This window comes from Thamnophis sirtalis, unplaced genomic scaffold, assembly GCF_051295495.1.
Source record: "Thamnophis sirtalis isolate CommonGarterSnake01/CBP01778 unplaced genomic scaffold, rThaSir2_p1.2 scaffold_2, whole genome shotgun sequence".
Taxonomy (NCBI): domain Eukaryota; kingdom Metazoa; phylum Chordata; class Lepidosauria; order Squamata; family Natricidae; genus Thamnophis; species Thamnophis sirtalis.
The window spans coordinates 48,353,660-48,476,696 of NW_028261382.1; the positions used below are offsets into that span (position 1 = coordinate 48,353,660).

Sequence of the window (123,037 nt, forward strand, 5' to 3'; positions counted from 1 at the left end):
GTCCTGATAGGAAGCTTGTAGTAACAAGAAAACTTATGATATGGCAAAAAATAAAAATAAATGCCCAGACAGACAATATCCCGTTCGAGACAAAAAAAACCAGATGTTCTCACCCCAAATTCAGAACAAAAACCAGCTGTGCTTGCAAGAGCTCGTCCAATTTCACACTTCCCTCCTATTCTTAATGCCTGGAGCTGTTGACCATGCGACGCCAATTAAGATGGGATGGTGGGGGGAAGTGGGGCGGGGCAGGGTGGGCAGCCAGGGTGAGGCCCTTTCTAACCACCGAAATATTGAGACCACGTGGCTGGCATACAGCCGAAGGGCTGCTACAAGAAACCAGTGTAATCATAACAGCCATGGGGCAAAACCAGGAATGGGGCTTCCCCCTTCTTCTCTCCCACTCTTGGTGTGTGTGTGTGTGTCTGTGTGGTGTGTGTGTGTGTGTGTGTGTGTGTGTGTGGCTTTCAACACCCCTTACAGCTTACACCCACTCACTCACCCCAGCTTGCCATTTTGCATTTTCTAGGAATTTGGGAGCCTGTTTGGAAAAATTATGGAATTTGTGGATGAAGAACATTGCAAAATGACTTTGGGCCAGTCATTTTAAGCTTACCTTACAAGGTTGTTGTTGTTGTTGTTGAGAATATATAGGAAAAGAGAGGAGGATTAGGTATTTCACCGCTGCAAGGTATTTATAAAAATAATGAAAACTAATTCCAACTAATTTCCAAAAAAACAACTCATTACCACAACACTCTCAAATTATTCACTTAAGATTGTATTACTATTATTCTTCTCTTCCTTCCTATGACTATAACCATGTTGCGTGTATCTTTAACATTTATGTTGTTTATTTCTTTCCTAATGTGATTTGATGGCTTATTAGTAACCTTGACTATCGCTAAGTGTTGCATCTTATGATTCTTGATGAATGTATTCTATTTTTCTTTATGTATACTAAGAACATCCGCACCAAAGACGAAATTCCTTGTGGGTCCAATCACATCTGGCCAATGAAGGATTCTATTCTATTCTATTCTATTCTATTCCATTCTTTTCCATTCCATTCCATTCACGTTCCCCATTTTCTTTCCTATATTCTATTCTATTCTGATTCTATTCCATTCTATTCTATTCCCATTCCCCATTCCCCATTCTCTTTCCTATATTCTATTCTATTCTGATTCTATTCTATTCCCATTCCCCATTCTTTGCTATATTCTGTTCTATTCTATTCCATTCTATTCTATTCCATTCCCATTCCCCATTCTTTTTCCTATATTCATTCCATTCCATTCCACTCTATTCTATTCTGATTCTATTCCATTCCTTTCTATTCCCATTCCCCATTTTCTTTCCTATATTCTATTCTATTCTATTCTATTCTGATTCTATTCCCATTCTATTCTATTCCCATTCCCCATTCCCCATTCTCTTTCCTATATTCTATTCTATTCTATTCTATTCTATTCTATTCTATTCTATTCTGATTCTATTCCATTCTATTCCATTCTATTCTATTCCCATTCCCCATTCTTTGCTATATTCTGTTCTATTCTATTCCATCTATTCCATTCTATTCTATTCCATTCCCCTTCCCCATTCTCTTTCCTATATTCTATTCCATTCCATTCCATTCCACTCTATTCTATTCTGATTCTATTCCATTCCATTCTATTCCCATTCCCCATTCTCTTTCCCATATTCTATTCTATTCTATTCTATTCTATTCTATTCTATTCTATTCTATTCTATTCTATTCTACTCTACTCTACTCTACTCTACTCTACTCTGAAACTGGATAAAAATAAATAAATAAACCTCCATTCTGGAGGTTTCTGTCTGGATGGTCTCTTGTGACGAGCCGAAGGACAGAGAATGGAAGTAGTGATCTTCCTCCCATATTTGGGCATACCGGGGGTGGTAACTCTAAATAGATACCTTTCACCCTGGCTTGGCTGATAAGGAGACAAACTCTGTGGCTGAGTGGTTAACACATCTGCCTAAGATGCTATACAGCACAGGTTCGAATCCCAGTAAGGGTATGGCTAGCTGATGAGAGCTAAATAGCTTGAAATAGATCTATACTAGTCTCCCTTTATTTATTTATCAGCACAAATATAACACAAATATATATATATATATAAATAAAACTGGCTGTGTGTGTGTGTTCCAGCATAACTCTGGAATGCCTCGAGCAATTTCAACCAAACTTGGTACGCAAGCGAGCAAATCCAGGTGCATCAGGACAGACCATGGAAATGAAATAAAAATTTGCAACAACAACCTTTCTGTAAGGGCACCAGGGCGTTTTGTGACAACAGAGGGGCTTCTCCTGATGGGACTAATGTCAGGGGGAAGTCAGCCAGCTGGCCATCAGTCCAGGCAGAGGGGGCCTAGATGATGATGTGCAATCAACCCGTGGAGCAGAAGTTGCCTCCAGAAGTTGGAAGCTTTCAAGAAGAGACTGGACTGATCTCTGTCAGAAATGGTGCAGGGTCTGCTTGGCTGGGGGGTTGGACTAGATGACCTCCAAGGTCCCTCCCAACCCTGTTAATCTATCTATTAATCTAAAGCAGCGTTTCTCAACCTTGTCAACTTGAAGATGTCTGGACTTTAACTCCCAGAATTCCCCAGCCAGCGAATGCTGGCTGGGGAATTCTGGGAGTTGAAGTCCAGACATCTTCAAGTTGACAAGGTTGAGAAACACTGATCTAAAGATTGCTCTGCAAGCTGCCAGCTCTCAAACTCTCATCAGCTGTTCTGAGTTCACAACCCCCCCCCCCACAAAAAAACTCCAAGCAATGTGGCTTCACACAAAAACCAAGGCAAAAGTCACTGCACTTAACACAACGTATGCAGCCCTCAACTAATGACCACAATTGCCTGTTGTTAAGAGAGGCATATGCCAAGTGAGTTTGGCCCCGTCTTGCGACATTTCTTGCCACAGTTCTTAAGCGAATTGCTGAAGTTGATAAGGTCGTAACTCGTTAGTAACTTAAGTTAGTCAGTTGTGAAGTGGCTTCCCCACAGACTTTGCTTGTCACAAAAGGGGACGACGTGACCCCAGGAAATGTGCAACGGTCATAAATATGAGTCGCCAATCGCCTGAATTTTGATCACACTACTCTGGGTATGCGGCAAAAGTCGTAACTGTGAAAAAAGTTCCTGTCACATTTTTTCAGTGCCGTTGTAACTTTGAAGCGTCACTAAATAAACAACTATAAGTTGAGGACCACCTGTACATTTGACACCCCCCCCCCTTCTGCAACCTTCCAACACATAACATCAATGGGGAAACAGATTCACTTAACAACCGGATTGCTAATTTAACCGTACCAGTGATTCACTTAACAGATGTGGTGGCCAGAGGTGGTTTTCACATAATTTTACCACCGGTTCGCCATGCACCAAGAAAGTGAGCGCGTGCGGCTTGCACAAATGTGCACGGCTTAGAAAATGTGGCTAAATAGGACAGCATAGCGGCAGGGAGGGTGTCCAAGGCAGCCACTACCAGTTCGCCCGAACTGGTTTGAACCGACTGAATGCCACCACTGGGTGCGGCAAGAAAAATCGTAAAACGAGACCAATGCTTTCGACATATTTCACACTTAGCAACATCAATTTGGGGCTCAGTTGTGGTCTTTAGCCAAGGACCGACAGCATTGTGAGATAACTCATCCAATTGTTCTATTTCTTCCTCCTTACCTCTCTGGCGGAAAACAGTCTCTCTCCGGGGAGATCCCACCACGGAGCCGGCAGGCTGCCCACGTCATCCTGGAAGACGGGATTCCTCATTTCGAAGACTGAGAACATCGGGGAGGAATTGGGGTGGGGTGGGGAACCCCTCGAAAGAGCACAGCAAGGAACCTTCCCGGAAGGCAGAGAAGCTGGGTCGGTACCGGTACGTGGGCGTGGCCAGGCTGCCGCCACTAACAATACACAAATGTATGGCCAATTTCCACTAACAGTATGCCTGTACCAGTCCGTACCGGCAGCAACCTATCTCTGGTACTGGGGCAGTCTTCGGACACTGTATGGGGCAAACAGCAGCCCGGCTGTGGAAAAACTGCCAGGCTGTGGGAGTGAGGAATCTTGGAAAAAATGTGCAGAGGGAACAAAAGCCGTCATGTGTATCCATTCGACATCCCACGAGCCTTTCTTTTGGCACCGGAGCATCGCAAGTTGGCCGTGGGCAGCCGTGGCTTTGAACCTGACACTCGTTCGCTGCCACCTGCCTAATTTAGAAAGCAGAACAACTGGCTGGGAGACAGAGAGAGAGAGAGGCCTGCAGGAGAAACGAGACACCGGAAATGGTTTTTCTTCCTAGGGTGGTTGGCTTTCCCTTTAAAAGAGAACAAGCAAGTTTCTAGTCCTTGGGAACGACAGAAATTGGGGCTTGCAAATGTAGGAAGTTAGCACCCATTTCCCTCTCCTAGGAAAATGCGGTATTCTAGGAAATATTAAAAAGGCAGAATATTTTCCCCTAAAAGGGAGGCAGAGGAAGAAAATAAGCAAGGGCAACAACGAAAGGGAGGGAAAGGAAGAAAGGAAAAGTAAAGCAGAGGAAGCAAAGGAGGGGAAGTAAGAGGAGAGAGGGTAAGAAGGAGGAGGAGAGAGGAGGGGTGGGGGAAAGAGAGGGGAAGAGGAAAAGAGGAAGGAGAGGAGGAAAGAAGAAGGCAGAGAAGGGAGGTTTTGAAGACCAAAGGAGTAGTGTTGTTGCGAAATAAGATGAAGATACAGGGTGGCAAAAAAGTGAGCTCAGCTGGTTTTCTATATTTGTAAGAAGGTAGTGATAAATGTTAATAGTTAATAGATAGATGTTTGTTGTTTTTTTTAAAGATTTTTATTAACAAACAGGTAAAATACACACACACAAAAATTAGACGTACACCACATTTATACAATACAGTACGAACAGGAACTTCCTGTTTTTTATAATAGCAATCATCAATCGATACCACCAGAGGTGGGTTCCTACCAGTTTGCACCTATTTGGTAGAACCGGTTCATCAAATCTACCGCACCGGTTAGAAGAGGTTCCGCCAGTGGACCCGGAAAGCAGGCCACACCTACAGAAGAGGTTCCAAAAAATTTTGAAACCCACCACTGGTGGGTGTGTAATGTCCCACAGTTATCTACGCATTAATAATGATCTAGTAATATTTCCTTACACATTTTAGGGACCTTTCCTTACATAATTGGTGTTTTCTTTCATACTTTTGGATTTCTAATTTCTGTTTCCGTTAGTTGGCAATTGCTAAAACCAATCCCACGTGAAAAAATATTCAAAGCCTTCTTGATTTTAATTGTCAATTTATTTATTCCTGCACATTGTAATATTTATTCATTTACATATCTCTGTTTTCCCACTGTTGTGCATACACAATTCCAGCAGCTGCTAACATGTGTAAAATTAAATATATATTATACTCCCTTTCAAATAGCCAACAAAATATTTCTGGTTTTAATTCCATATCTTGCTTTACGATTGCTTCTAACCACTAACTTCTGAATAGCTACTTGGACCGACCTAAGTACTAATTCATAATTTCATATCCAGTCACATGGGCGGCAAGCCACTCCCATCCAGTCACATGGGCAGCAAGCCACTCCCATCTGGTCACATGGGTGGCAAGCCACTCCCACAAAGGAGGCCACACCCACAGAGTAGGTTCCAACAATTTTTGAAACCCACCACTGGATACCACTCACCTTATATTATTTCCCCTTCTATTGTATTTCATTTAGATTTCACCATTCTTAACCCTCTTATTTTACTCATAACTATTATTTTTGACTTTTGTTATATTCTTTCATTGATTTTTGTTTCTTTCCTCCATCCACCTATACCATTTATCCCATATCTGGTAGAATTCTGATTCTTCCTTTCCCTGGATTTCCTTAGTTAGTTTGTCCATTTCGGCACAGTCCATAACCTTTCTTATTTTTTCATCTTCGCTTGGAGTTAATTTGTTTTTCCATTTCTGGGCAAAGGCAATCCTTCCGCTGAAAGTATATGTAATATTAAATACTGGATAGATGTTAATAGTATCTAAAAGAATGTATCTTTGTGAATGGATTTGAATAAAAAATAAAAAATAAAAACTTTATGAAAGGAAAGGAAAACAGATACCTTTGTCAATGGGCCAGTCTATTCTACATAACAAAGATCTACCTTAAGACAGAGCCATTTCATTGTCCTTCATTCCATCACCCAGCAAGACTCAACCAAGCTTGGGACTTAGGACAAGCCTACAGAGATGTCCGCGCATGGCCCCATGGGAGTCTGACAAACAGCCTCCATGTTTCCAGTGCCCCGTTTCACATCCTTCCTTGCCACCGTTGTTAAGTGAATCACTGCCGTTGTGGAAGTGAGTAACAGTGTTGCGTAGTGAATCCGGCTCCTTCCCCATGGACTTCGCTTGTCAGAAGGTTCGCCGCTGCGCCCGTCATAAATACGAACCAGATGAGAGTATAAATCAAAAAGATACTAGATGGTGTGGAGATGGATAGACTAAAAATAAAGGATAAGGAAGAAACATTTTTTTTTTCAACCTGGGACTTGTTCTACCAGTGGTTAGATAATAGAAGTTGATATTAGAAGATAAAACATCATTACTATGTACAATTAAATGATGAAAGATTATTATTACTTATGAGTAAATAATATATTATTATGATTATTAAGGTAAAGGTTCCCCTCGCACATATGTGCTAGTCGTTCCTGACTCTAGGGGGCGGTGCTCATCCCCGTTTCAAAGCCGAAGAGCCAGCGCTGTCCAAAGACGTCATGTGGCCAGTAAGACTCAACAGCAAAGGTGCATGGAACACTGTTCCCTTCCCACCAAAGGTGGTCCTTATTGTTCTACTTGCATTTTTTACGTGCTTTCGAACTGCTAGGCTGGCAGAAGCTGGGACAAGTCACGGGAGCTCACTCTGTTACACGGCCCTAGGGATTCGAACCACCGAACTGCCAACTTTTCTGATCGACAAGCTCAGCATCTTAGCCACTGAGCCACCGTGTCCCTTATTATGATTATTATGTATAAGTAAATCATACATTATTATTAGGAATTATCATTGTTATTACCATAGCAGCCTGTAATACCAGCCTGTAAAACCAAATGAACTCAGACAATACACTGTTCAACAATCACTTATGTTGATTAAAGGGGAAAAAAAGATATAAATAAAATATAATAAATAACTAAATAACTAAATAACTAAAAAACTAAATAACTAAATAACAACTAACTGAAGGAAGGAAGGAAGGAACAAATAAATAAATATGAGCCAGTGTCTAGATTTTAATCACATGATCATGTGAGGTACTATAATACTAAATAACTAAATAACTAACTAAATAACTAAATAACTAACTAACTAACTAACTAACTAACTAAATAACTAAATAACTAAATAACTAAATAACTAAATAACTAAATAACTAAATAACTAAATAACTAAATAACTAAATAACTAAATAACTAAATAACTAAATAACTAAATAACTAAATAACTAAATAACTACTAACTGAAAGAAAGAAAGAAAGAAAGAAAGAAAGAAAGAAAGAAAGAAAGAAGGAAGGAAGGAAGGAAGGAAGGAAGGAAGGAAGGAAGGAACAAATAAATAAATATGAGCTAGTGTCTGGATTTTAATCACATGATCATGTGAGGTACTATAATACTAAAGAAACTAAATAACTAAATAACAACTAACTGAAAGAAGGAAGGAAGGAAGGAATAAACAAATAAATAAATATGAGCCAGTTGCCAAGCCTCTGAATTTTAATCACATGATCATGCGTGATACTATAACAGTTGTAAGTGTGAAAAATGGACCTGTCACTTTTTTCCAGTGCAGGTGTAGTTTTGAACGGTCGCTAAATGAGCTGTTGTAAGTCAAGGACTACCTGTAGTTTCTTCAGTGACACCGTGGGCAGAGAAGGAAAGATCGCAAATGGAAACATGAAGTCAAAGGAATGAAAAAAGGGAGAAACAAAACAGGCCCCACTGGGCACATTCTCGATTCCCCCCCCCCCCGAAGCGATCAGAAACGGGCGTGCCAAACAAACTGTTGTAAGTTGAGGACTCCCTCCTCCAAACCTTTTCTAAAAGGAAGGGGAAAAAAAAAACATGAGAACAACCCTCCTCCCCCCCGGCCGCAAACTTTGATCCTGGCTGATTTCATTCAGGTATCTTTTGTTGACAACAATCGCTGAAAAAGTTTGCTATTGCACAAGCTTTTCAGGATCACCTCAGGTCAGTTTCCTGCCGTGGTTCCATCGGCTGCTACCACATCCACAAACTTTTCTCGGTAACAATAAGGAAGCGGCTTGCCTTGCTGTCCTTCCTGGCTTTACAAGTCTGGCAATTGTGCTAGGATTTCCTGGTGGCCTCTTGTCCAAATCTTAACCAGATGTGACCCTATGTATATCAGTCAGGGTGTTGTGGCCCAGCAGGAGCCCTTGGGAGCTGCCACCAGACTCCGACAGCGAGGGGCCCTATGACTCGGCCCTGGAGGATGTGGAGGACCCTGGACAGGGTTCCGACTCCGAGCAGGATGCAGAGAGACTGGTTGGCCACCAGGTGGCACCTGAGCCTTGGACCAGTGGGGAGGAGACAAGGGAGAGTGATCCAGAAGCCAGCAGTGAGTTGTTCCTGGATGCACGCCATCAAAGAGCTATTTGGCGTCAGGAACAATTACGCAATTACAGGAGGTAATTACGCTCAGCTGGTGGTCATTAGGCTCCTCTCCAGACTATAAAAAAGACTGCTTGTGCCACGCCCTTCTTGCAGAAGTCAACACTTTGACTAAAGAGAAACTAACTTGGCAGGCTGGATTGCTACCAAGGTTTGTCTGAGTTGCTGCCAAGGTTTGTCGGACTTGCTGCCAAGGTCCTTATCTGTTTGTTTGTTTGGCTTTCAACCACCGAGATTCTGGTCTTGTTATTAAAGGACATTCCATTTAAGCTTGTCTCGGCTTTCGTTACTGGACGGAGGAGGGGGTCAGAACACAGGGTATCCTATTATCTTCACTACCGGTTTGGTAGCGGGAGCGTGCACGCAGAAGGTCTATGATGACATTTGGGCGGGTGGGTGGAGCCTCGTGCCACCGCCACTACCAATTCACCCGAACCGATGCGAACCGGCAGAATACCACCTTAGCTATGTTTTTTTTTTCCCCCAAAATCAGAGGAAAATTCTCCAGGCCGTGTCTAAAGGGGCACGACTGCATTCACGGTACACACCCGGGGTGTCATTCAGCCAGTTTGATCGGTTCGCCCGAAGCGGTAGCAGAAATCGCAGGTGGGCCCCACCCAACCGCCCTGGCTCTATGCCTTCCTAGACACGTCTTTGAGACCGGACACATGCGCGCAAGCAAAGCACATTTGCAGAAGGCCGGGCGCATGCGCAGAAGGGGGGAGTGAGCGGGCGCGCGGGCGTGCAGCGAACCAGGGTTAATGTGAAATGTGAAGCCCACCGCTGCTGCACACATAATTCAGTTTTGCAGGCGTGCTGCAGAGTAACAGAGAGAACGTGTTTCCATGTATTGAGCCTTCATTGGTTATGGGGTGGGTTGATGCGCCTTATCTGATTCGTAGGTTAATCTCTTTATGTCTTCCTTGTTTTCTGTGCCACCCTGTCTTTTGAATGGGGTGGCTTTCAAAAATGGCAAAGCATATGATATATGTGGGCATATATACACACTTTGGTATCTATTTATTTATTTATCTTGCCATGTTGGAGGTGGCGATTCTTTAAGAGCTGAACGCAAAGAAATTTCAATTTGAATGTATGCCAGTTAGTGTGCATTCAAAGTGGCAATAAAGTCTATTCTATTCTATTCTATTCCATTCCATTCCTATTTTCCTCTTCTCTTTTCCTCTTCTCTTCCATTCCTATTTTTCTTCTCTTCTCTTCTCTCCTCTTCTCTTCCATTCCTATTTTTCTCTTCTCTTCTCTTCCATTCCTATTTTCCTCTTCTCTTCTCTTCCATTCCTATTTTTCTCTTCCATTCCTATTTTTCTCCTCTCCTCTTCTCTCCTCTCCTCCCCTTCCCTTCCACTCCATTCCATTCCTATTTTTCTCTTCTCTTCTTTTCCATTCCTATTTTCCTCTTCTCTTCCATTCCTATTTTTCTCTTCTCTTCTCTTCCATTCCTATTTTTCTCTTCCATTCCTATTTTTCTCCTCTTCTCTTCTCTCCTCTCCTCTCCTCCCCTTCCACTCCATTCCATTCCCATTTTTCTCTTCTCTTCTTTTCCATTCCTATTCTTCTCTTCTCTTCTATTTGGCCAAGTGTGATTAGACACACGAAGAAATTTGCCTCTGGTGCAGAAGCCCTCAGTGTGCACGCAAAGCAACAGAATAGTAATAACCATAATCATCATCATCATAAGGGTAGCCCTCGGCACACAACAGTTCATTTGGTGATGTAGGACCACTGAAGTAAAAACAAGGATAGAGAAAGCTCAAACAGCATTCTTCACAATAAAAAAAAATGTCTTCTGCCATTGTCACGACATAAGCCTAAGACTGAAAATCAGGCTTGTCAGATGCTACAACTTTTCTTTTTCAATCAAATTTTTATTTTTTACATTCTTTATACATATCAGTGCGTGAATGGTGTGGTATCTGGGTATCATTTCAGTACACATAAACATAGTCTTATTATTCCTAAATACTACATTTCATTTCCCTTGTTTCATATTATCATCACCCTTCCTTTCTGAACCACCTTCTGTCCTTTTGTATCTTAATATTAATATTAATCTTAACATATTAATATATAATTATTATTTCCCCCCCGCTATTTTCTATCTCTATTTTAACTTTTCCCCCCCTTTCATATCGCTATAATATTCAAAGACGTGTTTTCCACCTATTTTGGTTGTTCATATTTCCATAGTTAAATCAATATTCCATCCTTCATTCTTCCATTTTTTCAATATCTCCTTATACAGTTTTAGTATCAATCACAATCATTTATTCATTGAGGCAACATCTTTTCTATCCCAGTCTATGGAGGGGAGAGTTGGTCTCTGATAGAAAACCACTTGAAGAAATAGAAGCATTTGAAATGTGGATTGACAGGTGACTGTTATGTATAAGCTGGGCAGAGGTGGGTTCCTACCAGTTCGCACTAGTTCGGTAGAACCGGTTCATCAAATCTACCGAACCGGTTAGAAGAGGTTCCACGAGTGGACCCGGAAAGCAGGCCACACCTACAGAAGAGGTTCCAAATTTTTTTTGAAACCACCACTGGTGGGTGTGTAATGTCCCACAGTTATCTACGCATTAATAATGATCTAGTAATATTTCCTTATACATTTTAGGGATCTTTCCTTACATAATTGGTGTTTTCTTTCATACTTTTGGATTTCTAATTTCTGTTTCCGTTAGTTGGCAATTGCTAAAACCAATCCCAGGTGAAAAAGTATTCAAAGCCTTCTTGATTTTAATTGTCAATTTATTTATTCCTGCACATTGTAATATTTATTCATTTACATATCTCTGTTTTTCCACTGTTGTGCAAACACAATTCCAGCAGCTGCTAACATGTGTAAAATTAAATATATATTATACTCCTTTTCAAATAGCCAACAAAATATTTCTGGTTTTAATTCCATATCTTGCTTTACAATTGCTTCTAACCACTAACTTCTGAATAGCTACTTGGACCGACCTAAGTACTAATTCATAATTTCATATCTGGTCACATGGGCAGCAGGCCACTCCCATCCGGTCACACGGGTGGCAAGCCACTCCCACAAAGGAGACCACACCCACAGAGTAGGTTCCAACAATTTTTGAAACCCACCACTGAAGCTGGGTCAACAAAATCAGAAAGGAGGAGGGGATAAACCGCCTGGAAAAACCAAGGTAAAATCATCAGAACCATCAAAAAGCAAAAGTGAGACTATTTCGGACCTGGGATGCCACACCTGGAAAAATAAAGCATCTTTCACTTAATCCTCCAGGGAAAGATTGAAGGCAAATGAGGTCCAAGCGGAAGAACATTGTGGCTTCAAAATGTAAGGAACTTCGGCAGCAGATATACAAAAATTGGAACAATACAGAGAAGATTAGCATGGCCCCTGCACAAGGATGACACGCACATTCGTGAAGCGTTCCATATTTTTAAGCATTTTGGATAAAAATATGGTGGATTATGCAAAATGTTCTTTAAAAAAGGATAACGTTTACCCCTCAGTTATTCCTGTTAGATATAACTACTGATTGTACAGTTATAGAGACTAACTTGATTTTGCACTTAATAACTGCAGCAAGACTGTTGGTGGTGCAATAGTGGAAGAAGGAAGATTTGCCTACTATTCCAGAATGGACATTAAAAGTCACAAACTTAGCAGAGATGGCTAAAATATCAGCATATCTCAAGGACCATTCAAATGAGAGATATAAACTGTAGTGGAGAAGTTGGATTGACTATATTCAAAATAAATACGGGACTAAGAAAATTCCAGATAGTTTATGACTGAAGACGCAAGGAATGATATAATCTGTTTAGAGTTAGCCTAACGAAAGAGGAGTGAAAGATGATACTAACTTTTTTAAAGTTTATTTTAGAACATCTTTGTTAAAGATTTATACCCTGTATTTGTTCTGGGTAATCGGGGGTGGGGGGGAAGTTTGGGGGGGTTGAGTTTGGGTGGGGAGGGTAGCGGAGGGGAGGGAAATATTTGTAAAAGCCCCCCCCCTTTTTTCCCCCAAAAATTTTCAATAAAAAATATTTTTTTAAAAAAATCTAAGGAACTGGCTTGGACAAAACTCAGCAGCCCATTTTCCTGTGGCTGTGGATAAAAACAGGATGGGCAATATGATTGCTGATGGCACAAGAAGCCACTGATGCCTTCCCACGATTTCTTAGGCGGGAGTTCCCTCTGCTGCCTGCCTGGAGACGGTCCTGCCAATCTCCAATTTACAAAAAAACCTGTCGTCTCTTGAAAAAAAAACCTTTATAGTTAAACTTAGTGAAATTTAGTGATAATAGATATAATTAAAAAAATAATTGATAATGATAATAATGTATACAACGTGTAGCGTTATGATAAGTAATAATTGGATATGAATATTGAATGGTACCCATGAAAGGAAGATTAGAAATCCTTTTGGATTATATACAAAGGTTAATAAAAAAGAATTAAGTTAGATACAGTTAAGTTTTGATTATTATCAGGGTTACAGAAAGCAAATCACTTCTCCAAGTGCTCTCAAATAAACCATGACTGATGATCAATGAATGTTGAACGAACGAAGGAACGTTGACTCCTGCAACCAGGGCGTGGCACCATCCGTCCTTTTATCCCCAGAAGATGCCCCTAACAAGCCCCAGCTGTATTGTTGCATCCTGAAAAGACTCACAGAAGACTGCTGCTGAATCACAACAGTAACATAAGCAATTCATAATAAAAGCAAAGAGCCAATATGGATCCATATTGATTCATATACTCCTTTAAAGCAACATATAGATCTGAAGCCAGAAATATTTTTTGGGGGGTATAATGCCAGAGGGCTATGATAAAGGGTCTATATATTTAGTTTTGCTTCTATTGACAGCAGCAAGGATTGAATATGCACAACACTGGAAAAATGAGAATGCTCCATCGGATGAGGATGTAATTCGGAAAATATTAGATTGCGCAGAGATGGACAGATTGACATTAAAAATAAAGGACAAAGACGACACAGGATATTACTTAACATGGAAATGGAGTTTACGAGTGGTTAGAGAGAAGAGGTAGAAATTAGATGAGGAAAGATTATTGCTATGTGTGAATTAAATATAAAAGTGGTTTATAATTATAAATAGGCTAACATAATTAACAGAATTACAAATAAGCTAACATAAAGATAAATCTAGTCAAAATTATTCTGTTACATTATTATTATTGTTATTAATATATATGTATTCTATTAATATAATATATCAAGGGATACAGTGGCTCAGTGACTGAGCTTGTTGATCAGAAACGTCGGGAGTTGGGTGGTTCGAATCCCTAGCGTCGCATAACGGAGTGAGCTCCCGTTCCTTGTCCCAGCTTCTGCCAACCTAGCAGTTCGAAAGCAGGTAAAAAATGCAAGTAGAAAAATAGGAACCACCTTTGGTGGGAAGGGAACAGCGTTCCATGCACCTTTGGCGTTGAGTCATGCCGGCCACATGACCACGGAGACGTTTTCGGACAGCGCTGGCTCTTCGGCTTTGAAACAGAGATGAGTACCGCCCCCTAGAGTCGGGAACAACTAGCACATATGGGTGAGGGGAACCTTTATCTTTAATATATGTGTTAATATTTCTTTTTGTTCTTTGCTTTTTTGTAAATGATATAGCCTGACAATACACTGTATTCCAAATGTTTGTGAATAAATGAAAGGAAGGAAGGAAGGAAGGAAGGAAGGAAGAAAGAAAGAAAGAAAGAAAGAAAGAAAGAAAGAAAGAAAGAAAGAAACCAAGAGAGCGGTGGTATATTTTAAACCAGTAACTCAATTTAAGAGCTGCCTCGAAAGCTGGAGAAAGAAAGAAAGAAAGAAAGAAAGAAAGAAAGAAAGAAAGAAAGAAAGAAAGAAAGAAACCAAGACAGCTTTAGTATATTTTAAACCAGTAACTCGATTTAAGAACTGCCTCGAAGGCTGGCGAAAGAAAGAAAGAAAGAAAGAAAGAAAGAAAGAAAGAAAGAAAGAAAGAAAGAAACCAAGAGAGCTGTGGTATATTTTAAACCAGTAATTCGATTTAAGAGCTGCCCCGAAATCCGGCTGGTGTGGCAATCAAACTGCAGGGGGCACAACCAGTGAATAAAACCTTTCTGTTGTGTTTGTGTGTGTGTGTGAAAGTTTCTTTAACTGCCTGGATCTGTAACTTCCTGCTTCTGGCCAACAGAGGAACCAGCTGGAGGAGTGGTCTTTAAAAAGCGTTTCTGGCTTGAGAGAGGGCGATGGGCTCTTTTGTGCAGGCTAAGGGTAACAAACAGGTGTGGACTTACAACTGGAGGGGGGGGTGCAAAAAACCCTTAAACCCAGCGCTCCCTGCGTCCCCAGTAGGCTTCTTGGCAGAGGCCAGGTGGAGCCAAGAGGAAAAAGGACATTAAAGAGAACAGGGTAAGTGAAAATAGCCCAGGACAACCCACTTCCCCAAAAAATATTATTTTTCAGTAAGGAAGCAGTTCAGAGCCACAAATCCTGCAGCATCAGCCCTGCAGTTTTAGGAACAGTGACCAAAGTCCTCCCAACTTTTGCGGGACTTTTCGCGGCTGGGGTTTGCCTTAAGAAGGGCTCAGCTTGGCTTTTAGGTTTCCCGAAATGTAAATTGGTTTTTTTTGGGGGGGGGGTAATTAGGTGGGTGGGCTTCAAGTTAATCCTGCATGAATCCGAGCACTTTTCAGAAGGGTTAGCCTGGCCTCTCGCGGTGTGTGTGTGTGTGTGTGTGTGTGTGTGTGACTTTAAAAGTGTAAAATCCTCTAGCCAGCATTCTTGTGTGTGCCTACTGTAAATTAAAGTAAAAAAGTAAAATAAAAAAGTAGAATAAGTAAAGTAAATAACTAAAGTAAAAAAGTAAAGTAACGTGTAAAACGTAAAAAGTAGAAAAACTTAAAAGTTCACAGTGGCTCAGTGGCTAAGACGCTAAGAGCTTCTTGATCAGAAGTTCGGCGGTTCGAATCCCTAGCGCCGCATAATGGAGTGAGCTCCCGTCGCTTGTCCCAGCTTCTGCCAACCTAGCAGTTCGAAAGCAGGTAAAAAATGCAAGTAGAAAAATAGGGACCACCTTTGGTGGGAAGGGAACAGCGTTCTGTGCGCCTTCGGGGGAGTTGAGTTGTGCCGGCCACAAGACCACGGAGACGTCTTCGGACAGCGCTGGCTCTTGGGCTTTGAAACGGGGATGAGCACCGCCCCCTAGAGTCGGGAATGACTAGCACCTATGTGCAAGGAGAACCTTTACCATTAAAGTGGAGCTGAAATGTAGAATTTTAAAATTCTTTATTGGCCACATGTGATTAGAAACACAAGGAATTGTGTGAAATGAAAAAAGTGACTTACGACCATTTTTCAGACATACGGCTGTTGCAGCGTCCGCGGGGTCATGTGATCGAAATTGAGTTGCATGGCAACAGAGACTCATATTTACGACGGTTGCAGTGTCCTGGGGTCATGTGATCATCCTTTTTTGGCCTTCCAAAAAGCCAACACAATGGGTAATCACCCTGCTTGGCCATGGGGGGTTGGACTAGATGACCTCCAAGGTCCCTTCCAACTCTGTTAATCTGTAAAGGATATTGAGACTCTAGAAAAAGTGCAGGGAAGACCAACCAGGATGATGAGGGGACCGGAGTGTAAAACATCCGATGAACGGTTGCAGGAACTGGGCCTGGCTAGTCTAGGGAAGAGAAGGACCAGGGGAGACAGGAGAGCATCTTCCTATATTTGAGGGGTTGCCCCAGAGAGGAGGAAGGGGGTCAAGCTATTTTCCAAAGCACCTGAAGGTAAGACAGGAGAGATTCTGTCCAAGGAAAGATTCAAGGAGAGATTCAACATGGAAATAAGGAGGAATTTCCTGAAGGTGAGAGCAATCAACCCATGGAACAGAAGTTGCCATTGGAGGTTGTGGGAGCTTCATCCCAGGAGGCTTTCGAGAAGAGACTGGACTGCCGTCTGTCGGAAATGGTGTAGGGTCTCCTGCTTGGAAAGGGGGTTGGACCAGATGACCTTCAAAGTCCCTTCCAACTCTCTTAAACTGTAAAGGATGTTGAGACTCTAGAAAGAGGGGGGGTTGGACCAGATGACCTTCAAAGTCCCTTCCAACTCTCTTAAACTGTAAAGGATGTTGAGACTCTAGAAAGAGGGGGGGTTGGACCAGATGACCTTCAAAGTCCCTTCCAACTCTCTTAAACTGTAAAGGATGTTGAGACTCTAGAAAGAGGGGGGGTTGGACCAGATGACCTTCAAAGTCCCTTCCAACTCTCTTAAACTGTAAAGGATGTTGAGACTCTAGAAAGAGTGCAGAGAAGAGCAACCAGGATGATGAGGGGACTGGAGGCTAAAACATACGATGGATGATTGCAGGAACTGGGCCTGGCTAGTCTAGGGAAGAGAAGGACCAGGGGAGACAGGAGAACATCTTCCAATATTTGAGGGGCTGCCCCAGAGAGGAGGAAGGGGGTCAAGCTATTCTCCAAAGCCCCCGAAGGCCAGAGAAGGAAGAATGGATGGAAACTGACCAAGGAGAGATTCAACCTGGAATTAAGGAGGAATTTCCTGACAGGGAGAACAATCAACCCATGGAACAGAAGTTGCCTTCGGAAGTTGTGGGAGCTTCATCCCTGGAGGCTTTCAAGAAGAGACTGGACTTCCCTCTGTCAGAAATGGTGGAGGGTCTCCTGCTTGGGTGAATGCGGGTTGGACTAAATGACCTACAAGGTTCCTTCCGACTCTGTTAATCTAAATCTAAAACAAACCCCCAAAACTCCTTTGGGCCAAGTTTGCCCTCTGAACAACGGGACGGGTTTGCAGGGGTGGCATTGGCATCGGGCACCAGGGCTGAATCCCTCAACTGACGTCGGTAGCGGCATCGAGTGGCTGAAATCGGAGCCCGTGAAAATTCCAACCTTGGCAGGGAGTCCTTATTGTTTATCTTCTGGATTCTTGGATTGAGCAAGGGATTTGCCGCATAGGAATTCCAAACGGTGGTTTTGAATATATTAATCTACTGTCTCTGCCTGCTGAAGTAAAGTCAGGGTGGGTAGTCCTCGACTTACGACAGTTCGTTTAGCGACCGTTCAATGTTCAAAAATGCAAGTAGTCCTGGGAAGACTTCAGGATCCCAGTTGCCGAGCAGGCTGCAATAAGTGACTCCCCCCTCCCCCAGTGCCGTTCTAACTTCGAACGGTCACTAAACAAATCCCTGCCACTGGAGGGGTTATATACCTGCCCTTGGGAGAAAAAAAATGCTGGATTCTTCTCATGCTAAAAGATGCTTGTGCCTCGTTTTATGCTTTGAGTCCCCCAGCTCTCGCCTTGGCTCCTAAGCCACCCTTCGCCTTCAGCCAAGAGGTTCGTGGCGGGAGAATTCGCACCAGGGGTGCAAATTCACAATTTTTAACTACCTATTCTGCGGGCGTGGCCTATTTTGAGGGCGTGGCTTGGCAGTCATGTGACTGGGTGGGCATGGCCAATTTGTAAAACGTGAAACTCACTTAATGCTCTTGCATAGCAACCAAAATTTTGGCCTCAATTGTCACTGTAAGTTCTCTTTCTTTTCCTTCCTTCCTTCCTTCCTTCCTTCCTTCCTTTCTTTCTTGTGTCTCTCTCCCCCACTTTCTTTCTCTTTCCTTTTTTCTCTTTCTCTCGTTCTCTTTTTATTTCTCTCTCTCTTTTCTCTCTCTTCCTTCCTTTCTCTTCCTTCCTTTGTCTCTTTCTTTTTCTCTCTCCCTTCCTTCCTTTCTCTCTCCCTCCCTTCCTTCCTTACTCTCTTTTTTCTCTCTCCCTCCCTTTCTCTCTCTTTCTCTTTCTATCTTTGTCTCTCTCTTTTCTGTCTCTCCCTCCCTCCCCTTTTCTTTCTTTCTCTTTCTCTCATTGTCTCTCTCTCCCCCTTCCTTCCTTCCTTCCTTCCTTCCTTCCTTCCTTCCTTCCTTCCTTCCTTCCTTCCTTCCTTCCTTCCTTCCTTCCTTCCTTCCTTTTTTCTTCGCACGTGAAGCGAACACGCGTGCAAACGGGGCCACCCGGTTCTTTCTGCTGCTCCCCAAGCGAGCATTCCTCCCTCCCTCCCTCCCTCCGCCTGCGCGCGGGGTTGGCACTTTGGCCATGCTCCCTAAAAAGCCGCCTTCCCTCCAGCGCTTCCCAAGGCCCCGCCCCCTCTCCTCCTCCACTCCCTCCCGCCCTTCAGAAGGGAGGGAGGGAGTGGGGCGTGGCCAAGGCCTGCGCCGCCGTTGCTGTTGCTGGCTGCCTGTCGCGCGCTTCTCCCTCGGCCTCGGAATTTCTCCCCGCTCCCTGGGCGAAGGGGGCGACGATGCCTCAAGATGGCGGAGGCGGCTGAGCTGAAGGTAGGCGGGAGGGGGGGGGGAGGGAAACCAGAGGGGCGGGACTACAAAGCCCATCATCCTCGGGGAGCGGGGGCCCGAGAGGGCGGGGGAGACGAGCCCGGGGGGGGGAATGAGGAGAGGGGGGGAAATGCGGGTTGGAGTCGTGGGTGGGGGGCTCGCACCGAATTTGGGGAGGGGGCTGCAAAGGTCCCAAGAGGGGGGGCAGGATGGGGAGGGCAAAACGGTGTTGAGGGAGGGAGGGGGGGTCCAGGGAAGTTAAGTTTGGGGAGGGGGGGCTACGAATGAGGCGGTGGGTGGGAGTCAATGGGGCTGGGGTCCCTGAATTGGGGAGGGGGAGATGGGCATGGGTGGATTGGCCAGGGGGGCCCCCCAGATGGTGAAGGGTGAGTTGTTGAGGGAGGGGGATCCAGGGAAGTTAAGGCTGTGGACGGGGGGGGGGCGTCAATGGGGCTGGGATCCCTGAATTGGAGAGTGGGGGGAAAGGGGGCGGTGGGCATGGATGGGTTTGGCCAGGTGGGCCCCCAGATGGTAAGGGATGAGTTATTGGGGGGGGGGATCCAGGGAGGTTAAGGCTGTGGTGCGGGGGAGGCGTTAATGGGGCTGGGGTCCCTGAATAGGGGAGGGGGACAAGGGGGGAGAAAAGGGGGCTGTGGGTATGGGTGGATTGGAGGGGAGCAGAGGGGTGAGTTGTTGAGGGAGGGGGATCCAGGGAGGTTAAGGTTGGAGTGGGTGAGGGGGCTGCAAATGGGGATGGGGGTCATCTCTGGAGCTGGGGTCCCTGAATTGGGGAGGGGGGAAAGGGGAAGATGGGCATGGATGGATTTGACCAGAGGGCCCCACAAATGGTGAGGGGTGAGTTGGGGGGTGAATCCAGGGAAATTAAGGCTGAGGTGGGGGGGGGGGCTCAACTCTGGGAACTGGGTTCCCTGAATTGGGGAGGGGGAGAAAAGGGCATAGATGGATTTGACCAGAGGGGCCCACAGATGGTGAGGGGCGAGTTATTGGGGGAGGGGGATCCAGGGAAGTTAAGGTGGGTGGGATGTGTGTGAATGGGGCAGTTGGGGGGGTGTCAATGGGGCTGGGGTCCCTGAATTGGGGAGGGGAGAAAAGAGGGCAGTGGGCATGGATGGATGTGGCCAGAGGGACCCCAGATAGTAAGGGATGAGTTATTGTGTGTGTTTGGGGGGGAATCCAGGGAAGTTAAGGTGGGTTGGGGGGCCACAATGGGGCTGGGGTCCCTGAATAGAGGAGGGGGAGAAAGGGCAGATTAATATGGGGCGATGGGCATGGATGGTTTATCTTCTTAAATCTATCATCATTGCCAATTTTTTTTCTTCTGTATCTTGGAATTTTTGTGGCTAAGTGAAACATTTGTTAAGTGTGTTTTGCCCCATTTTATGACTTCTCTTGCCAGGGCTGTTAAGTGAATCATTGCATTTGTTAGTGACGGTTATTAAGTGAATCTCTGAATTGCCTTTGAGTAAGGTAGTCCTCGGGTTTACGACCACAATTGAGCCCCAAATTGCTGTTGCTAAGTGAAACATGAATTTTGCCTCATTTTAAGACCTTTCTTGCCACAGTTGTTAAGTGAATCACTGCAGTAGCATGGTTGTTAAGTGAATCCGGCTTCCCCATTGACTTTCCTTGTCAGCACGTCACAAAAGCGGATCGCGTGACCCCGGGACACTGCGACTGTCATAAATGTGAGAAATTTGAATTTTGATCAGGTGATCCTAAGGCCGTAAGTGTGAAAAACGGTCGCAAGTCCCTTTTTACAGTGGCGTCGTAACTTTGAACGGTCATTAAATGGACTGATGTAAGTCGAGGTCTGTTTGTAATGAGAGAATTCGGTTAGAGCAGTGTTTCTCAACCTTGGCAACTTGAAGATGTCTGGACTTCAAGTCCCAGAATTCCCCAGCCAGCGAATTCGCTGGCTGGGGAATTCTGGGACTTGAAGTCCAGACATCTTCAAGTTGCCAAGGTTGAGAAACACTGGGTTAGAGCATTAAGTCCGAATGCAATTTCTTTATTTGGGTCTGAAATTGTTGCCAGGATCCTGCAGAGTTGTGTTGTTGTGACTTGGGTCAGGCAACTGTGGCTTCAGCAGATTGATGAATACAGCTAGTCCTCGACCTACGACCACTATCGAGCCGAAACATTTTCGTTGCTTAGTGAGCTTGCCCCCCATGTGACGACTTTTCTTGCCACGTTTGTTCAAATGAAATACTGCCGTTGTTCAATTAGTCACCCTGTTGTTAAGTGAATCTGGCTCCCCCCCCCTGATTTTGCTTGGGGATAGCATGACCCCGGGACCCTGCGACCGTCATAAGGACGAACCCCTGTGTAAATCAGACAACCGTGGGGAGACGCAACGGACGTAAGTGTGGAAAATGGTCATATTGGGTCCCCTTTTTCAGTGCCATTTGCAGCTTTGAATGGTTACTAAGCCAACTGTTGTAAGTCGAGGACCACTAGTCTCCAGGATCGAGGGATTAGTAGTAGCAGTTTACTCCTGTTGTTACCGTGGGAGTAAATTCAACTGAACCTGTTGATGCGTTTGAGCAGCCTTTTGAAGCCAGGCGGATGTCGGCTCTGCACAGGGTCCCCGTAGGCGGCTCTTGGTAGCCCCCCCACCATTAAAGGGATGGAATTTTCCAGGCTGGATTCCCTGCCAGCCCCTCTCCCCCTCCCCCTTTTCTGCAATTAAGCCCTGGATGAAGAAATCCTGCCCCAGAGGAGGGGCCTTCCTTAGCATACCAAGGGAGGGCTGCGGGAATCCTGATTTTCCCAAAGTTTTTTTGAATGGGCTCAGCCACAAGCCTTCTCCATTCCCTACTCTTCCTCTCTCCTCTGCTTCTTCACAGCAGGCAGGATTCATCCCTGCTGTGTGAGTTTCTTGTTTGTCTCATTTTTTTTAAAATTTATAAAAAGGTTTTTATTAAGTAAACATTGGAAACGTTGGACACAGTGCCACATTTCTGGCGTAAAGTTGTTGGGTTTTTTTGGATCTTACAATAATAACAATTTATATCCATTACATAGGTTTGTGTAATCAAATTACCTACCCATTAATCCCTTTTCATGATATTGTTACTATCAGTACGTAGACATATCCAATTCCTACCTATCGTACAGTTTTAATAACCACATTTTCCAATTCTTAACTTATCCCTGTTTTTCTGTCCCAATATTTCCCCTCGTTTCTTTTTTTTTTTTAATATGAATTTTTTTATTCTTTCATTTCCATAACAAATAACCACATGTATACTATGACATAACCAACATCATATTATATTGTTAAATGTTTACATCAATTCGTCTTACCATCAACTCCCAAAAACAATTATTGGCTCTTCTGCTCTCCATACCCTCTCCATTCCCCTCGTTTCTAACCATTGGTAGCATTTCTCCCAGATTTTGTGGTATTCCTTGTCTTTCAGCTCTAGAGTCAACCTGTCCATCTCTGCGCACGTCAGAATCTTATTTATTATTTATTGTTCCGGGGTGGGGGGGAGGGGGATCTCTTTGTTTTTCTAATTTTGTGCGAAGACCAGTCTTGCCGCCGTTAAGTTATACAATATTAAATATAATCCACCTCTGCTATGTATTTTCTTTTGTAATCCCCAAGAGAAATAATTCTGGCCTCATCCCCATCCTTTGATTTAACATCTCTTCCAATCACTTTCTTATCTGGTTCCAAAAGGTGTCAAAAAGCTTTCGGGCACAAGAATATAACTTAAAACTAGTTAAACTTAGTGAAATGTAGTAATAATAGATTAAATAAATAATTGATAATGATAATGTATACAATGTCTAGTGTTATGATAAGTAATAATTGGATATGAATATTGAATGGTACCCATGAAAGGAAGATTAGAAATCCTTTTGGATTATATACAAAGGTTAATAAAAAAGAATTAAGTTAGATACAGTTAAGTTTTGATTATTAGGGGTAAAATGTTATGATACAGGATATAGTCAAATAAAGGAAGGATAATGATGACAACATATGTATGTATGTATGTATGTATGTATGTTTGTATATGTATATGTATAATATAAGGAAACTAGATGAAAATTGCCAACAGCGATTTGGAAAGGAGGATTAGAAAAGTTTGTTATTAAATATTATGGATATGTAGCTAGAATAGGATGTAAGGATTCAGGGTTATTGGAGGATTTTAGAAATATTAACTGAAATGCCAGTATGTGGTTATGTATTAAATTTTGGAATATTTTATGATGAAGGATGTTTAAATAATTATAGTCAAATATAAATGGAGTATAAGGGTAACATGTATAAATATTTGAGTTAAAATACTTGAGTTAATATGAATTATGCTTGATGAATGTGGAAGAGATGCACGAAAACCTTTTGTAACCAGCTGGTACACTTTCTACAGTATGTAAAGAAGGAAGATTTTATGTGTTGTGTTTGTTTTGAAAATAAAAATAAATAAATTCTAAAAAAGCTTTCGGGCACTCCCACCACATATGATAGGTTTGTCCCATATTTCATTAGCCGGGGGAGGTTTGTTCCAGCTGCGTATTGGGAGGACCATGTTTACATGTGAGATTGGGCTTTAGAAACAAAGAAAATTCACTGGGAATCTGGGAAGCCGGATTCACTTCATTGTGGTCGTAAGTTGAGGATTAACCGTAGCGATATACACTTATGCAGAGTCCTTGGGCGTTTTCCTAGCTGAGCAGACGATTCATGACCCAGCTAGGTAACGTCTTCAGTGCTAGAAAGTGCGGTTTAACACCTAACAACAACCACAGGGCAAGCCACTGGTATATAAAAGGAGAGTAATCCCCACTCCCTTCTAGCACTGAGGATGTTGCTTAGTCAGGTAATGAAACGCCTGAAGGGGTCTTCGGTGCTTTTGAACTAGGTTGTTTTCGTGCAGATGTTTCATGACCCAACTAGGGAACATCATTTCAGTTGATGGACTGATGGACTGTTATGGCTCATCAGTGGAGCTGGCAGCCAATTCGGACAGTGAGGAAGTTGGGGAGGAACCTGGGCCAGTCCTGGAGTCTGGGGAAGGCTCTGAGGAGGGCTCTGTGTCGGAGGCAGAGAGGGGGCCAGGACCATATGCCAGTTATCAGCTGCCTTTGGAGTCAGAGATCAGTGAGGCAGAAGAACAGCTGGAGCCTGTTCCCATGCGCAGAGCTGCCAGATGAAGGGAACAGCTAAAGAACAGGGGTCGACTTGGGAGTAAGGCCACAGGTGGGCGATGAATGGCCCCTCCCAGAGGAAATAAAAGAGGAGCGACAGGGGAATGGAGTTTGTAGGAGACCATTAGTTCGCTTAATTGGTTCCTGACTCTCTGAGACTCCTGGCCAAGTTTGGCAGCTCTCCAAGCCAGATAAGGTCTGTGACCGTAAATCCTCCCTTGAAAGACTTTGCTGGCTGTGAATGAGCAAAATTCACAATTAATAAAAGGGGTTTGGATGCTGCAACAGCCATAAATGTGAGGTCTTAAGCCTGTTTTTTTCAGTGCTGTTGTAACGTTGAACCGTCACAATAGTAAATAGGAAAAGGGTGGGGAGGAAGAGGGGGAAGAGAAGAGAGGGGGGAAAAAAGAAACAACAATCTTTCCTCTCTTCCTCCCCACCCTCTTCCTATTTACTTTTGCATTTTGTATCTTATTTTATCTGATAACCCAATAACAAATGTTAAACCGTAACTGTGAGAGGGATCTTGGAGTCCTAGAGGACAGCCATTTAAATTGGAGCCAGCCGTGGGCAGCAGCTGCCAAAAAAGCCAACACAGTTCTAGGCTGCATCAACAGAGGGAGATAATCGAGATCACGTGAAGGGTTAATACCTCTTTATAAGGCCTTGGTAAGGCCATACCTGGAGTACGGCAGCCGGTTTTGGTTGCCATGATGTAAAAAAGATGTGGAGACTCTAGAAAGAGTGCAGAGAAGAGCAACAAAGAGGATGAGGGGACTGGAGGCTAAAACATATGAAGAACGGTTGCAGGAACTGGGTAGGTCTAGTTTAATGAAAAGAAGGACCAGGAGAGACATGATAGCAGTCTTCCAATATCTCAGGGGCTGCCCCAAAGAAGAGGGAGTCAAGCTATTCTCCAAAACACCTGAAGGAAGGAGAAGAAGCAATGAGTGGAAACTAATCAAGGAGAGAAGCAACCTAAAACTAAGGAGAAACTTCCTGACAGTGAGAACAATTAATCAGTGGCTGTGAATGCTCCAACACTGGAAATTTTATACGTTGAAGTGGTGTAGGATTTCCTGCCTGAGCAGAGGTTTGGATTAGGAGATCTCCACTGTTCCTTCCACAACTCTTCTTTTCTCTTCTCTTCTCTTCTATAATTCTATTCGATTTTTCTATTCATTTTCTGTTCTATTCTATTCATTTTCTGTTCTGTTCTATTCATTTTCTGTTCTGTTCTATTCTATTCTATTCATTTTCTGTTCTATTCATTTTCTCTATTCATTTTCTCTATTCATTTTCTCTATTCTATTGCCTATTCTATTCTTATTCTTTTCTTTTCTATTCTATTCTATTGTCTATTCTATTCTTTTCTATTCTATTCATTTTCTCTATTCTATTCTATTCATATTCTTTTCTATTCTATTCTCCTATTGCCTATTCTATTCTTATTCTATCCTATTCTATTCTCCTATTCCCTATTCTATTCTATAATTCTATTCTAGTCTTCTATTGCCTATTCTATTCTTATTCTATCCTATTCTATTCTCCTATTCCCTATTCTATTCTATAATTCTATTCTATTCTCCTATTCCCTATTCTATTCTATAATTCTATTCTATTCTTCTATTCTACTCTCTTTGAACGGTCACTAATTGGACTGTTGCGAGTTGAGGATTATCTAATACTTTTCTTTCTTCCATTTTTTAAAATATAATTACGTTATCCGCACTTTAATTGTCCCCTTAATCTTCCTTTGTCCTCCAGCACATGGTTATGAGCTTCCGCGTCTCGGAGCTACAGGTGCTTCTGGGCTTCGCCGGGCGGAACAAGAGCGGGCGGAAACACGAGCTGCTGACCAAGGCACTGCAGTTGCTGAAGTCGGGCTGCAGCTCCGCCGTCCAGATGAAAATCAAGGAGTTGTACCGGAGGCGTTTCCCCCGCAAGATCCTCACCCCTTCGGACTTGTCCATGCTCCACCTCCAAGCCGGGCAGCTGCCCTCGGCCACGGCGTTGACGCAGGGCGCCATGTGCCACCTGCCTTACGACAACGGAGGGGTAGTGTCCGGAGTGCCATCCGGCATGCTGCCCCCCGTGCCGATGCTGGGCTCCAAACACGAGGCCGACGTGCCCCACCTGTCTCCCCCCATCCACCCGGTCCATCCGGACGTGAAGATGCGCCGGCTGCCCTTCTACGACGTTTACGACGAACTCATCAAACCCACCACTTTGGGTGAGTCCTCCATCTGGGCAGGCTTGGGCTGTGCCGAATATTTCCAGGTAGGAATTTCTGTGGAGATTCTCAGTCGTCCAGGTTGTCTCAAAGGTGCTATTTTTCCAGAGGCAACTGGACTTTCTGTTTTTTTCTTTAGAAGACGTTTCGCTTCCCATCCAAGAAGCTTCTTCAGCTCTGACGGGATGGTGGGGAAGGGGGATGGTGGGGAAGGGAAGGATTTATCCTCCTTGCAGACAGCTGGTCATTTGCATCCTTTTAGAGGGTCGTTGAGGCCACTTGGAGGTTTATTTGTGTCTTCTTTAAAGACATTTTGCTTCTCATCCAAGAAGCTTCTTCAGCTCTGACGGGATGGTGGGGAAGGATTGATCCTCCTTGCAGATAGCTGGGCATTTGCATCCTTTTAGAGGGTCTTTGAGGCCACTTGGAGGTTTCTCTGTGTCCTCAGGGCTACCTGAGTGATGCAAATGGTTCCTGCAGTGTGCAATTTTTTCCCCTCTGGAAATCCATTCCTACTCCCACACCATTCCAAGGGTGTCCATCCCAAATTGTATAGCTAAAAGTCTGTAGAGATTCTCCGTCATCCAGGTCCTGCTTGTCCCAAAGGTGCTTTTTCAGGAGGCAACTGGACATTCTGGGTTTTTTTCCCCGCAGATTATTTGTTTCTCATCCCAGAAGCTTCTTCAGTCCTAACTGGACGGTGGGGAAGGGAAGGATTGATACTCCTTGCAGGCAGCTGGTCATTTGCATCCTTTTTGGAGCAGGGGTGTCCCTTTACTGTATTTTTCTGGTAAGATACCTGTGCTTCTCTCCTTGCAGCTTCGGTGAACAGCCAGAGGTTCGAGGAAGCCCATTTCACCTTTGCTCTCACTCCTCAGCAGGTGCAACAGATTCTCACTTCCAGGTAAGGGGGTCTTTTCTTGTTATTTGCTCTGGGGATTCTCTGTCCTCCAGGTCCTGGTTGTCCCAAAGGGGCTTTTTCAGGAAGCAATTGGACTTTCTGGCTTTTTTCTTCGAAGACATTTCGCTTCTCATCCAAGAAGCTTCTTCAGCTCTGGCTGGAGGGTGGGGAATGGAAAGATTTATATTCCTTGCAGACAGCCGGTCATTTGCATCCTTTAAGGGGGTCGTTGAGGCCACTTGGAAGCTTATCTGTGTCCTCAGGGTCACCTGAGTAATGCAAATGGGTGTGGAAGGACCCATTTACTTGAGGACACAGATTTATCCAAGGATACCGATAAACCTCCAAGTGGCCTCAACAACTCTTTTAAAACAGAGGTGAAAACTCAAGGCCCGTGAGTCAGAGCTGGCCCGCGAGGTGCTTAGATCTGGCCCTCCCTGGAAACAGCAATCGCCCCGCGATGCCTCTGCCAGTGAAAACAAGAGCACGAGAGGAACGTATGAGCTCCATTTTCACTAGCAGAGGGCTGCAGAAGGCCGTTGCGGCCAAAACGGAACCTTGTTGAGTGACGTCGAGCTGGCCACGCCCATCCTGGCTGCCACCATCGCCACGAGTCCCTCGAGGTCAAACACAACCCTGATTGGGCCCTCAATGAAATCGAGTTTGACACCCCTGCTCTAAAAGGATGCAAATAGTTATATGTTCTGACCCCCCTCGTCCATCCAGGAACGAAAGCCAAAACAAATGTGAAAGAGAATGTTTTAATCAGTCCAGACTCTCGTTGGCTGCAAGCCCAAAATAAACAAAGAGATAAGCACTCTGGCAGCAAGTCCTACAAACCTAGGCAGCAATGCAAACAAGCTTCTCCAAGTTGTTTTCTCTTAATCATGAACGTTGACTTCTGCAAAAGGGCGTGGCACAAGCAGTCTCTTTTATAATCAGGAGAGGATCTTAATAAGCATCAGCTAAGCGTAATCATCTCCTACAATTACGCAGTTCTTGCCGCCGAGTAGCCCTTCGATGGCGTGCATCCCGAAACAACTCACAAGTGTTTTCCGGAGCTCTCCCTCTGATCCAAGGCTCTGCCGCCACCTGGTGAACAACCAGTCTCTCCTCGCCCTGCTCGGAGTCGGCACCCTGTCCAGGGTCCTCCACCTCCTCCAGGGCCGATAACTATACAATATTATGATGAGAATAGCTGGGAATTGCAATCAGGTCCACATTCCAGACTAAAATACGTTGGGGGTGTGTGCGTTTTAAAAACATAATTGTTACATATGTATACTTTTTTTTCTTCGTTGCTTAAAAAAAAGGTGTTAAAATTAAAGAGGTTTATTGATATGAAATTATAAATACCATCAACATAAAATGGAGCTTGCTCAGAGAATGTGAGGGAGAGTGGAAAAGAGGAGAGAGGCAAGGGAAGAAGAGAGGGTAAGGAGAGAGAGTGAAGAGAAGGAGAGAAAGAAGGAGTGGAAAGGAGAGAGAGGAGAAGAAGAGAGGAAGGGGAAGTAGAGAAGAGAAGAATGACAGAGGATAGAAAGGAGATAGAGAGGAGGAGGAGAGAGGGAGAAGAAGGCGATGGACAGGGTAATATGGTGTATGGAGGGCAGAGGAGCCAATAATTGTTTTTTGGGAGTTGATGGTAAGACAAATTGTTGTTAATATTTAATAATATAAAATTATGTCGGTTATGTAACAGTATACATGTGGTTATGTGTTATGAAAATGAAAAAATAAAAAACTTTAATTTAAAAAATAAAAGGATGCAAATGACCAGCCGTCTGCAAGGAATATAAATCCTTCCGTTCCCCACCATCCAGCCAGAAGCTGAAGAAGCTTCTTGAATGAGGAACGAAACGTCTTCAGAGAAAAAAACCCCAGAAAGTCCAGTTGGCTCTTGAAAAAAAAAAAGCACCTTTGAGGCTGTCTTGTTATTGGTCTGGAAATGTTTACGTACCCCTCATTGAGAAAAATCTCAAAGCAGTGTACGAAAACAAATTAGCAAGCAATAGCATACTGCAGGTCCAGCATGCATTAAAACTTGAGCATATGGAATAACATATATAAAATAACAGCAATAACAAAAAATTAGTGGCTGAAATTTAAGAACGATGATAGTTTTCCCCCTTGGTGAGGCTTATCTTCATGGCTATACCAAAGTTATTTTTTAATTGGGACTGGCATATTCTCTAGGGAGGCTATCATTGAAAAGGCTTGCCTTCTGCAGTAAATGGATGGAGAGGTAATCCTCGACTTACAACAGTTCATTTAGTGACAGTTCAAACCAGTTTTCACACTTACGACTGTTGTAGCATCCCTGCTGTGGCCCAGCAGAAGCCGTTGGAGCTGCCGATGGACTCCGATGGTGAGGAATCCTATGAGTCTGCTATGGAAGATGTGGAGGACCCTCGGCAGGGTTCAGACTCAGAGCAGGGACCAGAGAGGCTGGTTGGCCACCAGGAGGCGCCTGAGGCATGGAGCAGTGGGGAAGATCAAAGGGAGTTTGTCCCTGACGCCAGGCAACGAAGGGCGGAGAAACGAGGTAGCAGCTTTGGAGACAGACTCATAAGAGATAACCAAGCCCAGGTGGTTGTGGCTTGGCCCCTCCCAAGAGACTATATAAGAAGAGACTTTGGGAGGAGTCCTTTTGCAGGACACAACCATTCGTAGTAATCTGGAGAACGCCTTGTCTGGTCTGCCTTGTGTTCCCGTGTCTGTTGGAGTCTGGGTTGCTGCCAACGTCTTGCCAGTGAGTCATGTCTGGGCTTTCAGCCAACAGGATTATAATTGCTGTGAATAAAGAGTGGCAAACAGCTAAGCCTGTGTCTGCGTTCGTTACCGGACGGAGTGGGGCCACAACACATCCCCATAATCACATCCTCCAAATTCAAACACTTGGCAACTGGTTCATGCTTACGACCGCTGCAGTTTCCCAAGGTCACGCAATCTCTTTTGGCAAACAAGATTCATTCAACAATTTCGTTACTAACTTATGAACTTCAGTGATTCACTTAATTGCGGCAAGAAAAGTCGTAAAACGGGGCAAAACCCCACTTTACAAATGTCTCACGGAACAGATATTTTGGTTGTAGGATGGAGGCTTCCTTACCGCGTTTCCCCAAAAATAAGACAGGACGTATTTATTTTTATTTTTTGCTTATTATTATTTATTGTGGTCCAAAAGACGCATTAGGGGTTATCTTTCAGTTAGGTCTTATTTTGCGGGAAATATGGTATTAAATGTCTGGACGAAGATCTTAACTGGGGCTTATTTTTTGTGTAGGACTTATATTGCAAGCATCCTGAAAAATGCTAGGGTTTATTTTCCAGTTGGGTCTTATTTCCGGGAAAAAATGGTCTATATTTGTATATATAGCAAATGTTAAAGGGGTGGCTCAGTGGCTAAGATGATGAGCTTGTCGATCAGAAAGGTCGGCAGTTTGGCGGTTTGAATCCCTAGCGCTGCATAACGGAGTGAGCTCCCGTGACTTGTCCCAGCTTCTGCCAACTAAGCAGTTCGAAACTAAGCAGGTAAAAATGCAAGTAGAAAAACAGGGGCCACCTTTGGTGGGAAGGGAACAGTGTTCCGTACGCCTTTGGCGTTGAGTCATGCCGGCTACATGACCACGGAGAAGTCTTTGGACAGCGCTGGCTCTTCGGCTTCGAAACAGAGATGAGCACTGTCCCCTAGAGTCGGGAACGAATAGCACATATGTGCGAGGGGAACCTTTACCTTTTTATAGCATATGTTTGAGTACATAGGTAGGTAGATTGTTTTGAGAGCTGGCATCAGGATTTTATTTTATTTCCATGTGTGCCAGCGTGTTCACAGAAAAAAGTGACAATAAAGATAATCTTATCTTAAACCCAACAAAGGACGAAGAGTTAGTTTGTCTTGGCAACCCGCAGGAGCGATGCTGCCAGAAAAAGGATTTTGTGTTGTTTCCACTTCGCTTGGTGCAAAACCCTCTTGAGTCGCGCTAGAAGAAACGGGGCGGCTTTATCCATCACTGCGGCTGGCTTTTCCAGGAATAGATTAGATTAGATTAGATTAGATTTGTTTTATTTATATGCCGCCCTATTCCGGGAGGGACTCAGGGCGGCGAACAACTCAAAGGGGAAAAGGGGAACATAGAACATAATACAAGTAGTTAAAATAACCAAGAATCACACAACCACACAGGTCGAGAGGGGAGAGGAACTCATCAATACCTTCTAGGGCTGTTTTTTCTCAACCGTGACAACTTTAAGAGGTGTGGACTTCAACTCCCAGAATTCCCCAGCCAGCCTGGGGAGCATGGAAGCCCACACCTCTTTAAAAATTGCCACGGTTGAGAAACATCGTTCTGTTGACTCTTTCACTTTGGTTCTTTTTTTTTTTTTTTCAGGCTTAAAGTTTGAAATGTCAAACAGCCACCAAAAAATAAATTAAAAAAACCAATCCTTCCTATCTTCTTTGCCGCTACCCACCTACCCAGTTTTCCCGGAAATAAGATCCAACCGAGAAGAAGAGAAATGAGACAGAGCTATCAGACTTACCGTGTTTTTTGGAGTATAAGACGCTTCCGAAGGACGCACCTAGCTTTTGGGGAGGAAAACAAGGGGAAAAAATCCGCCTTTGCCTCCCAGCAATTTGCCTCCTTGCAGCCAACAGCAAACAGTACAGATAATATACACCGTTTATTTCTGTGCATGTGTGCCTGGCCCATAGAAATAGCAAGAATTGGAGAAATGTACACAGTATATTAATGCCAGAAAGTTTTCTTAAATGTAGTCACACTAACTCCTCCTAATTCAGTGTTTCTCAACCTTGGCGACTTTAAGTCCTGTGGACTTCAACTCCCAGAATCCCCCAGCCAGCGCAGCTGCGCTGGCTGGGGGATTCTGGGAGTTGAAGTCCACAGGACTTAAAGTCGCCAAGGTTGAGAAACACTGTCCTAATTATTTAAATATGACTAAGTCAGGGTCTAATTAGACAACAGGACGCTGTTACACTTCAGGCTATACTTATACAGATGCTGTTAAAATTGATGTGGCTTTCTGGAAGTCCAGTTATTCTCTGCGATTTAAAAGAAGAGACAACAGCACTGGGCCTCTCTTCAGATCAAGCGTTTATTTTAAAAAGCTTCTTCATTTCGTTAATTTTGTCTAGAGCAATAATAAAACAGTCTTTAAAAAATAAGTCTAATCGTTTGAATATTCTATAGGCATTTGCAGTTGTTGACTTGCCTCCTTGCAACAAACAGCAAACAGCCTGATTAGCACAAGAAAAAAAATAGGCCTCTGCCTTCCAGCCATTTGCCTCCTGGAGCAAACAGCAAGTTTCACTTTCCGTTTCAGCAGGGCCTCCGGATCATCAGCTGTTTCAGGCTGCAGGGGTTGCTATGGCCTCTGCAAGCCCTATTTCCCCCGTTTACTGCAAAGAGGCAAATTGCTGGGCGGCAGAGGCCAAAGGGCGGGGGACGATGGGTGGGGCTACATTCAGTGTATAAGACGCACCCAAATCCTCACCCTCTTTTAGGAGGGGAAAAGGTGCGTCTTATACTCCGAAAAATACGGTAACTGGAAAATGAGTCCTGGCATGATTTGTTAGGATGCTCGTAATATAAGCCCTACACCCCAAAATAAGCCCCAGTTAAGATTATCAGCCAGATGGATGCATTTAGTACCGTATTTCCTCAAAAATAAGACTTAGCCAGAAAATAAGCCCTAATGCATCTTTTGGAGGAAAAATTAATATAAGACCCGGTCTTATTTTTGGGAAAACACAGTGTTTTTCCTTTACACTGGTTCTGATAAGCTCTCATCCTACCTATTGATTGTCAGTATCTCACTAGTATTCTGTGATGTCACAGAAGTTCATCCAATGGGGCGAGAGATCTAATTTTTATGGATACATACGCACGGGATTCCAACATTCGCTTCGTTATTTTCTGGCTCAAATTTAAGCCTCTTTTCTTCTCTTTTTGTTCCCCCCCATGCAGAGATATCTTACCTGGTGCCAAATGTGATTATACTGTACAGGTGCAATTGAGGTAAGAAAGAGTTAATTTAAAAGAATGTTTGAAAAAGCAGCAAAATATTTGCTGCCTCTATAGTGGCAGGAGAGATCCTGACTCATCCGTCACCAAGGGACCTTGGAGGTCTTCTAGTCTGCCCAAGGAAGGATACTATATGGTGCAGTGGTACTGCGGCATTGCAGTCTAACTCTGCCCACTGCCAGCAGTTCGATCCTGACTGGCTCAAAGTTGACTCAGCCTTCCCTCCTTCCGAGGTGGGTAAAATGAGGACCCAGATTGTTGAGGGTAAGAGGCTGACTCTGTAAACTGCTTAGAGAGGGCTGGAAAATACCATGAAGTGGGATATGGTCGCATTGGTCGCATTGATCGATGATCTCTGGAGAGCCAGAGATGGAGGCTACGCGTCCATCCTGGTTCTCCTCGACCTCTCAGCGGCTTTCGATACCATTGACCATGGTATCCTTCTGCGACGACTGCGGGAGGTGGGGGTGGGCGGTACTGTTTTACAGTGGTTCTCCTCCTACCTCTCGGACAGGTCGCAGTCGGTGTTGGTGGGGAGGGAGAGATCGTCCCCGAGGCCCCTAACCTATGGGGTGCCGCAGGGTTCGGTTCTGTCCCCCCTGCTATTTAACATATACATGAAACCGCTGGGCGAGATCATTCGGAGGCACGGGATTAAGTACCATCAATATGCGGACGATACGCAGTTGTATCTGTCCGCCCCGTGCCAACTCAATGAAGCGGTGGACGTGATGAACCGGGGCCTTGAGGCTGTTAAAGACTGGATGAGAGCTAACAAACTGGTACTCAACCCGGAAAAGACCGAGTGGCTGTTGTGTTTTCCTCCCAAAAATTTGGTCAACGTGCCACCAATCAGGCTGGGGGGGCAAAATTTATACCCCTCAGACAGGGTCCGCAACTTGGGAGTCCTCCTGGATCCACAGCTGAGTTTTGACCATCACTTGTCGGCTGTGACCAGGGGGGCATTTGCCCAGGTTCGCCTGGTGCGCCAGTTGCGGCCCTACCTGGACCGGGAGGCTCTCACAACAGTCACTCGAGCCCTTGTGATCTCTAGGCTGGAATACTGCAATGTGCTCTACATGGGGCTGCCCTTGAAGAGCATCCGGCGACTTCAGCTAGTTCAGAACGCGGCCGCGCGAGTGATCATGGGCGCACCACGGTTCGCCCATATAACACCAATCCTCCGTGAGCTGCGCTGGCTACCTGTTGATCGTCGGGTGCACTTCAAGGTCTTACTTACCACCTATAAAGCGCTCCATGGTAGTGGATCTGACTATCTGAGAGACCGCCTTCTGCCAATTACCTCCCTGCGTCCCATCAGATCGCACAGAGTAGGCCTCCTCCGTATTCCATCCGCCAGTCAGTGCCGACTGACGACTACGCGGAGGAGAGCCTTCTCAGTTGCAGCTCCGACATTATGGAACAACCTCCCCGTGGAGATCCGTACCCTCGCCACAGTCCAGGCCTTCCGCACAGCCCTCAAGATCTGGCTATCCCGTCAGGCCTGGGGATAGGATTACTCTCACCCCGCCCGAATGTTGAGTGAATGTTGTGTTTCATGGATAATTTTCTTTTATTCACGATTCTTTTTCTTTTTAAGTCTTGTCTTGCACTCCCTTCCCCTGATTGTTGTGAGCCGCCCTGAGTCCCCTCAGGGAAAGGGCGGCATATAAATACTCAATAAAATCAAATCAAATCAAATATAAGTCTTAAGTGCTATTGCTAGTCTTCCTTCCTTCCTTCCTTCCTTCCTTCCTTCCTTCCTTCCTTCCTTCCTTCCTTCCTTCTTCTAAAGGTTGACTCAGTCTTCCCTCCTTCCGAGGTGGGTAAAATGAGGACCCAGATTGTTGGGGGTAAGAGGCTGACTCTGTAAACCACTTAGGGAGGACTGGAAAGTACCATGAAGTGGGATATAAGTCTTAAGTGCTGTTGCTATTCCTTCCTTCCTTCCTTCCTTCCTTCCTTCCTTCCTTCCTTCCTTCCTTCCTTCCTTCCTTCCTTCTTTCTTTCTTTCTTCTAAAGATTGACTCAGCCTTCCATCCTTCCAAGGTGGATAAAATGAGGACCCAGATTGTTGGGGGCAAGACGCTGACTCTGTAAACTGCTTAGAGAGGGCTGTAAAAGCACTGTGAAGTGGTGTATGAGTCTTAAGTGCAATTGCTATCTCTAACAAATAGCTGTCCAGTCTCTTCTTAAAAGCCTCCCATGTTGGAGCACTCACAACTTCTGGTGGCAAGCTGTTCCACGGGTTAATTGCTCTCCCCGTCTGGAAATTCCTCCTGATGTCCTGGTTCCTTCTCTCCTTGATCAGTTTCCATCCATTGCGTCTTCTCTAGCCACATCATGCAGTGCGAACAATATTTCAAACCTTCCACGCTCTGTGCTATATGCAAGGGAGCCCTGCTTGCTTACACTTAGTTGGATTTCTATTTGTTACTACCTATTGTCAATTTTTCCATTTCCACCTTGGTCTGATTTTAGTCTCCCAGACTGATCATGGTTCTCATATGGGCTTGCGAGTGTTGCCCACCCCCATAATTTAATGCCCCCCTGCGTCTTGGGTGACACCTCCACTGCCCTGCACATATGCCCACGGCTTTCTTGGAGCCTGGGGAGGACGAAAAATGGCCCAACATGGAAGTTTGGGAACGGATTGCCTGTTGGGCCGTTTTTCTCCCTCCGGAGGCATCAGGGAAGCCTCCGGAGGACGAAAGGCTGCCGAAAAAATCAAGGCCGAAAATCAGTTGGCCAGCGTGCGCATGTGCACTGGAGCTGACAGGGCAACGCCTCGCGTGCCCTTAGAAATACCTCCACGTGCCACAGATTCGCCATCCCAGGGCTAGGTTTATTGTGCTGTTACTGGTCAATGTTTTCTCCATGGATTCCAGCTGTCAAATCTGGGCTTCTCCTGGCGTTTCCCTCCCCTTAACCCTTCACATCTCTTACAGGTTTTGTTTGTGTGAAACCAGCTGCCCGCAAGAGGATTACTTCCCTCCCAACTTGTTTGTTAAAATCAACGGGAAGCTCTGCCCTTTGCCCGTAAGTAGACCAGTCCTCTCTCCTCTCTTCTTTCCCACGCTTGGAAGTCAATCGTTCACAGCAGATGATTGAGGCAGCCAACTCAGGGGCTCCCCGTTTGATTCGTCCTGCCCCAAGGCAGCTGGGGACTGGCAGCCTTCCTGGGTGGGCAGGCTCTCTCGGTTGGGGTGGGGGAAGAGAGAGATTGTCCAGGTAGCCCCTTTGCAAGGGAATTCCGTTGGGTTGGGTTGGGTCGTCTCTCACCTCCGAGGGGACCTGGGTGCTCTCTGAGCTTGCTTGTTTTCTTGCAGGCGTTTCGTGACCCAACTAGGGAATGCCATCAGGGCTAGAAGGGAAGGAGGATTGTGGGAGGGGGAGGGGAGGAGAAGGTGGAAAAAGAGGAGGAGGAGGAGGAAAAGGACTGTGGGATCCTTGATGCTTCCAGAACTTGTCTGTTTTCTTGCAGACGTTTCATGACCCAACTAGGTAACATCATCAGTGCAAGGGGTATGGGGTTGAGGAAAAGGAGGAGGAGGAGGAGGAGGAGGAGGAAAAGGACTGTGGGGTCCTTGATGCTCCCAGAACTTGGTTTTCTTGCAGACGTTTCATGACCCAACTAGGTAACATCATCAGTGCAAGGGGTGTGGGGTTGAGGAAAAGCAGGAAGAGGAGGAGGAGGAGGAGGAGGAGGAGGAGGAGGAGGAGGAGGAGGAGGAAAAGGACTGTGGGGTCCTTGATGCTCCCAGAACTTGGTTGTTTTCTTGCAGACATTTCATTACCCAACTAGGGAACACCATCAGTGCTAGAAGGGAGTGGAGTTTGTGGAGAGGAGGAGGAGGATTGTGGGTCCTTGATGCTCTCAGAACTTGTCTGTTTTCTTGCAGACGTTTCATGACCCAACTAGGTAACATCATCAGTGCAAGGGATGTGGGGTTGAGGAAGAGGAGGAGGAAGAGGAAAAGGACTGTGGGGTCCTTGATGCTCTCAGAACTTGTCTGTTTTCTTGCAGACGTTTCATGACCCAACTAGATAACATCATCAGTGCAAGGGATGTGGGGTTGAGGAAGAGGAAGAGGAGGAGGAGGAGGAGGAAAAGGACTGTGGGGTCCTTGATGCTCTCAGAACTTGTCTGTTTTCTTGCAGGCGTTTCATGACCCAACTAGGTAACATCATCAGTGTTAGCAAGAGTGCTGTTTGCTGTCAGTCTATATTCTGTCCGTGTGGGTGGGGGTGGTTTTAAGAGATTCTTCGGTGGGGCTGTTTCCTGATGGCTCTTTGGCAGTTCTTCCTTGATTGGGGTCTTGCTGACTTGATGGTTGGCCTGAAGTTAACCTTGGAATTAATCTTTGATGATCCGGGGGCTGATTGCTGGCGGAGAGGTCCTGGAGTCCTTTTGTTCTTTTTTCAACTCAGTGAAAGAAATTCAAATAGCTTTCCAAACAAGCCTGAATACAAGCTCCCTCGGGTTTTAGCAAGTTATCAAAAATTTCCATCAACATCGCTAATTCGGCCAACCCATTGTTTAATAATTCATCGGGAACATTAATTGTTTGTCTTCCTTGCAAGTTTGTTGGTCTCCTTCAAAACTATGCTTCTCACTCTTGGAAGTTTTGACCCTGGCTCAGGTGATAACATCACCCCAAACAGAGGGATGTTGTCCCTGTTTATGGCAGGGTGGGCTTGATTTCAATCGAGTCGATTTAAATCACGATTTAAAAACTTTGGGAAGGAAACTATAAATTGATGATGTCAGCAGCATATAGAGAAAACCTATATAAAACGTTCTATAGATGGCGTCTACCACCGGCAAGACTAGCAAAAATATTGTGACCCGACATTTGCGCGATAGACATATGCGCGATGACAAAACCGTGACGACAAAACCCTGACATCAAAATTGCGCCCACAAATTCGCGACGTCAAAATCGCGCCCACAAAACCGCGATGACAAGCACAATAAAACCGAAAAATTGTTAGGGTTAGGGTTATAATGTGCGATTTTGTCGTCGCGCATTTGTCATCGCGCTATTGTCGAAAAACCAATTAGCGATTTTGAGGGCGCGGTTGGTCAGGCCTGCAGTCATATTCCTTTTAGGATTTTTGGCCTGCCGCACTCTAATCGCAGCTGCCAGGACAGATGACCTTAACTTTTGGAGAAAGAATGTTGTTATGGCTACTATGCTGTTTCATTAGTGGAGTAACTGGGAGGGGGAATAGTAAGGAGTAGAATTGTAGAATGTGTTGTTGTCAAAATAAAACACTCCTTTCTAGAAGCCCTAGGTCGTTCTTTGTCTCTGCACCTGAGCGGAACTGGATGCGTGGCAGAGGAAGATTGGACCATGGGATGGACTTGTGGGTGTGGTGGGGGCAAGATCTTGAACTTTCAACTGGGTGGGAATTCCAGGAAGTTTTCAGATTCAGGTTTCCCGCAGATGTACCAACATGGCTCTCTTATTAAATTGGAACTTTGAGGAAAGTTCTGCCTTGGACTCTGATTTAATTCTGGATGGTATTTGGAACGCTGACATTCCGGTCACCTCATTGCAGCTGCCAGGCCAGATGACCTTAACTTTTGGAGAAAGAATGTTGTTATGGCTACATATCACCTACGCTCTGTATAACCCTCCCGGTTTCCCACAGTAGAAACTGTGGTAGGCCTGTAGGCCCAAGGGAAAAGATGGCTTCCAGGCCATATATACCCTGCCTGCCTGTGTATTGCGATGATGGTCAGCATGGCCGTAGTGTGGCCACACTTAACCGCGGCTGTTCTCTTCTGCCCATGCAGGGTTACCTCCCTCCCACCAAAAACGGCGCCGAACCCAAGCGACCGAGCCGGCCGATCAACATCACGCCTTTGGTGCGCCTCTCGGCCACAGTCCCCAACACCATTGTGGTCAACTGGTCATCTGAATTTGGCCGGGTAAGTGGGACTCGGAAGCGGCATTGCCAATGGAGGCAGCGACATAGCCGGCCTGTGGAAGCCCACAAGGGGTGGGGGCACTCGCCAAACGCTGTGATGGGCGTTCGGGTAGTCCTCAACTTGCAACAGTTCATTTAGTGACCATTCAAAGTTACGCCGACACTGAAAAAAATGACTTGGGGTCGTTTTTCACACTTACGACCGTTGCAGAGTCTCCACGGGTTACGTGATCAAAATTCAGCCCCTTGGCAACTGGGTTTGTATTTAATTTTTAAATTAGGGGTCTCCAATCGTCAATCCCCAGGCCACAGCCCACTACCTGGCCGGGCCACAAAGCCAGAAAAGTTTTGGTATTCTTGGAGTCCTAGTGGACAACCATTTAAATAGGAGCCAGCCGTATGCAGCAGCTGCCAAAAAAGCCAACACAGTTCTAGGCTGCATCAACAGAGGGATAGAAATCAAGATCATGTGAAGGGTTAATACCACTTTATCAGGCCTTGGAAAGGCCACTCTTGGAAACTGCATTCAGTTTTGGTCGCCACGATGTAGAAAAGATGTGGAGACTCTAGAAAGAGTGCAGAGAAGAGCAAGAAAGAGGATTAGGGGACTGGAGGCTAAAACATATGAAGAACGGTTGCAGGAACTGGGTATTAATGAAAAGAAGGACATGGGGAGACATGATAGCAGTGTTCCAATATCTCAGGAACTGCCCCAAAGAGAGGGAGTCAAGCTATTCTCAAAAGCACCTGAAGGGAGGAGAAGAAGCAATGGGTGGAAACTAATCAAGGAAAGAAGCAACTTAGAACTGAGGAGAAATTTCCTGACAGTTAGAACAATTAATCAGTGGAACAGAAGTTGCCTCCAGAAGTTGTGAATGCCCCAACACTGGAAGTCTTTAAGAAGATGTTGGATAGCCATTTGGCTGGAACGGTATAGGGTTTACTGCCTAAGCAGGGGGTTGGACTAGAAGACCTCCAAGGTCCCTTCCAACTATTCTGTTCCATTCTATTCTATTCAGAATTCTATTCTATTCATTCTATTCTGAATTCTTTTCTTTCCTATTCTAATTCTACTCTGTTCTATTCTATTCAGAATTCTATTCCATTCTATTCAGAATTCTATTCTATTCCCTAGTCTAGTCTAGTCTGGTCTATTCTATTCTATTCTATTCTTATCCCTATCCCATCCCTACACGATTCTATCTTTGGTCACTAATTGGATTGTTGTGAATTGAGGACTATCTAATCTTTTTCTTTCTTAATTTTTTAAATATAATTATGTTATCCGCACTTTAATTTCCCTCTTAATCTATGTTTGTCTGGAAGTTTTTAAGAAGAGATTGGATGGTCATTTGTCTGAAGTGGTGTGGGGTTTCCTGCCTGAGCAGGGGGTTGGACTGGAAGACCTCTTAAGGCCCCTTCCAACTCTGTTATTCTATTCTAAAACTCTGCTTGAAATGACTCAAGGAACTAGCCAACCCAGAATGAAGCCTCTTGCTTCAATAAATACATTCATTTATCAATGTTGAGTCAGGCCCAGCTTCTTCAGATTAAACCTAATCTTGCGTTTTCTCCTTGCAGAATTACTCCCTCTCTGTTTACCTGGTGAAGCAGCTGACCTCGGTAACATTGCTGCAGAAGCTGAGGGCCAAAGGGATCCGGAACCCGGACCACTCCCGAGCGCTGAGTGAGTGCCTGGGTCTTTTGACCGAGGGTTTAGCAGCAGCTGCCCTCCACTGGCCTGGGGGGGCGGGGGGGGGGTGTCTTGAAAAATGTCAGACTTGAACCCAGGGCACCGTCCCACAAAGTGAAATTCAGTGGTGGGAGAAAAAAAGTAAGGTTCTACATTTAGGCAAGGAAAACCCAATGCCCAAGTATGTAGCATAAGTGGTATCCTATAGTAGTAACTCTGAGAGGGATCTTGGAATCCTAGTGGACAATCCCTTAACTATGAGCCAGCCGTTTATAGCAGCTGCCTAAAAAGCCAACAGAGTTATAGGCTGCATCAACAGAAGGATAAAATCAAGATCACATGAAGTATTGTTGTTAGTTGTGAAGTTGTGTCCGACCCCATGGATCACATTCCTCCAGGCCTTCCTGTCCGCTACCATCCTCTGGAGTCCCTTGAAGCTCAGGCCGACTGCTTCAGTGACTCCATCCAGCCCCCTCCTTCTCCGTCATCCCCTTCTTCTTCTTCTGCCCTCAATCGTTCCCAGCATGAGGTTCTTCTCCAGGGAGTCTTTCTTCCTTCTCATCAGGTGGCCAAAGTCTTTGAGTTTCCTCTTCAGGATCCGGCCTTCTAAAGAGCAGCCAGGGTTGATCTCTAGGACTGACCGGTTGGATGGCCTTGCAGTCCCAGGGACTCCAGCACCAGAGTTCAAAGGCCGCCATTCTTCAGCCTTCCTTATGGTCCAACCTTCACAGCCATCCATTGCAACTAGGAAAACCAGAGCCTTGACTAGAGGCACTTTTGATTGGCAGGGTGATGTCTCTGCTTTTTAGGATGCTGCCTAGATTTCCCATCGCTTTCCTCCCCAGGAGCAAGCCTCTTTTAATCTCCTACTACAGTAATTACTTGCTATTTCATAGGTGGCAAATCTACCCATACTCACCGATTTGAAAACCTGGACCCCCCAAAAATATGAATGGAGGTCCAAGTCTCCAGATTGATGGATAGCCCTGTTACACAGGACTATAATATATATATATTTTAATTTAGAGGCCGCCCAACTCCCAGCCTCTTTTAATTCCTTGGCTGCCGTCCCCATCTGCGGTGATCTTGGAGCCCATCTATTGGCCAGGAATTAAGAGGGCTGGATGACACGATCTCATCATTAAGTGTTAATACCTCTTTATAATCCCTTGGTAAGGCCACACTTGGAATACTGCATTCAGTTTTGGTCGCCACGATGTAGAAAAGATGTGGAGACTCTAGAAAGAATGCAGAGAAGAGCAAGAAAGAGGATTAGGGGACTGGAGGCTAAAACATATGAAGAACAGTTGCAGGAACTGGGCATGTCTAGTTTAATGAAAAGAAGGACCAGGGGAGACATGATAGCATCTTCCAATATCTCAGGGGCTGCCACAAAGAAGAGGGAGTCAAGCTATTCTCCACAAAGCACCAGAGGGCAGGACAAGAAGCAATGGGTGGAAACTAACCAAGGAGAAGAGCAACCTGGAATTAAGGAGAAACTTCCTAACAGGGAGAACAATTAACCAGTGGAACCGCTTGCCACCTGAACTTGTAGGTGCTCCAACACTGGAGATTTTTAAGAAAAGACTGGACAGCCACCTGTCAAATGGGATAGGATCCCCTACCTGACTAGAAGACCTCTGAAGTCCCCCTCCCCCATCTCTGTTTTTCTGTATTCTGTATGATTTGTACCACTGCGTAAATGGGTGGAGGGGCCACTGCCAGCTATTCCATGCCCGGGGTGGCGGTTTGTACTTTCCCAGCTTGGAACAGAACAACCCCTTCTTCCTCTCCCCCCCCCTCCCTGGTCTGGCATTTTATTCCACACTTCTTTCCTGTGCGTTTACAAGCAGCGGGAATTCAAATCAAGCCCCTTCAGCCTTGTTAAATTAGCGGGTGTTGAATGCTAGAAGTCTAAAGCAAGAAATGCTTGGCCAAGGAAACTGTTTTAAAACATTAAAAATAACTAGAATGAAACAACAAAACTCCTGGCATGGATGGTTTGCCAGTTGAAATCTATAAATCTTTTTTGGAAATTTTAGGACAGGAGATGATAGCAATATTTAATGCTGTCTTGACGGACTCTATTGCACCGAAATCATGGGCCGAGGCTTATATAACCCTTTTGCCTAAAGTTGGAGCTGACCGTACCCAAATTAAAAACTATAGGCCCATTTCACTTTTGAATGTGGATTATAAAATCTTTGCAGCTATATTGGCAGATAGACTCAAATTTTTCCTTAACAAATTTATACACTCTGATCAGAACGGCTTCCTGCCGTCAAGGCATTTGAAAGACAATGTCAGAATTATTTTGGATGCCTTAGAATATTATGAAGCTCGGCCAGATAAACAAGTGGCATTTATGTTTCTTGACGCACAAAAGGCTTTTGATCGGGTAAATTGGAATTTTATGTTGTCACAACTAGAAAACATGAAGTTTGGAGAAAGTTTTTTAAATGCAATTCGGGCAATTTATGTACGACAAACCGCGACAATATTGGTAAATGGAGAAGAGGCGGGTGACATTGTGATTGGTAAAGGCACAAGACAAGGATGCCCGCTATCCCCCCTACTGTTTATCCTCACATTAGAACCCCTTCTTAGAATAGTGAGAAGCGATACACAAATTAAAGGGTTACGAGTTAAAGCTCAGGAATTCAAGGTCCAGGCTTTCGCCGACGACCTTGTCTTTATCCTGGAGGACCCTATGGAGTCTGGGATACAACTTTTATGTAAAATAGAAGAGTACGGTAGGATAGCGGGGCTACGTATAAACAAAGAGAAGACAAAACTGCTAATTAAAAATATGACTCTGAACCAGAAAAGGGAAGTACAAAGCCTGTTAGGGATCAACATGGCCCACAAAATACAATATTTGGGAATTTGGCTGACGGAGAGATGTTCCTCTATCAAGGTAGATAACTATATGAAATTACTACAACAGGTATCCAAAGATATGACTAATTGGAGTAGCAAACAATTGTCTCTGATGGGCAGGATCGCGACAGTCAAGACTTATGTATTACCACAATTTTTGTTTTTGTTTCAAACGGCACCAACTAAATTGGACAAAATTTTTTTTAAATCCTTGGAGACAATAGTGACACAGTTTATATGGCAAGGCAAGAAAGCACGAATTAAAGCCCAAACTTTACAAAAACGCAGAGAACTGGGAGGCTTCGGAGTACCCAACTGGGAAGCATACTATAACGCAGCAATCATGACATGGGTGAAAGATTGGGTGATGCTGAATAGAAGGCGCCTATTGGCTATAGAGGGACATGACCTCCCCCAGGGATGGCATGCCTCCCTCTGGCAAGAAAGAGACACCCCCCATAGGTACTTCATGGGACATTATATTCGGAAGATTTTGATGGGGGTCTGGGAAAAAATGAGGAAAAAATATTATCTTAGGGTTCCGTGTTGGTTGGCACCATTAGAAGCCTTAACGCATCCGAGTTTATTTAATTGGACAAGAAACATAACATATAAAGATATTATGACAGAAGAGGGCAACATAAAAACAAAGATGGAACTAGAGCAACAGGGCAGGAATTTGGAATGGTGGGAATATTTACAGGTTAGAAACAGGTTTAAAAGTGATAAGGCACGTTTCGGGATCTACCCAAACCCTCAGGGGCTAGATAAGATCTTGTTTGGTGGAGACAAAAAAATGTTATCGAAGATCTACCAATTTTTGACCTGCCATGATACTAATGAAGAGATGGACAAAAGCCTTCTAACAGTATGGGAGAGAAACCTAGGTTATGAAATTGAAATGGGCAAATGGTGGGATCTATGGAGTAAGACCATTAAACTTACAACATCCACTGCATTCAAAGAAAACATATACAAGATGGTTTATAGGTGGCACTTCCCCCCAACGAGGTTAGCTAAGATGTTTCCTGGGTTATCTCCATTGTGTTGGAAATGTGGAAGAAAGGATGGCACATTCTACCATATTTGGTGGTCCTGTACTGAGGCCACGAAATATTGGAAAAGGATTAAAAAATGGTTAAAAGAGGTTACCGGGGCAAACATTGAATGGAGACCTGAGAACCTGTTACTAAGCATCAAACCAGATAACATAAGTAGTTCAATATGGCATTTGAGCTTGCATATAATTGTGGCCGCAAGAATAACCTATGCACAATTTTGGAAATCCACCACTATACCGCCGGAAGACGCATTAATTAAAAAGATCTACGAATGTGCAGAAATGGATAGAATGACGGGTTGGCTGAGGGACAAAGGAGAAACAGAACATTATCTTAGCTGGAACCTATGGTATATGTGGGCGAATAGGAGAACAGCAGGGACTTAAAATGGGGAAAGTTAACATAAGTACTGTAATAGATCCCTGAATCTTGCAATGAGAAGATGTGGCTTAGAGATCTAATAATGAGGAAAGAAAGGAAAACTGGGCTGTGAATGACTGTCACCGTGGGGGGGGGAGGGGGGGTTGTATGTCTAAAACGGTATCTGTATCTGTATGTTTTTCTTTATATTGTTATGTATGATTTGTCTTGTTTATGTCGTTGTATTTTTGTCGCTGTATTGTGTTTTTCTGTTTTTTAAAGGTAATGTTTAATAAAAACTATATTTAAAAAAAAAAAAAAAAAAAAACTAGAATGGGAGCCGCAGTGGATGGCAGCCAAAGTTACTTACCTTTATAGCACCTGGGGCCAAAGCCAAGAGTACTGGTAGTCCTCGACTTCCGACAGTTCGTTTAGGGACCATTCAAAGTTACGACGCCACTGAAAAAAGAGTGTTAAGGCCATTTTTCTCACTTGCAACCGTTTCAGCAGCCCCCATGATCATGGGATCAAAACTCAGATGGTTGGCAAACTGGTTCATAGTTACAACCGTTGCTGTGTCCCAACATCATGTGATCGCCTTTGGCAGCCTTCTGACAAGCAAAATCAATGGGGAAGCCAGATTCGCTTAACCGCGGTGTTATTAACTTAACAGCTGCAATTATTCGCTTAACAACGGTGGCTAGAAAGGTCGTAAAAGGGGGCAAAACTTCCTTAACCAATGTCTCGCTTAGCAACAGAAATTTGGGGCTTAATTGTCATCATAAGTCGAGGAATACATATACATATACCTATATCCATATCCATATTTCTTTCTTCTTCCTATTATCTCTCTCTCTTCCATCCATCCATCCATCCATCCATCCATCCATCCATCCATCCATCCATCTATCTATACATCTATGTATGTATGTATGTATGTATGTATGCATGCATGCATGCATGCATGCATGCATCTATCTATCTATCTATCTATCTATCTATCTATCTATCTATCTATCTATCTATCTATCTATTCTCTCTCTCTCTCTCTCATATCTATCTAGTCTGTCTGTCTGTCTGTCTACCCACCCACCCATCCATCCATCCATCCATCCATCCATCCATCCATCCCATCCATCCATCTATCTAGCTATTTAGCAATAGCAATAGCAGTTAGACTTATATACCGCTTCATAGGGCTTTCAGCCCTCTCTAAGCGGTTTACAGAGTCAACATATCGTCCCCAACAACAATCCGGGTCCTCATTTTACCCACCTCGGGAGGATGGAAGGCTGAGTCAACCCTGAGCCGGTGAGATTTGAACAGCCGAACTGCAGAACTGCAGTCAGCTGAAGTAGCCTGCAGTGCTGCATTTAACCACTGCGCCACCTCGGCTCTTTATCAATCTTTATTTATCAATCTTTCTATTCTCTCTCTCATATCTATCTAATCTACCTACCTACCTATCTATCTAGCCATCCATCCATCCATCCACCTACCTATCTATCTAATCTTCCTATTTTATCTTTCTGTCTCTCTATTGATCTCTCTATCTCTCTGGCTGACTGGTTGGCTATCTATCGTGTATCTACCTACCTACCTACCTACATCTATCTATATCCTTTTGTCATTCCTATTTTATTGTGTTTTTTTTAATCTAGGTGGAATGTTAATACGTGTCATAAGTCCCTGAATGTTATGCCCTACGGGAAATAACTCTCTTATGTGTATTATTTATACTTAGGATTAAAAAAAGCTTTTTCCCCCCCTCCCCTGCAGTCAAAGAGAAGCTGACGGCTGATCCTGACAGTGAAATCGCCACCACAAGTTTGCGAGTGTCACTCATGTGTCCGGTAATGTCTGCTCACAATGCTCTCTTAATATCTCTCTTTTAATATATTTTGTGGGGGGGGGGATCTGATCTGCTTAATACCAAGAAGAAACCCCATAAAACGTATTTACAGTTGGATAGTCCTCTTTTTCCATGCTCCGTATTTTTCAGAGTACAGGATGCACCAAGATTTTGAAGAGGCAAATTTTAAAAAAAGTTTTTGCACTCTGCAGACCTCCCCAAAACAGCCCGTTGTTTTTTTTTTGCAAAAATGGGCCTGTTTTTTGTAAAAAATAGGGCATGCATAGCCTTTAGGAGGCTTATAGAGTGCTCCTGAGGGCTAGGAGGGGGGCAAAAACGAGCAAAAACGGCCTGTTTTTTGCTCATTTTTGCCCTGCCCAGCCCAAAGGAGCACCCTGAAAGCCTCCTAAAGGCTCTGGGCGGCCATTTTTGCAAAGGGGGCAGGGTTTCAGGAGGCAAAAAAATGCAATGTATAAGACACACCCAGAATTTCACCCTCTTTTCTGATGAAAAATGGTGCGTCTGATACTCTGAAAAATACAGTATTTAGAGATTCTCATCCAGGCCCTGGTTGTCCCAAAGGTGCTTTTTTTTCAAGAATTCAACTGGACTTTCTGGTTTTTTCTTTGAAGACGTTTCGCTTCTCCTCCCAGTAGCTTCTTCAGCTCTGGATGATGGGGAAGGGAAGGATTGATATCCTTGCAGACAGCTGGTCATTTGCATCCTTTTAGAGGGTCATTGAGGCCACTTGGAGGTTTCTTTGTGTCTTCTTTAAATGTTTCCCTTCTCATCCAAGAAGCTTCTTCAGCTCTGACCGGATGGTGGGGAAGGGAAGGATTTATCCTCCTTGCAGACCACTGGTCACTTGCATCCTTTTAGAGGGTCGTTGAGGCCACTTGGAGAGGTTTGTCTGTGTCCTCAGGGTCACCCGAGTGGTGCAAATGGCTGTGGAGCCTTCTTGGAACTGTTGAAAGGATTTTCTCTGTTATTTATTATTTATTCTCTGTTATTTTTTCTAAGACAGGGGTGTCAAACTTGCATCGTCCCATCGTCGTTGCATGATGTATCACAACTCCCCTTCCCCCTTCGCTAAACCCAGGGTGGACGTGGCCCGCGCATGACACATCCGGCCCGCCAGTTTGACATCCCTGGTCTAGATTTTTTTTTAAAAAAATATTTTTTTTATTATTTCTAAAATCCTCCACTGACGCTGAATCCTTATATCCTGTTCTAGCTAAACATCCATAATATTTAATAACAAAGTTTTCTAATCCTCCTTTCCAAATCACTGTTTAAAATTTACATCCAGTTTCTATATTATACCCATGTCTGTCTGTCTGTCTGTCTGTCTGTCTGTCTGTCTGTCTGTCTATCTATCTATCTATCTATCTATCTATCTATCTATCTATCTATCTATCTATCTATCTATCTATCTATCTATCTATCTGGCTATCTGGCTATCCATTGTTATTCTTATCCTTCCTTTATTTGACTATATCCTGTATCATAACATTTCCCTCCTAATAATCAAAACTTTAACTGTATCTAAGTTGGTTCCCCCCCCCCTTTTTTTAAATTAACCTTTATGTATAATCCAAAGGGATTTCTAATTTTCCTTACACGGGTACCATTCTCTGGTCTAGAATTTTTAACTGGGTATCCACAGAATGTTTTGATTTGCTCTGGTCTCCCATGACCCGACAATTGCGCGCCGACAAAACAGCACTGATTAAAACGCGACGTCAAAATCACGCCGACAAAAGCGCGATGACAAAAGCGCGCCGACAAAAGCGCAATAACAAGCACAATAAAATTGAAAAAAAATTAGGGTTAGGGTTATAGTTTTGTCACAATTTTGTCGGCTAGCTATTGTCGAAAATCAATTAGCGATTTTGACGGCGCTCATTTGTCCGTCGCGGTTTTGTCGGCGCGCATATGTCTATCGCACATTTGTCGGTGAACCCTGATCTCCGAGTGTAACAACCCTGATTCGATTTGCAACTTAGGGGCGGCTCCCAGCGTTGTAGGGACGGGTGAAACCGAGCGTGGGCAAGGATGCCGTGTTGGGAGGCGAACGCTGGGGGGGGGGGGTGTCTTGGTCCCTCCCATGCAACTGACCCTTGCCACCCCTTTCTCCCCCATCCAGCTGGGCAAAATGCGGCTGATCGTTCCCTGTCGTGCCTTTACCTGCACCCACCTGCAGTGCTTCGATGCCGCCCTCTACCTGCAGATGAACGAGAAGAAGCCCACCTGGACGTGCCCCGTCTGTGACAAGAAGGCGCCCTACGAGGGCTTGATCATTGACGGGTAATGCTGGGGGAGACCCTGCGCTCCCTCCCCTCCTTGCTGCCTTTCACGAGACCCTTGGGAGAAGAGGCCACCTGGAGATCTTTGCTCTCTCCTCACCCGTCCTTACCGGGCCGGTTTTAATTTGCAGGCGTAGGATGTGCCTTGCAACCAATGAAATTTGAGGGTTGGGCCTCAGAAACTCCATAGCCAATCAGATCCTAGTTCCTCCCCCCACTTCCCCAAGCATTGCTACATTTTTTTCTTCTGGTTCAAAAGTTTTATTTTCTTTTAAAACAAACATTTCATCATTCCTCAATCAGTAAGACATCGGAGTACAATCTTTTTGTGTGTCAAAATAGTTCTAGTTTACCACCAAATTCTTGTCTAGCCTAATGTATACCCCTCCCTCCCTCCACCCAACCCCCCTCCTCCCCCCCCCCTGACTTCCCAGAACCCGTACACGGTATGGATTTTTAACAAACACAGTCTAAAATCTATTGAGAAAAAAGAAATAAAGAAATTAATGACATCTCTACATTGATCTTAGCTTCTTCTTGCTGAGCTAACTTTAAACAATTTAAATCATTTCTGATCTTAAGCATAGGCTAACTGGAATTTCTTGGTCCCGTATTTATTTTGTATATAGTCAATCCATTTTTTCCAGTCTCGTTTATATCTCTCATTTGAGTGATCTTTAAGATATGCCGATATTTTAGCCATCTCGGCTAAGTTTGTAACTTTCAATGTCCATTCTTGGATTGTAGGCAAGTCTTCCTTCTTCCAATATTGCGCCACCAACAGTCTTGCTGCCGTTATTAGGTGCAGAATCAAGTTAGTCTCTACCACTGTAAAGTCAATACCTATACCTAGTAAAAATAACTGAGGAGTAAACTCAGTTATGCATTGCTACATTGATGAGATCTGGGGGGGGGGTGTCACTCAGTCGGGTCTTTGGAGAAAAAGGAAGCTTGCGCCATCTACAGGTAATCCTCGATTATTATGGCCACAAATTGAGCCCCAGATTTAGGTTGCTAAGTGAAACATTTGTTCAGTGAGTTTTGCCCCATTTGAAGGAGAATAGAATAGAATCTGGAAGGGACCTTGGAGGTCTTCTAGTCCATCGCCCTGCTCAAGCAGGAGAACCTATAATATTTCAGACAAGTGACTGTCCAGTCTCTTCTTAAAAACCTCCAGTGATGGAGCACCCACGATTTCTGGTGGCAAGCGGTTCCACTGGTTAATTGCCCTCCCTGTTAGGAAGTTTCTCCTCAAGTCCAGGTTGCGTCTCTCCTTGGTTGCTTTCCATCCCTTGCTGCTTCTCCTGCCTTCTGAGGCTTTGGGGAATAAGTTGACCCACATCTTCCTTGTGGCAGCCCCTGAGATATTAGAAGTTTGCTATCATGTCTCCCCTGGTCCTTCTTTTCATTAGACTAGCACAGTGGTTCCCAAACTTGGCAACTTTAAGACTTGTGGACTTCAACTCCCAGAATTCTCCAGCCAGCAGAGCTGGCTGGAGAATTCTGGGAGTTGAAGTCCACAAGTCTTAAAGTTGCCAAGTTTGGGAACCACTGGACTAGCACAAAGCCTTTCATCAGACTGTTCCTACTTCTGAATTGCTCCCCTCTCTCCTCAGGCTGTTCATGGAGATCCTGAACTCCGTGACGGACTGCGATGAAATCCAGTTCATGGAAGACGGTTCCTGGTGTCCCATGAAGCCCAAGAAGGAGAACCAGGAGGTTTGCCAACCCTCCACTTACAATGGACTGGAAGGTAGGCAAAAGGCTCAGCTTTGAAGCACTAGCCGTGGGCCTTGGGCATGAAAGGAGGGCTCTGGATTTGGGTGTGTGGTGTTAGGAGCAGAGAGGGGTCTTTGGTGGAAGATATCACAGTGCCTACCGCTTGTGCAAATGTAGATGAGTGCATGCCCTTACCTGCTGCTTGCAGGGAACTATTTCCTCTCCCCCCCACCATCCCTCCTGGTCTGCAAAGCCTCAAAAGTGCTTTTTTTTTTTAAGAGGCAACTGGACTTTCTGGTGGGTTTTTGTTTTTTTCTTTTTAAGACGTTTCGCTTCTCATCCAAGGAGCTTCTTCAGTTCTGAATGGATGGTGGGGAAAGGAAGGATTTATCCTCCTTGCAGACAGCTGGTCATTTGCATCCTTTTAGAGGGTCGTTGAGGCCACTTGGAAGTTTATCTGTGTCTTCTTTAAATACGTTTCGCTTCTCATCCAAGAAGCTTCTTCAGTTCTGACTGGATGGTGGGGAAGGGAATGATTTATATTCCTTGCAGACAGCTGGTCATTTGCATCCTTTTAGAGGGTCGTTGAGGCCACTTGGAGGTTAATTTGTGTCTTCTTTAAATGTTTTGCTTCTCATCCAAGAAGCTTCTTCAATTCTGGCTGAATGGTGGGGAAGGGAAGGATTTATATTCCTTGCAGACAGCTGGTCATTTGCATCCTTTTAGAGGGTCGTTGAGGCCACTTGGAGGTTAATTTGTGTCTTCTTTAAATGTTTTGCTTCTCATTCAAGAAGCTTCTTCAATTCTGGCTGAATGGTGGGGAAGGGAAGGATTTATATTCCTTGCAGACAGCTGGTCATTTGCATCCTTTTAGAGGGTCGTTGAGGCCACTTGGAGGTTTGCCTGTGTCTTCAGGGTCACCTGAGTGGTGCAAATGGGCATGGAAGGACCCATTTATCTAAGGACACAGATAAACCCCCAAGTGGCCTCAGGTAAAAGGTAAAGATTCCCCTCGCACATGTGTGCTAGTCATTCCCGACTCTAGGGGGCGGCGCTCATCTCCGTTTCAAAGCCGAAGAGCCAGCGCTGTCCGAAGACGTCTCCGTGGTCATGTGGCCGGCATGACTCAACTCCGAAGGCGCCCGGAACGCTGTTCCCTTCCCACCAAAGGTGGTTCCTATTTTTCTACTTGCATTTTTTACGTACTTTCGAACTGCTGGTTTGAGACAAGTAACGGGAGCTTAGGGATTCGAACTGCCAACCATTCTGACCGACAAACTCAGTGTCTTAGCCACTGAGCCAACTGCGTCCCACTCAGAGACTCTCTAAAAAGAATGTAAATGACCCGCTGTCTGCAAGGAGTATAAAGCATGAGCTGGATGAGTTGAGAATCTCAATAGACACGAAGCCAGAAAGGTTGAAGACTGCTACTTTAACCCACCTGTGGCTTTTGAACATGCCATGAAACCCAAGTATGTTGCACTGTGCCATGGTTTGTTTTAACCGTGATAACCGTTTCAAGGTGGGCTGGTCGATTTGAGGTTTGCATGCTGTGCCTTTGTGATTTCTAAATGGCCGACGACTTAGCATTACGGGGTCCCATTGTTTGCGCCCATACAAGGCCAGCCATCTCAAGTGCCATTCAGAGCCTGAATCTTCAGAGGAAGACGAGCTGGAACTGGAGCTGATGGAGATCGATGGGGCGACTTTGTTGGCTTGGGAGGAAATTGGGGAAGGGTAAGGCCAGCGAGGCCTTTCAAGATTGGGACACCATGTAGGCAAGAAGAAAAGGGGGGCAGGAGGACCAAGAGAGGCTAAGCGGTGAACATGAGAGACAGAGCTCAGGCGAGGAGCAAGGACCACCCGCTCCTGATCCAAGAGCACGGAGAGTGTAGAGAATGCGAGAACAGCGCAGGCTGTCCCAGCTACTCGGGAGGAGAGCACCCCGCCCCTCTTCACAAGGCACAGCTGAGAGCTGAGACTTGAGGAGATGCTGTGGGGAGGGGCATTTGTCAGGAACAAACACTGAATTCCTGGAATGTTGAATGCCGACTTTTGAACTTTCCTTACATTCTTTCTGGATTCCTTGCTTTGCAGCCATGGTGCTCACAGCTGGACTATTTGCAGCCAGAGGCTGCTTGAGGGGTGTGTCTGTGTGCCATCACTTGCCAGAAACGTGGGACCGTTTGGGGAGATTTAGAGCAATCAAGGGGCGGTTTGAACTGCCTGTGTTCTGCTGCGCCTCGGGTCATCGCACGGTGTGTTTCTGAGCATTGTCGTCATTGTGTTAACAGCCTCCCTGTACACAGTGAGCTCCGATGGGAAGCAGCTGCCCGAAAACAAGAAGAAGGTGGAGGTGATTGACCTGACCTTGGACAGCTCGTCAGACGAAGAGGAGCCCCCTGCCAAGAAAGCCTGTCCCGTCGCCATTGCAGCCATCCCGCCATCAGCCGGACCAAAAGGGTAGGGGGGGGCTGTGGGCTCGGAGCGCTCTTTCCCTTCCTCCGGATTGGCTGATTTCTTTTCGCCAGACTTGGTGTTGGGAGAGGCCTTGGGACACAAGAATCATAGGGCTGCAAGGGATCTCGGGGGTCTTCTAGTCCAGTGGTCCCCATCTGGTGGCCGGAGAGAAGATTTTGGTGGTCCACAGAAAAATTATTTGCGTTTTTTTCTTGGAGGACCAGGAAGGTGAAACAGATTAGCTTGTGCCCATAATGGCTCCTTACCATGAATTCAAGATTTTTTAAAGAGCTAAATTAAGTCTCATGCGTGAATTGATCAGGCTAATATATTTATTACAAGAGAGAGAGACAGACAGACAGACAGACAGACAGACAGACAGACAGACAGAGACAGACAGAAGGAGGGAAGGAGAGAGAGAGAAAAGCAGGGAAGGAGAGAGAGAGGGAGGGGGAGGGAGAGAGAGAGGGAGAGAGAAGGAGGGAAAGAGAAAGGGAGGGAGGGAGAGACAAACAGAGAGACAAAAGGAGAGAGAGAAGAAGGGAAGGAGAGAGACAGACAGACAGACAGAAGGAGGGAAGGAGAGAAAGGGAAGGAGGGGAGGGAGAGAGAGAGAAAAGAAGGGAAGGAGAGAGAAAGGGAGGGAAAAACAGACAGAGAGAAAAGGGGAAAGAGAGAAGAAGGGAAGGAGAGATAGACAGACAGAAGGAGGGAAGGAGAGAAAGGGAAGGAGAGAGAGAAAGGGAGGGAGGGAGAGACAGACAGAGAAACAAAAGGAGAAAGAGAAGAAGGGAAGGAGAGAGACAGAGAAGGAGAGAGAGAGAGAGAGAGAGAGAAAGAGAAAGAAAGAGAAATTGCCTCTCAACCCTTCTGAACAGGGCCTGGGTCTCCTGACCCTCAGCCTTGCCTCCTTCCACTGGCCCCCTCTTTCTCCTTCCCTTTTCCCCATCCTTACATATGAAGTGACCTTGATCCATAAAAATCTTAATACAAAATAGATTAATTTTTAAAGCCCAGACTTCCAGCTGCCTGGCACAATTGAGCTTCTTGTTTACCTAACGCTCCATCCCGGGAGGTTTTTAGGAAGAGACTGGACAGCCCCTTGTCTGAAATGGTATTGCTTCTCCTGCTTGAGCAGGGGGCTGGACTAGAAGACCTCCAAGGTCCCTTCCAGCTCTATTCGGATTGATTGGTATTCTTTGGAATTTTGAAATTCACTCTTTGGTATGAAATCATGGTCGGAAGTCCCAGGCCCGGTCTGGGGTGGGGTGGGGTGGGGGCTGAGAGACAATTTATCTCTCTCATAATTCTATTATCTGACCACAATTGCTGAAAACTGCCCCCCAAATTCCAAAATTCAATAAAAACAATGAATAAAAAAGTGGAACTCCCCACCCAGCTCCTCCTCCCACAGGCTTCTGACCCTCAATTTCCCCTCCCTGAAAGAAATAGAATCGGACTCCAAAGGATGCTGCCAATGTTCCCTCCCCCCCCCCCCTCCCGGAACCCAGACGCCCTTCTGGCTCCTCTAACCTTTCCTTTCCTTTCAGGGTTTTAAACACAGACCACCAGCCTTCCTCCGTGCTGCGGAGTCCTCCAATGGCTGCAGTGGGCAGCGATTACCTCTCCAGCCTCCCACTGTCCAACTACCACCCTTCTTATTCCGTCCCTTCGGACATCCAAGGTACCGTATTTTTCAGATTATTAGGTGTGTGTGTGTGTGGCTGTGGCAGGATGACCAAGAGAGGATAAGCAGTGAAAAGGAGAGACAGAGCTCAGGCGAGGAGCAAGGACCACCCCCTCCTGATCCAAGAGCATGGAGAGTGGAGAGAAGGCGAGAATAGCGCAGGCCAAGCCTTCAATAGCTGCAGGGAGGCCTACTAGGCGCCCCCCCCCTCCCCACATCCTGTTTTTGCTCCCAGGGGGTTGCAGGAGGCCGAGTGCTGCCTGTCACACACCCTGGCCACACCCACCCAGCCAGTCATTACGTCAGAGAACCGTTTGTTAAATTATTTGAATCCCATCCCCGAAGAGGATGAACTCTGACCCAGGGAGCCAGAGAAAGCTGATTGGCCCTTCCCAAGGGGTGGGGTGGGGTGGGGGGGAAGCTCATTATCCCACCCAGAGGACTGAATCTGGACAGTATGGTTGGCACTTGGCTGTGATTCCAATCTCTTCACCCACCCACCACTTCCTGTTCTTGTTTTGTCTGTTAAATATTATTATCCTTTCCTCTAGTCTAGTATTATATTCATTTTTACCATTAACGTTTTCCTTTCTCTAGGTCTGGATTTGTTTTCCTTCCTTCAAAGTGAAAATCAGGTATGTTTTCCCCTCCTCCCTTCCATCTCCCAGTCACCCATTCAACCTTTCAATCAACAGGAATCCTTAAAATTGGAGATTTCTTTTTTTCTCAGCGTAGTGGATTTAATTCCTTCGATAACCCAGCAAGCTAATTTTCCTAGGTTCTTTAAGACTTGGAAGGTTCAGAGTTCAAGACAGCCATTGCCAGGGTTCTTGGCTCAAGAAAGAATAGAGTAGTGATAGCAATAGAGTAGAATAGTGCTTTTACAATCCTCTCTAAGCAGTTTACAGAGTCGGCCTCTTGCCCCCAACAATTTGGGTCCTCATTTTACTGGAAGGACAGAAGGCTGGGTCAGGATCGAACTCCTGGCAGTGGGCAGAGTTAGCCTGCAATGCTACATTCTAACAGGAAGGAAGGAAAGGAAGGAAGGAAGGAAGGAAGGAAGATAGCAACAATGCTTAAACTTATATCCCGCTTCACAGTGCTTTTCAGCCCCCTCTAAGCGGTTTACAGAGTCAGCCTCTTGCCCCCAACAATCTGGGTCCTTGTTTTACCCACCTCAGAAGGACGGAAGGCTGAGTCAACCTTTAGGAGGAAGGGAGGGAGGAAGGAAGAAAGGAAGGAAGGAATAACACTTAGACACATCCTGCTTCACAGTGCTTTGCAGCCCCCTCTAAGCAGTTTACAGAGTCAGCCTCTTTCCCCCTACAATCTGGGTCCTCATTTTACCCATCTTGGAAGGAGGGAAGACTAAGTCAATCTTGACTTAGTCTTCGAATTCCTGGCAGTGGGCAGAGTTAGCCTGCAATGCTGCATTCTAACAGGAACAGGGGTAGGTTGCTGCTGGCATTACTTCAGCATGCAAAAAAATCAGCCTGAAAACAGCTCAAAAATGGCCTGAAAACAGCCCCCCAAACCAGACTGAAAACAGCCAAAAAAAACCAGGCCTACGTGCACTGGCCAGCTGGTCTTCGGGTTTCTGGAACTCTAGCGTGCACAAATGCACGCACATGCATACACGTTCCTGTTTGGGCACTCAGTGCCTAAAAGGTTTGCCATCATTGTCCTAGATAGAGGCAGATATTTCTCTCTCTGGGCACAATGAGAATGTATCTGCCGAACAAAACTCCTCATTGGCGACAAGAAAGGTGTCTGGCCAGTAAACACTCAGCTCCATTCGGTTGCCCAAGACTCAGTTCTGCAAGGGATTATGGGGAGGGCGTTAAACGATGGGGGGTAAAAGCAACAAATGATGTTTCTCTCTCCCTCTTGCAGCATTACAACCCTTCCGTCATCACCTCCCTGGACGAACAGGACTCCCTGAGTCACTTCTTCCAGTATCGGGGGCCCTCCCCGCATTTCATGAGCCCCCTGGCTCCCATCGTAGTGGGATCCCACAGCGGGGTCGGCTCCCCCACCAGCAGCCGCATGAACAGCGTGGTCTCTTCGCCTACGGCCAGCTTGCGGGAGAGCCATGGCACCATGGGAAGCAGCCCGGCTCTGCCAGGATGTCGGCCGGATATCATCTCTCTGGACTAAAGGTGGAGACGCCCTTTGGGGGGGAGGGGGCGACTCCATTCCTCTCCGGAGGAAGGCAGAAATTTCGGCCACCAAGGCGACATGTCAACGGCTGAGAAGACAGATACGTGTTTTTATTAGGTGTGCGCCACCGTCTTACGGAAAATCATGGCATTTTTTTTAAAAGATGGAAGCTCTCCCGGAAGCATAGCGATCGCAGAGGGATCCGTCTCTGAATCAGAAGAATCACGGCTAGGTTTTGATCATGGGATCCTTAAGCCAGCATTAAAAAGGCATTCAATGACCTGCTCTAAAGGTAAAAGGTTCCCCTTGCACACATGTGCCAGTCGTTCCCGACTCTAGGGGGCAGTGCTCATCTCTGTTTCAAGCTGAAGAGCCAGCGCTGTCCGAAGACGTCTCCGTGGTCATGTGGCCGGTATGACTCAAGACGCACGGAACGTTGTTCCCTTCCCACCAAAGGTGGTACCTATTTTTCTACTCTGATTTTTTAATGTGCTTTCGAACTGCTAGGCTGGCAGAAGCTGGGACAAGTCATGGAAGCTCACTCCGTTATGCGGCGCTAGGGAATCGAACTGCCGAACTGCTGGCCCTTTTCTGATTGTTCAAGCTCAGCGTCTTAGCCCCTGAGCCACCGCGTCGCTTGACCCCGCTGTAATCGGTCCCAATTGAGAGAAAACTCCCGGATTCTTTTTCTTAGCCAAGTTAAGGTGGGCTGGATTGGATGATCTCCAGTTGCAGCGTGAGGGAAGCCTGGGGGGCATTTGAAACTCAGCACTGCTTGAACTCAGAACAGGTTGTCTGGACTACCCAGGTTCAAACTTGGCACACGCTTCGTTGGATCGAAAGCTTTCTGACCTACTCCGAACGCTGCGTTTAAAGCTCCATGTTTGTGGTTCGAAAGTTGAAACGTTTTGAACTGAGAACGTTTTTCGGGACCACAGAAATCGGCTCCTTCGTATTAAAAAGAAATATTCTTTTTTAAGGATATCCTGGCTAGAACAATTGAGGCCCATAGGAATGTTTGCAGGGTTGGTTTTTTGGTTTTTTTGATATTTCAGAGCTCTGTTGTGGGGAAAGGAGCACCCCATACACCTCTGGAAGCTCTGGGCCAACCTTCCAGCCAAATAACAGATTTAAAAAAAACCACACAGATGAACAGAGTCGGAAGGGACCTTCTAGGTCATCTAGTCCAACCCCCCACTCAAGCAGGAGACCCTACGCCGTTTCTGACGGAGGGCAGTCCAGTCTCTTCTTGAAGGTCCCAAGTGATGAAGGGGAAAAAAGTGTTTCCGCCCCCATCACTAAATGTGTATTTTCTGTATTTATAAAAGACCAGCAGCCTCTTAAGACGTTTGAAGGGAATTCTGAATTTTGCACAGATTTCTCTGTTCCTCCCTGTTCTCTCTCTCTCTCTCACTCTCTCTCTCCCCCTCACTCCCTCTCTTTCCCTCCCTCTCTCTCCGTCCCCCTCCCTCCATCTCTTTCTTTCCCTCTCTCCCTTTCTCCCTCCCTCTTTCCCTCTCTCTCTCCTTCCCTCTCCCTCCCTCTCTTCCTCACTGTCCATCTCTGTCCCTCCCTCTCTCTCCCTCTGTATTTCTCTCTCTCCCCCTCCCTCTTTCCTTCCCTCTCCTTCCATCTCTCCATCTCTTTCTTTCCCTCCCTTCCTCTCTCCATCTCTTTCCCTCTCTCTTCCTCCGTCTCTGCAGATAACGCCAAGTTGGCGAATTCCAGCTCCCTTTGAGGGCCCCCAAAAGCGGCTATGCCCCTAACAAAACCAAATTTGAATTCCCCCCCCCCTTTTTAGAAAAAGTTGTTTATTTTTTATTTCCAAATCCAATTTGAATTTCTTTTTTTTATTATTTTGCTGTTTCAAAATCGAAGTTGAATTTCTTTCTCTTTTTTTTAGAAAAAGTTTTTTTTTATTTTTAATTTCAAAATCTAATTTGGATTTCGCTGACCGTTTTCATTGAAAAAGTTATTCCCGCCCGTGTAAACATTTTTCTTTTCTTTTCTGTTGGGCCTTGGGGTTAACACTGGAGGATCCAGGCTGCACCATCGCTAGAGAAGAGCTCGTAATGTAAACGTTGCAAGAAGCATCTGTCTGCTAAGGAATTTGAGGGAATTTCCCACAAGCCAGCCAGGGGAAAAGGGCTGCTCTTTTGGAAGAGGGGCAAAAACCCACCAACAGGCTGGGAAATATCCCGCTTCTGTCCCCGAGCTCCCTCCAACTAAACCTTCCCTTTTGGAAATCTCTACCAAGATACAGGATGCTCGGGGGCGAAAAAACTACAGAAGACACCTGTTCTGAGTGAGGCTTCCCAAGAGCATGAAGCAAACTCCTTGTGCCGGTAAAAAAAAAACCTTTTATTAATTGACTCTGAATTCTGCTCATTCACAGCCGGCAAAGTCTTTCAAGGGAGGATTTATGGTCACAGACCTTATCTGGCTTGGAGAGCTGCTAGGCTGGTATTTTCAAAACTTGGCCATGAGTCTCGGAGAGTCACGAACCAATTAAGCAAACTAATTGTGTCTCCTGCAAACTCCACTCCCCTGTTGCTCCTCTTTTATTTCCTCTGGGAGGGGCCATTCACCATCCACCTGTGGCCTTACTCCCAAGTCGACCGCTGTTCTTTAGCTGTTCCCTTCATCTGGCAGCTCTGTGCATGCGCACACTGGGAACAGGCTCCAGATGTTCTGCCTCACTGATGTCTGACTCCGAAGGCAGCTGATAACTGGCATACGGCTCTGCCTCCGACACAGAGCTTTCCCCAGACTCCAGGACTGGCCAGGGTTCCTCCCCAACCCCCTCACTGTCCGAATCTGATGCCAGCGCCACTGGCTGCCGGCGGGGCCACAACAACACCTTGCCAGAGAGGTTTGAGCCACGAGGTGCAACGCTTGACCCCGAACTTCTGTGAAGCCGGTCTGCAGCCCCCAGAAGGCGACTCCTCTCTGACACTCCTAAATTTGGATTTTTTTTTTAACGCCTCTGGAATCCAACCAGAACTGCCTTCGTGCCACCAGATGGGAATCTGCTCGGTGGACTTTGGGGAGTTTGGTTGGGGCACCTGGCATTGCCTGCCTGGGGTGGACCTCGGGGGGGGGGCTCCCCTTTGACGGTGGGTTTCCCTCTCCTGGGGGGGGGCTCAGGCACCAAGGGACTGCCGTGGGGGGCTGTTTTTCCAGGGATTGCCTATTGCTGTTACAATATATATATATATATATATTTTTACACTTTAGATCTCGTATTTCCCACCCCTCTCTTAAAAAGTATTTCCAGCCAACCCTGTACAGAGAACAAAAGATCTATCAATCTTATCTAACTATCTATCTATACATATATATATATATACATACATATCTATATTTACGATATATATTTTCGGGTTTTGTACATAATGCAAGATCTTTTTCCTCTGTATTTCCACCTCCCCGCGCCCCCTTTTTCTGAGGACTAAATGAAGGTCGCACGCCCTTTGCACGCGCGTGTGAGCAAGCGCGAGGGGCAGTGCATCGTCTGTTGCACAGCTTATTTATATATTTATGTATGTGTCCCGAGTTTGTGTGTGTGTGTGTGTTTTCAGTTCGAAGCTTTCCGAGTCCCATCTGCCCAGCCTCCCCTCCCGCCTCCTCAGCCAGCCAGGTAGTGGAGCCCCCCCCCCCCCCCGTGGAAGTCCTACCTGTGGGAGGATGCCAATTCTGCCAAGTTTTCCCTTCACAGCATTTAACTTTCTGCATTATTTCCCAGTGGCGAAGGCAGAATTCGCATTTTACGAGTGCTGTGGAGGAGTTTGAATACTTGGTTAGCCATGTTTGCACATTGTGCAACTTTCTTCCAATCAAAGGGAATGTTTTTTTTCCAGGACAGCTGAAGTTTTCTTAGGTCTTCCCCAGAGAGGTCGGTGACAATGCGCCACAGCCAACTCAACGTGGCCCAATTTGCCACGGACAAGACGGACACTAATATCGAAGAAATAGCAGTAGCACAGACTTATATCCCGCTTCACAGTGCTTTTACAGCCCTCTCTAAGCTGTTGACAGAGTCAGCCTTTTGCCCCCAACAATCTGGGTCCTCATTTGACCCACCTCGGAAGGACGGAAGGCTGAGTCAACCTTGAGCCTGGTGAGATTCGATCTGCCAAACTGCTGGCAGCCGGTGATCAGCAGAAGTAGCCTGCAGTACTGCACTCTAACCACTGCGCCACCACATCTCAGTGGAATAGATTGTACATTGTGGAAATTCTCAAAGTCATTCAAGTCCAATTTGCCAGGACCAATTCACTATGGCCAACTCTTCATGGCCAATCCATTTTCAGCCAACTCCCATGGCCAACTCATCACAACCAACTCCCATGGCCAACTCTTCATGGCCAATCCATCCCGGCCAACTCTTCATGGCCAATCCATCCCAGCCAACTCCCATGGCCAACTCTTCATGGCCAATTCATCACAGCCAACTCTCATGGCCAGTTCTTCACAGCCAACTCTTCATGGCCAATCCATCCTGACCAACTCTTCATGGCCAACTCTTCATGGCCAGTTCATCACAACCAAATCTCATGGCCAATTCATCACAACCAAATCTCATGGCCAGTTCATCACAACCAACTCCAATGGCCAACTCTTCATGGCCAATCCATCCCAGCCAACTCCCATGACCAACTCTTCATGGCCAGTTCATCACAACCAAATCTCATGGCCAATTCATCACAACCAAATCTCATGGCCAATTCATCACAACCAACTCTCATGGCCAATCCATCCCAGCCAACTCCCATGGCCAACTCTTCATGGCCAATTCATCACAACCAACTCCCATGGCCAACTCTTCATGGCCAATCCATCCCAGCCAATTCCCATGACCAACTCTTCATGGCCAGTTCATCACAACCAAATCTCATGGCCAATTCATCACAACCAAATCTCATGGCCAATTCATCACAACCAACTCCCATGGCCAATCCATCCCAGCCAACTCCCATGGCCAACTCTTCATGGCCAATTCATCACAACCAACTCCCATGGCCAACTCTTCATGGCCAATCCATCCCAGCCAATCCATCCCAGCCAACTCCCATGGCCAACTCTTCATGGCCAATCCATCCCAGCCAACTCCCATGGCCAACTCTTCATGGCTAATTCATCACAACCAAATCTCATGGCCAACTCTTCATGGCCAACTCTTCATGGCCAATTCATCACAACCAACACCCATGGCCAACTCTTTATGGCCAATTCATCACAACCAACTCTCATGGCCAACTCTTCATGGCCAATTCATCACAACCAACTCTCATGACCAGATCATCACAGCCAACTCCCATGGCCAACTCTTCATGGTCAACTCTTCATGGCCAATTCATCACAACCAGCTCCCATGGCCAATTCACCTTGGCCAACTTGCCACAGCCTACTCGCCACAGAACCGCACACTGCAGGGACAATTCAACAATTCAACGTAATCATTTTAGTGAAAACATTACTCTAACCTTTGTCATTCGCCTTTCATTTTGTCCCTCCTTTCCACCCTTTCTTCCATGAGTCACTATTTCTTCAATATCCATATAACTCTTTGTCCCGCAGCGAATTGTCCCGTGGTGAGTTGTGGAGTAGACTCAACCAGGAGCCTTACTCCCCCCCCGACCCCATTTGTGGTCAGATACATGACCACCCTCCGATCTGCTGCTTTGCCACTTTGCCTCCCGGGAGGACCCTCGCTGGAGACGAAGGGTCAGGAGGAGCAGAGGACGAGATCCCCGTTTATAGTCCATGGCTAGCTGGGCAGATGGAAGAAAGGCTAGCCCGGCAGCCCGCTAGTGCTGGGGTCTCCAACCTTGGCAACTTTAAACCTGGCGGACTTCAACATTCTGGGAGTTGAAGTCGGCCAGGCTTAAAGATGCCAAGGTTGGAGACCCCCTGCCCTAGTGGGCCCCTTTCTTCTGTCTTTCAGAGGTGACTCGGCTCGCTTTGCCAAATCTCTGCTTATTTATTCTGTCATCTCTTTGTTTTTTATCCCCTTGGAGCTGTGGTGTATATGCTTTTTTCTAGAGAAAAATATAATAATAAAAAAAGTTGCAAAGAGCTGTGGTCCCACATCATTAATGGTCTCCATCTTGGCTGCGTGGCTGGCTTTTTTCAGCTTTGTAAAATATATTCTTACTAGTTGATAAACCGACGTTGCCCAGGGAATTTATTTATAGGGGGGGAGGGAATGTCCGGACCAAACATAGTTTTTAATGTTGGATTTTCCACCTTACCAGAGGGAGCCCCCTTGTGGAGTACTGTGAAACTGTTACCATGGCAACTCCACTGCACGGCAGTACAGTAGAAGCCATTTTAAAGTACAACAGGCTGTATTTTAACAGAACACACACCCCGAGGAGTTTTAGGGGTGTCTTAATCCCACAGTATTTGTTTCCAGAGTAAGTCATCTGTGTATCAAGTTTGGTTGAAATTGCTCGAGGCGTTCCAGGGTTATGCTGAAACACACAAACACACACAAACACATACACACAGCCATTTTTATACGTATAGATAGACGAAGGGTGAGGGAGGGTAATTTTCCTTCCATATACGGTGATTTCCACTGAGGACAGCAACATTATTTTAGTGGGACTGAGTGGAATCTAACAAACTTTCCCATCTTCATTCCCCCACCCACCCACACATCATGGTCTCTTTACTTCTACCACTTTATGGCTTATTCTAGAAAGATCTTTATTCACCTAAAGGCCATGGTGGCCAAGTGAAACTTGCAGAGATAATATAAGGGGACAAGTACTAGGTTTGTCATACTACACAAGATAAAGGTGAAGGTTCCCCTTGCACATGTATGCTAGTCGTTCCTGATTCTAGGGGGCGGTGATCATCTCCGTTTCAAAGCCAAAGAGCCAGCGCTGTCCGAAAACATTTCCATGGTCATGTGGCCGGCATGACTAATGCCGAAGGCGCATGGAGCACTGTTCCCTCCCCACAACATAAGAGAAGGGGGAAAAATTACATTTTTGCAATGAAGATTGTGCAGAGCAGAAAATCAAGATGGTGCCGCTGCTGATAGAACCGGTTTGGGGGCATGGCGGACTGAGTTACTACCTACTCAGCCAAACCGGGCCGAACCGGTAAAAATCCACCTCTAGACCTTAGAGGTCTTCTAGTCCAACACCTTGTTTAAGCAGGAAGCCCTATGCCATTCCAGACAAATGGCTATCCAAGATCTTCTTAAAGACTTCTAGTGTTGGGGCATTCACAACTGGAGGCAACTTCTGTTCCACTGACTAATTGTTCTCACTGTCAGGAAATTTCCCCTCAGTTCTAAGTTGCTTCTCTCCTTGATTAGTTTCCACCCATTGCTTCTTGTCCTGCTTTCAGGTGCCTTGGAGGATAGCTTGACCCCCTCTTTGGGGCAGCCCCTGAGATATTGGAAGACTGCTATCATGTCTCCCCTAGTCCTTCTTTTCATTAAACTAGACATACCCAGTTCCTGCAACCGTTCTTCCTATGTTTTAACCTCCAGTCCCCTAATCCTCTTTGTTGCTCTTCTCTGCACTCTTTCTAGAGCCGTGATGGGGAATCTATGGCACGCATGCCCAAAGTGGCACGCAAAGCCCGGCACACGCGGTCTTGCCTGTTTGCCTTCCAGGTTTCTGGTGCGCATGAGCGCAAGATAATCAGCTGTCCTTCGCACGCACAGCAGTGCCGACAAACCAGTGTGTAATTGCTGGGTGCACATGCACAACAGAACCCTGGAGTTTGGCTTTTCCAGAGTGCAACCCCTTTGTGTGCACGGTGCTCGTACGCACTAGAACTTGGACGTTTTGGCTTTTCCGGAACGCGGCTCCAATGAGCATGTCCGTGCATGCAGTATTCCAAGTGTGGCCTTTCCAAGGCCTGATAAAGTGGTATTAACAACTTCACGTGATCTTGATTCTCTCCCTCTGTTGATGCCGCCTAGAACTGTGTTGGCTTTTTTGGCAGCTGCTGCCCACGGCTGGCTCCTATTTAAATGGTCGTCCACTAGGACTCCAAGATCCCTCTCACAGATACTACTATTGAGTCTTTCAGGATTGGGCGGCCTCTAAATTCATTAAATCAAATCAAATTAAATCAAATCAAGGTATCACCTGTACTGTACCTGTGCATTTCATTTTTCTTGGCTAAATGTAGAACCTTACTCTTTTCACCATTGAATTTCACTTTGTTAGATAGTGCCCAATGTTCAAGTTTGTCAAGATCCTTCTGTATCTTAAGCGTATCTAATTAAAACATTTAAAATTAAAACATTTTAAAAAAAAGTATCTAAGAAGTGGTGGGATCAATGAGGCAGAAGCCATATTTGTACAGGAAAAGTCCCTTTAGCTACTGTCAATTGTCCATTTTATTTCTGCCATCAATCAAACCTTTAGATCAGTGTTTCTCAACCTTGGCAACTTGAAGATGTCTGGACTTCAACTCCCAGAATTCCCCAGCCAGCGAATGTTGGCTGGGGAATTCTGGGAGTTGAAGTCCGGACATCTTCAAGTTGCCAAGGTTGAGAAACACTGCTTTAGATTATATGTGAAGTCAGGCATGTCATTTGTAATCCACAGGACTGAAGGAACTCAGTCAACCGAGGCTTATCCCATAAGCACCTAAAGCATAGTTCAGCATACTGTGTAAACTCAGAAGAAACATAAAAGTCCGCTAATTCTTTTAATTAAGTCCATGAATTGCCCTAATCTGTGTTGTTGAACACGTTAGAATTGGCTTGAGTAAAAATATCTATGACTTATAGCTGCAATGACTTAGTTCAACCAACAGATGGCGGAGTGATCCACAGTTGGGCATTTTTAGAGCATTTTAGGACTTCCGGGGAAATGTTTTAACTGATTCATTTTGAGTTTAAATCTATTTTTTATTTTCCATTATATATATTATTATTTTAATTTAATTTTATTATGTTAATTATTTTATTTTATTATTAATTTCCTTTTCCTTTAGTTTTATGGTTTATTTTACTATATGATTTCATTTCATTTTTATTATTTCGTTTTATTTTTTATTATTTCATTTTATTTTTTATTATTTTATATTATTTTATTATTTTAATTATTTTATTATTTCTTTTCTCACCTTCTCTTTTTCTCTTTTCTTTTCTCCTCTTATTAGTAATTTCCTTTTATTTTATTTTTTATTTTATTTTACTTTATGATTTATTTCATTTCATTTTTATTATTTCATTTTATTATTTTATTTTATTTATTTTATTTATTTTATTTATTTTATTTATTTTATTTATTTTATTTATTTTATTTATTTTATTTATTTTATTTATTTTATTTATTTTATTTATTTATTTATTTATTTTATTATTTCTTTTCTCACCTCTTTTCTATTTTATTTTCTTTTCTTCTTTTTTATTAGTAATTTTCTTTTCTTTTTTCTTTTACTTTACTTTATGATTTATTTCATTTCATTTTTATTATTTTATTTATTTTAATTATTTTATTATTTCTTTTCTCACCTTCTCTTTTTCTCTTTTCTTTTCTCCTCTTCTTTTATTAGTAATTTCCTTTTATTTTATTTTTTATTTGATTTTACTTTATGATTTATTTCATTTCATTTTTATTATTCTATTTCATTTAATTATTTTATTTTATTATCTTTTATTATTTTATTTTATTATTTTAATTATTTTATTATTTCTTTCCTCACCTTCTCTTCTGTTTTTTTCTTTTCTTTTCTCCTCTTCTTTTATTAGTAATATCCTTTTATTTTTTATTTTATTTTACTTTATGATTTATTTCATTTCATTTTAATTATTTTATTCATTTCCTTTTATTGTTTTATTTGTTTTGTTATCTTTTCTTATTTTATTTCCCTATTTATTTTATTTTATAATTTCTTTCCTCTCATCTCTTTTTCTCTTTTCTTTCCTCTTCTTTTCTTTCATAAGAGAATGGGCTGGTGTTCATGCGCGTGAATGGCAGACTGGTTCCCCTGCCCTCACCCGCCAGGTGGTCAAGCTGTAAGAGTTGGGGAGGGGGGCGCAGCGGCTGTTCTATCTTGCGTGTTTGTCAAGATCCTCCTGTATCTTAAGCCTTAAGTCTTCTGGAGTGTTGGCTATTCCTGTCAGCTTGGTGTCATCTGCAAATTTGATGAGTTCCCCATTTATTCCCTCGTCCAAATCATTGATGAAGATGCCGAAAAGTACTTGGCCTAAAACAGAGCCTTGGGTAAATAATGAATGGAAACTAACCAAGGAGAGAAGCAACCTGGAATTAAGGAGAAACTTCCTAACAGTGAGGACAATTAACCAGTGGAACAGCTTGCCACCAGAAGTTGTGGGTGCTCCATCACTGGAGGCTTTCAAGAAGAGACTGGACAGCCACTTGTCCGAGATGATATAGCAGTGTTTCTCAACCTTGGCAACTTGAAGATGTCTGGACTTCAAGTCCCAGAATTCCCCAGCCAGCGAATGCTGGCTGGGGAATTCTGGGACTTGAAGTCCAGACATCTTCAAGTTGCCAAGGTTGAGAAACACTGTGATATAGGACGGTGATGGTGAACTTATGGCAACTATCAGCTGGCGTGTACGCTCGTCTTCCATTTTCCGGCGCGCACATGTTCCCTGCGCAGCTCCTCTTCCTGGTTGAGGCCCAGATGAGCTCGCATGTCTACGCAAAGTGTGTGCACCCGCGAGGCACTGGTCTAGGTACCATCACTGGTCTAGGATCTCCTGCTTGAGCAGGGGGTTAGACTAGAAAACCTCCAAGGTCCCTTCCAACATTCTGTTATTCTGTTCTCTTATTCTGAAATCTCAGTTGCCTCGGGCAAACTGATCTTCCTGGCCGATAGCCCGTCACATACGCATTCCAGCCTGGTGCGTGCAGAGCTGAGGCTGTCTTTCGGGTTTCCGGCTTGCTTTCTAAACCAAGTTTCTAGCTCTTAAAGTGAGATGATGTCAGAGGCCTTAGGAATCTCAGAGGCCGAAGAGAGGGCTCCACGAAACTGCCTCTGGTCAGGTGCGAGGATGTCAAAGGCCAAGAAGAGAAGGACCAGGGGAGACAGGAGAGCATCTTGCAATATTTGAGGGGCTGCCACAGAGAGGAGGAAGGGGGTCAAGCTATTCTCCAAAGCCCCTGAAGGCCAGAGAAGGAAGAATGGATGAAAACTGACCAAGGAGAGATTCAACCTGGAAATAAGGAGGAATTTCCTGACAATCAACCCATGGAAGAGAAGTTGCCTTTGGAAGTTGTGGGAGATTCATCCCTGGAGGCTTTCAAGAAGAGACTGGACTGCCCTCTGTCAGGAATGTTATAGGGTCTCCTGCTTGGGCAGGGGCTTGTATAGAAGACCCCCAAGGTCTCTTTGATTTCTATTAGTTGGAGGAGAAGGAAGAGGAGGAGGAGGAGAGGTTCTACTGCACAAAGAGTTGGACTAGAAGACCTCTGAGGTCTCTTTCAACTATATTCTGATGATAGATACATAAATAGGTAGATGGATAGATAGATAGATAGAAAGATAGATAGATAGATAGAGGAGATAGATAAAGGTTGGGTAGGTAGGATGGATGGATGGATGGATGGATGGATGGATGGATAGGTAGATAGGTAGAGGTAGAGATAGCGATGGTTGGATGAGAGAGAGATATAAATGTATGTATGATAGAAGATAGATAGATAGATAGATAGATAGATAGATAGATAGATAGATAGATAGATAGATAGATAGATAGATAGATAGATAGATAGATAGATAGATATGATTGGGTAGATAGATATGATTGGGTAGATAGATATGATTGGGTAGATAGATATGATTGGGTATGTATGTATGTAGGATGGATGGATGGATGGATGGATAGATAGATAGGAGAAATAGAGGTAGTGATAGGGATGGATGGATGAGAGAGAGATGTATGTACAGGGCGGGGCATAACCTTTTCCTAGGGGGTCACAGCAACACTTGTAATAACAACACAAATAATTCATACACCATTCGAAAGCCCATCAAAAACTGAGTTTATTGACACGATTTAATAGTCAGTATGACCACCATTAGCCCTTCGAACAGCATTCAAACGAGGTGGATAAGAACACAACAAATCTTCAAACAGTTCCGTTCGATTTTCCAGATTTTTCAACACAGTTTCCAAATTCATTCTCAAAGTTTCAACCGAATATCGATTTTGACCTTGCTCCTGAATCATCAGAGCTTCCACTTCATCCTTAATTATGGCCCCAATGTTCTCTGCCGGATTGAGATCTGGCGAATTTCCCGGCCAGACGTCATTGCCCCAAAATTCGACATTGTTTTCCTTTAACAATTGCTGAGTCGCATTTGCACGCATGCAAGGAGCTTTGTCATGAAGAAAGACAGCCTCACCAACCACCAAGACATTGTCTGGATCACTGAGAAATGGAATGACATTCTCCAATAAAATTTTCTCACGGAAATAACTGCCATCCCAGGATTCCCCTTTATCCTTCAAAACCCAATGCAGTTTCTTGGCTGTGAAAATGACGAAAATCCCGATGCAAGTCGGATTGCGAACGATTTGTCGATATCGTTCATGTTTGGCGATGTCGTCGACGTCTTTAGCCCAAATTCGATCGTTCTGGAAATTCGGTTTTCGAATGGCATAAACGAAGAATTCGTCAGATGGCGCCAAATGAAGAAAATCTTCCTCGGTCCATTCAGACAACCAATCGCACAACCAAAGCCGATCTTGAACGTGTGTTTGAGTTTTCAATGGTTTGCAAATGACGTGGAATGGCTTCAAACCTTCTCGTTCTCGATATCGGCCGATTGTCCTTTGATCAACTCGTTTTCCACGAATTTGAAGGATTTCTTGGGCCACTTTTCGGTTTCCTTTTCGTTGTTTGCGACTGCCAGTTGCAATGATGGCTTTGCTTTCTTGGGACAGTTGCAGAGGACGCCCTTCTCCAAATTTTGTGAAACATTCTTGGGCTGTTTTGTTCCAATTATCAGTAACCCAATCCGGATGACGTTTCAATTTGTTTGCAATCCATTTTCGATTGATAAACGTCGCTCCAGCATCGCGAGCCTCTCGAAAGGCAATGCATTTTATTCTGTCAATGATCCTTTGTTCTTCCGAATCGAATTTTCCAGCCATTCTTAAAGCAAATTTAACATTTAATAGCTCATTCAATTCAGTTTTTTATGGGCTTTAAAATGAGGTGTCGCGGAAGTTGTAAACTGCTGTCGATCTTGCTGTGACCCCCTAGGAAAAGGTTATGCCCCGCCCTGTATGTATGTATGTATGTATGTATGTATGTATGTATGTATGTATGTATGTATGTATGTATGTATGATAGAAAGATAGATAAATGATAGAGGTGGATGGATGATAGAAGATACGATAGATAGATAGATAGATAGATAGATAGATAGATAGATAGATAGATAGATAGATAGATAGATAGATAGATAGATAGATAGATAGATATGATTGGGTAGATAGATATGATTGGGTAGGTATGTATGTAGGATGGATGGATGGATGGATGGATGGATAGATAGATAGGAGAAATAGAGGTAGAGATAGGGATGGATGGATGAGAGAGAGATGTATGTATGTATGTATGATAGAAAGATAGATAAATGATAGAGGTGGATGGATGATAGAAGATACAGTAGATAGATAGATAGATAGATAGATAGATAGATAGATAGATAGATGATAGATAGATAGATAGATAGATAGATAGATAGATAGATAGATAGATATGATTGGGTAGATAGATATGATTGGGTAGGTATGTATGTAGGATGGATGGATGGATGGATAGATAGGAGAAATAGAGGTAGAGATAGGGATGGATGGATGAGAGAGAGATGTATGTATGTATGTATGATAGAAAGATAGATAAATGATAGAGGTGGATGGATGATAGAAGATACAGTAGATAGATAGATAGATGATAGATAGATAGATAGATAGATGATAGATAGATAGATAGATAGATAGATAGATAGATAGATAGATAGATAGATGATAGATGAATGATAGAGATGAATGGATGGATGATAAAAGGGGGGGGCAAACTGACAGTCACAGATAGACAGACAGACTGATTGATTGATTGATAGGTAAGAAGCAGCCGGAGAGTCGATTCTTGTGCTGGAAACTTGCAAATCTTCTCCCGCTCTCTGCCTGCATCCGGGATGGAGGATTTTCAGAGCTGCAGTTGTGAATCGTGGCTTTCTCTCTTGGATGCCGATGATGGTTAGTTCCAGGAGGAGAGAGGAGCCGAAAGAGGAGGAGGAGGAGGAGGAGGAGGAGGAGGGCGGGTGGCTCCGAAGACGTTTCGCTTTCAACTGAGGTGACGAGAGCGATTAACCGGGATGAAGCGTCTGGGGCATGTCCGGGCCTGGCTGAGCAAGGAAACAGGTGCGCGCAGCTGGCAGGATCGGGCAGCTCCCAGCTGAGGCCCTGAGGCAGCTCAAGCACGCCCTCCCAGCCACACGGACCGGGATCTCCAACCGGCTGCAGCTCCGGAGATGCGCTCTTGGGTCTCTCCTCACCTGGGAAAATCTCTCCGGCCAGAGATGGACTGAGCCATCTGTCCGTTGTGCCTCCGGTCAGAACAAGATCCTTCGGGGAGGCTGGAAAGGAAGCAGCCACCATGAAGAAAATGTTCTCTTGTTCCAGCCATCAAGTGGCGGTGAGTACCGACGGCTGCTTTCACCGAATCGACAGGTGGCAGGTTGTTATCCTCCAGCAATTATACCCGAGATACCTGTAATTATGTTTCTGAAAAGCAGCAGAAATGTCGAACCTGCAGGCCATAAGAACTTGAGTTTTATCTCTCGGTTTTGAATCAAGCTGCTAGTCCTTAAGGTGGCACCCCCCCCCCCCCCAAAAAAAAAAGAGCTTGGAAAACCAGACTCTGGGCCAGGGCCTAGGAGGAGCCGTATGTTTTGCAGTATTGAGGAGAGGAATTTTAAGTGCTTTGCCTAGCTTAATCAGAATAGGGACCTTGGAGGTCTTCTAGTCTAACCCCCTTCTCAAGCAGGGGATCCCACCCTACACCATTTCAGACAAATAGTTGTCCAATCTCTTTTTAAAGACTTCCAGTGTTGGAGCATTTTCAACTTCTGGAGGCAAGTCATTACGCTGATTAATTGTTCTCACTGTCAGGAAATATCTCCTTAATTCCAGGTTGCATCTCTCCTTATTCAGTTCCCATCCATCATTCCTCGTCGTCTTCGCTTACTACTGCCTTACTACAGGCTAGCTCTGTCTTGGCTGCTTGGGGGAAGCCGGAGGTCTATTCCTAAGGGTAGAGCATTTGTTCTTACTCAAGCCGTAGTTTTCAACTTTACTTTATAGCTTACAGCTTCGTACCTATAATAGCACTTGGCCTTATACAGCTAGTCCTCAAGTTACGGCTCCAGCCCAAAATTTATGTTGCTAAGTGAGGAAAAAAAACCTTCTCGCTCCAAATCATTATTCCAAGCACGCAAAATGTGTTGAAATACCGAGATGGTGCAAATTCATATCGCAATCCCAACTCCTGGCTGGCTGCTGGCAAGAGCCCAGATTCATAGAGTCGGTAACGACAAAACCTAGATTGCAACAATGCATAACAAACTGAGACAAATTGACCTAACTCTACTCATTTTGCATACAGGTCAGTGGTGGGTTTCAAAAAATTTTGGGACCTCTTCTGTAGGTGTGGCCTGCTTTCCGGGTCCACTGGTGGAACCTCTTCTAACCGGTTCGGTAGATTTGACGAACCGGTTCTATCGAACCGGTGTGAACTGGTAGGAACCCACCTCTGGTACAGGTAGTCCTCACCTTACGACCACGGTTGAGCCAGTGGTGGGTTTGTACTGGTTTGTACCAGTTCGGACGAATAGGTGGTAACTTGGCTGGATTACTGTATCGCATTCTACATGGGGCTGCCCTTGAAGAGTGTTCGAAGACTTCAGTTAGTCCAGAACGCAGCCGCGCGAGTGATTGTGGGTGCACCCAGGTACACCCACGTCACACCTATCCTCCGCGAGCTGCACTGGCTGCCTACTGGTCTCCGGACCCGCTTCAAGGTGCTGGTTGTTATCTATAAAGCCCTACATGGCATCGGACCTGGGTACCTGAGAGACCGCCTCCTGCCAATTACCTCCCATAGACCGATCAGATCTCACAGTTTAGGTCTCCTCCGGATTCCATCCACCAGCCAATGTCGGCTGGCGACCCCCCGGGGGAGAGCCTTCTCTGTTGCAGCTCCAGCCCTCTGGAATGACCTCCCCGTGGAGATCCGGACCCTTACGACCCTCCCGGCCTTCCGCAAAGCCACCAAGTCCTGGCTGCTCCAGCAGGCCGGGGGGCTTGTGAAACATCCAGCCCCACGGAAATTGTGAATGTCGTGCTTTTTTAAAGTGTTGTCTTTGTCTATTTATCCCCCTTCCCTTGTTTATTGTGAGCCGCCCAGAGTCCTTCGGGAGTGGGCAGCATACAAGACCAATAAATTCAAACTCAAACTCAAACTCAAACTCAAACTGGTTCTATCCTCAGCGCCGCCATCTTGATTTTCAGCTCGACGCATGCGCAGAACAACCTTCATTGCAAAAATGTAATCCCCCTCCGTGTTTTTTCTCACGCTGTCCGCATGCGCAGACCTTGTTTAAAAAAAATTGGCGCCCCAAACTGGCAGTAACGGCGGCAGCAGCCTACCCCTGGGTTGATCCCCAAATTTATATTGCTAAGCGAGTCATTGGTTAAGTGAGTTTCGCCCCATTTTACGACTTTTCTTGCCGTCGTTGTTAAGCGGATCGTTGCAGTCGTTAAACGAGTAACCCGGTTGTTAAGTGAATCGGTGTTCTCCATTGAGCTTGCTTCTCAGAAAGTTGCAAAAAGAAAAGTTGATCACGGGACCCCCGGGACGCTGTGGCCGTCATAAGAATGAGTCCGGAGTCCTTCGGGATTGGGTGGCCTATAAATCGTATTAATAAAAATAAATAAAAATAAATAATTGCCAAGAATTTGAATTTTGATCGCGTGACCTTGGGGATGCGGCAACAGTTAGTGACCGTTCACAGTTACGATGGAAAAAGTGACAGGACCATTTTTCACACTTAACAACACTTGTAGTTATCTCCATAGTCCCATGATCAAAATTCAGACATCTGGCTACTGACTCATATTTATGACGATCACACGATCCTCTTTTGTGACCTTCTGACAAGCCAAGTCAATGGGGAATCCCGATTCACTTAACGACCGGGTGACTAAATTAACAACTGCAGCGATTCATCTAACAAATGTTGCAAGAAAAATCGTCAACTGGTGGGAGGGGGGAACTTAATGTGACTCATTTAGCAACATACATTTTGGGCACAATTGTCCTAAGTCGAGGTCTACCCGCAGTTTTAATTCGCAGGGTTGAAACCTAGCAGTCAATATCAGGGCTCAGTGTAGGAGACACTCTGCACATGGACAGAGGGAGGTGAACATATGTTCTGGTTGGGATATTCCAAGCTGCAATTAACAGCTGAGAAGAATCATTGGGGAAAATATTGAGCAATAAAAAAATAAAATAACGGAGCTGGAAGGGACCTTGGAGGTCTTCTAGTCCAGCCCGCTGCTCAAGCAGAAGACTCTATATTATTTCAGACAAACGGCTGTCCAGTTCTTCAAAGCCTCCAGTGATGGGACGCCCACAACTTCCAGTGGCAAGCTGTTCCGCTGTTTAATTGTCCTCTCTGTTGGGACGTTTCTCCTTAATTCCAGATTGCTTCTCTCCTTGATTAGTTTCCATCCATTGTTTCTTGCCTTCTGGTGCTTTGGAGAGTAGCTTGACTCCCTCTTCTTTGGGGCAGCCCCTCAGATATTGGAAGACTGCTATCCTGTCTCCCCTGGTCCTTCTTTTCATTAAACTAGACATCACCAGTTCCTGCAACCGTTCTTCCTATGTTTTAGCCTCCAGTCCCCTAATCCTCTTTTTTGCTCTTCTCTGCACTCTTTCCAGAGCAGTGTTTCTCAACCTTGGCAACTTGAAGATGTCCGGACTTCAACTCCTAGAATTCCCCAGCCAGCGAATGCTGGCTGGGGAATTCTAGGAGTTGAAGTCCGGACATCTTCAAGTTGCCAAGGTTGAGAAACACTGTTCTAGTCTCCCCACATCTTTTTTTTATATTATAGCAACCAAAACTGGATGCAATATTCCAAGTGTGGCCTTAGCAAGGCCTTATAGAGAAGTTCAATTCAGTTGTGGAAATGGTTGCCATTCATTATTATTATTTAATTGTTCAGCCTTGCCCTGTCCTGCCCTCACGTTAGTTCCGGTTTCGGGGACCAAGCAGGGCCTTAGAAGATGCTTTTCTCTGTTGCTTCAATGCCCATCCTTTGTGGGTGTTGCCCCCACCAACTATGCAACCGAGAGGGAGGGCCCGGATGGATGCCCTTTGGGGGATGAGGGACACCCCTCCACCCGGGGGATTTTTTCATGGCATCTCTAAGGGGAACAAAAGGTCCTCAGGAAATGAGGGTCTCGGCAACTGGTACTTCATTCTGTCCAAGCAGGGAGATTAAAAGAGTTGGAAGGGACCTTGTAGGTCATCTAGTCCAACCCCCTGCCCAAGCAGGAGACCCTACATCCTTTTTGACAGAGGGCAATCCAGTCTTTTCTTGAAAGCCTCCAGGGATGAAGTTCCCACAACTTCCGAAGGCAACTTCTCTTCCATGGGTTGATTGTTCTTCCTTCTTATTTCCAGGTTGAATCTCTCCTTGGTCAGTTTCCATCCATTCTTCCTTCTCTGGCCTTCGGGGGTTTTGGAGAATAGCTTGACCGCTTCCTCCTCTCTGGGGCAGCCCCTCAAATATTGGAAGATGCTCTCCTGTCTCCCCTGGTCCTTCTCTTCCCTAGACTAGCCAGGCCCAGTTCCTGCAACCGTCCATCGTCTGAGCGTCCAGTCCCTTCATCAAGTCCAACCCCCTGCCCCCAATCAGGAAACCCTATACCATTTCTGACAGAGGGAAGTCCAGTCTCTTCTTGAAAGCCTCCAGGGATGAAGCTCCCACAACTTCTGTTCCATGGGTTGATTGTTCTCCCTGTCAGGAAATTCCTCCTTGCTTCCAGGTTGAATCTCTCCTTGGTCAGCTTCCATCCATTCTTCCTTCTCTGGCCTCCAAAGGTGCTTTGGAGAATAGCTTGACCCCCTAACTCCTCTCTGGTGCAGCCCCTCAAATATTGGAAGATGCTCTCCTGTTTCCCCTGGTCCTTCTCTTCCCTAGACTAGCCAGGCCCAGTTCCTGCAACCGTTCATCGGATGTTTTAGTCTCTATCCCCTCATCATCCTGGTTGCTCTTCTCTGCACTCTTTCCAGAGTCTCAACCTTTTTATAGTGTGGGGACCAAAACTGGATGCAGGATTCTAGGTGAGACCTTACTAGGGCTTTACAGAGTGGTATTAATACCTCCCTTGATCTTGATTGAATCCCTCTGTTAATGCAGTTTAGGATTGCATTGGCTTTTTTGGCTGCTGGCTCCTATTTAGCTGGTTGTCCACTAAGACTCCAAGATGCCTCTCCCAGTCACTGATATTAAGTCTGGTTTCACCCAGTCTCTATATGTGTCCTTTGGGTTTTTCTTGCCTAAGTGTAGGAGTTTACTTTTCTCTACATTGAATTTCATTTTGTTAGAGAGGGCCCAGGGTTCAGGTTTCTCAAGAGAGTTGGGCAAGAAAGGTTTGGATCCAGAAATTGGGATCTTCACAACCCCCTGGGCCAATCTGGAGATGCCAGCGATCGTGGGGTGGGGAGGAGGGGTTCCTTCCCAAAGGAGGCAAAAATCACTAGATGGGGTGGGGGGGAAGTTTCCAAATCAGAGGAAAAACAAGGAAGGCAATAATCCTGTAGGTAGAATTCATAATGAATAAACAAAGAAATCCCATGAGCCTAGCTGTTTCTTCTTCGGAATTATGTCACTTTCGAAATATGTTGAGGGTGTTTTGCAAAGAGAACGGTTGATGGGAGGTCAGCTGCACTCTCTGTCCTGAAGCTGTTAGGCAGGTTCTCCTTCTTTCTTTTCTTTTCTTTTCTTTCCTTCTTTCTCTCTTTCTTTTTCTTTTTTTCCTTTCCTTCCTTTCCTTCCTTTCTTTCCTTCTTTCTTTCTACCCTCCTTTCCTCCTTCCTTCCTTCTCTCCCCTCCCTCCCCTTTCCTTCCCTTCCTTCCTCTCTCTCTTTCTTTCTATTTCCTTCCTCCCTTCCTTCCCCCTTCCTCCCTTCCCTTTCTTGCTCTTTCTTTCTATTTCCTTCCCTCCCTTTCTCTTTCTTTCCTTCTTTCCTTCTTCCTTCCTTCCTTTCATTTCCTTCCTTCCTTTTCTTCTTCCTTTCTTCCCTCTCTCCCTCTCTCCTTTCCCCCTTCCCTCTTTCTTTCCTTCCTTCCCTTTATCTTTCTATTTTTTCCTTCCTTTCCTTCCCTTCTTCCTTTCTTCCCTCTCTCCCTCCCTCCTCTCCTCCTTCCTTCTCTCCCCTTTCTCCCTCCCCCTTCCTTCCTTCCTTCCTTCCTTCCTTCCTTCCTTCCTTCCTTCCTTCCTTCCTTCCTTCCTCTTTTTCCTCCTCTTTCCCCAAGTTTTCTAAATGTGGAATATAAAGTGAAAAGGTGGAACTCTGCCAGAAGGCTGAACTTCACTTCCCGAAGACCTGGAGTTGAAGGGACAAAGGGCACAGCATTCAAAGGTTCCCACAAAGGAGCCGTCATTTTAGGCAGAACAAAAGATCTCTCCCGTTTTATTCAGCCCTCTCACTACACTTCGTTTCCTCTAAAGGTTGAGCTGGCCCTTTTGTGTCCTCTCCAAATAGAGGATGGTCCCAGAAACAATGAACACTTGGGCCTTTGAAATGAAAGCGCCTGAGTCAGCCGTCCCAGGTAGAGAAGGCAGGAAACAGAGGAGCTAATTCTACTCTTATTGTAAGGCTACAATAACAGAAGATCTTGCAGATGGGAAAGGACAAATCTCCCTTTTCACAGTCTGGTAATTGAGGGTGGATTCTTTCTACCTTTTTTCTCTTCCAGTTATACAATTGAGGCTACCCCTTCTTTTATATCTAGTCCAGCATGTCTAGTTTAATGAAAACAGATTAACAGAGCTGGAAGGGACCATGTGGGTCCAGTCTCTTCTTAAAAGCCTCCAGTGATGAAATAACAGAATAACACAGTTGGAAGGGACCTTGTAGGTCATCTAGTCCAACCCCCACCCAAGCAGGAGACCCTGCACCATTTCTGACAGAGGGCAGTCCAGTCTCTTCTTGAAAGCCTCCAGGGATGAGGCTCCCACAACTTCCAAAGGCAACTTCTGTTCCATGGGTTGATGGTTCTCCCTGTCAGAAAATTCCTCCTTATTTCCAGGTTGAATCTCTCCTTGGTCAGTTTCCATCCATTCTTCCTTCTCTGGCCTTCAAAGGTGCTTTGGTGAATAGCTTGACCCCCTCCTCCTCTCTGGTGCAGCTCCTCAAATATTGGAAGATGCTCTCCTGTCTCCCCTGGTCCTTCTCTTCCCTAGACCAGCCAGGCCCAGTTCCTGCAACCATCCATCGTAAGTTTTAGTCTCCAGTCCTTTGAGCATCTTAGATAGATTCAGATTAATAGAGTTGAAAAGGACCTTGCAGGTCATCTAGTCCAACCCCACTTCCAAGCAGGAGAACCCTACACCAGATGGCAGTCCAGTCTCTTCTTGAAAGCTTCCAGGGATGAAGCTCCCACAACTTCCGAAGGCAACTTCTGTTCCATGGGTTGATTATTCTCCCTGTCAGGAAATTCCTCCTTATTTCTAAATTGAATCTCTCCGTGGTCAGTTTCCATCCATTCTTCCTTCTCTGGCCTTCAGGGGCTTTGGAGAATAGCTTGACCCTCTTCCTCCTCTCTGGGGCAGCCCCTCAAATACTGGAAGATGCTCTCCTGTCTCCCCTGGTCCTTCTCTGCTCTAGACTAGCCAATGAAATTAATTAATTAATTGTTTTCCTGACAGTGAAAACAATCAGTGGAACAACTTTCCTCCAGAAATTGTGAATGCTCCAACACTGGAAGTTTGTAAGAAGAGACTGGAGGGCACTCTGGTATAAGGTCTCCTGCTTGAGCAGGGAGCTGGACTAGAAGACCTCCAAGGCCCCTTCCAACGTCTATACCTGATGCTTCCCTAGGCAGGATCTTGTCCTTTCTCTCTCAAGTTCTTTCCTACAACACACCATTACGGAAGCTGGGCAGTCACCTATTAGGGACGCCGCAGCGGCTCCTGCACTGAGCAGGGGTTGGACTAAATGACCTCAAAGGGCCCTCTATAAGAAGAGAGGCCTAATCGGTGAGCCGAGAAATATTCTCCAGGAACAAGAGGAGATTCCCTCTCTTGGGAACCGAATGACCTGAGAGAGGGCCGACGCCTTCTGCCGACGCCCAAACTTCTTCCCTTCCCTCAGAGGTAATTCGGGCTGGGTGTGTGGCCTTGCGCAATCTCCCCTCCGACAACAGCAGGGCGTGTGCGTTTGCCATGCTGTGTCTTCACAACCGGATTGTGTCTTCTGTCAGGAGGACCCAGGCGGGCACTTCACTTCCCCGAAACTGATCTGTTTGCCAAAGCAAACAGCGCGGAGGGAAGGCGCAACCGAGGAGGCTCCAGAGGCGGGATGGGGATCAGGGCAAGGATGCCTAGGGGGCAAGGGGGGGGGGGTTGGCGTGGGGGGAGAGTCCCTGGGCAAGGCTGAGTTGGGGGCTGAAAAACGAAGGCGTGTTCAGTCCTCAAAAGGCTCCACAGGCTGGGATTTGAGCCCAACTTCTCAGCTCCTCTGGAATCCTAAGCCTAAAATAATAAAAGAAACAATAATAACATCAAAAGAATAACGAAATGAAAGAAATAATCATAATAAAATAAGAAAAAATTAAAAATGAAAGGAAAGGAAATAGAATAAAAGAAAACGAATACAATAAAAGGAGAACGAAATACATAGTAATAAAAAATAAATCGTAAAAAAAAAATCAGAATCGAAAAGTGAAATGAAATAGAATAAAATGGAATAAGATAAAATGTAGGCTTAAAATAAAATAAGTGTTAAAATAAATAATAACATTAAAATATGAAAAAGAATAAAATAAAGTAAGGTGAAATATAGAATGAAATAAACGAATAAAATAAAAATAATGAAATAAAATAATAAAACAAAAAATAAAAAAAATGAAACGAAACGAAATGGAATAAAATGGAATAAGATAAAATATAGACTAAAACAAATAAATAATAAAATAAAATAAATAAAATAGAATAAGAAAATATAGAATCAAATGAACGAATAAAATAATAATAATGAAACAAAATAAATAATAAAACAAAAAATAAAAAAATGAAATGAAACTAAATGGAATAAAATGGAATAAGATAAAATATAGACAAATAAATAAAAAATAAAATAAAATAAATAAAATAGAATAAGAAAATATAGAATCAAATAAACGAATAAAATAATGAAGCAAAATAAATAAAACAAAAAATAAAAATAAAAAAATGAAATGAAACAAAATGGAATAAGATAAAATATAAACTGAAATAAATAAATAATAAAATAAATAAAATAGAATAAGATAAAATATAGAATGAAATAAACGAATAAAATAATAATAATGAAACAAAATAAAAGACAAAACGATAAAATAAAATGAATAATAAAGCACTAAAAAATAAAACAAGAAATGAAACAAAAGGGAATAAAATAGAATAAAATAAAATGAATAAAATATTAAAGTAAATAACAAAATAAATAAAAACAGAATAAAAAATAAAATAAAATAAATAGAAGAAATATTTGTACCTCAAGGTTGAACTGTGGGCTGAGCTGTGCACTGATGACGTTACCTAATTGGGTCGTGAAATGTCTGTGAGAAAACCAGCCAGCTCTGAGGGCGCAAGCGACCTCACAAAACAAAACAAAACAAAACATGACCCAGGGTCACTGAAACCGTCATAAATACGAGACAGCATCCAAATTTGACCACATGGCCATGTGTGTGTGTCTCTGTGTGTGTGTGTGTGTGTGTGTGTGTGTGTGTGTGTGTGTGTGTTGCAATGGTCAGAACTGTGAAAAACAATCCCAGGTCCACATTTTTCCAGTACCGTTCTAACGTCGGTCACTAAATGAACTGTTGTAGGTCGTAAGGGCTACCTGTATCCCCTTTCTCTGCTGAGAAGAAATGTCGGTGCAGAGGGACACAAATCATTTTTCCCGCCTGCAAATCACCTAAAATCCGACCAAGGTGTAATTTGTACCCATTATTTGAACACCTTCTACAAGGGTTTGTTTGTGTGTGTGTGTCTGTATGTGTGTGACGAAACACAGTTTCTCCTTAACCCTGCATCGCGACGTGAGAAGGCCCCTTCCAACTCTGCTCTTCGGCATTCTCTCGCCCTCCAGATCGAAAGCTGGAATAAGCTCGACCAGAAGCTGTTTGACGCCGTTGAGAAGGGGGACGTCATCCGGACAGCCCTCTTTGCCTCGAGGAAGACGGCCCACCCCACCAAGCTCAACGCCCTGGGACAATCTGCGTACGTAAGTCTTTCCCCGGGAGGAACATCCAGTCGGCCAGGCCCACTCAGTCACATGACCACCTAGCCACGCCCACCCAGGCGGTCATAGGCAGATCTTCTGACAAGCAAAATCAAGGGGGGAAGCCAGGTTCACTTAGCCGCCGTGTTACTGACTTAACAACTGCAGCGCAGTGGTGGGTTGCGAGCGGTACAGCCGTACCAGTAGCAGCCGGGAGCAACGGCCACCACACCGGTACAATATCTCGTTTGGCCCACCCACTGTTTATAACGTGACCGGCCAATTGCGCATGTATACACAGCATGCGGCACCTGCGCGACCTGCGCCAGGCAGCTGAGTGTCGCAGGGCGGTGGCATGCACATGCCTGCATAGCGCGCGTGCCCGACTGGGATGCCCGGCCCCGTGTGCAGCGTACCGGTTGCGACGGGATCTGGAACTCACCACTGAACTGCGGAGATTCACTTAACAGCTGTGGCAAGAAAGCTGGTACAATGGAGCAAAGTTCACTTAACCAATGTTTCACTTTGCAACATAAGTTTTGGGCTCAGTTGTGGTCATAAATCAAGGGTCATAAATCAAGGGTTACCTATATTTTTGTGTCCTCCTTGTTCATCCTGACTGGGGCAATTTCTTCCAAGGGGAGGGTGAAAATTCTTCCCTCTATAAAACTTGGTTTGCCAGATTTTAGAGTAAAAGAGCAACTGAATGGAACTGAGTGTTTACTGGCCGGATGCCTTTCCTGTCACCAGTGTGGAGTTTTGTTCATCAAATATATTCTCATTGTGCTCAGAAAAATAAGCCTCTACCTAGGATTGAACTCACAGCCTCCTGATTGTGAGGCGAGAACACCACCTCTTAAAAAGAAAGAAACCAAGGTTTAATTTTAGATCATAGGTGTCCCATCTTGGCAACTTGAAGACGAGTGTACTACAACTCCCAGAATTCCCCAGCCAGCCAGCAAGTTCTCAAGATCGGGAATCCCTGCTTTAGATAATCTTAAAAGAAACACATTTGCTGTGGGTTTTTTTCATTGTTTAATGACCCTGTAATCCCTTGTGGGGGTGGAATCGGGGCAACTGAATGCAGCTGAATATTTACTGGCCAGATGCCTTTCCTCTCGCCACAGCCGAGTTTTTTTCTCCAGCAGATATCTTCTTTTTTTAAAAAAAATGTAAAAGATTTTTATTAACAAACATGTAAAATACACACACACACAAATTAGACGTACACCACATTTATACAATACAGTGTGAACAGGAACTTCCTGTTTTTATATTAGCAATCATCAATCAATATCGCTCACATTATATTATTTCCCTTTCTATCGTATTTCATTTAGATTTCACCATTCTTAACCCTCTTATTTTACTCATAACTATTATTTTTGAGTGTTGTTATATTCTTGTTGAGGGAAGCACGGCTTCCCTCAACAATATTTTTTCCTTTTTCTTGAATTGTCCTGTGGCGAGGTGCACCATGGCAAGAGGTCTGTGAAATTCCCAGAAGATGACCTAATTAATTTATGAGCCTCGAGACAAAGTTCAAAAGAAATCCATTCATTTATTAGGATCAACATTCTGGCATGTTCTCCTGTGGAGCCGAAACTGACTACCTCTTAATTGCATTTGAACTTTACCCCTGTGTCCCCTCCCCTCTGTCTGGGTCATAAATCACATTCACCAACAAGGTTGTAGAAATATGAGATCCGACTCTGTGCCGAAGGTATGCATGGAATCCTCCCTCCGTTGCCAACCTGATAATAGTCATTGGCAACGCTTTACAAGTTGGCAAGGTCCATGTCCCGCGGCGAGTTGTCCAGTCCATTCTGCCAAGGAATGGGGGGAGGGGAGCTTCTCAAATCTTCTATGGAATTCCTTGATTTTGCTGGTGGAAAATTTTTTAAAAATGATTTTTTGGGGTCTCTTTATTGCAGGTTCCATCTGGCAGCTTCCAAGGGCCTCACGGAATGCCTCACCATCCTGCTCACCCAGGGGGCTGATGTCAATGATAAGAACGAGGACGGTGGGTACCAGCCCAACGGCCCCCCTCCCCTCTTTCACTCAGGCCATTTGCACAAAGGGGTTTAGTTTAGTTTACTTTCTTGTTGTTGCACCACATGCAACGAAATTAAACGCCTTCTTCAAGGTCCATTATAACTATAAAAATAAAAACAAACACACCACATTCTCTACAATTGAATTGAAAACTCCTGATGTTGCATTCATATTGCACTACACCGTAGAATTCAATATAGTTACTGTCCTGAGATAGAAGCTGTTTTTCAGCCTATTTGCCCTTGTTTTTATTTCATACAAAAAGCGCTTGTTTTCCCTGATCATCCAGGGTGTCAACTCCCAGCATTGTCGTAGTAAGATGAGGGGCAGGGAAGTGCATTTCTTCCATTCTGTCGGCAGGAGTCGGATCTCAGATTACTGCAGCAGGCTTGGGAGGGGTGCACCTCATTGGGGAATGTGATTTATGACACAGACTGAGGGAAGGTGGGGGAACAGGGATAAAGTTCAGCGATAAATCAAACAAAGCTTAGGCCTGACTGTGAAAAGATCTTGCTTGTAATGCTCCTAATAAATGTATTGTATTGAAATACATTGTATTGAAATGTTTTGCATTGAAACTTGGCTCAATACTCATGAATCAATTAGGGCATTTTTAGGAAACCTTACAGACAGTCAAGTCTAAGCTTTGTTTGATTTATAGCTGAATTTTACCTCTCCCCTCAGTCTGTGTCACAAATCTCATTGCCCAATGAGGTGCACCCCTCCCAAGCCTGCTGCAGTAATCTGAGATATGACTTCAGTATGCGTGGAATGCACTCCCCCCCCCTTCTCTCACTATGGCAACAATGGGAGTTGACTCAGGGCTTCTGATTGGGATAGATCCTAATACGTTTATCCACAGTGATAGCATCTGTGCAGTGTTTGATATATAGCACAGAATGGTTTGCAGTGTGCTCCTATAGGTCAGGGTGATAAAAGATGTCCCAATTTGTGTTCTCAAAGAAATCCTGAAATTGTTGGGAAGCATCTTCTGGCCAAGGTTTCACTGTCTTGATTATAGGCAGAGCCAGTCTCTTAAGAGGGATGTATGCTGATACTAAAAGCAGTGAACTATGGTCTGATTGTCCCAACTGTGGAATTTGTATAACCTTATAGCCATGTTTATATATATATAAACATAAAATTTAGGCGTACAACACATTTACACAATACAATACGAACAGTAGCTTCCTGTTCTTTATAATAGCAATTATCAATCGATACCGCTCACCTTATATTATTTCCCCTTCTATTGTATTTCATTCAGATTTCACCATTCTTAACTCTCTTATTTTACTCATAACTATTATTTTTTGAGTTTTGTTATATTCCTTCATTGATTCTTGTTTCTTTCCTCCATCCACTTACACCATTTATCCCATATCTGGTAGAATTCTGATTCTTCTTTTCCCTGGATTTCCTTAGTTAGTTTGTCCATTTCAGCACAATCCATAACCTTTCTTATTATTTCATCTTTGCTTGGAGTTAATTTGTTTTTCCATTTCTGGGCCGTAATTATATGTAGTATTAAATACTGGATTTCTTTTTTGTATTTCGCAGACATTATTCCTAGCCATGTTTAATGTTGGTATATGCTTTGTCGAAGAGGTTTGCTCCTCTGGTGGCACACTTACCATGCTGGTAGAATTTAGGGAGCACTGCTTCCCCCCCCCCCAAAACATACAAAATACACACACACACACAAAACTAACACTTAAGACTACATTTACACAATACATTGGAACTGCATGTTCCTTCTTTTAGCAGTTTCAAATCGGTACTATTCTCCTTATGTTATTTCCCCTTCTAATATGTTTCACTTAAGTTTCATCATTTTTAATCCTCTTCTTTCATTTTCTTTTACTCATCTATCTGATATATTGGCTAATTACCTCTACTAAAGATGATTAGGGGACTGGAGGCTAAAACATATGAAGAACGGTTGCAGGAACTGGGTATGTCTAGTTTAATAGAAAGAAGGACCAGGGGAGACATGATAGCAGTCTTCCAATATCTCAGGGGTTGCCACAAAGAAGAGGGAGTCAAGCTATTCTCCAAGGCACCTGAGGGTAAAACAAGAAGCAATGGGTGGAAACTAATCAAGGAGAGAAGCAACTTAGGATAAATTTCCTGACAGAACAATTAATCAGTGGAACGACTTGCCTCCAGAAGTTGTAAATGCCCCAACACTGGACGTTTTTAAGAAGAGATTAGATATCCATTTGTCTGAAGTGGTATAGAGTTTCCTGCCTAGGCAGAGGGTTGGACTAGAAGACCTCCAAGATCCCTTCCAATTCTGCTATTGTATTGTATTGTATTGTAAGACAAGTTTGGATTCTCCTGAGTGCATATATACATGACAATCCTCCTCCACTTCTACTTTTTATTAACTTTATTAGCACTGCTTTTAAATCAGCCCGATTAAAGGTGGGGTATAGACTGCAGTAATCAAAACTACACCTAACTTCCCATGGAAGATATATGGGTCTACATTTAAGAGTCCTGGAGCAGTGACTGTCTACAGTCTTTGCAGTGATGCACCAGCTTTTAAATCAACAACTCAGCTGGCTGGGTTTTTTATCTTTGAGGAACATCTGGCTGGTAAGAGAGGATCAGGAGAAGACAGAGGATGGAGACATTTTAAGAGCCCCTCCTACCTTCTCTCCTTTGCTCTGGGGTCATGAGGCTATGGGGTGGGATTTTCCCAAGGGGCCACATGGAAAACTAAGACTGTATCAACAGAGGGATGGAATCAAGATCCACATGAAGGGTTAATATCGCTTTATAAGGCCTTGGTAAGGTCACACTTGGAATACGGCATCCAGTTTTGGTTGCCACGATGTAAAAAAAGATGTGGAGACTCTAGAAAGAGGGCAGAGAAGAGCAACCAAGAGGATTAGGGGACTGGAGGCTAAAACATACGATGAACGGTGGCAGGAACTGGGCATGGCTAGTCTTGGAGGCCCCCAAATTAAATCTTTCTTCCAAGCGCGGCAGCTTTTTCGCAACTGCATAAGGGGAGTGGCTGCTTTTGACAGCCTTCTGTCCTTCCGAGGTGTGTAAAATGAGGACCCAGATTTTTGGGGAGAAGAGGCTGACTCTGTAAACCGCTTAGAGAGGGCTGTAAAACACTGTGAAGCATTATATAAGTTTAAGTACTATTGCTATTGTTCCCTTTCTCCTTCCTTCCTTCCTTCCTTCCTTCCTTCCTTCCTTCCTTCCTTCCTTCCTTCCTTTCTTTTCTTCCTTCCTTCCTTGGTGTGCAGTGGTTAGAATGAAGAACTGCAGGCTACTTCTGCTCCTTGACAGCTGCTTCCAATTTGACAGTTCAAATCTCACCAGGCTCAAGTTTAACTCAGCCTCCCATCCTTCCGAGGTGGGTAAAATGAGGACCCAGATTGTTGGGGAGAAAAGGCTGACTCTGTAAACCCCTTAGAGAGGGCTGTAAAAGCACTATGAAGCAGTATATAAGTCTAAGTGCTCCCTTCCTTCCTTCCTCCCTCCCTTCCCTCCCTCCCTCCCTCCCAATAGTTAGAACGCAGTACTACAGGCTAATTCTGCCTACAGTCAGGAGTTTGATCCTGACCAGCTCAAGGTTGAATCAACCTTCTGTCCTTCCTAGGTGGGTAAAATGAGGACCCAGATTGTTGTGGGGCAAGAGGCTGACTCTGTAAACCGCTTAGGGAGGGCTGTGAAGCAGGATATAAGTCTCCTGTAAGTGCTATTGCTATGAAAGAGAAATCCAATCTAGAACTAAGGAGAAATTTCCTGACTTTAAGAACAATTCATGGAAGAGCTTTCCTTCTGAACTTGTGCATTGCTCCATCACTGGAGAATTCCAGAAATAGACTGCACAACCCTTGGACTGGGGTGGTCTCCTTCCTTGGACTCCTGCCTTATCCATCCCTGCAGAGGTTGGACTAGAAGACCTCCAGGGTCCCTTCTAGGGTTCTGTGACCTTTTATGACTTTCCTCCATGCAGGAGGCCTCCTCAATTAAACCTTTCTTCCAAGTGCCACAGCTTTTTCCGGAACTGAAAATGGAGGAGTGGCTGTTTTTTTAAACAGCCCGTTGATCATCTGCAGTTTTGCACACCTTAGCAGGACTTAAAGCGGGAATAATCAGTTTTCCCAGGCAGCATCTTATAAAGTCGCCAGGAAGTCTCTCCAAACTAGTTGAGCTCCTGGTGGCTTTAGATCTCTCCAGTGAGGAGTGGGATTCTACCAACTCGGAGCAGTTCAGGTGATCCGGTGGCTCCCATGATCAAGCTCCCTGCACTATATTGACCTATATCAACCCAGCTCAGTCACGCAGAATGGATTGCCATCCCTCTGCTGTTTTCCTCCCCAGCAGTAACCCGGAAGGAGAGTTTTCTCAAAATTGCCCGCGTGCGCAATCACCGAACCGGTTGTTAAACTGGTAGGATCCCACCACTGCCTCCACTAGGACGGAAGCGGTTTTGTCTTGATTAGAAAAAAGAGGTGGAGACTCTGGAAAGAGGGCAGAGAAGAGCAACCAAGAGGATTAGGGGACTGGAGGCTAAAACGTAGGAAGAACGGTTGCAGGAACTGGGGATGAAGAAAAGAAATGACATGATTGAGCAAATCAAGAGAGTTCTGGGAGCTGAAATCCAGCCATCTTTAAGTGGCCAAGATTGACAGGTTTTTCCCGCATGCCTTCGCTCTGCTTAACAACTAATCCCCACAACACTGTCGATACTTTGCCAAGACTGCATTACTATTATTCTTCTTTTCCTTCCTAGTATCTCTCTCTTCCCACTTATGACTATAGCCATGTTGCTTGTATCTTTACAATTTATATTGTTTTTATTGTTTCCTAGGTTGATTTGATAGCTTATTAGTAAAAATACATTAGTAAATGTATTTTTATTCTCCTTATATACACTGAGAGTATCTGCACCAAAGACAAATTCCTTATGTGTCCAATGACACTTGGCCAATAAGAAATTCTATTCTATTCTATTCCATTCCATTCCATTCCATTCCATTCTATATTCTGTTCTGTTGTATTCTGTTGTATTCTGAATTCTGTTCTGTTTCTGTTCTATTCTATTTCATTCCATTCCATTCTATTCTATTCTGAATTCTATTCTGTTCCTGTTCTTTTCTATTTCATTCCATTCCATTTTTTTCCATTCCATTCTATTCTATTCTGAATTCTATTCTGTTCTTTTCTATTCTGAATTATATTCTGTTCTGAATTCTGTTCTATTCTATTCTGAATTATGTTCTGTTCTGTTCCTGTTTTATTCTATTCTATTTCATTCCATTCATTTTTTTTCTATTCTATCCTGAATTCTATTCTGTTCTGTTCTTTTCTATTCTGAATTATATTCTGTTCTGAATTCTGTTCTATTCTATTCTGAATTCTGTTCTGTTCCGTTCTGTTCCTGTTTTATTCTATTCTATTCTATTTCATTCCATTCAGTTTTTTTCTATTCTATTCTGAATTCTGCTCTGTTCTATTCTATTCAGAATTCTATCCAATCCTATCCTATTGGGAAACTCTGGTTGTGATACTGGATCGCTATCTGTCAGAAATGCTGTAGGGTCTCCTGTTTGGGCAGGGGGGGGGGTTGGACTCGATGATCTCCAAGGTCCCTTCCAACTCTGTTAATCTGTTGTGGCTGCTCCAAAACACTGAAAGTTTTGAAGGAGAGATGGGGCAACCATTTATGTGAAATTGTATAGGCTCTCCTGCTTGAGCAGGGGTTGGACTAGTAGACCTCTTGAGGTCCTTTCCAACCCTCTCATTTTACGCTTCCTGTTTTGGCAGGCAGCACAGCTCTGCACCTCGCCACCATCGCTTGCCAGCCCCAGTGCGTCAAAGTCCTCCTTCAGGTACGTCACTTTTCTTCTTCCACTGGGAACCCGTAGGAAGCCCGTTTGCAAAGGGAGCCTCTGAGCATGTGCAGTGACATTTCAGCTTGGGGCGTTGTAGAAGCTTAGCCTGGGGGTGGGGGGGGGAAGTTGTTGCTGCCCTTTGGGAATTGTGTGGTCTCTGCCCTATTTCTCCGGTAAAATCTCCCTCCCATTGAGAGGGGCTCAGAGGCATCCTTGGTGGTCTCTGAGTTTGTTGGAGGAGGAGGTGGAGAAAAAGGAGGAGGAGGAGGAAGAGGAGGAAGAGGAGGAGAAAGAAGAAGATGTTGATGAGGAGGAGGACTGTGGGGTCCTTGGTGCTCTCTGAGCTTGGTGGTTTTCTTGCAGACATTTCATGACCCAACTAGGGAACATCTTCAATGCTAGAAGAGAAGGAGGGTTGGGGGAAGGGGAGGAGAAGGTGGAAAAAGAGAAGGAGAAGAGGAGGAGGAGGAAAAGGACTTAATACTCTCTGAGCTTGCTTGTTTTCTTGTGTAGACGTTTCATTACCCAACTAGGGAACATCATCAGTGCTAGGAAGGAGTGGGGTTGGTCTCTCAAGAGACAATCCACCAGCCGAAAAGAGAACTAAAAGACCCAAGCAATCTCTCCACCAACAATCAGCCCCCAGATGAGCATAGATTAACTCCAAAATTAACTCCAGACCAATCAAAGAGCCATCACCAGTAAACAGCCCACCAAAGACTCTCTAAGACACCCCCACACCCATTCACACAGACAGGCAAGACACTAGAATATAAACTGACAACAAGCAGCACTCCTTACTAGCACTGATGGTGTTATCTAGTAGGGTCATGGAACGTCTGCAAGAAAAGAAGCCAGCTCAAGGACACCATAATCATCCTCCTCCTCTTTCTCTTCCTCCTCCTCTCCGCACACCCCACTCCCTTCTAGCACTGATGATATCCCCTAGCTGGGTAAGGTCGCAAAATGGGATCACATAACCCTGGGAACACTCACTGCAACCGTCATAAGTATGAACCAGCTGCCAAGCATCTGAATTTTGATCGCCTAAAGATGCCACAAAGGTTGTGAGTGTGAAAAATTCTCAAGTCCTTTTTCCCCCCAGTGATGTTATTTGAATTTATTAGCTTTGTGTCAGGTTTCCAAAAGATGCCTCAATTAATTCATGAGCCTCAAGCCAAGTTTCAAAAGAAATCCAGTCATTTATTAGAAACACCATTTCGGCAATAACCCATTGCAGTCAGATCTGAGCTTCATTTGAATTAGGGCTGAACTTTCCCCCTGTTTCTTCCCTCTCCCGCAGTCTGTGTCATAAATCACATTCTCCAATGAGGTGCACCCCTCCCAAGCCTGCTGCAGTAATCTGAGATCCGACTAGCCGAAAGTTTGCGTGGAATGAGGTCCCCCCCCCCTTTCCTCACCATGGCAACTTTAGGAGTTGACGCTTTATTTGTTTTTGGGCTGTCCCCAAGGTTGCCCCTAAGGAAGGGGCAGAAGGTGGAGGCCATCTTGAGTTTTTGCAGATCAGCCTGGACAGTTTAGATGAGTGTCAAGTAATTAGCAGACCAATGAACCCCCTTGCTGTGAAAACTCATCTTCTTGATTCAAGACATAACTGGAAAACAGCGATGGCTATCTCGTGGGAATTAGTAATACTTAAACTTAAAAGAAAGATGACTACTTTTAATTGCACTACATTCCATAGTTGCTGGATAGTGAGTCACAGCTGTAAGGGTGAGAAGCTTCGAGTAGAGAAGAGAAGAGAATAGGATGTAGAATAGAATGGGACAGAATAAGATTTGGGATGGAATGGAATAGGATAGGATAGGATAGAATTTAGGAAAGGATGTGATGGGAGAGTAGAGTAGAGTAGGATAGACTAGACTAGACTAGACTTAGAATAGAATAGAACAGTAAATATGAAATGAAATGGAATGGAATAGGATAGGATTTAGAATAGGATGGGATGGGATAGTACAGCAGAGCGGAACGGAACAGAACTAGAACTAGAACTAGAACAGAACAGAATAGAATAGAATAGAAATATGGAATGGAATGGGATAGGATTTAGAATAGGATGAGATGAGATAGGATGAGATGGGATAGGGTGAGATGGGATCGGATGGGATCGGATCAGATGGGATGGGATGGGATGGGATAGTACAGTAGAACAGAGTAGTGTAGAATAGAATAGAATAGAATAGAATAGAATAGAATAGAAGAATAGAATAGAAAAGAAAAGAAAAGAAAATATGGAATGGAATAGAAAAGAATAGAGAATGGAATGGAATAGAGTAGAAAATAATAGAGAATAGAATAGCATAGAATAGAATAGAACAGAATAGAACAGAATAGAACAGAATAGAACAGAATAGAACAGAATAGAACAGAACAGAACAGAACATTTTTCAGATTAACAGAGTTGGAAGGGACCTTGGAGGTCATCTAGTCCAACCCCCCACCCAAGCAGGAGACCCTCCACTGTTTCTGACAGATGGCATCCCAGTCTCTTCTTGAAAGCCTCCAGGGATGAAGCTCCCACAACTTCTGAAGCCATAGAACAGAACGGAACAGAATTCTTTATTGGCCAAGTGTGACTGTTGTGCGTCTCCATCACTGGAGGTTTTCAAGGGACAGACTGCACAACCCTTTGTCCGGGACAGCACAGGGTCTCTTGCCTTGAGCGGCGGGTTGGACTAGAAGACCTCCAAGGTCCCCCCCCCCATTCTTCAGTATTCTGCAATTCTATCCAGAAAGACGAGCAGCTCCACATTTCGCTGCCCAGATTTTCCCAGCTCAGAAACAAATGAACAGATCTGCCTGGGGAGGGGGGGTTACTGCTGAGGTGTGGGGCCCGAGCCCCGCTGCTTCCAGAGCCTGGTTTTGCAAGAGTCCCCAGGGGCAGTTTCAACCCAACAGTGGTGGCACAAGCACCGGGAGCCAGGCGGTTGCACAAGGTTGTGCCACGTTCAGGCTCGCCCCGCTGCCTACGAGGCTGCATTCCTCAGCCGACAGAGATATCCCGGCCTCGTAAAAATCACTAGCTTCCTCCGAGCGAGCCCCGTTTGATGCGGGTGCCCAGCATTTTCCAGCATAGCTCAGCGGTAGCTTTCTCTCACACCTCTTATCTATTGTAAGGTTCCAGCCGTTTCCCAGAGCCACCGAAATGTCCAACAGAGTGGAGACTCCAGACGAGGCTCACAAAAAAACACCAGCTTTTATTGATGGCCGTAGCAAAATCTGGGTGACCAAACTATATCCAAAAAAACACTAACAAATGCATGTAAGGAATAGCCGTCCCCTGTAAGAGGGGCTCAGAGTATCATATACATTTTAGGCAGATAGAAAGAAAGTTTATCCAATCAGAGGCAAAGATTTGTTGATCCTTAAAGAGTCCTTTTGCTCAAGCTCCTGGCTCTGCCTCCCTTATTTATGGAGTATTCCTATAGCCTTGTGTAGGGGGTGGCAGCCCCCCCCCCTTGGCCAAGTTGCAGGATGCTTTAAGGATTTATGAGCCAGGAAAACTCCCTAGTTTCGTTCCTTTATCTATGGGGGCCTGACATTCCCATGTAACAATTTCCTTCTATGTTTTCAAGAACGTGCCTAGTTTTTAAGCCAATAATAGAAGCGAGACACAGCAGGGAGATAACATTTGCAGCAATGCCATCCAACATTAAGGTTACAATTTGCTAGGCTAGAAAACAACTAATTCCTGACAGTCTACAATAATATAAGCAGAAGCCAATAACAAAGCTTCATGATTTCTAGCAATATATCACATCAGAAGCAAACAGCAAATGTGGGTTTAATCAGGAACAATTATATAGGAACATAAGCAATTCATAATAAAAGCAAATAGCCAATATGGATTCATATTTATTCATATACTCCTTCATTAACCTCCCCCCCCCCCAAAAAAAATTGCTTCCTAATGTATCTTGCAAGGTTATAACCAGAGATTACTGCCTGTTGGGTTGGGTTTGCCTTAACTTGGGTAAAGAACTGGTTTTCCAAAGCACCAGAACGCAGGACAAGAAACATTTATGCAAGAAAAACATTGGGCGCTATCTAACAAAATGAAATTCAAGGGTGAAAAGAGTCAGGTTCTACATTTAGGCAAGAAAAACGAAATGCACAGGTACAGTATAGGTGGTACTTTGCTCCATAGTAGTAACTGGGAGAGGGATCTTGGAGTCCTAGCAGACAACCATTTAAATTGGAGCCAGCCGTGTGCAGCAGCTGCCAAAAAAGCCAACACAGTTCTAGGTTGCATTAACAGAGGGATGGAATCAAGATCAAGGGAGGGATTAATACTAATCTATAAAGCCTTATTAAGACCAAACCTAGAGTACTGCATCCAATTTTAGTCTCCATCATATAAAAAAGATGTTGAGACTCTAGAAAGAGTGCAGAGAAGAGCAACAAAGAGGATTAGGGGACTGGAAGCTAAAACATATGAAGAACGGTTGCAGGAACTGGGGATGTCTAGTTTAATGAAAAGAAGGACTAGGGGAGACGTGATAGCAGTCTTCCAATATCTCAGGGGCTGCCACAAAGAAGAGGGAGTCAAGTTATTCTCCAAAGCACCTGAAGGAAGGAGAAGAAGCAATGGATGGAAACTAATTGAGGAGAGAAGCAACTTAGAACTGAGGAGGAATTTCCTGACAGTGAGAACAATTAATCAGTGGAACAGAAGTTGTGAATGCTCCAACACTGGAAGTCTTTAAGAAGAGATTGAATAACCATTTGTCTGAAGTGGTGTAGGGTTTCCTGCCTAAGCAGGGGGTTGGACTAGAAGACCTCCAAGGTCCCTTCCAACTCTGCTATTCTTCTAAAAAGAGAAGAAGCAGCGATGGGTGGAAACTCATCAAGGAGAGAAGCAATCTAGAACTAAGGAGAAATTTTCTCAACAATTAATCAGTGGAACAGAAATTGCCTCCCGAAGTTGTGAGTGCTCCTTCAGTGGAGGTCTTCAAGAGAAGAGTGGACAGCCATTTGTCTGGAATGGTGGGGCCTCCTGCTTGAGCAGGGGCTGGACTAGATGACCTCCGAGGTCCCTTATTATGATACTGCTGTGGAGGGCTGAACCAACAGGGTTTTGAAGGTGTGTAGGCATGTCATCTTGTGTAGGGGTTTAAGACAGTGTTTCTCAACCTTGGAGACTTTAAGTCCTGTGGACCTCAACTCCCAGAATCCCCCAGCCAGCACAGCTCAACCTTGGAGACTTTAAGTCCTGTGGACCTCAACTCCCAGAATCCCCCAGCCAGCACAGCTGGCTGGGGAATTCTGGGAGTTGAAGTCCACAGGACTTAAAGTCTCCAAGGTTGAGAAAGGTTGAGAAACACTGGAACTTTAAGATATCCGATGCAATTTTGCTGCAAGAGAATTGGGTGTGCCGAGAAAAAAGAATCTGGAACACGTGATAGAACTGGGAGATCGGATTGCAGGAATTGGGCATGTATAGTTTAGAAAAAAGAAGGACCAGGGGTGACAGGAGAACAGCCTTCCAATATTTGAAGAGACCTCCACCGTCTCTTCCCACTCTGATTTTTGTGCCACCTCTCTGCAGGAATCGTCTTTAGAGAAAATCCCCGCCTGGAAAAATAGACAAGATTCATTATTATTTTTGTAATTTCACAACGTCCCCATCCAAACTTTGTGGGATGATTTTAATCATGGGGGGAAAAATCATGTTATGCTGCGGTTGGTTTTTCATGGAAAGTTATTAGTACGCAGGACGTTAGGCGTATATTACAATAAGGATGATAACTATACTTTTTTCCGCACAGCATGGAGCAAACGAGGACTGCATGGATGGGGAGAATCGTACGCCACTACATTGGGCTGGTGAGTCCTAAAAAATGACAGGTAGTCCTCGACTTAGGACCATAATTGAGCCCAAAATATCTGTTGTTAAGGAATAGCAATAGCCCTTAGATTTATATCCCACTTTCCAGCCCGCTCTAAGCGGTTTACAGAGTCAGCCTCTTGCCCCCCCAACAATCTGGGTCCTCATTTGACCCACTTCGGTAGGACGGGAGGCTGAGTCAACCTTGAGCCTGGTGGGATTTGAACTGCCAAATTGCAAGCAGCTGGCAGTCAGCGGAGGTAGCCTGCAGTACTCCATTCCAACCACTGCACACCAAGGAAGGAAGGAAGGAAGGAAGGAAGGAAGGAAGGAAGGAAGGAAGGAAGGAAGGAAGGAAGGAAGGAAGGAAGGAAGGAAATAAACTTATACACTGCTTTACAGTGCTTTTACAGCCCTTTCTAAGCGGCTTACAGGGTCAGCCTATTGCACCCAATAATCTGGATTCTCATTTTACCGACCTCAGAAGGACGGAAGGCTGAGTCAACCTTGAGCCAGTCAGGATCGAACTCCTGACTGTGGCCAGAGTTTGCTTGCAATCCTGCATTCTAACCACTGGGAGGGAGGGAGTGGGGGAAGGAAGGAAGGAAGGAAGGAAGGAAGGAAGGAAGGAAGGAAGGAAGGAAGGAAGGACGGACTAGCAATAGGACTTAGACTTATATACCGCTTCACAGTGCTTTCCAGCCTTTTCTAAGCAGTTTACAGAGTCAGCTTCTTGCCCCCCCCACAATCTGGGTCCTCATTTTATCCACCTCAGAAGGATGGAAGTCTGAGTCAACTTTGAGCTAGTCAGGATTGAACTGCTGGCACTGGGCAGAGTTAGCCTCCAATGCTGCATTTTAACAGGAAGGAAGGGAGGGAGGGAGGGAGGGAACCAAACATTTCCAAACGACTTTAGCTCTCAAGTTCTAGAATTCCCAGTCAATGACATCAGGATCTAATCAGGACCATGGTTTAGTCTTCTGAGCTTTCGGACCCATTCTGGAGCTCATCCTCAGGGAAAGGATGCAAATGACCAGCTGTCTGCAAGGAGGATAAATCCTTCCATTCCCCACCGTCCAGTCAGAGCTGAAGAAGCTCCTTGGTTGAGAAGTGAAATGTCTTCAAAAAGAAAAAACAAGAAACTCCAGTTGCCTCATGAAAAAAAGCCCCTTTGGGACACTCAAGGCCTGGATGACGGAGAATCTCTACAGAGGTTTAGCTATGCAATTTGGGATGGACACCCTTGGAATGGGGTGGGACCAGGAATGGATTCCCAGAGGGAAAAATTGGGGGGAAAGAGGCTGACTCTGTAAACCGCTTAGAGACGGCTGTAAAAGCACTGCGAAGTCATATATAAGTCTAAGGGCTCCTTCCTTCCTTCCTTCCTTCCTTCCTTCCCTCCCTCCCAGTAGTTAGAATGCAGTACTGCTGGCTAATTCTGCCTACAGTCAGGAGTTCGATCCTCACCAGCTCAAGATTGAATCAACCTTTTGCCCTTCCAAGGTGGGTAAAATGAGGACCCAGATTGTTGGGGGCAAGAGGCTGACTCTGTAAACTACTTAGGGAGGGCTGTAAAACGCTATGAAGTGGAATATGTCTAAGTGCTATTTCCTTCCCTCCTTCCTTCCTTCCTTCCTTCCTTCCTTCCTTCCTTCCTTCCTTCCTTCCTTCCTTCCTTCCTTCTTCCTAAAGATTGACTCAGCGTTCCATCCTTCCAAGGTGGGTAAAATGAGGACCCAGATTGTTGGGGGAAAGAGACTGACTCTCTTTCAAACCACTTAGAGAGGGCTGTGAAGCACTGCGAAGTGGGATATAAGTCTACTGTAAGTGCTATTGCTATGAAAGAGAAATCCAATCTAGAACTAAGGAGAAATTTCCTGACTTTAAGAACAATTCATGGAATAGCTCTCCTCCTGAACTTGTGCGTTGCTCCTTCACTGGAGAATTCCCAAAATAGACTGCACAACCCTTGGACTGGGGTGGTCTCCTTCCTTGGACTCCTGCCTTATCCATCCCTGCAGAGGTTGGACTAGAAGACCTCCAGGGTCCCTTCTAGGGTTCTGTGAACTTTTATAACTTTCCTCCATGCAGGAGGCCTCCTCAATTAAACCTTTCTTCCAAGTGCCACAGCTTTTCCCACAACTGAAAATGGAGGAGTGGCTGTTTTTTTAAACAGCCCGTTGATCATCTGCAGTTTTGCACACCTTAGCAGGACTTAAAGCGGGAATAATCAGTTTTCCCAGGCAGCATCTTATAAAGTCGCCAGGAAGTCTCTCCAAACTAGTTGAGCTCCTGGTGGCTTTAGATCCCCCCCTATTAGAAGAGAAGCGGTTTTGTTCTTTATTAGAAAAATGATGTTGAGGCTGCAAAGAATGCAGGAAAGAGCAGCAAAGAAGATTAGGGGGCTGGAGGTTAAAACTTATTTAAGTTGCAGGAATTGAGTATTTCTAGTCTAGTGAAAAGAAGGACCAGGGGAGACAGGATAGCAATCTTCCAATATTTGGGGGGCTGCCCCAGAGAGGAGGGGGTTAAGCTGTTTCCAAGGCCAGACAAGGAAGAACAGATGGAAACTGACCAAGGAGAGATTTAACCCAGAAATGAGGAATTTCCTGACAGGGAGAACAATCCACCCATGGAACAGAAGTTGCCTTCGGAAGTTGTGGAGGCTTCGTCCCTGGAAGCTTTCAAGAAGAGACTGGGATGCCATCTGTCAGAAATGGTGTGGGGACTCCTGCTTGGAGGATGGGGGTTGGACTAGATGACCTACAAGGTCCTTTCCAACTTTGTTAATCTGTTAAAGTAGCAGTTGATCAAGGAGAGAAGCAACCTAGAACTAAGGAGAAATTTCCTGACAGTGAGAACAATTAATCAGAATAAACCGCGGGTGCTCCATCCCTGGAGGTTTTCAAGAAGAGACTGGACAGCCATTTGTCTGCTCTTGTATAGGGTTTCCTACTTGAGCAGGGGGCTGGACTAGAAGACCTCCAAGATCCCTTCCAACTCTGTTATTCTATAAGTGTCTCCTGCTTGAGCGGGGATGGACTAGAAAGCCTCCAAGGTCCATTTCCACTGTGTTATTCTGTTATTCTTTGGGGGTGTTATTATTTCAATTGTTATTTGAGCCCACAGCTTTAGGATTCCCAGGTGGTCTCCCATCCCGTCTAAGCCCTAAATAAATTGGATCCTTCTTTGCTTCCAACACCTTCCAGGCTCTGCTCCCTGCTGAGATTCACAAGGGTTGCAGCCTCTGAGTAACTATCCCCTGAGAAGGCTTGGTTCTCTCATCCATTTCGCAATTGCATTTTAATCAGGGAACAGGATCTAGTCAGTTTCACAACATCGAGTTGTGTGGTTGGGAACTCCGGGGCTACGTTGTTGCCCCACATTTCTGCAAGGGGCCACCCCATTCCTCCAGCTGTGACCCTTCAAGGCAAACGAGGATCTCACCCTGCAAATACATCGATAGTAACCTAGAGCTCTGATTGGTCCATAAAATCTGGTCTAAAAGCCGTGACGGAAATGGGCAGATTCTTAAAAGTAGCATCAGAACAAGCTGGAACAAGCCCTGCTGTGTTTCGAGGGTGTGTGAGGCCTGCACGGATCCATCACCTGTTGAGGGAGGTTGGTCAGCTCTGGGCATCCACCTCTTCTTTAGCAAAGCTAACAGGTGAGGTCCTCAAACTTGGCAACTTTTAAGACTTGTGGACTTCAAGCCCCAGAATTCTCCAGTTAGAAGTCCACAAGTCTTAAAGTTGCCAAGTTTGAAGACCTCTGATAAACCTTTTCAACCTCTTACCTTTTCAAACAGGTAATACCTCTCTCAGACCAATTAGATCGCACAGGTTGGGTCTCCTCCGGATTCCATCTGCCAGCCAATGTCGGCTGGCGACTCCCCGGGGGAGAGCCTTCTCTGTTGCAGCTCCGGCCCTCTGGAACGAGCTCCCCGTGGAGATCCGGACCCTTACTACCCTCCCGGCCTTCCGCAAAGCCACCAAGTCCTGGCTGTTCCAGCAGGCTGGGGGGCGCTGAGAAGCATTTACCTCCACGGAAATTGTGAATGTTGGTTTTGTTTTTAATATGTTGTCTTTGTCTCGTTCCCCCCTTTCCCTTGTCTTTTGTGAGCCGCCCGGAGTCCTCCGGGAGTGGGCGGCATACAAGATAAATAAATAAATAAATAAATAAATAAATAAATAAATAAATAAATAAATAAATAAATAAATAAATAAATAAATAAATAAGCAAGCACCAATGGCTTAGATCTAAAGTTTTCTAGCCATCCCCTTACTGGGATTCGAACCTGTGCTGTTTTTACATTAGGCAGTTGTATTAGCCTCTAAGCCACAAGCTCTCCTCCCTTATCAGTTGAGCCAAGGAAATAATTTGGGCATACCAGGTGCTTTGACATAACACTTACATATACATACATACATACATACCTACCTACCTACCTACCTACCTACCTACCTACCTACCTACCTACCTACCTACCTACCTATATATATACACACACACACCTTAATTTAATATATGGTCTTATCTTAATAAATGGTTTTAATTTAATATTTTATCCTATATTGTATTGTCCACTAGATAGATGATAGATAGACAGATAGAATGATAGATGACAGAAGAGAGTAGATAAGATAGATCATAGCGATAGGAGGTAGATGATTGATAGAAGATTGATTGATAGAAGGTAGATGGTAGAAGATACATGATTGATAGAAGATAGATGACAGAAGATAGTAGATAAGATAGAAGATAGAGCTAGAAGTTAGATAATTGATAGAAGATAGTTTGATAGATAGAAGATAAATGATAGAAGGTAGATGATAGAAGATAGAAGGTAGATGATAGAACGAAAGATAGAAAGAAAGATAAAAAGGTAAACAGACATATTAATCTAAGATAAAATCATAATAAATTCACCATAACACGGAGCCATAGAATTACAATGAGTTCTCCCAGCACAACTACTATAGTTCACAAGAAAAACTCAGAACAGCTCCACAGGTTTTGTGCAAAACTTTTCTGCTAACATATTGTAATTTTAATATCATCATGAGCGGAGCAATTAAATAACCGTCGAATAATTTATCTCCCATGTTTAACTAATTTAATGTATGGGATTGCTGATTAAACGTAAATCAAGTTCAGAATTTGTCCAGGTTTACATTTTCTCACCCTTGCCTCTGTCTCCCCAGAATATGCCAGTAAGCATTTGGGGAAAACCGTTTTGCAACCCTGGGCTAAAAGGGTTTGCTTGTTCAGCAAGCTGTGCCAGCTCAGCCACTGTGGTTCCTGGCTGCAGCTTTAAAAGAAACTGCAATTAAATAAACCATGGATTAGTGCCATGTGGGAAACCATGTGTAGGGTTAAAACTGGCTGCAATACACAAAATATCATTATTAAAAACTGTAAATAAACAGCAGTAAAATACTGTAAATAAATAGGTTAAAATACTGTAAATGCTGCAAGAATTCTCCTTCCAGGCCTGCTGACGGGTGATTAAAGATGCCAGTTATGTAATTTAACATCTGCATTTACTTAAAAACCAAGCATGAAATTATAGCGAGGCAATTAAGAGGATTTAGGATGGAAACTCAAAGCTGCATCTCTCTCTCTCTCTCTCTCTCTCTCTCTCTCTCTCTCTCTCTCTCTCTCTCTCTCTCTCTCTCTCTGTGTGTGTGTGTGTGTGTGTGTGTCTTTATTTAAACTATCTCTGTAGATGCCATAAGCCAAATAAATTAAAATTGTGCTGGGACAGCGAGTTAAGAAGATGGAAAAAGCAGGAGGGAAGGGTTACAAATAGTAGACATGCTAGATGGATAAATTTAATAAATAACGTTCACTAACGCCCATCTCATGTAAAATTCCATGCATGAAGAGAGATGGTTGAAGCCTCTTGAAGCTGGAGGTTGAAATTAAAGAAGGATAATAATTCTCCTTAATTCAGTCCTATGGATCTCACAGAGATTTACTTTTGGGTACGAGTGTTTTTTGTTAAAGATTTAGGCATTCTTCCTTTCCTTTTTAAAAAAATGAAATTTAGGGTTTATAATATTTAGCAGAGATTAATACAATTTGCTCCAATATTTTTTTTAAAATCTTTGGTCCTGAAAATTGCATTTACTATTATGGGCCCATTGTAAAAACCTGAGATTTCCAACGTTTAAACCCCTTTTTAATCCCACCAACAGCTTCATCTGGTTGTGCCTCAAGTGTCCTGCTTCTTTGCGACCAAGAAGCCTTCCTTGATGTCACGGATAAGGTAAGTCCTGTAATTTACTAATTTAGTAGTTTAAGGAGGGGTTTTTTTTTCCTATTGACATTTTTGATTAATGGAAGGTCCTTTTTTATGAGTTTTTTTTTTTTACTACTGTAGTAAATTTTACTTTACTACTGGGAAAATGGAAAAACTCCCATTATGTTGGGGGAGGCTATTTTAGATCATATTGGTAGTTATTTAAAGGGAAACCTGCCCTTTTCAGTTTATCTTTGCTAATTTTACATGTTAGCAAAGCTGAATGGGAGGACCATAACTTGTTCTGAAGTGCCCCATCTTTGCCAAGAAATATTTAAATATATATTTTATATATTTTAGTGAAATTAAAACTGTTGGGTATACACACACACACACACACACACACAGACACACCTTTCAAATTTAATCTGATTTTTTACACACACAAGCAGATTAAATTTTGAAAGCATTTTGGTGCTTTCTAATTTTTCTAATTACACACACACACACACACACACACACTGCTTTCAAATTTAATCTGATTTTTTACACACACACAAGCAGTGCCGTTGTAACTTTTTTTCAGTGCCGTTGTAACTTTGAACGGTCACTAAATGAACTGTTGTAAGTCGAGGACTGCCTAAGAGCCGAGGTGGCATAGTGGTTAGGGTGCAGTACTGCAGGCCACTTCAGCTGACTGCTATCTGCACTTCGGCGATTCAAATCTCACCGGCTCAAGGTTGACTCAGCCTTCCATCCTTCCGAGGTGGGTAAAATGAGGACCCGGATTGTTGTTGGGGGTGATATGCTGGCTCTGTAAACCGCTTAGAGAGGGCTGAAAGCCCTATGAAGCGGTGTATAAGTTTAACTGCTATTACTATTGCTATATCTTATCCATACCCATTTTGATATTTCCTTTTAATTTTCTTTCAGGATATAATGTTCTTTTCTATGGCTTTGCTCACATATTATTGGATGCTTTGATTCTTTGGGATGGAACGGCACCATTTCTAAACCAATATACTAGTATTTTTCGCAGTATAAGACGCTCCGGAGTATAAGACGCACTTTAGCTTTTGGGGAGGAAAACAAAGGGAGTGGGGAATTCTGCCTCTGCCTACCAGCATCCATCGGTATTCATCTGGCTAGCATCCTTGCAGTAAACAGCAAATACCCTGGTCAGCTTCAGGATGTTATAGAAGCCCAATTCAGCATGAGCAGCTGATTGGCGGTTGGATCGGCCTCCCGGAATACTGCCAATCAGCTGTTCCAGGCTGCTGGAATTGCCACAGCCCTTCACCGCCTCTCCGTGTCACGTTTTTGGCCCCTGGACATTGCATTTTAGGCCTGTTCCAGGCTGCGGGGATCATCACAGCGCATCGCTGCCTCTGCGGGTCGCGATTTTTGCCTTCACACGTTGTGTTTTTGGCCTTTGCACACTACGTTTTAGACCCGTTTCAGGCTGCTGGGATTGCCCCAGCACATTGCCGCCGATCAGGGGTGGGATCCGGCTGCTGGTACTGCGGGTTCACTCAGGGACGTGCTGTGAGTGTGCTAAAAAAAAGTACTAAAAATGAGGCTTTGGCAACATTCGGTGTATAAAACAAGATGGCGCTGCCATAAGTGCCGTCCAGAAGACCAATTTGGGGGCATGGCGGACTGAGTTACTACCTACTCTGCCGAACTGGTTCAAACCAGTAGGAACGCATCTCTCCCGCCGATCGTCGCCACCGTGTGGCGTGTTTTTGGCCTCCACGCATCACATTTTCGGCTCCCACATCCCTCATTTTGGGTCGCCTGCACCGTATTTTCGGCTGATCCCTGCCGCTTGGAACTGGCCGAAAATGCGACACATGAAGGCCAAAAACAGGATGTGCAGAGGGCAAAAACGCGATGCGCAGAGGCGATGATTGGCGGTGATGTGCTGTGGCGACCCCGACAGTCTAGAACGGGTCTAAAACGGAGCATGTGGAAAACGGCCGAAGGGTGGGGCCAGCAAGTGGGCGGGGCTTTGGCAACATTCGGTGTATAAGACACACCACAATTTTCACCCACTTTTAAGCGGGGGGGGGGAGTGTGTCTTATACTCCAAAAAGTTCTTTGTTGCGCTAACTATAAAAGCGAACGTGAGCCATTTTTCTTAGGGAGAGCCCTAGTTTTTCAAGGTACTCTAATACAGTGTTTCTCAACCTTGGCAACTTGAAGATGTCCGGACTTCAACTCCCAGAATTCCCCAGCCAGCGAATGCTGGCTGGGGAATTCTGGGAGTTGAAGTCCGGACATCTTCAAGTTGCCAAGGTTGAGAAACACTGCTCTAATAAATTGCTTTTAAGTGATCTTCCAACTGAGATACTTATTGGAAAAAATAAGCTAAGGATGGTTTCCGGAACCGGCTGCTGCTCATCCTTGCTTTGGTCTCGTCCTTTTTTTTTTGCCTTCTTTGAGCCCCAAAATGAATGTTTTGCTTCTCCTTTTGCCTCCAGAATGACCGGACACCCCTGATGATCGCGGCTCAGGGGAACCATACGGCCATCTGCTCTCAGCTGCTCCAGAGGGGCGCCAAGGTCGACCTCCCGGATAAGGATGGCAAGTGAGTCTCTCCTTCGCGGTGCCCGCCCTGCGAGGCAGGCCCCAGAATCCAGCAGCCTGGAATCGGGAGAGGCCAAAAGTTTAGTAGCCTAGAGGAGTGTTCTGACCCAGCTCCCCAAACACAACAAACCCTTTGACATAAACTCAAAGTGAAACTGAGCCAGGGAAGATTCAACCTGGAAATAAGGAGGAATTTCCTGACAGTGAGAAGAATCAACCCATGGAAGAGAAGTTGCCTTCAGAAGTTGTGGGAGCTTCATCCCTGGAGGCTTTCAAGAAGAGACTGGACTGCCATCTGGTGTAGGGTCTCCTGCTTGGAAGTGGGGTTGGACTAGATGACCTACAAGGTCCCTTCCAACTCTGTTAATCTGAATCTATCTAATATGATCAAAGGCCTGGAGACTAAAACTTACGATGAACGGTTGCAGGAACTGGGCCTGGCCAGTCTAGGGAAGAGAAGGACCAGGGGAGACAGGAGAGCATCTTCCAATATTTGAGGGGCTGCCCCAGAGAGGAGGAAAGGGGTCAAGCTATTCTCCAAAGGACCCGAAGGCCAGACAAGGAAGAATGGATGGAAATTGACCAAGGAGAGATTCAACCTGGAAATAAGGGGGAATTTTCTGACAGGGAGAACAATCAACCCATGGAACAGAAGTTGCGTTCAGAAGTTGTGGGAGCTTCATCCCTGGAGGCTTTCAAGAAGAGACTGGACTGCCATTGGTCAGAAATGGTGGAGGGTCTCCTGCTTGGGTGGGGGTTGGACTAGATGACCTCCAAGGTCCCTTCCAACTCTGTTAAATCTGTTACATGGTTTCTACCCATTTTGTCCAGGACGGCTCTCATCCTTGCCTGTGAAAATGGGGGCGTGGAGGCAGCTGACCTTCTCCTGCAGAACGGTGCCAATGTGGCTTTAACGGACAAGACCGACCACGATGCCCTGTATTATGCCACACGGAGCAAGAATCGGATTCTCCGGAGGCAGATCCGGGCTGCCTTGAAGCGATGGAAAAAACGAGGTATGGGGAGAGGCCGGGTGGAGAATTCGCTACGCGCATCGATCGGGCAGCAAAAGTATGTGCCGGAAATACACTGTATTCCCTCTCAAAATATGTGCCAATCTGGAAAACCGAGTGGCACATATTTTTAGAGGAAATAAAGTATATGGTGAGGAAGAATTGGGGCAATCTCCACGCATATTTCCCTTTTTCTATTTCAAGGGGTTCCAATTCCAAACTCAATAAGGCACTCAATGGCTGGCAGGGACTAGTAAGGATTAACAGATTGACAGAGTTGGAAGGGACATTGGAGGTCATCTAGTCCACACACACACCCATCCAAGCAGGAGACCCTACACCATTTCTGACAGAGGGCAGTCCAGTCTCTTCTTGGAAGCCTCCAGGGATGAAGCTCCCACAACTTCTGAAGGAAACTTCTCTTCCATGGGTTGATTGTTCTCCCTGTCAGGAAATTCCTCCTTATTTCCAGGCTGAATCTCTCCTTTTTCAGTTTAGATTGATAGAGTGATAGATAGATAGATGATAGATAGATAGATAGATAGATAGATAGATAGATAGATAGATAGATAGATAGATAGATGATAGAGTGAGCAATAAATTGATACATTGATAGAATCAATCTTTTAATCTATTTCAATCTATCACTCAATCAATCTGTCACTATCAATCTAACTCTACCAATGTCACTCAATCTATCAACGTATCAATTTTATCATTCACTCTGCATGTCTGTCAGTCTGTCTATCTAGCTATCTGTCTCTATCACTCTATCACTATCAATGTCTAATTATCAATATCACTCAATCTATTGATCTATCAATGTATCTATCACTCACTCACTCTCTCAACTAATCTATCATCTATCTATCTATCTATCTATCTATCTATCTATCTATCATCTATCTATCTATCTATCATCTATCTATCTATCATATATCTATCTATCTATCTATCTATCTATCTATCTATCTATCTATCTATCACCCTATCAATTTATCACCCTATCATTCTGTCACTCACTCAATCAATCTATCCCTATCAATCTATCACTCAATCATTCTATCAATCTATCACTCATTCAATCATTCTATCACTATCAATCTATCAATATCACTCAATCTATCACTCAATCAATCAACTATCACTATCAATCAATCACTCTATCACTCTATCACTAGCACCATCAATATCACTCAATCTATCACTGTATCACTCACTCACTCTATCTATCTACCTATCACACAATCAATCGATCACTCAATCTATCTATCACTCTATCAATCATTCACTCTATCACCATCACCATCAATCTATCAATCTATCAATATCACTCAATCTATCTATCTATCTCTATCTATCTATCTATCTATCTATCTATCTATCTATCTATCTATCTATCTATCTATCTATCACACAATCAATCTATCACTCTATCAATCAATCTGACAAACTGGGGATTTTCTATCAGTGGGTGGAGTCCGCTGTCTGTCTGCCCATGCGAAGTTAGCCAAGGCAGCAAAGGGGTCTCCCAGAAACCTGGCACAACCCCGCCCCCCAACAGCTACCCTGCAAAAGAACCTGACATTCTCAACAAATACTTTCCTCCGGTTCATTTTTGGCCCTTCTGTTTCCACAGAACTGGGACTCTTTGATTCGTCAGAAACTGGTTCACAGGTAAGGATGGCCTCACTTTCAATGAAAAGAAACTGAGGGTTGTTTTTTTAGCTCTTTAGTACTAGCAGTGCGTTTTCCTTTTTTTTTTACTTTTACTGCAGTGATTCATTTAACAATGAATTCCAAGCGGCAATAAAAGCCACAAGATGGGGCAAAACTCACTTAACAAATGTCTCACTTAGTGACATAAATTCGGGGCTCAATTGTGATTGTAGGTCATTGAAAGTATAATTGAAATCTCTCCTTGGTCAGTTTCCATCCATTCTTCCTTCTCTGGCCTTCAAAGGTGCTTTTGAGAATATCCTGACCTCCTTCCTCCTCTCTGGGGCAGCCCCTCAAATATGGGAAGATGCTTTCCTGTCTCCCCTGGTCCTTCTCTTCCCTAGACTAGCCAGGCCCAGTTCCTGCAACCGTTCGTCATATGTTTGAGCCTCCAGTCCCCTCATCCTCCTGGTTGCTCTTCTCTGCACCCTTTCTAGAGTCTCAACATCTTTTTTATAGTGTGGGGACCAAAACTGGATGCAGGATTCCCGGTGTGGCCTTATTAAGGCTTTACAGAGTGGTATTAGGACCTCACTTGAGTTAAGGCAAATGGAGGATCACGGTGTGGTTTCTGTCCCTTTTCCCTCAGGTGCCCTCAGAGAGCGGGAAGGACACTGACGTGAGTAGCCTGGCCTTCCAGAGCGAGGCAGGAGACCAGAGTGACGACGAAGAAGAGGCGGAAGAAGGGTCCGAGTTACGGGAGTGGCGGAGCAGATTCCGGGAGGAAAAGATGAAAGTCATCCAGCTGGAACTGCAGCTGGACCAAAAGACCAAAGACTGCCAGCTCTTCTCCAAGGACTGCCAGCTCTTGAAGGAGAAGGTCTGGGACCAAGTACAGGAGATCAGCCAGCTCCTGCCGGATCGGGAGGGACGTAGCCGCGACTGGCGGCTGCTGAGCCGGGATCTCACGGAGGGGGACCACTGCCTGGACCTTCTGGCCCAGCAGGTCCAAGAGATGAAGGAGAGGAAGAAGCAGCAGGAAGCAGAGAAGGAGCTGCCCAAAGCTTCAACGCAAGGGGTGACCAGTCCCCCTAAGCTCCAGCCGGGGACGGCCCGGTGGCCCGGCGAGGAAGAGGCGGAGGAGCTGAAGCGCCTGCAGAGCGAGCTGGAGGCAGCCCTGGAGGGGAAGGCCACGGCAGCCCGGCGGGTGGAGGAGATGGAGGGGCACATGGAGAACATGAGGGCCGTCATCGGGGTCTTTGAAGCCAAGAAGAAGTCGCAGAACGCGGCCCTCAAGGAGATGGAGGCTCGGACTCAGCAGCTGGGTGAAGAGAACCGAAGGCTGCGGGGGCTTCTGGGGAAACATCTGGCCAGCCCCCCCGAGAGCGGCCTTGCCCAGGCGAAGGTGGCCCAGTGCATTAAGGAGATGGAAGAGACCCAGTTCAAGGCCCGGGAGGAGATGGTGGCCATGCTGGCTGAAAATGAAGACCTGAAAAAGGAAGCCGAGGAGGCCGTCCGCAGCAGGTTGCAGTTCCAAGCGGTGCCGTCCGGCGCAGTCAAGAAATGCGTTGCGGCCTGGAAGAAGGTAGTCAGCGGCCTGGAAGGGGCACTGGCTAAGCTGGAAGAGGCCTCTTCTGCCCTCCTGGACAAAGTCCGTCCTCTCCAAGAAGCCATTTTGGAGCCTCCTTCCAAAACCTTGGTCAACGGCAATGGACTTCCTGAAGAAGAGAAGAATGGCCACCAGCCGGCCCGCCCGGAGACCCTGGAGGAGCTGCAGAAAAGTGAGGTAGAAAAGGCCCAGATCCATAATGGTCTTGTGGGGCAGGTGAAGCTCAGGCCGAAACCTGAGGGGGTGGAAAACAAGGCCCGTCCATGCCGGAGAAGCTCCGATCTGGAGAAGGAGGTGTGGGACCTCAAGCAGAGCAACGGCGGCCTGGCCCAGGAGTTGGCCCAGCTGAGCAGGGAAAGGGAGAAGCTCCAGGAAGAGCTCCAGAAGTTACACGGCCCCTCCGAGGGTTCTCCTCGGGTCGAGAAGACCGAGCGTCTGGTGGACGAGTTGAAACAAGCGGTGGAGGTCTTATCCGAGGAGCTCTCGCTGGAGAAAGAGGAATCGGGCAAGCTGCGCCTGAAGCTGCAGGAGCAGAGGAAGGAGGTGGCGTTTGTGAGGAACAACTTCCTCAAGAAGGTGAGCCAAGAGGCCGGCGGCATCGTTGGCGACAACCTGGACAGCTGCATCTTGAAGGAGCTCCACTGGAAGCTGGACAACGTGGTGAAGAAGCAGAACGAGGCCTTGCAGCTGGTCTCCGAGATGGAGGAGGAGAACCGTGCCTTGGAGGCCGACCGCAACCTCCCGTTTGACCCCAGGAGCCCCGACGATGGCAAAACCGGCCAAGACATCTTCTTGGAGGCCTCCGAGGTCATCGGAGAAAACTGGAAGGTCCGAGAACAGATGGTAGAACTGGAGAAAGGCTTGCAGGAGATGAAGAAGCTGCTGGTGGCATCTCAGGTGACCCAAGGAGGCCTCAAAGCGGCCAGCCTGATGCAGCTCCTGGACCGAGTCCTGGCCCAGATGGCCGACCTGCGCCGCGAGGAGGAGAAAGTCCTCGGCAAGTACGAGAAGATCTGCAGCATGCTGTCCACCAGGGCTCAGGTCCTGGGGGAGGAGCTGGCGGCTCTCCGGGAGAAATACGAGGAAGCCAATGGAGCATCTGCCCGTCACAAGGACGCCCTGGACCGCGAGCTGCGGAAGACTCAAGAGCTCATGGCCGAAGCTCTGGAGCACGAGGAGGAAGTGGAAGAGCTGAGAGGGAAGTCCCAGAAGTTGGAGAGCACGGTGGACAAGCTGAACAAGAAGGTGGACGATATCGCCAAGATGTGCCAGGAGAGAGACGGCAAGGTAAGATCCAAACTGTCTCTGTGTGGGGGGAGGTGACTTTTAACAGAATCATAGAGAGTTGGAAGGGACCTTGGAGGTCTTTTAGTCCAGCCCCCTGCTCAAGCAGGAGACCCTATGACAAGTGGCTGTTTCAGGTCTCTTAAACTCACGCACAAGACGATATGTGGAAGTTAACAGAGTTGGAAGGGACCTCGGAGGTCTTCTAGTCCAACCCCCTGCTCAAGCAGGAGACCCTAGACCCTTTCAGATAAGTGGCTGCCCAATCTTTTCTTAAAAACCACCAGTGATGAAGCACCAGTGGTGGGTTTCAAAAATTTTTGGAACCTACTCTGTGGGTGTGGCCTCCTTTGTGGGAGTGGCTTGCTGGCCATGTGACTGGGTGGGAGTGGCTTGCCAGCCATGTGACCAAGTGGGAGTGGCTCAGTGGTGGGTTTCAAAAATGTTTGGAACCTCTTCTGTAGGTGTGGCCTGCTTTCCAGGTCCCTCGGTGGAACCTCTTCTAACCAGTTTGGTAGATTTGACGAACCGGTTCTACCGAATAGGTGTGAACTGGTAGGAACCCACCTCTGTGAAGCACCCACAACTACTGGTGGCAAGCTGTTCCACTGGTTAATTGTCTTCACTGACAGGAAGTTTGCCCTTAATTGTCAGTGTTTGCTGCAGAAAAATCAAATCCAGAAAGCACACACAGATAACCGATTCAGCAGAATTCATTAACTTCTCTATATACATAATAACCCAGGAGTAAATTGTACAATACCAATAGCGGATTCTTCCAATGTGGTGGAGAGTGACAGGCAAAAAACACCGGCAGAGGAGAGAAGCACTTTCAGTTCAGCTGTCTAGTTTCAGTTTCAATTCTCAGCAGACTCAATCAGCTGGGGCAGCCCCTGAAGAGCATTTGGAGACTTCAGCTTGTCCAGAATGCAGCCGCGCGAGCGATTGTGGGTGCACCTCGCTACACCCACGTTACACCTATCCTCCGCGAGCTGCACTGGCTGCCCATTGGTCTCCGGATACGCTTCAAGGTGCTAGTCGTCACTTATAAAGCCCTTCATGGTATCAGGCCTGGGTACTTGAGAGACCGCCTGCTGCCTATTACCTCCCGAAGACCTATCAGATCCCACAGACTAGGCCTCCTCCGAATTCCATCTGCCGGCCAATGCCGATTGGCTACCACCCGGACGAGGGCCTTCTCTGTGGCTGCTCCGGCCCTCTGGAACGAGCTCCCCGTGGAGATTCGGACCCTCACCACCCTTCAGGCCTTCCGCAAAGCCCTTAAAACCTGGCTGTTCCGACAGGCCTGGGGTTGACGAGTTTCCGTCCCCGCTCGAACTGTGTGGTTGTTGATTGTTTTTAAATTCTTTTGTAGTTGCTTGTTTGTGGTTTTCCCCCTTGTTTGTATTCCCTACCTGATTTGTGAGCCGCCCTGAGTCCCTCCGGGAATAGGGCATCATATAAATGCAATAAATTCAATTCAATTCAATTCAATTCTCTTGCACAGACTCAGAGCTACATAGCTAAGCCACGCCCAGGCTCTGAGCCTTCTGGCGTGGCTCTCAGTCACCAATTAGTTCCCATTGGCTGATCCAGTGGCCATGCCTATCCATTGGCTGATCTTGTTACCGTGTCCTCTTCCAGCCAGTCCCCAATGGCTGACCTGTGGCTACGTCCTATTCCAGTTCATGAATATTCTGACGCAGGTTGCTTCTCTCCTTGATTGGTTTCCATCCATTGTTTCTTGTCCTGCATGCAGGGGAGGGATTTCCGCCAGGAAAAAAAAAGTCAGTTTTTATGGAAAGTTGTCAAACTGGCTGACGTTCCTATACGAGTAAACTTTTTGAGTGAACAATTAGAAGTCTTCTTTTAGAACTACAAGCACAACTGGGACGAGAATTTCTGTTGTTAAGCCAGGCGGTTGTTAAGTGAATCGCATCTAATTTTTTTCCTGTGCTTGTTAGGTGAATTATTGCAATTGCTAAAGGAACCAGGTAGTTATTAAGTGAAGTGTCCAAGTTTCCAAGTTTAATAAAATTTGTATGCCGCCCACTCCCATCGGGACTCTGGGCGGCTCACAGCAAGACAAAGAAGCCATTAAAATTTAAGAATAAAAAATACAATATTAAAATTCCACATCATCCATTCCACCTAAGCGGGGCTGGATATCAATCAACAGCCCCAGGCCTGCCGTGAAGGTCGCAAATGGGGATCACAGAACCCCAGAATGCTAAAACCATCACGAATAGATGCCATAGGACAAGAGTCTGAAATTTTGATCATGTGATCATGAGAAAACTGCAATGGTCATAAGTGTGAGGACCGGTCATAAGTGTGAGGACCAGTCATAAATCACATTACAGCCATTCATTTAGTAACCGTTCAAAGTTACAACGGACTTCTGACCGTTCTTCATGCTTACGACCTTGGTGGCATTCCCATTGTCGCCGGATCAAAATTGGGGCTCGCGGCAACTGGCATGTAATTATGACGGTTGAAGTGTCCTGGGGTCGTGCAATTCCCTTTTGCTGGATTCGTTTAGCAACCAGGTTCCTCACTTAATGACTGCAGCAATTCACTTAACGCCCGTGGCAAGAAAGATTGCAAAATGGGGGAAGACTCACATCATGACTGAAAACTCGCTTAACAGCAGAAAGGTTGGGCTCCCTTGAGGTCATAAGTCGGGGACTACCCATACCATCTGTCCGGTCTCCCCTCAGATCAAGAAGTTGCTGAAGGAAACGGAGAAGCTCTCGAGCGAAATCTTGAACCTACGGAGCGAACGCACACGGCTGATCCTGCAGAACGAGGTGAGTCGCGCAGGACTTGGGGTTGTGTATGTGAGACGGTGGTGAAATTCAATTTTTTTTTTACTACCGGTCCTGTGGGCGTGGCTCGGTGGGCGTGGCTCGGTGGGCGTGGCAGGGGAAGGAGACCGCAAAGTCTCCATTCCTGCCCTGCTCTTGGTTTATTTCAGGTTGCGCAAAAGAACCACCAAGAGATCGTGTCTATATACAGGACTCACCTGCTTAATGCTGCTCAGGTAAGACAGGTGGGAGCTTCCAGAAACTTTCTCTCTTTCCCCTCCCTCTTTTCTCTCTCTTTCTTTTCTCTCTCCCTCTTTCCTTCTCTCCTGCTCTTCTCTCTCTCCCCTTTTCTCCCCCTTTCTCTTTCTCCCTCCCTTTTGCTTTCTCCCTCTCTCCTTTTCTCTCTTCCTATCTCCTTCTCTCTTTCACTCTCCCCCCTCTCTTCTTCTCTCTCTCTCCCCTTTCTCTCTCTCCCTCTCTCTCTCTGTCTGTCTTTTCTCTTTCTCACTCCTCTCTCTCTCTCTCTCTTTTCTCTTTCTCTCCCCCCTCTCTCTTTCTGTCTGTCTTTTCTCTTTCTCTCCCTCTCTCTCTCTGTCTGTCTTTTCTCTTTCTCTCCCCTCTCTCAAGGTGGCCAACCTTTTCTCCCCCCCCTCTCTCTTTCCCTCTCGCTCCTTCTCCCGTTTTTCCTCCTCTCTCTTTCTCTCCTCTTCCTATCTATCCCCCCCTCTCTCCCCCTTTCCCTCTCTCTTTCCCCCCTTTCTCTATAGAATAAAATAGAATGAATAGAGAATAGAATATAAAATAGAATAAACAGAGAATAGAATAGAGAATAGAATGGAATGGAATAGCATAGAATAGCACTTAGACTTATAACCCGCTTCACAGTCCTTTTACAGCCCCCTCTAAGCCGTTTACAGAGTCTGCCTATTTGCCCCCAACAATCTGGGTCCTCATTTTACCCACCTCGGAAGGAGGGAAGGATGAGGCGGCCCTTAGGAGGGAGGGAGGGAGGGAGGGAGGGAGGGAGGGAGGGAGGAAGGAAGGAAGGAATAGCACTTAGACTTATATCCCGCTTCACAGTGCTTTCTCACCCTCTCTAAGCGGTTTACAGTCAGCCTATTTGCCCCCAACAATCTGGGTCCTCATTTTACCCACCACGGAAGGACAAGGCAACCTTGAGCCAATCAGGTTCGAACCGCTGGCAGTGGGCAGTGAGTTAACCTGCAATACTGCATCCTCACCACTGCACCACCACGGCTCCCAATTATGGTTGCAAGTCAAGGACCACCACGATTAGATTTGTTTCTGGCAAAGGAATTCAACAGTGGGGGTTTGCTTTGATGGGAAATCCCTTTGCAGGCTAGAGATGCACAAGTTACATATTTTCTTTTTTGGGGGGTGGGATATTTTTCTCCAATGCAGGGCTACATGGATGAAGAGGTCCACGCCATGCTGTTGCGGATCCTGAGGACCGACTGAAGTCCAGAAAACCCTGTGTAAGAACCTTATTTTCAGATCTATTCTTAAAAGGTCCACCTCGGATCGCCATTATTCAGGATTTCATTGGATCCCTAAATCTCGTGATAAATGAGATGTCAGTCACTTCCACCTGTTTTTTTAAGGGTCTCCCACACTTCTTGTTTTTTCTCAAGTGGCAGGCAGTTCCAGGGCAGTGGTGGGTTCCGGATCCCGTCGCAACCGATACGCTGCACGCCAATACGCATGCGTGCACAAGCCACCGCCCTGCGACACCCACCAGCTTGGGGGAGGTCGAGCATGCGCTGCACACTTGCACAATTGGCTGATTGCGTTATAAACTGCTATGGAAGCCGGGCGGGCCAAACGAGCCACTGTACCGGTACGGTGGCTGCTAGTCCCGGCTTCTACTGGTACGGTCCTATTGGGCCGTACCGCCCGGAACCCACCACTGTTCCAGGGAGAGCTTCACAATCTCAGTCAGAGAACCGTTTAAGAACTGACTGGCTGGAAATGTCACCAGACACCTGGTTCATACTATCATACGTGGTGGAGGTGTCGAAAAAGGGAAAAAAAATACTGGGCAAAAATACATACGTGGCTGGAAAAAATGACAAAACAACATAGGGACTTGAAAAGAGGGAAAATTTTGTTGGGCACTTTACCAGACAAGTATAACAAAGGGAATGTAGATCTGGTTTTGTAGGTTTTGACTGCAGCGAGAATCGTATTTGCACCGCAGTGGAAAAGTGAAGAGATTCCAAGAGATGAAAATGTGATTTTAAAAAAATGCTAGGATGTGCAGAAATGGACAGGCTAACACAATTAAGAAAAAAAAGGGACTGAATATGTATGATTCATTTATGTCAATTAGCCAGTGGGACACTTGTCCCAAAGGTGTTTTTTTCAGGAGGCAACACCTGGACTTTCTTGTTATTCTTTGAAGACATTTCGCTTCTCCTCCAAGGAGCTTCTTCAGAGGGACACTTGCCTTCAGAAGTTGTGGGAGTCTCCTGCTTGAGCAGGGGGTTGGACTAGAAGACCTCAAGGTCCCTTCCAACTCTGTTATTCAGTTGCTAAGTGACAATGGCCATGTGTAACTTTGAAACTTTGAACCACTCTAAGCAACTGGTTGTAAGTTGTGGGATACCAGCACAACCATCCTCAGAGTTTACAAATAGTCCCAAGGAAACTAAGTGTCAGGGTAATGACCAGCTGCTATAAGGCTGTAAACCAAGATGGTAACATGAGGATGAGTCAGCAGGGTTACTGCCACTTTAAGAAGCTGTATATATAAGGGAGGCCATGTGAGGACGTCTCTCTCTCTCTCTCCTTGTGTATCTATCTTCATTGTAGTTCTCCGTGTAGAGTTGAAGTTTGCTTGCTTGCTTAGTATTTGCCTGACACGTGTAAATATGTATATATAGGTCTTATATATAAACCATTGCTTAAAATACAAACCTCTGTGTATTTTGCTCCTGGGTTGTCTCAAAATAATAGCCACGCTGTGCACACTCAGCGTCTCAATGGTAGGAACAATTCAACGATATTTGAAAAGCGGACTTTCCCAGAGAAATCAAGGTGGCCTCCAAACGCGTTTGGGAATCGGAGGGAATTGCGATCCCTTTTTTTTCCCCATTCCAGGTTTAATTTCACAGCCCCAACCGTTCACGGCGCTAAAACCATTTCCCCACCCTCTTTTCCCTTGCAGGGCGAGAAACCAGCTGCCAGTTCTCCCAGGAGCCGGCTCCGATTTCGGGTATCGCCCGTTGCGCAAAACCACGCAGGAAGGGTACAACTTTGCACACAAGACCGTCTGCCTTTTTGCCAGTCGCTGGAATCATGAATGCGAAATCCATTTTGCACGGTGTCTGAATGTCCGACTCGCTCTTTAGACCGGGGGTCGGCAACCGTAAACACTCAACCGGAAGCCCCGCGTTAAATTCTGAAGCCGACTGGAAGTCCGGTTCCCCCACCATAGAGTCTCCTCCTAGCACTGCGTCCCTTTTTCCTCTACCTGTCCTAACTGAAAGCTCTATCAATTGTGGAGACGACTGGCGACAGGGAGCCGCAGCAGAGGCATGAAAGAGCCACATGCAGCTCCAGAGCCGCAAGTGGCTGATCCCTGCTTTGGATGGAGACCTGGGGAGGGGAGGGGAGGAAAAGGGGGGAAAAAGGACTAGTCTTCTCTGCCGTGAGGTTTTGGGGTGCAAGCCATTCTTGCGAGGGAATCGGGAAACACTTGCTCTTCATTGGAGGGGTGCCGGCAGTAACCACAACACAGAGCTGGAGACATCAACTATTTCAATTTCCCGTAATGATTAAAATTTGGAAATTATCCTGTACTTAACGCCAGTAATTTGGCACTGAGATTGAGAGGATGCTGTTGCAATGCATGCGACTAAAAGCATGTTCCAGAAGCAGGGCCGGATTTTCCTATCGGCTAACTAGGCTTCAGCCTAGGGCCTCAAGATCAAAAGGGGCCTACATTCAAATTGTTAGCAAAATTAAAATTACACTATTCTAAAAACAGTGAACACTAAAACACTGAACCGAAAATAAGGAGAAATTCTATGCATATGACTAATAAACAAACATAAAAATGTATTGGTTAAGATCGTTCCAGCCCCGCGGCAGTTGGAGAGCCCACCCACGTTCCCGGCACCGGCAGTCGGGTGAGAGGCACGGCCACTCCCAGTAGCCACCCCGTCGACACGGAGCCCACCAGCGGACAGGCGAGGGGCCCGAGCCGGGCAGCTGAGCGCAGCAGGGGAGGCGGCTGGCCTCGCTGCCTTTGCTGCAGAGCAGAGCCGCCCTCCGTCAGGAGGCCAGCTATATATATTGATATATATTGATATATATCACAGTAATGATGTATTTTATTGTCTCTCATGTAATTTACAAACTTAAAAATGGGAGGTGAAAGGGCCTCATAAGTGGAATAGCCTAGGGTCTCTTTTCATCTAAATCCGGCCCTGTCCAGAAGATCTGGGTTGGTCTAGATCAGCATTTCTCAACCGTGGCCTCTCAACCGTGTAGAGTTCAATCCCCAGTTTTGCTGGCTGGGGAATTCTGGGAATTGAAGATTCCTCCCATGGATGAAAAACCCTGGCCTAGATTTTTGCGCTGCCGTTCTTCCGTGACATTCCTTGCCAAAGAAACACCTTTCGTGCGAAGAAAATATAAATATTTTGGGGGGGGGGCACCCAAAGGTCAGTGGTGGGTTCCTAACTGGTTCGCTGAGAGGGCATTTTGCGCACATTCTGCTCGCTTTTCGCACGCGTGCGCCCGCTGCGCATTGCTACACATGCGCAGTTGACTGAAAACTGTTCTGCCCATGCGCAGAAACTTGTGGGAGACAGCAAGAAGAGACCTGGGCACCAATTTAGGAACTCGCCACCGCCAAAGGTGCTTAGATCTGATTTTTACAAAAGAAGGTTAAAACTTTCTTTGAGTTATCAGGATGTGGGATTTTTTTAAAAAACCAAAATCTTACAAATAAATTATGTGCGTCTTCGTCGAAGATTCTTGCGCATTTCATTTTAGTGTTGCAGATTGCTGAAATTCACTGCAAACTGGGAAATCTTTTGGATCTTGGAGTCCAAGGGGACCATCGCTTCGATGTGAGACAGCCATGTGCCGCAGCAGCAACCAACAACAACGTTAACACAATCCTCAAAAGTCCTTATTTTTATTTTTTTAATTCAGCTTTACCCACACTATAGAGCAGTGTTTCTCAACCTTGTCAACTTGAAGATGTCTGGACTTCAACTCCCAGAATTCCCCAGCCAGCATTCGCTGGCTGGGGAATTCTGGGAGTTGAAGTCCAGACATCTTCAAGTTGACAAGGTTGAGAAACACTGCTATAGAGACAAAGCGTTGGCTGGATCTTCCCTTGTTACATCCTCTTATTTACATAAATCCATTTTACATCATGACTTGGTCCCTTTCAGCCAAGTGATTTGCTTCCATTATTTATTTTCCATTTTTTTAAACATTCATTTTTTCTTAGCACATAAACAATATCTTCAATTGCCCCTTCAAAAATGGCGCCGAGTTATCGTTTCATATTTCTCTATTGGTCTATTTGAGCATAAACAATATATATCCTCTAGTTACGTTTTGACATAGAGAGCATTTCTTGCCATTTTTTCTACAATTAACCATGTACGATACTGTCCTTATGTCTTCATTTATGTCAATGCAATCCTAGGCGGCATCAACAGAGGGGGAGAGTCAAGATCACGTGAAGGGTTAATGCCACGTTTTAATGCCGTGGGAAGGCCACACTTGGAATACGGCATTCAGTTTTGGTCGCCACGATGTAAAAAGTGTGGGCGGGGTGAGTTGTTGTAGACACTGGTGGAGAGCAGGCCCTTGAAACCGAAAGAAGAGTTTTCTGTTTTCTGCTCCTTCTCTTCAATTCTCCTTTTTTATTCTGTAAAATTTAGACTATAGATATATAGATGATCTATCTATCCATCCATCCATCCATCCATCCCACCAACCTACCTACCTACCTATCTACCTACCTACCTACCCATATCTATCTATCCATCCATCCATCCATCCCACCTACCTATTCATGTCTGTCTGTCTATCCATCCATCAATCCATCCCACTTACCTACCTACCCATATCTATCTATCTATCTATCTATCTATCTATCTATCTATCTATCTATCTATCTATCCATCCATCCATCCATCCATCCATCCATCCATCCATCATACCTACCTACCTACCCATACCTTCCTCCCTCCCTCCCTACATCCATCTATCTATCTATCTATCTATCTATCTATCCATCTATCCATCCATCCCACCTACCTACCTACCTACCCATATCTATCTATCTATCTATCTATCTATCTATCTATCTATCTATCTATCTATCTATCTATCTATCTATCCATCCATCCATCCATCTATCCATCCATCCCACCTACCTACCTACCTACCCATATCTATCTATCTATCTATCTATCTATCTATCTATCTATCTATCTATCCATCCATCCATCCATCCATCCATCCATCCATCATACCTACCTACCTACCCATACCTTCCTCCCTCCCTCCCTACATCTATCTATCTATCTATCTATCTATCTATCTATCTATCTATCTATCTATCTATCTATCCATCTATCCATCCATCCCACCTACCTACCTACCTACCCATATCTATCTATCTATCTATCTATCTATCTATCTATCTATCTATCTATCTATCTATCCATCCATCCATCCATCTATCCATCCATCCCACCTACCTACCTACCTACCCATATCTATCTATCTATCTATCTATCTATCTATCTATCTATCTATCTATCTATCTATCATCTATCTATCCATCCATCCATCCATCCCACCTACCTATTCATGTCTGTCTGTCTATCCATCCATCAATCCATCCTACCTACCTACCTACCTACATCTATCTATCTATCTATCTATCTATCTATCTATCTATCTATCTATCTATCTATCTATCCATCCATCCATCCATCCATCCATCCATCCATCCATCATACCTACCTACCTACCCATACCTTCCTCCCTCCCTCCCTACATCCATCTATCTATCTATCTATCTATCTATCTATCTATCTATCTATCTATCTATCTATCTATCTATCTATCATCTATCTATCTATCTATCTATCTATCTATCTATCTATCTATCTATCTATCTATCTATCATCTATCTGTCTATCTATCTATCATCTATCTATCATCCATCCATCCATCCATCCATCCATCCATCCCACCTACCTACCTACCTACCTACCCACCCATCCATATTCATCCATCCATCCATCTCTATTTTTCAATCTATCATCCATTTACCTCTCTCTATCATCTTATCTGTCTCATAGGATCACAGAATCATAGGAGGTCTTCTAGTCCAACCCTTTGCTCAGGCAGGAAACTTTATACCATTCTGGACAAAGGCTATCCAAACTCTTACAAAGGTTGCAATGTCCTGGCAGAGGGGACATGGCGGAGGAAGGGGGGACCGTGGCAAAAGGCTGGTCCCATGCTGCCCTCTGCTGGCGGCAGGCGGCAGTGCAGCCTCTCCCCAAGGTGTAAAAACACTCTGTCTCGCCAGTCCAAATTGGGTTTTGACACCCATATCTCAGTTTTTCGATCCGTGTCTGAGTTTCCAGGCTGATTGTTTCAAACTCGCAACCTCATGGGGCATATGTGAAATAAGTAAAATCAATGTATAAAATGGATTTATTGTGCTTTTTGTTCATCAAATTTTTTTTTGCGGAGAGAAGCTGCATTGCTGCCAGCCACCAGCAGAGGGCAGCAAGAGACCAGCCATAGATATAAGTTTATTATGTTTTTAAATAGAATGTTGGCTTACATGTAGTCCTCTACTTACATCCTTTCGTTTAGTGACGGTTACAGTGACACAGAAAACAGTGACAGGTGCATTTTTCACATATGCATATATATAATCTGCTTGAGCGGGGGGCTGGACTAGAAGACCTTCAAGGCCCCTTCGAGTTCTACTTCTGATTCTGAAAATTTGGATGCTTATACCCATCCAGTTCGTATTTGTGACGGTCGGAGTGTCCCTGGCTCATGCGATCCTCTTTTGCAATGGGAAAGCCAGATTCACTTAAAAAACCTTCTCACTAACTTATCAACTGCAGGGATGCGCTTAACAACGGTGGCAAGAAAGGTCGTAAAAAGGGGCAGAACTCCCTTCGCAACTGTCTCGCTTAGCAAGAGGAATTGTGGGCGCAATGGGGGTCACAAATTGAGGACTACCTCTGTTTAATTAGCCTGCTTTACCAACTCGGAAATCCAGCCTCCAAAAGCCCATGTTTTGTTTAAAGGTAAAGGTAAAGGTTTCCCTCGCACATATGTGCTAGTCGTTCCCGACTCTAGGGGGCGGTGCTGATCTCTGTTTCAAAGCCGAAGAGCCAGCGCTGTCCGAAGACGTCTCCGTGGTCATGTGGCCGGCATGACTCAAGGCCGAAGGCGCATGGAGCGTTGTTCCCTTCCCACCAAAGGTGGTTCCTATTTTCCTACTTGCATTTTTTACATGCTTCCGAACTGCTAGGCCGGCAGAAGCTGGGACAAAGAACGGGCGCTCACTCCATTACACGGCGCTAGGGATTCGAACCACCTGATCGACAAGCTCAACGTCTTAGCCCCTGAGCCACCCCCACTAAATCTGAATTTATCTGCTCCGGTAGCCTCATGTTGGGAAGCAACTTTCCACAGAAGCTCCGTGCACGGAGGATGAGAGAAACTGGTAGTTCTCCACTTATGACCACGATTGAGCCCAGCACAACAATTTCTGTTGTTGTGAATTTTGACCCATTTTGCAACCTTTCTTGCCACAGTTGTTGTGAATCACTGCAATTGTTAAATTAGTAACACAGTTGTTAAGTGAATCTGGCATCTCCATTGACTTGGGTTGTCAGAGGTTCATAAAAGTTGGTCATATGACACTGCGACCGTTATAACTATGAGTCAGTTGCCAAGGGTCCGAATCAATCAATCATCTATCTATCTATCTATCTATCTATCTATCTATCTATCTATCTATCTATCTATCATCTCTCTCTATTATCTCTGTTCTATCTATCTATCTATCTATCTATCTATCTATCTATCTATCTATGATCAATCTATCATCAATCTCTCTCTCTCTATCATCTCTCTCCTATCTATCTATCTATCTATCTATCTATCTATCTATCTATCTATCTATCTATCTATCTATCTATCTATCTATCTATCTATCTCATCTATCTATCTATCTATCTATCTATCTATCTCTATCTATATCTATCTATCTATCTATCTATCTATCTATCTATCTATCTATCTATCTATCTATCTATCTATCTATTATCTACCTACCTACCTACCTACCTACCTACCTACCTACCTACCTACCTACCATCTCTCCTATATATCCATCCATCCATCTTATTTCTACATCTATATCTAATCTCTCCTTCTATATATGTGTGTGTGTTATATGGTAGGATAGATAGAATATAGATTAGATAGTTAGATAGATAAACATAGATGAAGATATATCTATTGTATATATATATGTATATATGTATTTGTTTTCATATACATATTTCGTATATATGTATATGTATATATGTATACGTATACATATACATATACATCATATACATATACATATACATATACATATACATCATATACATATACATATACATCATATACATATACATATACATCATATACATGTACATGTACATATACATGTACATGTACATGTACATATACATATACATATACATATACATGTATATATACATATACATATACATACACATACACATACATACATACATACATACATACATACATACATACATACATACATATATATATATATATATATATATATATATATATAAAACTATATATTACTATATAACAAATATGACAGAAAGATAACTTTTGGAAGTTGCATAGCGAGGCTCCACTTCTTTTAGCGCCAGTTTGCTGTTTTTCC

At 44.9% G+C, this 123,037-nt stretch overlaps 2 protein-coding genes and 1 non-coding gene across 4 annotated transcripts; all 3 read left to right on the forward strand.

The window, feature by feature from the left end:
- The first annotated feature begins 12,041 nt into the window (after positions 1 to 12,041).
- Positions 12,042 to 12,151, forward strand: LOC148048769 (U6 spliceosomal RNA). The gene has a single exon (XR_015695736.1). It is a non-coding gene; the product is annotated as a U6 spliceosomal RNA (small nuclear RNA).
- A 2,897-nt stretch (positions 12,152 to 15,048) lies between these two features.
- PIAS3 (protein inhibitor of activated STAT 3) lies at positions 15,049 to 58,286 on the forward strand. 2 transcript variants are annotated; one of them, XM_087705356.1, is made up of 14 exons: positions 15,049 to 15,122; positions 26,006 to 26,471; positions 27,291 to 27,375; positions 33,360 to 33,410; positions 36,365 to 36,455; positions 39,220 to 39,354; positions 40,935 to 41,040; positions 47,127 to 47,200; positions 49,346 to 49,506; positions 51,122 to 51,258; positions 53,519 to 53,687; positions 55,235 to 55,368; positions 55,969 to 56,006; positions 57,265 to 58,286. In XM_087705356.1, exons 2-14 carry the CDS (start codon positions 26,009 to 26,011, stop codon positions 57,526 to 57,528), a joined length of 1,908 nt encoding a protein of 635 aa, XP_087561482.1. In that variant the 5' UTR covers positions 15,049 to 15,122; positions 26,006 to 26,008; the 3' UTR covers positions 57,529 to 58,286. The 2 variants fall into 2 exon arrangements, with proteins under 2 accessions (XP_087561482.1, XP_087561481.1); XM_087705355.1 differs by lacking the exon at positions 15,049 to 15,122 and adding an exon at positions 18,947 to 19,057.
- Positions 58,287 to 71,843: 13,557 nt separating this feature from the next.
- ANKRD35 (ankyrin repeat domain 35) lies at positions 71,844 to 116,641 on the forward strand. Its single transcript, XM_087705362.1, has 14 exons — positions 71,844 to 72,194; positions 81,928 to 82,058; positions 83,994 to 84,082; positions 89,911 to 89,975; positions 95,768 to 95,825; positions 102,027 to 102,097; positions 104,554 to 104,660; positions 105,491 to 105,675; positions 107,312 to 107,349; positions 107,981 to 110,227; positions 112,945 to 113,034; positions 113,202 to 113,267; positions 114,454 to 114,527; positions 116,219 to 116,641. The coding sequence occupies exons 1-13, from the start codon at positions 72,156 to 72,158 to the stop codon at positions 114,508 to 114,510; spliced, it is 3,243 nt and encodes a 1,080-aa protein (XP_087561488.1). The 5' UTR covers positions 71,844 to 72,155; the 3' UTR covers positions 114,511 to 114,527; positions 116,219 to 116,641.
- Positions 116,642 to 123,037: the final 6,396 nt, after the last annotated feature.

Coding starts and splice junctions, on each gene's coding strand:
- PIAS3 (XM_087705355.1), top strand. CDS start 19,034: ATGGCGGAGGCGGCTGAGCTGAAG. Junction 33,411..36,364: donor ACTGTACAGGTGCAATTGAG/GTAAGAAAGAGT, acceptor CATCTCTTACAG/GTTTTGTTTGTGTGAAACCA. Junction 55,369..55,968: donor CGTCCCTTCGGACATCCAAG/GTACCGTATTTT, acceptor TCCTTTCTCTAG/GTCTGGATTTGTTTTCCTTC.
- ANKRD35 (XM_087705362.1), top strand. CDS start 72,156: ATGAAGAAAATGTTCTCTTGTTCCAGCCATCAAGTGGCG. Junction 102,098..104,553: donor TCCTTGATGTCACGGATAAG/GTAAGTCCTGTA, acceptor TTTTGCCTCCAG/AATGACCGGACACCCCTGAT. Junction 104,661..105,490: donor CTCCCGGATAAGGATGGCAA/GTGAGTCTCTCC, acceptor CATTTTGTCCAG/GACGGCTCTCATCCTTGCCT.